The sequence below is a fragment of the Cyanistes caeruleus genome, chromosome 8 (genome assembly GCF_971803275.1).
Source record: "Cyanistes caeruleus chromosome 8, bCyaCae1.hap1.1, whole genome shotgun sequence".
NCBI lineage: Eukaryota > Metazoa > Chordata > Aves > Passeriformes > Paridae > Cyanistes > Cyanistes caeruleus.
In genome coordinates this window covers 35507110-35618062 of record NC_141708.1, presented here as the reverse complement: position 1 = coordinate 35618062, position 110953 = coordinate 35507110, and the positions used below count along the sequence as shown (strand labels likewise).

At 47.9% G+C, this 110953-nt stretch overlaps 4 protein-coding genes and 1 long non-coding RNA gene across 10 annotated transcripts; 3 read left to right on the top strand and 2 right to left on the bottom strand.

Annotated features, from left to right (window-relative positions):
- Positions 1-3195: 3195 nt before the first annotated feature.
- ECD (ecdysoneless cell cycle regulator) lies at positions 3196-4937 on the bottom strand. The gene is made up of 3 exons (XM_023945752.2): positions 4857-4937; positions 4559-4779; positions 3196-4045 (listed from the first exon to the last, which is right to left on the bottom strand). The coding sequence occupies exons 2-3, from the start codon at positions 4694-4696 to the stop codon at positions 3815-3817; spliced, it is 369 nt and encodes a 122-aa protein (XP_023801520.2). The 5' UTR covers positions 4697-4779; positions 4857-4937; the 3' UTR covers positions 3196-3814.
- Positions 4938-8974: 4037 nt separating this feature from the next.
- On the top strand, positions 8975-10738 carry LOC111931424 (killer cell lectin-like receptor subfamily B member 1C). The gene is made up of 6 exons (XM_086899952.1): positions 8975-9059; positions 9397-9504; positions 9590-9721; positions 9838-9992; positions 10257-10372; positions 10462-10738. The coding sequence occupies exons 1-6, from the start codon at positions 8975-8977 to the stop codon at positions 10583-10585; spliced, it is 720 nt and encodes a 239-aa protein (XP_086756078.1). The 3' UTR covers positions 10586-10738.
- A 4491-nt stretch (positions 10739-15229) lies between these two features.
- On the top strand, positions 15230-45314 carry SGPL1 (sphingosine-1-phosphate lyase 1). The gene is made up of 14 exons (XM_086899950.1): positions 15230-15327; positions 23829-23994; positions 25840-25907; positions 27567-27714; positions 29014-29093; positions 30314-30442; positions 36703-36791; positions 37481-37586; positions 38033-38131; positions 38882-39031; positions 40018-40256; positions 40808-40954; positions 41851-41971; positions 42052-45314. The coding sequence occupies exons 1-14, from the start codon at positions 15325-15327 to the stop codon at positions 42190-42192; spliced, it is 1686 nt and encodes a 561-aa protein (XP_086756076.1). The 5' UTR covers positions 15230-15324; the 3' UTR covers positions 42193-45314.
- A 429-nt stretch (positions 45315-45743) lies between these two features.
- Positions 45744-51046, bottom strand: PCBD1 (pterin-4 alpha-carbinolamine dehydratase 1). Its single transcript, XM_023930105.2, has 4 exons — positions 50951-51046; positions 47774-47905; positions 47369-47449; positions 45744-46859 (listed from the first exon to the last, which is right to left on the bottom strand). Exons 1-4 carry the CDS (start codon positions 50951-50953, stop codon positions 46761-46763), a joined length of 315 nt encoding a protein of 104 aa, XP_023785873.1. The 5' UTR covers positions 50954-51046; the 3' UTR covers positions 45744-46760.
- A 4111-nt stretch (positions 51047-55157) lies between these two features.
- Positions 55158-100347, top strand: LOC111931437 (uncharacterized). 6 transcript variants are annotated; one of them, XR_015289897.1, is made up of 14 exons: positions 58961-59169; positions 60141-60310; positions 60416-60493; positions 63047-63215; positions 64100-64171; positions 67909-68056; positions 69369-69511; positions 82602-83722; positions 83830-83914; positions 87647-88221; positions 89388-89526; positions 90441-90611; positions 91529-91777; positions 92145-100347. It is a non-coding gene; the product is annotated as an uncharacterized LOC111931437 (long non-coding RNA). The 6 variants fall into 6 exon arrangements; XR_015289899.1 differs by lacking the exons at positions 67909-68056; positions 69369-69511; positions 82602-83722; ... (4 more) ...; positions 91529-91777; positions 92145-100347 and adding exons at positions 55158-55533; positions 57425-57487 and having other exon boundaries at positions 64100-67666; XR_015289900.1 differs by lacking the exons at positions 60141-60310; positions 67909-68056; positions 69369-69511; ... (5 more) ...; positions 91529-91777; positions 92145-100347 and adding exons at positions 55158-55533; positions 57425-57487 and having other exon boundaries at positions 58961-59110; positions 64100-67666.
- The last annotated feature ends 10606 nt before the right edge of the window (positions 100348-110953 follow it).

Sequence of the window (110953 nt, the reverse complement as noted above, 5' to 3'; positions counted from 1 at the left end):
AGAAACCTGGGAGCTGTTAGGGATTCCTTCCCATGGCATGGCCCCACACAGCTGATTCCCAGCCTGGAAGCACAGCAGGCACCGACTCCTGCACCTGCCGGTTGTTCCTACCCCATTTCCAGAGGCTGAGTTGTTACCGTGTGTTACTGCAAGAATCCAAACCAAGGTGTCTGTGGGATTTGGAGGGGCTCTCCTGGGGGCTGTGTGGGGTGGTCTGTGGGATTTGGAGGGGCTCTCCTGGGGGCTGTGTGGGGTGGTCTGTGGGATTTGGAGGGGCTCTCCTGGGGGCTGTGTGGGGTGGTCTGTGGGATTTGGAGGGGCTCTCCTGGGGGCTGTGTGGGGTGGTCTGTGGGATTGGGGTGAGGGGCCTGGGGGTGTGTGGGGGTGTCTCTGGGATTCCTGTTCTTTTCCCCTCCTATTTCCTGTCCTTTTTCAACTTGTGTTTCACACCCTTTTCTCCTCACCTTTCTAAATGCTTTCCTGCTTCTTAAACGTCACCTTTTCACCACTATGCCATCTCCATTTTTTCACTCTTTTCAGCCTTTTTCCTCTGGTTTTTTCCCCCCATTTCTTTTTTGCCCCATTTTTTTCCTGCTCTTTTTTGCTGCCCTTTTTTCCTCCACACCTTTTTTCCCCACTCCCTTCTTTTCCTGTCCTTTTTTGCCGCCTTTTCCCCCACCTTTTTTCCTGACTGTTTTTCCCCACCCTTTTTTTGCCGCCTTTTTCTTCCCCCCCGTCTTTTTTGCTGCCTCTTTTTCTCCCCTCAATATAAATCCCTCAAATGATGGAAGCAGTGGGGGTTTCTATCAATTTAAACCCTAAAGAATAAGGCACAACAGAGATTCCCTGTCAATTTAAACTCAAAGATGATGAAAATGGAGGGTTTGCTCTCATTTCAAACTGATAAAATCATATCATGAAGGGTTCATGAAGGTTCCCTGTTCTATTTAAGCGAGAACACGGGGATTCCCCATTGATTGATATCCCTGAAATAATGGCCAAGGCAGGGTCTCTTTCACTTGATACCCTTAATACTGCAGGTGAATGGGGATTTCCCCAGTTTAAATACAGACAATAAGGGATAAAATCCCTCAGTTTAAAACTCTTTCTCCTTCAAGGAAGAGGTTTCCTTTTCTGAGGAGGAATTGAGGGCACTGAGGAAGGATTAGGAAGATGAAATTGACCTCACATCCTTCCCTGGCAAGGAGTTTTCCTAGGGGAATAAAGAAAGCTGGCAAAAGAAATTTCCACCTCAGGTTTGCCAGAACAGATGCTCTTGAGTTCCAGTCTGAAGACATAAATGTCCATGGGGAGGGCAGCTGCTTCTGCAGCCTTTGCAGCATCCCAGGGGATGCTGAGGAGGTGCAAAGGGTCTGCTCTGAGTCCCCCTGCTAGGGAAAACAAAACCCAGTTTCTCATTTGAGAGAGTGAGAGAAGCAGCTGCAGCAGGAGCTGTGTAAACATTCCTTAAAAATGCTTTTCCACCACTGCAACTACCACGTGCCTGGAGATTCCCATGCTGGAGCCTTGGAAAGGAGGGTCAGGGAGGCAGGTGTCCTGCAGGGAGGTGATCTTTCATGGCATCCACTTACAGCAAAAGGACCCCAAAACCAGTTTATTTGCAGGAGGAGTTGAGGGCTGCTGATTCCTGAGACTACTCCATAAAACTCACCAAAGTTTGGCAGCAGCCAAAGTGCCCAGGTGTTCAGGAGAGTTTTAAGAGGTTAAAGGTCTCTGTGTCCCCTGGGGTTAATTTTGATCTCATAGATGGAAGATGAAAGATCCATTATGTGTTTTCATGCTTGAAGCGTACCCATCAACAACTCCACTGTTCAGAACTGGGGCTGCCAGGGGTCAAGCCACAAGCAAGAAAACCACGGGCTTGGGAAGGGTCAGGAGTGCTGGGATGAGTGGGGCTGAACAAAAGGCAGGTGCTGAGGTGAGCAAAGTGAATAAATTGTGTTGGAATGTGATGCCAGTTAAACAGCTTCAGAATATACTTGGATAGAAATCTGCTGAAAGGGAACCACACCGCCCTTGTCTTCCCTAATTAATTCCATCAGGCTTCCTTCCCTAAGAATACTCTCAAAATTAAAAGCAGAGATGCCTCGTGTGTCACTTCAAAGCAGTGGAAGAGGCAATGCTTATTCTTCCATGGCAAACTGTGCTGTGAGCACTTGCAGAGCCTTGAAGGTCTCCAGTGTGAAGCTGCTGAACAAATGTCAGTAGTTGGAATGAGCACAGCCCCAGAGAAATCCCAGTCCCACTGATGGAAAAGTGAGATTATCCAAGCAGCAAGATCAGCTGGAGTGTTTCCAAAAGAGCAGCTTTGTGCTGAACCTCAGCTTAGGCTTTTTCCTCACTCACTGCAAGAGTTCCCCAATCTATTTTGACCTTTTGTATAGCACAGGCCACACGACAGTTGAATGTGATCATGTTCTAAACTCAGGTCTCTTTTAAAGTATCTAAACTTGATCTAACTGCTCATCAGTGGAGAATTTTATGTAGTTTCAGTGTTAATTACCTTCTGTGGTCAAACATAAACCCTTTCCAAGGTTCAAGTACCTCTGTTTTCCACCTCTAACTGCTCATTGTCTGTATTCAAAAGCTCCCATTAATGTCACTTTTCCAGCACAGGTTTGTCTGAGTCTGCAGCCCACCTCACCTCTCAGCAGTCCAAACTCCTTGAACTCTAGCAGAACCTTCTGTACACCTCCCAGCTCTTGCTGTCCATCTCTAATCCTTGTCCAGCCTGCCAGTACTCTTCCTGAACTGTTGACAAAGTAAATTATACAATATCAATGGAGGACAAGTGATTAATTGCTGCTAAAAAAAAAAATAAAATAGAAAACTTAGTAAGATTTGGACCCAGAAGGATTGCATTGTTCATGTGTGTAAATCAAGAATTTCTATGTATTTTACTTCAAATTTGTCTTGTTGAAACAAAAGTTGTCGTATCTAGAAGAGATTTTTCATTCCACATGAAAGCAGCATGGTGCATGCCTTCTAGCCCCATTTTCACTGAAAAAACCCCAAAACTGTTCAGCCTGGGCTCACATACAGCTACTGCTGGCATGATACCAACATTCAGCAATAGTGGAATTCAGAAAATGACCAATTATTAAAATGCTTTCACTCCAATAACTGATACTTCACTCAGGAAGCTATATATATCCTCAAAAAAAACCCCAATAATCAAGTTGTATTTCTGTTTTTATTGAAATAAATTTTAAAAATACTTCTGGCCAATATTTACATATTTGATCCAATTACTCTTCAAATCCTCGTGCTTAATAAGGAACAGGCTCCTAGAGTAATTGTCAGAGGTTCTTACAGTGCAGCATGGTGCTTTTGGGAAGGATTAAATGTCTGCCCAACATTTAACCAGTGTTCCCAAATCCATGAGACTCTTCCTGTAACGTGGTACTTCCCCACCTCCCCCTGAAGGCAGCAGCATTTTCAGAACAAGAACTGCTTCCCAGATACTGAAACCACTTAGCAGTGTGTAAAAGGACATTTTAGAAATGTGACAAACTGGATCACTGATTGGAAAAATGGAAGAGAGGTTTTGTAATAGAAGTTTCATTCGAGTCACATCATTTTTCAGTTTTCTGAAAATGTGTTAGCACTGGGAAAATCTCATTTCCATCCAAGACAGGGTCCAAACAGAAGGCTTTTGCAGGTAAATTCACTTTGCTGAAGTGACACAGAATGAACAGAATGCTGGAAATTAAAACCTTTGGCCTCCTCTTCCACATCCTGCTCATCCACCTGTGCTTCATTTCCCCGCCAGCCACGTCTTGTCCAAAGTCTCTCACTGCTCTGCTCGGCTGCTCGAGCCAGCGAGATCTGTGTTCTCAGGTAAATTCACCCCCATGCTCTGTAAAATGTTCGAGGTGGGTCCTGCCAGCCCAGCCTGGGCACTGTAGGACTCCAGCAGGTTTGCCACCAGGTTCATGTCCACATCCACAGGTGCCAGCTCAGCATCCTCAGCTCCAGAACCAGGGCCAGCACTCTCAGATGTGGCTGCTTCAGCAGAACTTGCCTGCAGCGAGTCCAAAGAGAAAAGTTTATCAAATTGCATGAGCAGATTTAAGGGGCAAAAAAAGACAAGCCACAAGAGAAAAGAAACAACAATTCTGCAGCCAACAAAGTCCAGCACGTTCCAGAGTCTTGACAGACAGGAATTCAGCCATCAAGTGCTCATGCCAGCTAAAAATCACCACTGCCCATGACTCAGATTAAGTTCCAAGGGAAGAAAGTGTTGCTGAGTCCTGGCTCAGCTTCCTACAGGAGCAAACTACTGCAGGAACTCACAAATCAAGCTGCAGCTGCTTGCCCCACTGCTAAAAACAGGGCACTGAAACCAAGTCTTGGGAAAGATGTGCAAATTCAAAGTAAGTAAGCTTTAGTTTGAAAAAAAACTCATTATGGTGCAACTACAGCCCACTTTGCTGGCACGTGGGACGGTTTTGATCACATCACTCAGAACAGCCACTTTCAGCACATTTCCTGTTTGGAAGTTACTTCTACAAATGAGAGCTCAAGGCATACTCACCCCTCTCTTTTTGGTGAAACTTTTCCCAACGTTGGTCTGTGCCAGCTCACGGTCCATCTCATTCATGTACGACCTGAGACTGCCCAGGAGCTCCTCAGGAGACACCTTCTGCTCCTGCCTTTGGTTTCCAGCATCCATTTGGTCTTCATCATCCCCATCTGAGAAATCAAACTCCTCCTCTTCATCCAGATCATCAGAATCCAGCTCCTCCGAGTCTGCCCCTGGGTGTTATTTTGTGTCAGTACCACAGCAAAGAAATCAGTGCTGGGATTTATTTCAAATAAAGAAGCAATCTCACCTAAAATTCTGTCCAGTGCTTTTGTAAAAGAGTCCACGTCAAAGGTAACATGGGATTCATCAGATGCCCTGAAATACAAAAATATTTTTAAATAAATTATACTTTTATGCTTGCCTAAGCCTGACACAGGCACAAGCCATATTGATTTCTCTCAAGCCAGGATTGAAGTTGGGACATTTGAACTTAGGAGTCCTCAGAAGTTTGAAGCCTGTATGGATGAGACATGAAACAGTGAGTGGAAGAATTCTTGGCATTAAAGAGAAAGATTTTGAAGACCACAAAATCAAACTGAGTGACAGAGAGCAGCTCAGCTTGCAGCACTTTAACCTGCACCAGTGTCAGAGTGGTACCAAGCTGATTTAAAGCAAGTCCATATTCACTGCTATGGGTTTGCTTCAGGCTCCTGCTGAGCAGAACACCTTCAAACCCTGGTTCTCTGCATCACAGAATCAACCACAGGGCTGCAGCAGAGCACAACATTCTACAGCTTCAAACTGATGCCATTCTAGTCACTGAGAATCCTTTGGCCAATAAGTGGAAGAAGAAAAAGGCTCACATTAAATTGGGAGACCCAATCCAGTATTTAGTCTTAATGAAAGCTGGATTTGCTCTCTCTTCACAGCTGTCAACATTCCCCCTCTCCCCTCACAAAGAATCATCTGTAATAGGAATAATTCCCCCCACCCAGCTCACCATCCTCTGCAGGAAGACAAGCTGCTTCTCTCTCTAATTCCTTCAAATCAATGGATGTTGTCTGTAGCAGTGTCAGGATTTCATCACCTGGGCTCACTTCAGCAGAGCTAGAAGAAAAAAAATCATTTACTGAAATGGATTCAATGAGATCACATGCTCTGCATTCAGGTTTTCACTCGAGTTCTTCATTTTTCCTTCTGTGCAAACACATGCAAAAGGGAAATGAATCTGGGGGAAGTACCAGAGAGCTACACAGAGTATTGGCTAAAACAGGACACAGTCCCTGCAATTCCCAGCTGATGGCCCCAAAGCCCATTTGTCATGGCTCTTTTTCTTTATTTTGCCTTGGTAAATACTAAGATTGCCAGATCCCAAACAGCACAGACTGGAAACTCAAAAACTAACAGTCAAGATACTGTGAGCTGGCAAAGCCTCAGGTATTTTTGTAGTGATTTATTTTTTGGCTTTGATCTTTCAGAGAAATCTACAACCAGCTCCTTGAGCAAAGGAGACAGGTTACTCTGTATTTATTATTCACTGGGGCTGCTTTTCAATGAAACTTCTCTACACTTTCTACAGTCAACCAAGCAAATAATGCTTTTGAGTCACCTCTTAACCCACTTGGAAGAGCTCAGCATCTCACAAAACCGAGATGACGAGTTACTCGAGCAAGAACTTCTCCTGGTGGAGTGTTCTAGAGGAATTGGTACTTGTATGTCCTGGCCACAGCACCCGTGTCAAATGTATGATGGAGAAAAGGGCTCAGGTTTTTTATAACAAGGATTTTAAAGGTCAATTAAAGGATCTGTAGACAGAGTATAGGATACTCATGAATTTCAAGTAGCTCTTACCTTTCTGGCAGGGCAACAGATTGCTGGAAGTGATCTTCTGCCATATGCAACAGCTCCAGGTACTTCGCAGATCCTTCCATTTCTCCCTATTTAATGCAAGTCACAGGCACGAATCCAAACAATTCTCCCTTTTCATGTTTAGGCAAACCACACACAATAAATGCTGTGATTAGGTTTATCTCCACACCACCAAGCACTGATGGAGAAATACAAGGCAGGAAGTGAGTGAAGTGTCACCTCAGCAGACCCTCCCCTGCTCAGCGATTCAGATACAACTTCTAAGGGTAAGAGGAGAGTGGGAAACTCTGAGTAGGCTGGCCATGAGCAGGAAAAAGAAGGATTTTACTCTGTCTAGGTAAAAAAAATTCCAGTGCCTCGCACTGCCCTTTGCTAAGGTCACGGGAAGGATGGCAGAGTGAAACCACAGTTTAGGACAAACCAGAGCTGGCCCTGGGGTCACAGGAGGGGTAGGAGGGACAGCCAGGGACACAGGGCTGGGGACAGCCAGAGACACAGGGCTGGGGACAGCCAGAGACACAGGGCTGGGGACAGCCAGAGACACAGGGCTGGGGACAGCCAGAGACACAGGGCTGGGGACTGGCTGCAGCAGGAGACCTGCACGGGCTTGGGGGCAGCTGGGGCTGTTCTTTCCAGCCACTGATGGGGCCAAACAGAGCACGAGGCCTCGTCCAGAAATCGGGAAACAGCCACACACCTGCCAGCTCTGTCCTGGCGAGGTGACACTGTCCCCTCCCTAGAGGCCCTGCACTCACCCAGGAATCTTCTGAGGATTCTTTTGTGGACATTGCCAGCTGCTGATGTGCCCTGGGCACCCAGGGGCTCCCTCACACTCCCATCGTTGCTGCAGAATCCATTCTCTGCATCTTCGCTCACTGCACGCTCCCAAGTGGCATCCTCCGGCGTAGGACAAGCGGCTTCTTGCGCCCCAGGCAAGTGTGGAACCCCGGCTGCTGGCCCCTGCTGGAGGTGCAGCAGCTCCTTCACAATCCCATGAACGGAGCAGAATTCGCTCTCCTCCAGCTCGCAGCAGCCATCTCTCTGCCTGGAACATACAGCACCTCGATCCCGAGCCTTCAGGAGTGCCAAAATCGCCCTTCGGAGATCGGCCTCGGGAACAGCTTTACACCCACGGGGAGCAGAGAGGGACATGATGAGAGGTCACTGCCGGTCCCGGCCCTGCGGGACACCGAGGCTCAAGAGGACGCTGCCAGCTCAGTCCCGCGCCGTCTCCACTCCCCGCACGCTGCTGCAGCACCTGCGGAGACAAGCGCGGCCTCCAGGAGCTCCCCGCTCCCCTCGCTGCCCCTCGGACCGGCCCAGCTCCGGGCTGTTTGTCCGTCCGCCCTCGGTGTCTGTCCGCCCTCGGAACGCAGACGGGTAAACAGAGTTCAAACCAGCAGCTCAGCCTCATGTTCCGCGTCCTTTTCCCGTTTTTTTGTGGATTAAACCAAAGGTAAACTCCCTTTTGTCACCATTTGAAAGCCTCGAATCGAGGGAGAAAATGAGGGATGGAGAGATTCCCTCCCGGTTTAAACCCTTAAATTATGAAGAAGGATCTCCCCTCAATTTAATCCCGAATAAAAAGTGAACCAAGGGGGATTTTTCCTCAGTTTTGCCTTCTAAAATGAGGGTAAATACAGTTTCCTCCTCAATTTCCCTCAAGAAACCACTGTGGGGGTTTTTGGACATCTTTTTCATCTGTGGGGGTCCCTTCAAAGAGAGGACCCACCTCGATGGAGCTCTTAAAATGGCACATGAAGAGGTTCCCCTCAAGGGAAGAAGCCCAGGGACAGCGGTGTTTTCCCTCAATTTGAACCTTTCGATGATAAAAATGGGGCGGTTTCCCTCAATTCAACCCCACCAAACGGCGCTCTAAAGGTTTCCTCCTTCCACTTAAACCCGAAAATCGTGGAAAACGGTGATTCCCGGTCAACTGAAACACCCAAAATCATGAAGAAGCTGTGTTTTCCTTCAACTGAGACTCTTCAAATGGTAGGAGAAGGGGGATTCTGTGCGATTCAAACCCAGACAATTATGGAAAAGGCGTTGTTTCCATCAATTTGAACAGCCGTGTCGGCGCTCGGCATTTCAATCCCTATGGATAAATTGAGTCCAAACCGGCAGTGACTTCCACGGTAGCCCAGGGGGATGAGGGCTACACTCTCATCTCTTACAAATCAGGGCCAACACCTTGGCCTTGTATTCTGACAATTTGCCGGGGGTACGGAGGGTTTTTTCTCTCGCTGTAGCTGGTGCTGCCGCTCCTTGTCCTTTCCCCCGTGGGGAGCAGCCCCGTATGCCGGGTTTCCTTCCCCTGGAGACAAACCCCCGCTGCCCCCAGCCCCTCCCCGGGGTGTCCGGGCGAGTGTCCCCAGCGGCTGTCGGGCTGTGGCGGGGGCAGGAAGCTCCGGTGTCGCTGCCAGCTCGCACCACAGCGGGCCAGCACCAGCGGGCAGAGATGCTTTGGCTTCCTGTCCCCTCCCCCTGTGTCCCCAGCCCAGTGTCGCCATCCCCGTGTCCCCAGCCTGTGTCCCCCCCCGGCTCTGCCGTCACATGGAGGACGAGGAAGGCTACGTGGTCTTAGACCGACGGGGCAAGCGGGGGTCTGCGGGGAGCTCCCTACCCCGGCAGGGTGCAGGTACTGGGGGGTTGTGTCCGCTGAGGTCCCCAGGAGTCGCAAAGAACTGCCCAGCGTGGGGAAACTGAGGCACGGCTTGAGGGAGGCGGGTCTGGTTGGGGGGGGAGGCTTTTCTTGACGCTGTGGTTGTCTGCTGTCCCATCTCCCCCGAGCCGTGACCCCAAAAGATGGAGCAGAAGGGGTTTTTGGGGTCACCCAACTCCTCGTGCTCCTGTGCAGGGTGGTCTCACCGAGTGGCTTCACCTCGGGACTTCCTGCCTTGGGATCTGGGGGGTCGGGGAGGCGACGGCTGCTCCTGAGCCCGCTCTTTCTTTCCATACCCCTTCCCCAGCAGCAGGATCTGCCTTTCAAGGATCCCAGAGGGTCCCCGCAGCATCCCCCCGCTGTCCCCGCCGCCTCCTCGGGGCCCTGACGGCCGCCCTGGCGCTGGCCCTCGTGTTCTGCCGTGAGTTTGCGGGGTGGCAGTGGGTTCCGGGCACCCCTTCCCAGCCCCGATTTCCCTGACCGGGCTCGGCATCCCCCTCTCCCAGTCTCCTGGTGGGTGCCACAGCGGTGGCAGCCCGAGGGGACCGCAGGTTACGGGAACGCCTCGCTGGGAGCTGCCCGTCTGGGTTGGGATGGCATCCTCAGGGAGCTGCGGAGGATCCTGTGCCCGCCCCGAGGTAACGCAGCCCCCGGGGGGCTCCCTAAAGCCTCCCCCCAATAAAGGGAGACCGGAGATTCCCTCCGGTCCCGCGGCGGTGCCTCAGAGCGCCGGGATCCGTCCGTGTGCCCGCAGAGAGCGAGGGATGCCGGCTCTGCGCCGTGGGCTGGATGCTGATCGGGACCAAGTGCTACTGGATTTCCGACGGGATGAACCCATGGAACAAGAGCCGGGAGGACTGCGGGAATCGGGGGTCCGCGCTGCTGGTTCCGTGGGATCAGGACGAGCTGGTGAAGGAAATGATGGCGCTGGGGATGTGGGATGGATCTGGGGCTGTACTCGGCGTGCTGGTGGTGCCGGAGGGGCTGGAAGCACCCGTGGAAGGGGGAAGGGATTCCCAAAATCCTGGGTCCGGCCTTTCCCGCTGTGTCCAAGTCTCCCGGGTGCCTGTGGCAGGGTTCGGGGGACACGGGTGGGGCTCAGTTCCTGGATGAGGACAGAGCCTGTTTTGGGGTGACCAAACCAGCGTCATCACTTCTCCTTTCCCGGTCCAGGAATTCCTAAATGAAAGCCTGAAGAAACCCACCCGGCACTTCTGGATCGGCCTCTCTGTGCCTGTGGCCGGGACGGGCTGGGCGTGGGAGAACGGCTCCTCCCTCGACCAGGACCGGTGTGCGCCGGGGGGAGCGCTGGGAGGGCACCCCACTGTCCCCGAGGGAACCCCCGGGGGTGACACGGGCTCCTTCCTGCCACCCGCAGGTTCCAGCTGGGCCTCGACAAGCGACCTGGAGCCTGTGGAACGCTGAAGGGGAATGGGATCTATCCTCAGACCTGCCACACGAGGCTGCAGTGGATCTGCCAGAAAGAATCTGCTGAAATCTGAGCCTCCGCTGCACCCCGAAACCAGTTTAATGCAGGAAAAAAATCCCAGTTCCAGCGGGGATGGGCAGAGCCGCAGCCGGTGAAAGTCTCCCCGAGGCGGGCGATGTAGGGGGGAAATCGACCTAAAAAAAATCCGAATAAAACCTAAAAATAACTTGGGGAATCGCACTTTTGGGAAGAGGGAGGGAGAAATGTGGCGTTTTAAGGGGTGTTTTGGTGCCGGGATGATCCGAGCTTCAGCCGGAGAGGGGAAATTTGAGACTGATGGTCCAGAGTGTCCCAGCCCATGTCCCCTGTGCTCCCCGCCGTGTCCCTCCCGTGTCCCCACCGTGTCCCCCCCGTGTCGGGGCCAGTCTAAGGGAGCCCAAGGCCAGCCACAGCCGCCGGTCCTGGCAGCTTTTCTCTGGGAGGAATCCTCGGATATTCGCAATTTTAGGAGGCGGAATCTCACCTTCGGCACCCGCAGCCTCCGAGCCCGTGCTGGCCTGTGCGGAGGACCAAGGCAGCTCAAGGACAATGAAACAGCGATTAATTAGCTTAATAAACGGCTCCTAATTAGCGGGTAGGAGAAGCGAGGCCCCAGGGCTTCCCGCTGAGGTGGTGCCGCTCCGCGCACAGGGCTGGGAAAGCCGGCCCGGGAGCTCTGCAAAACGATGCGTCCATTTTTAGATAAATCTGGCATTTCACGGATCGATTCCCGACGTTTTATGCCTCTTGCAGCGGCAATTTACTGATTCGCATCTCTCAGAGACCAGGACGAACATTCTGATCTTTTATTTTTATCATTTTAGGGGGTTGAGGGTGGTGTTTTTTCTCTCGCTGTAGCTCGTGTGCCGCTCCTTGTCCTTTCCCCCGTGGGGAGCAGCCCCGTATGCCGGGTTTCCTTCCCCTGGAGACAAACCCCCGCTGCCCCCAGCCCCTCCCCGGGGTGTCCGGGCGAGTGTCCCCAGCGGCTGTCGGGCTGTGGCGGGGGCAGGAAGCTCCGGTGTCGCTGCCAGCTCGCACCACAGCGGGCCAGCACCAGCGGGCAGAGATGCTTTGGCTTCCTGTCCCCAGCCCAATGTCCCCAGCCCAGTGTCACCACGCCCGTGTCCCCAGCCTGTGGCTGGGGGTCCCAGAGGTCACTGGGCGGATGGGGGAGCATGGCTGCGGACCCCGCGGTCAGGAAACTGGGAGTACATTCCTAGGAGATGTATCGGCACCCCCACAGGAGTTGCGGCAGGTCGGGAAGGTCAGAAGCGCACACGGCAGCGGCTGCTCCCCGGATGGAATGCGGGCGCCTGGCACGGAACCCATCCCAGGGTGATTCCCACCCACACGAGGGGGAAGGAACGAAGTCGCTGGAGGTTTTGCCCCTGATAAATCACGGGAGAGAAGGGAAGGTGTGCTGCAGCCGATCCAGTGGCTGGGACAGAATTCCTCTCCTTGGATGGACTCGGTTCATTAAACCCTACTATTATTATTATTATTATTATTATTATTATTATTATTATTATTATCATCATCATCATCATCATCATCATCATCATCATCATCATCATTATCATTATTATTAACACTTCATCTCAAAGTCACCTCCCTCCACCCCAAAGTCACCCCCTCCAGAGCACGGCTCCTCTCCCTGGGCACTCCCAGGTGGTCCCAGGGGGTCCTGGGGTGGTCTTGGGGAGGGTTACATGGAGGGTCCTGGGTGTGGGTCCTGGAAGGTCCCCATGGGACCCTCTCTAGGACCCTCCCAGGAAATTCCAGGACCACCCAGAACCCCCCTTGGACCTCTCAGGACCTCTGACACCTCTGGAACACCCATGGTACTGCTCCCCTAGACCCCTCCAGGGCATCCTAGGATGCCTTAGGACCTCTTAGGACCTTCCAGGACACTCCCAGGAAGCCCAGGAACGTTGGAGGACTGCTCCCAGACAAAAAAAGAGGACAGCTCTGGCTGGCCTTGGCTGCCTCAGGCTGCCCCCAAGGCATTTTGAGTGATGCCCTTCTCACCCTCTGGAAAAGAGCCATCCTTCACAGACGGGCACCCCTGGCTGAAAGTGGGAGGAGAAACAGGGGTTTGTTCCATTCAGAAAGAAAGTAGTTATAATTCCCCCTTCCATTTCTTTGTGGGAAAGACACAAAGGAAAGAATCTTTCCTTTCTTTCAAACTCAGCTGCTTTCAGACCCAACTTTTGCATCAGAACATGAACCCATTGGTCCTGCTGGATTGGTCTCCGTGTCAGCTTTTCTCTCACAAATGTGTGACCTGTAATACCAATGCACTGGGTAATGCCAACCCCCTGCAGAATCTTAGAGCACTGCAAAACCATGAATAATTTGGATTTTTCTTTCTCCAGCTCCCTTCCAAGCAGTCCTTTAAAGGAGGTGTGAGAGCTCTGTTTTAGCATTGGCAATGTTGGCCAGGTGATGCTTGGCCTCTCCTGGGAAAGGCAATTCCCTTCTCTGGGAGAGCAGTCACTTTGGCACAGTCTCAGCATTAATCCTGCCATCTGTGAGCAGAAGCCAAGCTACTCTGTTACTTTAAAAATTCATCTGAATAGTGGGAAAACCAGTTTCTGCCTGGGCTGTGTGATAGACTGAAGAAAAATGGAAATGAGTTCAGGTTCAGCCCTCACTCATTTGCTCTTGTGCCACCATTGTCCCCTCACTTAAATGGCTCCTCTCCCTCCCTGGTGTGGCTTTTCCTCTCCACTTGGATATAAAATAGCAAGATATTCCCTTCTACCTGTGCTTTTAGCCATATGAAACAATCCCAGCTCCTTGTTTCCCGGCATTGCGAGAAGGTGTGCGTGAAAATTAGCGAAGCTCGCAGTGATGCATCCGAAGAGACTCTTTTCAGGGCTGAAGGAGCAAACAAGATTTCCTCTCACCCCCTCGAGAGCAAGATGTTGCTTAGGATATATAAATGTGGGTCTTAAAAGACCCAAAGAGCAACCAAAAAGAGCAAAGTTTTTCCAAAGAGCAACATTTTTCTTGAGGGGTGGGGTCACTGGGGTTTGCAGAGGTTTTTAGAGTGGGAAAACACAGCTCCTTTGGGGCTCTCTTGGGTGGATGCTTTCTGTCTTGGCAAGCATGTGGGAAGAAGACCTACTTTGTGAGACCGGTGTTGGGTTACTAACAGACCTGTTTATTAGTTTTTCTGCTAAAAAGAGCATCTGATGTCTAGGCAGGGTTCTAAAAACCATCCCACGAGGGCGGCTTGCTCGAGATAAAAGTACTGTCTGCTGGCTTACGCCAGGTGTCATTTTCTGTGAGGAGACAGCTCGGATGGCACGGTGACAGCAGACAAACAGTCACCGTCTGTAACGCAGCAAACTACAAGTGCCAGGAGCTGATGCTGGTGTGTCTGCTTCAAAAGAGTGTAGAGACAAAAGCGAGGGAGGTAAAGAGCAAAATTTTAAAGTGCCAGTCCAGAATCCATCTAAAAGACTGCAGAGATTTGTAAATTCTAAAGACAGGATGCGTTCTGTACAAGGTTGGTCCCAAGCAATATTCTGCTTACTGTATTTATTTCATGAGGCCAAAATTAATGCCAGGGGACACAGAGACCTTTAATAAAACTCTCCTGAACACCTGGGCACTTTGGCTATCAGCACTCTTCCCATAGTTAAGTTTTATGCAATAGCCTCATGCGACAGCAACCCTCAAATCCTTCTCCTGCCAATAAACTGATTTTGCGGTCTTTGTGGTGTAAATAGTTGTTAGCCATGGGTGTGGGCAGTGAGGGTGATGAGAGGTCCCACCTGATCCACCCACGATAGAGTAGATTTTAATCCATGGATTAGCAGAAAGAACAGACTGGATAATGCTATAATGGTCAGTAGTTCCTGCCTTATATTTCACACAGAGCAAAAACTCTCCTCAAACGATATCACAGAGTGATTTGGGTTAGAATAGACCTTAGGGATTGTCTTGTACCCACTGCTTGCTGTGGGCAGGGACACCTTCCACTATCCCAGGCTGCTCCAAGTCCCATCCAACCCGGCCTTGGGCACTTCCAGGGATCCAGGGACAGCCACAGCTGCTCTGGGCACTCTGTGCCAGGGCCTGCCCACCCTGCCAGGGAGCAATTCCTTCCCAATATCCCATCCATCCCTGTGCTCTGTCAGTGTGAAGCCATTTCCCCCTGTCCCAAGTTCCTCTCAGCTTGCCTGGAGCCCGCTTAGGCACTGGCAGGAGTTCTAAGGCCTCATCTCCCTGGGGTCTTCTCCAAGTGGATACCCTGTGCTCTCCTAGGCTGGATCCAAAGCAGGGGGCTCCAGCCCCAAATAAATTAATAAGCAGGTCGGGCTTACAAACCCTTTGTTGTTGTTTGTTTGTTTGTGCGATTTTGGTCGGTTTTTTGTTGGTTTTTTTTTTGTATTTTAACAAAACCACCTCAGTCTTCAAGGTTTTACCGCCTCCTTCCCGCTGAGGGCGCTGCTCTCCCGCCGCCGCCATCACCCTGAGGGGGCGTGGCCTCACCTCCGCCTCTAGGGGGCGCTGCTCTCGCCCACGGCCCCGCCCTGAGGGGGCGTGGCCTCACATCCTCCGCCTCTAGGGGGCGCTGCTCTCGCCCACGGCCCCGCCCTGAGGGGCGCGGCCTCCCCGCCCCCGGGGGCGGGGCCGGCGGGGAGCGGCAGCCTCGGGGCGGGGCGCGGCCGCGCCGGGACCCCGCGGGGAGCGGGAGGAGGAGGAGGAGGGAAAAAAAAAGAAGGGAGGAAAGGAACGAAAGAGCTGGCGGCGGCAGGAGCGATGGTGAGCGGGGTGTGCGAGGCCGGTGTGCGGTGGAGAGAGAGGTGACCCGGCGCGGCCTGTGAGGCAGCGAGGCCCGGGCCTCGTCCGGCGGGGGCCGGGTGCGGGCTGGGGGGTCCCGCACGGGCCTCAGGGGATGCCTGGCCGAGCTCAGAGGATGTGAGGGTGGGTGGTCAGGCCCTCTCTTCGGCCCCCACTCGAGGCCCATACCCTTCTCCTGAACGTAAATGCGTCCTCTTATTGATACACTGCTTTCTTTATTCCCCACAATTACCTAGTTTCGGGGCAGAGAGGATTAGAAACGGGGTTTTCGCCTGTCTCTGGTTATTTTCACTTGGGTGGGGCGGAATGATGTTTTCCTCAGGATTTTGGTGAAGGTGCTCATCTGGCTAAGAGAAATCGTGTTTGCTGATTGATTGTTATTTTTTAGAGACACTGTTTGCTAACTGGCTATTATATTTTTAGCTAGACGCAAACTTCAAGGTTGCTTGGAATATAGCTGTCCCTAGCCCACGTTGGCACGGCATGAATCTTGCAATTCCTCAAACCTGGAAGGGGTACTAGGTTTTTAGTTGTTTAATTGGTTTTTTTCCCCCCCTATCAACAAGGGAAATTGAAATCACGGCTGCTGAGTGATAAATGAAGCAGCACTATCTTTGTCCCACTCCTTTGTCCCGCTTGGTTACTGCATTCCCAAGCACCCAAGTGCTGCCGCTTCTTCCTGCTTTGGCGTGGAGCTCTGGGTAGCCTGGGACAGCACCAAGAGCCTGCACAGCTTGTGTTGGGGTTGCTTTCAGCTGCCAAAATTTGGCACTGGGTGAATAACTTTGCTTGTTGTGCAGGGGGCGGTCTAGACTGGCCTGGGGTTGCTGGGGCCATGCTGTGTGGTCAGGCTGTTCTCACCTCAGTCCCTTCTGTGCCAAAGCTTCGCGGAGAAAATTGCTGCTTATTGCAGCTGAAAGACCCGCTCAGGTCTGCGCTTTTATTCGCTAGATTAGACAGTAGCTATTGCACAGGATTCCTGGCTTCTGGAAAGCTTAGGAAGTTGGCTTTGTGCTTGGGGAATGAGGCTTCCTCTGGAGAAACACTGATACACAGCATTTTTCCTAAACTGTGGTTTCACTCTGCCATCCTTCCTGTGACCTTAGCAAAGGGCAGTGCGAGGCACTGGAATTTTTTTTTACTTAGAGTAAAATCTTTCTTTTTCCTGCTCATGGCCAGCCTACTCAGAGTTTCCCACCCTCTTCTTACCCTTAGAAGTTGTATCTGAATCGCTGAGCAGGGGAGGGTCTGCTGAGGTGACACTTCACTCACTTCCTGCCTTGTATTTCTCTATCAGTGCTTGGTGGTGTGGAGATAAACCTAATCACAGCATTTATTGTGTGTGGTTTGCCTGGTGTGGTAGGAATCACGGCTGTGACTCCAGTGCTCAAAGGGAGTCCGCAGAGCCCCTTTCTGAGTAAGGATTTTGGGGTCATGCTTGTCTCTTTTTCCAAATACACAGCTTTGCACGATAAAAAGATGTCTCCGTCTGATCTTCTCCTGCACCAGCTGCTTCCACCACAGAGCTGCTGGGAAGGACTTGGGGGTGCTGGTGGGTGACAGCTGGCCCTGCCCTGGGCTGAGCCCCCAGCATGGGCAGCAGGGGAGGGGGGGGATTCTGCCCCTGCTCAGGTGAGACCCCACCTGCAGAGCTGGCCCAGCACAGGAGGGACCTGGACCTGCTGGAGAGAGTCCAGAGGGGACAACAGGATGATTAAAGGGATGGAGCATCTCTGCTATGAGGAAAGGCTAGGAGAGATGGGATTATTCAGCCTGGAGAAGAGAGGCTTTGGGGTGACCCAGTTGTGGCCTCCTGTATTTGAAGCAGCTGACAAGATCAGTGGAGGGACGCTATTTACAAGAGACAAGGGGGAATGGCTCCACACTGACAGAATGTTAGGTTTAGATTAGATATTAAGAGATAATCTCTGCCTGTGAGGGTGGTGAGACCCTGGCCAGAGAAGCTGTGTCTGCTCCATCCCTGGAAGTGTCCCAGGCCAAGTTGGAGGGGCTTGGAGCCACCTGCTCTCTTGGAAGGTATCCCTGCCCATGGCAGGAGGATGGGATGGGATGATCTTGAAGGTCTCTTCCAAACCAAATGAGTCTGTAATTCTACAATTCTGTTGCTTCTATTCTTTGCATCCCAGGCAGTGAAAGACATTCTCTTTCAAGTACTAGCAGGCCTACTATACGCTTTAGTCCTGCCCTTAGAGCATGATCTGAGATGTAGGATTCTACCAATTGATGTAGCAGCAGGTGTTCTGGTCTATTTGCTATGGTGATTGTGATACAGTTTTCTCTATTAGGAAATAGTTGTATTTCCTAGAAATTTGCATGTGAAAGTCACCCAGAATCCTTTGTGTTCTGAGTGTTTCCTTTGCCTCTCCTTGCTCATCAAGATTTATCTGTGCCATATCGGGAAGAGCATGTGACTAGGTACTGCAGGGGTCCAAGAGTTCTGTGTATTGGTGTTGATAAGATAATTTTTGAGGATTCTGCCCTATGGTTGGACATGCCCAAGAGCAGGGCCCTTAATGTATAATAGCAGCATTCAGTTTGTGCTGATACTGGGGGCTTTGTCCGAGGCTTGCATAAGCCTGCTGGGAAGCTGTGCCAGGGCTCCGTGCTGCCTTTGTTCATGGATGCCTGCTCCCAGAACAATTGCCATGCTGGGATCTGCTTCCAGACAGCTCCTGCCAAGACTTCGTGTCTTAATGCTGTGGGTACCTTTTGGTGGCACCCAGGTGCTCACAAAATATTTCAAAGAAATACCCATTTTATTCTCTGGAAGGCATGCAGGGATCTGAGGTTGAGAGGAGGCCAAGTGGAGGAATGAAATGTGTCCAGATGAGCCCCAGCATGCAGGGAATTGGGCACTTATTTTACCCTAATTATCATGGGTGTCAGCACAGGACATTTCCTTGCACGTTCTTGGAGCTGGTGACCCACAGGGATCCTTGATGAGCTCATGTGCAGCATCCATTGGGTGGATCCTGTCTCATGTGAGGTCTTTGCTGCTTGGAGCGTGCCTAGATGTTTGCAGAAACTTTAATAAATTGGTTTGCCTAAGTGAGCAAAGTGAACACGATGCCTTGTGTGTATTTTGTTTTAAATGAAACTTGAACTTGAGTTTTGGAGCCCTTTGGGCTTCTGTAAAATCGTACCTTTTTTGAGCCTCCAATCAGTCTTTTCCCATTTTGTTTTGGTAGTTTTACATTCCATCTCTGCAATGGAAGCTGGAATGCTGCTGTTCTTACTCTGACTTGCTGCCTTGTTTGTTTTTGTGCTGAAGCTATAATTAGCTGCTGTTTAGCCACTCCTCTTGATCTCTCAGGGCTGGTGGTACAGTATGTGTACATCCATTTTGCAGATGCTGTACGTGGCAACTTCCCTCCCCCCTCCCCCAACTGCTGTCATTCTGGAAAAAGAAAACTTTCAGTATGGCAATGTGGAAATAAATGCAATGCAGACGGTATTGGGGAGCTGTGGTAAGATGAGTGTGGCCTGAATGTGTTTTTAATTTCACTTACTTCAGCCCTTAAATCCAAAAGTTCATGATTTTTGATTTCTGAGAGATCACGCATCCAGTGTTGCTCTGTCTGCCCACATCCTTTGGTCAGGCTGGGCAGCACGTGGTCCAAACCTCCAGCTGTAATTAGGAGCTGACTAACAAATATTCCCTGCCTGGTGCTTATGCAAAGATATTTGTCAGGCTGGGGTTGGCAGGGAGGGACGGAGGAGCAGAGGCATTACTGGGGTGCGAATCAAAACACCGCAGGCACAGGCAGCAGTGAGCACTCTCGGAGGAGGCTGGGGTGCTGTTGCTCAATCCCATTCCCGGCTCTCCGGTAGGAAGTCGGCAGGCTGGTGGCTGGGAGTCCGGTGCTTCCCTGCGGCCTGGCTGGTTACTCCGGTCAGATGCGCCTTTTGTGGCCAGAGCACGTGCAGGCAACGAGGTGTCAGCCAAGGCAGGGCTAATTGAAGCCTTCCTTCTACTTAGGAAAGGAATAAATAAGCGAGGCTGCCGTGTCCTTGCTGGCTCTGTGCGGTTTGTTTTCAGTCAGGAAGCTTCTCCTCGGAAAAACTCGTTGTGTTGGAGCAGAGGCCTTAATTACAGTGGCAGTACCGGTATTCCGCGTGCTCCCGTAATCGGAGCTGACCGAACTCGTGCTGTTGGAGCCATCTCCCTTGGCCCTGATGTACTGTGTGACAGCCACCTCCTGCCTCAGCTCTGGGGATGTGAGGGAAGCTGGTGGCAGATACAGACGTTCAGGTTAGGCTGTGGGGAAGTGGCCAGAAGGTCCCTAGTTTGGGTATATGTGTGGGTTCAGGTGAAAGCTGAGGATGTGGTATAAACTGACAGAGGGCAGGTTTAGATTGGATAGTAGGAAGGAATTCTTCCCTGAGAGAGTGGGGAGGCCCTGGCACAGGGTTCCCAGGGAAGCTGTGGCTGCCCCTGGATGCCTGGAAGTGTCCAAGGCCGGGCTGCATGGGGTTTGGAGCAGTCTGGGATAGTGGGAAGGTGTCCCTGCCTGTGGCAGGAGTTTGGAACAAGCTGGGCTTTAAGGTCTCTTCCAGCGCAAGCCTTTCTGTGATTCTTTGATCTCAGCACTTCCTCCTCTCACAGTCAGCCTCATGGTATTGCATGACATAAACTTGCCTTTAAAAGCTACTTTTATTCTGTTGGCCCTGTTTTAAACCCACTTAAAACGTTCTTTTGGAGGAAAGAAGTTTCAGCTGATAAAATCTTCCCGTTTTTCCACAGGTAAACTCAGACAGTGTTTCCATTTCCACAGAAACAGAAGGCACTTGTAACAAAAGTCTGAGGTTCTCCAGTTTATTGCCTTTCTGTTTCTCTCTTTTCTTTTTTTTTTTCTTTTTTCTTTTAAGCTTTTTTGTGTCCTAAACCTCGCAGAGGAAATGCTGTTCTGGCAAAAATACAAAATGTGCTCTCATTAGCTTTGGCATTCTTCCCCCCCTCCCTTTTCTGTCATATGGGACAGAAGAGCATTACTGCAGTTAATTTGTGCTCTTTTGTAGTGGCATAAGTGCTATCCCTGGAACCAGCTCAGCTAGCTAATGGCTTTTAGAAGTAAAGTACTAAGGATGTATTCCTAATCTGTGCAGCTAAAAATTCAATATGTAAACTGCTTAGGTAGCTGAGTGCATTAGTATCAGTAAAAATGAGCACTGCATGTCCTAATGATAGCAATTAGTATTTTATCTGATACCTGGGTCTGTCTTACTGCTTTGAGAATTAAAAACAAATCCTCCAGTAGAGGTTTTTTTTTCTCCCTGATCTTTAGTGTGCTCATAAATCAGGTTTTTAAACTGCTTCTAAAATAATCCTGTGGCTTGTGAAGCTTTTGTGAGGAAGGTTCTCTTACAGAAATAAAAACAGCTTATCTACTCTCTTCCAATGGGAAGGGAAACCTTTATTTTTCGATGACTTCACAAATAAGCAGGCTATTGTTTTACATAAAATGCTGTCCTGCAGACAGGTTTAATATCAGGTCAGCCTGTGATCTTTAGCCCAGCTGGGGAAGCAGGAAGAGTTTTTCACTCTGAGCAGCACCTCCAGGGCTGCAGGGCAAGGGGTTCCGATAGCTGGGCTACACAGAGGTTGTTTATTCCCCCTACCCCCATCCTGTAAAATGAGGAGGTGGTATGGGACTGCAGTCATAGGGAATCCCAGAGTGGTTTGGGTTGGAAGGGACCTTGAAGATGATCCAGTGCCACCCACCTTCTGCTCAGCCACGTTGCTCCGAGCCCTGTCCAACCTGGGCTTGAACACTTCCAGGGATGGGGCAGCCACAGCTTCTCTGGGCCTCACCAACCCACAGGGAAAGATTCCTTCCTGACATCCCATCCAACCCTGCCCTCTGTCCGTGTGGAGCCACACTCCCTTGTCCTGTCACTCTGCTCATGCAAAAAAGTCACTCTCTTTTTTATAAACTCACTTTTAACCCAGCGTGTTCCTGGGTGTAATAAAAACATTTGAGTGCAACCTTCTCAATGCCCTCTGGTTTCTGTGAGATTAAGTGAATAATTCAGAAAATAAAGTTTGCTGGATACTTTCAGGGAAAGGAGCATTTGGGAAAAACTGAGTGCATGGTTAGCCAGGGAGCTGAGAAATTGTAATTCACTGCTAAATCCTCTTCTGTGCCAGCTTTCACTGTGTTTTTTAATCCCAGTCCTCCTAAATGGAGCAACCTCATCCTTCAGACTCATCAAAGTATGAAATGAGTGAAGAAGGAAAGTGAGAAATGCAGAGAAAACTTTACCTGGTCAAACCGTAACACTTGTGGATTGATTTCAGATTGAGTTTTTTTAAGAAATGGGAAGAAATTCTTCAATGTCTTAGATGGAACATAATGAAAATCTACTTCTATTTGTAGAATCTACTTCTATTTGTTTCTAACTTGGATATACCGTTGAGTTCCCGTATGTCAGTGCTCAGGGGTTTCAATGACAACGAAATGTGCAGTCATCTGGGACCTTCTGTCCAGAGCTTTCTCCAAGAGTGAGGCCAATCTCTTGCCAGATTTAGTTATTTTGACTTGGCCATTGACTGGAGTGACTTCTGTCCAGGAGGTCATGTTCCATTTTGATTCAGGGCTTACAGCATCCTCCATCTTCAGGGGAAAAATAAATAGCACATCCCACTTTACAGTTGATGTTGCAGCATTTTCTTGCCATGACTTGAGAACAGCTATTGAGAAACCAGCTCATTAGTGGCTCCATTTCCATCCTTTAAGTGCAGTTCCAAAACAGAGTGATATCCTGGCATTTCATCATGCTAGGCAAAGAACCAAAGTCATTGTTGCTGGTTAAACGCGCTGGTTAAACGCTCATTTCCAGGGATTTTCCAGTGAAGATTGTGCAAACTCGATGTAACTTAAGTACCACCTCTGGTTAGCTGGAAAAGGTGGCTCTTCCTTTAAATTCCGAGGTTAAACTGGCTTTGTGGTGAGTGGCTTGGAGGATGGGACATTCATTAGCTGGGACATTACCTAATTGCAGCGGTTTGTGTGGCCTCCTTGTTTTGGAGGCTGAAGTGGCTCTGATGTATTTTCAAATTGCCCTTTGCCAAGTGAATAGGTGCTGATTTGACCTCTCAGAGCTGAGTACTGCCTGCTTTTGCCCAATTCAGTCTGTGTCCCTTCAGCCTGTGCTTGGACATGGGTGAAAACCCTCCTCTGCTGATGGTTAACAGTTAATTCTGCTGGAGTTTGTTTGGGTTGCTTAAATACTTTCAAACTGTGCCACATTATATACATTTTACTGCTTTTCCCAAGCAGTGAGTATTCATTAGTGTTGCCTTTTGGTAAGGAAAGCTGTCTTCCTCCTTTGATTATTTAGAAAAGCTCGGCTATTGTTTCAGACTGTTAGTAGCTGTATTGGACATGTTACCCCCTAAAAAAAAAGTTAATTAAATGCTTCTTCTGTTGTTGGCTTGACCCAGAAGTGAGACCTGTGAAGGGTCCTGAGAAGCAAAGTTTTAACAGTTTTTAATTTAGTGGTTTATTGAAAAACTGCTCTATTCCCACCCAAAGTTCAACCGCACAGGAATCAAGGATTTATTCCCTCCAAGGTTTAGTTACAAATCTTTTGAAAGACCCCACATGTTTTCCTTCCCTGTTGTTTGGAGGGTGAAGCTCTCAAGTGCTGGAGATCTCCCCAGTTAAACTGGGCAGAACTGGGCTGCTCGAAAGAGGGATTTGGGAAGAGGGCACTGTTCTTGCTTATTCTTTTTATCTCTAGAAACATTTTCCCAGAGAATTGGATGGAAGACTGCTGTTTAGGGGGAAATTCTCCTGTGCACATCCAGTTTTCCTCGCCCTGCTCTGATGCTCTTAAAGAGCATCTGGTTTGAAACTATTGATTAGGAACTTGGGCTGTGTCCCGACAGTAATTCCTGCTTTGACATTGTAATTGTGCTTGCATCACCATTTTCTGGGGGTTATTTTGGCGGCAGCAGTGTTTTCCTCTCCCATCCCCCCTTGGTGTGTAACATGCTAATTAGATCTTTAAATTAAGGACTTGCTGAGTGCTTCCATCTTCATTGAAAATCCAGCCCGAGGTACTTAATGGACCTGTTTTGGTGGTACCTTCACTCACCACCTGAAAATTCCTTGGAAAAAATTTATTAAAGCAGTTGCTTCTCTTGGGTAGTGGTGAGATCTGGTGGTGGTCCTTGGGACTGTGCAGAGAACCTTACGTTGCTCATCTGCTCTTGGTGCTTCTCTCTCAGTATTTGAAGTTGCTCAAGGTGTGTATTTTTATCTGTGGCTCTTGAGTGGAAGTGAATAAAAACTGTCTCCTACCTGTTGCATTTGTGGGAATTAAGGAAAGCATCTGCATACCAGAAAGCACTTCTTTAATCAACAGTCGGCTCTTTGATGCCCTACTTGTTTTCATTTGCTCTTTCCTCAATATGCTCCTGGTTTTCCTTTGCACAGGATGCCATTATTCCCTACAAGGAAATCCTCCAGATGTACTGGGAGAAAGTGACAGCCTTTGTGAACGCCCGGTGTGATGGGCTTGAACCCTGGCAGCTCATTGGCTTGACCTTTTCTTCCACACTTGTAAGTGTGTGGCTGCATGGCTTCCTCTGCCAGCCTGAGAGTAAGTATTTGACATGGGGGATTTTCTTTCCTTTGGAGGGAGGGGAGGTGGCCCTGAGTAGTTCCTGGGCAGTGGGAAGAGGGTGGAACAAGGCCAAACACTTGTTAAAACAGACTTTCTGCCGTCACCTAATATTTACCAAACTCTCTTCTGAATTAAGGTCAAGGCCTGTCTGGTAAATGAAGCTCCCCCATTCTGTCAGAGGGTGCATGGAATGTGCTTTTGTCTCCTTTTCTTTCCCTTGCCTCCCTTCTTCCTTTGGCTAAACCATTTGCTTGTTACAACACTCTCTTCTTGCCCAAACCCTGGGGAGGTTTATGGAGAGCTGAGTTCCTGTGAACTTAGTCACTGCAGCAAAGTGTCTGGATAACTCTTGGTTGTTTCCCTTCCTGCTGGGGGAGGAGATGTGGTCTTGATTCCGTGTTTGGGGCACATTTCATCCTTAGAATGTTCAAGATAATTGCATGTGATAGTGTGAGGATATTTTCTTCTTGTATTTTTTTTTTTTTTTATTTCCGGAGTATCTTCCTGTTTTGAGTGTTTTCTGATACTGGCAGCTCTTCAGTGGAGCTGAACTCTGCAGAACCTGCAGTTTTCTCTGGTCGTGTGATGGCCTGAGGTCACTGCCATGCCCTCAGAGGTGCATTTGAGTTCCCACAGGCCTTAGGGTTACACTCTGGTGGCAGCTTGTTAAAAATTGCCAAGTTTTTAACTTGGTGTCTCCTGTGTCTCTGTTTCTCAAGCAGCCCTTTCTCTTTGTAGAGATGGGGGCAGCTGAACAGTGGGAATGTCTGTAAGGAACAAATTGGTATGAAACTTTTGTTCAGGATAGTTATCTTCCTAGTATTTGTACTGTTGCACAATGTATTTTGTTTAAGTATGGACTAGCTCTTAGAAGATCTGATTAGATTGTCAGAATTTTTCAGGAGTTTGCAGTCTTTGCTTGCTGTGAATATTATTAATGAAACAGTGAACAGAAACAATGAGGTGTGCAACAGAAATGTTATTATCAGAGCACTAACAAGTATTTACTGCAGAATGTGCCAGTTGGTTTCCTTGGTAGCTTTTCAGATTGTATATACGAAGTGAAATGTATATGAAGTGCAGATAAAATTGCAAAGTCTTAAAATGGATTATTTTTAGACTTTATTTAGTTATTTTTTGGTTTGTCCTGTAACTGCAGGTGTGCAGGTAGGACTGGGATCCACCATTTTTGATGGCTATAAAGCATCTGTGCCATCCTGATCTCATTCCTGCCTTTAGAGCTACCTGAGGAGTTTTCCAGTGCTTGTCATCAGTGGCTTCTCTCATTTGAGTCTTTGTGCTGTGGTGGAATTTTTGCTCTTGCCTTTGTCCATCCCCTTTCCCTGAGTCACCTCCCAGTGCATCAAACAGGGCAAATCCACGTTGTGTTGTGGCTGACGTTGTCACAAATGTTCCTGTTCCCTCCTTTGATCTGGGAGCCTGTTGCACACTGCTCTGTGGTTTTGTTTTCAAGTAACTAATCGGGTTTGAAGAGGCAGGAAATGATAATAATTCCTTACCTTTAGCAAACCCTGAAATCCCTCTTCTTCCTGTAAAATTCCACACGTGGGTGTGAATTCCCATGTAAGTAAGAAACAAGTGATTCCTGTAGATGGCTGCTGTTCTGCAGTCCAGATGTTTCCATGGCATGGTCCAGCCTTGAAAACCTTGCTCTTGGATTCACCCATCTGTCTCACCATGTCCCTTGGGTCACTGTGTCGTTTCAGCTTGGATCAGGAATGCTGAGCCTGGATCATGAGCTGCATCAGAAGCTTTTTTATTTTTCGTTTCTTAGGTTCCTTTCTGCCTTTTGTCTTTCAGGTTTGACATCCCGAACTAAAAAACAGTTCTTTAAACTGCTGAGAAAAATGCCATTTGTCGGGGCTATAGTAAGTATTTGAACAAGTACTTACAGAACAATTCCAGGTCCTTGTTTCAGCTCTCTTGGAGAAGTTACAGTTCTGTGCATCTTTGTTGTCATGTCCTTCTGATCTTAATGACCCAGGATACAGATCTGGAATGTCTTCTGCTGCCTCCTGGTTTAATGACAGATGTAATTTCTACCCAATCTTTTTGTCATAGTATCGCACCCAGAAGAAGGGAGTTCCACCTCTTTTTAACTTTCGAGCTGTTTATATTAACCAAGAACAAGTGAATTCTCCAGTAACATTTCTTCATTGTTAGATTTTAAGGAAATTATTTTAATTCTGGAACAAGGGACAGGATTAAACTGGAGTTGTTCTTCTGAAGCATTGTGAAGTGTGAGATGGCCAAGGGTTTGTTGTGCAGTCTGGAATTTTAAACAATCAATGTGATTATTTTAATCAAGCAACTGGCCATGATTAGTTCAGGGCTCAGATAACTATTAGCAAATGTTAGCAGAAGGATATCAGCACTTTGTGTAATCATTAAAATGACACACAAGCTGTAGTGTTTGGGAGTTTGGGAGCTGGTGTGTTGTTTGTTGTTTTTTGTTTTGGTTTGTTTTTTTGTATTTTTTTTTCTTTTTTATTTTTTTTCATGAGAGCTTGAAACCACAACTGTCAGAATGTTTTAGCACGTTAACGACTCGGGATGAAGAAATGCACAGCTGGGTTTATTTTACCTCATAAATGATGGTATCACACTTGATTGCACTTCCTGCTGCTTGCTGTGCTGGTGTATTGACACATTTATTCCAGGGGTCAGATCTGTTCCAGGCAATTTTATCCAGAGAGAGCAGCACAGAGGATTTTTTTTCCTTTTGCTGTGGAGATGGAAGGAGTTCTCCAGTTTCTCCCACATCCCTCTGGAAGGGACTAAATCCCTGGCCTGTTAAGTGCCCCAGCTTTTACCTCCTAACCTGAGTTACCCTTGACCAGACAAATTCTCTTCTGTTTACTGTTTCTTGCCTGCCTGTTAGAAAAGGACACTCTATACAATCCCTGTTGTGTTCAGACTTCCTTTCTCAGGGCTGACACTGCTCCCCTGTGCCAGAGCACTCCTGCTCTGTGTCCTCTTTCTGCTCTTTGGTAGGGTGATACCTGATAACTTATCAGGTGCTGACAAGAGGCCTTGACTCTGAGGCATTCCAATGTCCAAAAGTCAATATCCCAACACCTGTGTTGCCTGGAAGAAGAATCTTTTCTTTGGAATGTGTTGTGAGAAGTCGTCTGGAGTTTCCTGAGTGCAGGGTGTGGGTGGGAAGAAAGAAATCTCTGAACTGTGCCCGTGGTAGAGATTTCTTTATTGTGTCTCTGTTTCCATGAGTTTCTAAACCATGGATGCAGTGGTAGAGGAGGCAAGGCAGAAACCAATGCATCTGAAGACCTCTACATATTAAAAACTGTGACTTGAAAAAGTTTTCTGGATAAAAATGCAGGTTTTTTCCCTTGAGTTTTATTTTCTCAAGCACTAAGGAAAGGGGTCAAAGCCCCCAGTGGAGCAGTTCCTGTCTGTTCCAGCAACACCACAGCTGTGGGCAGTGGGTCCTGTCCTGCACACACTCAGCAATTATTTAGAATTTGACCAGTGCCATTGTTTGATAGGCTTTTTTCATTTCTTTTTAGATTCAAAAGAAGATTGATGAAGCCTTGAATGATGTCACTTCCAGTTTATCCTTCCTGAAAGATGAAAAGGATTATATCAAGGCGCTGCCGGAACAAGGCATGAGCCAGCCTGAAGTGCTGCAGAAGATGAAAGAGTACAGCTCAAAAGGTGAGTCTGTACTGCAGCAGACACCACACATGATATTTCCTCTCTTAAATGAGTCCCAGAGACTTCTGCTCATGGTTTCAGCTTAAATATTTTGTCCTCTTGTAAATTTTTGTCTGTTTTTCTTCTGGACGGGACGAAGATTCACGAGATCTAATGCTGCATTCAGGAATTTACATTGAAATTCTGTTCTTTCCACAAGAATTCTAGGCTGATGGAGAGATGGCAGAGCTGAGGAGAGGAGAAATATGGAGGAAATTCTCTTTTTGGGTTGCATTTCTCAGCAGTTACCTTGATGTTTGGCTTTTACCAGAAGTGTGAAGCCCCAGAAAATGCAATCAAAAAAAGCAACTTCCAAGTAGGATTGTTAGGGATTTTCCAAGACTGTCACCTCAGTTAAGAGAGACAATGGTTTGTGCCTTGAAAAAGCCTTTTAAGGAAGAGTGATGGTGATGTTCTCCTGGCTTGAGTCCACACAAGCTGTGTCTGACACTTAATTTGAGTTGCCTCTCATGTAAACATGTTCCCCCTGATTTGTGTGCCTGTTACTCCTAATGAGCAAATTTGGGTGACTTCTTGTGCAGAGGAGAAGACACGTCTGCCCTGTTCCCATCCCAAATTTGAGAAATGCCTTGAATTTTCTGCTAGAACAGTGCAGCTGCTCCAAATTCAGAAAGAAACAATTTCATGGTCAAGTATCCTGGAATAACTTCCTTCTTTTCTACTGCTGTGTATTGCTAATGTTGCTTCTGTCTGTGTTTTCAATTATTGTTTCCTTCCTTCACTGAGTTATTTTTCCTTTCCTGAAGTCCTCCCTGTTTCCCCATCCTAACCCCACCACTCCCCTTTGGAAGTGGTCTGGAAGTACCAGTTTAGGCGAAATTAAATCGAGGTTCCAGCACTGTGAATTTTAGCAGTACAAACTTGGCTTTTCTGTCCCTTCTCAGCTTACAGTGGTGGTGGGTGCTCTTTGAAAGTGGCTTTAATTTAGTGTCCAGTTGGTTGAGCAGCAGTTTGGGGAGACTGCTGGGGATTAAGTGGATTATTTATTAATATAACTGCTTGCTCCAGCTACATGTTGGTTATGTGCTGACTCTTTAGTCATCATTTACTTGCTGTTTGCTAAATTCACACCATGCCAGGGGCTCAGCTTCACACACAGCTGTCCCTGGGCCACAGAACTTGGGGAAATCTCAAAAGCTGAGTCCTCCTCTGTGGAACTGAGGGGATTTTCTGTATCCTTTTCCACCCTGGCTGGGAATGGCTGTGTTTGTGAGCCATGTGCCCTTCCCTCTCTTCCAGGAGACGTACGCTGGCAGGATGGGAAAGTCTCTGGGACAGTGTACAGTGGTGAAGAGAAACTCACCCACCTGCTGGTGAAGGTAAAGTGCAAGCAGGCCATCCAGCATCCCAAAGTAAACAGGGAAGATCTAAAACTTAAGTCTGGGAATGGGAATTAGTGGCAATTTGGGTAGCGTAACTGGCCACATAACCGTCCCTTTGAAAACACCTCGTAGAGATAACTGGAATCTAATCAGATGAGTGCTGTTTTGAGTGAGAAAGTAATTAGTGATTACAAGTGATCTGGAGACTGGTACTGGAACAACTTTCACTGAGCAGCTAAACTCCCCTTGGTTTGAGAAAAAGAGAAGCTTTGGGAAATGTTTTTTGGCATGACTGTGTGGTCCAAGTCTTAGACAAAGGAGCACTGGCATGATTCAGTGGCGTCTTTGTGAGGTCTGTTTACCTGCTCAGGAACTTCTCCCTTTTAGAAGGCTGCAAAATAACCTAAACAGCCTAAAGGTTTGTTTTCAAGTACATCTCCTTCCAGAGTTGTTTTGCTAGAAAGGGAAGTCTGGCCCTCTTGCTCCTGGGAACAGCTTTTGTAGCAGCTGTAATGGACTCTGGTGGTTGCTATTGCTGTTTTCTTCCTCATGTTGACATTTTCTGTGCCACTTTTGGGGAAACAAAGCTCAGAGCAGCCTGTCTGGAGGGGCCTCGGCTTGGATCACTTTGTGGAAACATTCCCTTTGTTTGTGCTGGTTATTCACTGGTTTGTTTTGCTGTATTTTATTTAACATCCCTGCAGTTACTTTTTGATCTGGACTGCAGGAGGCTGTTCCAGCCTTGTATCCTATGAGACCACAGTTGTGGAATGAGCAGAAATGCTGGTTTCCACAGCCATTTTTCTTGTGGTGTGGGTGGGCATTTGTGCTTTACTGCCTGCTTCAGAACCCCCTCTTAAAAGTAAACTTGAGAACAAGTTCTGCAAAGTCACTTTTTTTTTCCTGATTTGTGTAAAGCAATTGCAAGATGTAGCTTATGTTCTTCTTTAAAAACAGTTAAATCATTAAATCTGTCCTTACCACAAGAGATGGTGCTATGCTGTAAAATCACTCCAGAGGTCTGAATGCTTTAGAAAAACATTTATTTTTTCTTTATTTTACCCCTCAATTTCCCAGATTGTGGCATTTACTTGCAGGCACATTTAAGTCTTGTAATAGTCTTATGGTAAAATGCAGCTAATTTGCTTCTACGGCGCACATGGGGAATTCTCAAAGCTTCATCTGCAAGTCTGACTTTCTCTCTTTGTTTTCTAAAGGTATATGAAGAGTTTGCCTGGAGTAATCCTCTCCATCCAGATATATTCCCTGGTCTGAGGAAGATGGAAGCAGAAGTAGTGAGGATTGCCTGTACGCTCTTCCACGGGGGTCCCAACTCCTGTGGTGCTGTAAGTAACCTGACTTTGACAGCCTCCTGAACATTTTGGGTATTTTTGACTTTGATAAGTGCAAATGCACCTTGTACTCTCCAGGTGAGCATGAGGGAAAGCTCATTCTGGTGTATTCCATGCCAGCTGTGTGAAGATTGCTTAACTCCTCTTCTCAGTGAAGCTTTATGGGAGACAGTTTCACTCCGAGAAACAGTTCTCTAAACAAGACCGTTTACTTCAGCTTTTTTTTCCCACTCCTAAGTGACACAGGCTTGATGACAGTTGGAGAAGAGAGCTGGTGTAATGCAGCTTGGCTGGATGTCAGTGGGGAATTGTGAACAGAGAAGCGTCACTCTGAGAAGCTTGCCTCAGTTTTAGTCTCTGAGCTGGAAATCTGTGAGCCTGCCAGATTGCTGAGCTTGAGGGCAAGGCCAGCTGGCTGACTGGCTGGCTACCAACAAGCAGGCATGGCATGGATTGTCAGCTGTCCAGCTGGAAAGCTGCATTTCCAAGTTCATGTGGCCTTCCAGTGCAAACCAGTTTTACAGCCTTGATAAAATTCCCAGCAAGACTCCAAGTGTGTGTTCTTAAATCGATGCTTTCAGTGTTGGAAGGCAGTGTTGACACAAGAGTTTATGAGCTGAACTGGCCTTGAGTGGGCTTTCCCGTCAGCTGGAGGCTTGCTTGTGTTAAGGAATTGAGTACTGGAGTAGCTTTGTAGAAGGTGTAGTTGGGAACAGACTCCCAGTGGGATTGAAGGTGAACTCAACTCTGTGGGAGCGCAAGATGTGATTGCCTTTGAGAGGAGGAGCTGACACCCTCTGACCTGACTTTTCTTCTCAGGACTGTATTCCTTGTGCCACCTTCAAGTTTAGAGGAGGAATGTGCCTCTTTGCTTATAAAAAACATTTCACTTCTCAACTCCTTCCCAGCTTGCAGTGCTGAGAACACTGGGGAGATTATCCCTGGAGATGGGCAGGGGCTGGGCATGAAGCTGTTGGAACTCGTTTCTATCAGCAGTTGGCACATCAGCTGATCCAGCAGGCAGAGAGCTGTGAGTCTCTGATGGGTGCTCAGGGAACTTTGCTTGCTGAAGCCTGCACCGGGGATCTTTGGGTTTTGTTGCGTAAAACACGATGTCAAAGTGTCAGCTTTGGCCCCTGGTTGCTCTCCCAATGAAATGGAAAAGTGGAGCTGCCTCAGAGAGGGTCAGAGCAGGTAAAAAACTGCTGCAGCCAAAGTGAGACCTGCATGAGTATACTCTGGGGAATCCTGCTTTTCCTTCTGTCCTCTCGCTCCCAAGGACCATGCCACAAAGCAAAGGGGGAAGTGCACAACCTGCTGTGGAATTCTGTCCTAACTGCTTGAACACAGCCCCATTTGCAGGGAGAAGAGGAGGGCTGGGAAGTGGATTGGCCGGAAATGGAAGATTAATTGCACCCCTGTAATTATCATGTCTGATAATGAGTGTTTCCAGTGGACTTTTTTTCTTCCTCCCACTGCTCTTCCTGACTGTGAAGTGTCCAGAGTTGCTGATCTCTGATGGAGAGCTGTGGGTGGGTGTATGGAGGTCACATCCTCTTTAAGTAGTTGGGCTCAAAGACTTCTCTTACTTTCTTTTCTTCTCCCCAGAACTGAATTAACATTTCAGAATAATTTCTGGAGGCTTGGAAAATTACAAACTCAATTAAAAAGAGCATTTTTTCAAACTGATGATTTGCTTCCTGTCTTGGGGAAGGCCCTGCTGCTGCTGCTACTCCTATAACTGGTGAGACTGTAAAGCAGAGAGGTTTTAATGCTAAACCAGGGAGGGTCCAATGCTCTGAGTTATCTTTAAACAAGTCTGTTCAAGAGGGGCTGCTGGCTTATTCTACTGAGAGGGCCTCTGGCTTATTCAATTCAACTTTTGCAGTTGAAATTCAGAACAACTGCCCTTTTCCCCCCTGGACTTCCTTGCTGCCACCTCTGAGAGGCAGAGTGTTGTAGTACCAGGCCGCTGTCCACTGGATTTACTAACCTGATTTAAGCAGCTGCTTGGCCAATTTATTGGTCCCTGAAGGCAGATGGAACTCTTTGGTGTTTCTGGAGAGGGTGTCTGTGTCAGTGCTGCATGGAAAGCACTAAAAAGTTTCTGTCTGGACTTCTTAGTGAGGCAGTTTCACTTCCTTTGTGCTCTGATTTGCACAGCACTTTGTGGCAGTAATATTCTGCTGCTCAGTCTGGGAAAAGCAGCTCAGTGACACATCCATGTTGTTCCCAAGGTTTTCTGCAGCCCCCAGGTGTGCAGAATATCTGTGTGGTCCTGCTCTGTGTCATGTGGACACCTCCCTCAGCAGGATCTCTGGGCAGCTTCCTCTTTGAAGGTGTTTCATAAATGCCAGAATGAAAACTGTCTTTTTTACATTTCTGAATGTTAAATCAGATGAGCAGATTCTGTTATTCACAGGAGTTGCCTTTAGCTGAGCCATGTGAGCTGTAATTCTCCTTCGTTGACATGGGCATAAAAGCTCTAACAATGCCCTTGTGGGGTTCAGACATGCCTTTGCCTTAAATTGCTCTGAGAGATGTTTCAAGTTTTTAAGCAGTTTTAAAAGTAATAATTTAAAGCAGTGGATGGATGCTTCCTATTTCTCACTAATTACTACTATTGTTCTGACTTTTAATTGTGCTATGCAAGAGCAAAGAGACAGGAATCGGTGAGTTAGGGTGCCTGGAAGATTCTAATCACGTTCTTGAAATGAATTGGAAGGACTAATTAAGCTCAGCACATAGAAGAGGAACAGGGGAGTTTGTCTGATGTGTTCATGTTCACAAGGTGCTTTGTTTTGCAGTGTTGGCTGTCTGGGTTTCCCCTGTAATTTGGGGAGAAATCACCACTTTTATGCAAGCTGCAGTATTTTTTTTTAAGTAGCTTTTTGAACTTAAAAAAGAAAGGGCAGCTTTGAAGTGTAGGGAAAAATTCTGTGTGTGGGTGACATGTGAGTATTTGATGTTGAGCTCTCTGTGAATTCTTCTTCCACTTACTGTACAGCTGAGGACAGGAGAGAGAAGGCAAAATCACCAGATGCAAGCCTAAACCTCCTGTAGAAACCCATTTGTCTCTTCTCCCCAAATTCTGTGGCTTCCAAATTTTGGCTGCACATTTGAAGTAGGGAGATGTGAGTGATGTGTCTTGAGGGAGTCTTAAACTGGGCAGATCTGTCAGATTTTGTCTGTAGTGATGAGCAAGTCACCTTGAGAGACACAAGTTGTGGAATTTACAACCTGCAGGTTTCCAGGGGTTTTATGGGAGTTATGGCCATGCAGTGGATTGTGGTGTGGTTTTTTACTCTGTTACCCTAGAAATAAACTGTAGTTTGCTTTTTTTGGTTTTTTTTTTTTAAATTCATTGGGTGGTTGAGCTCAGTGAAGTTTCTGGTCAGCTTTGTCTCCAGGGTCTGAATGGAGATGCTGAATGGACAGAAGTGGTTCTTTAATGTCTGACAGTTTGACAGTGACATGGCCAAAGGAATCCTGGAATAGGCACCATATCTCTTATTGCTGTTGTAATGTTGAGGTTCCAGAGCACTGGGATTTGGAGTGAGGGTGCAATGGAAGCGATATACTGAGTTTGGAAAGCAGGAGGGATATTTATTCCCTGTGCTCTCTCCTCTCCCCTCCCATTTGCAAAACAACAAATAAACCAAGAACACAAAATGTCTGTTTACTTTCCTTTTCCCCCCACACCTTGCCTGGCCTTTGAAGATAGCACAGGGTTGCAGAACTGCTTAAAACAATGCCTGTTTCCAGCTCTTTTTCCCCTTGGCATGGCCCGAGCCTGTGGACGTTGAGGGGAGAGAAGAATGTGTGTGAGCTCTCGGTGGGTGCTGAATCACTGCGTGTTGGCTGGATGCCGGCGCTGCAGGCACTGGGGAAGTTGGGTCCTGTGACAGTGATTCAGGCTCTGGCTACAGCAGAACGAGTTTGCTGTCAGTGGCTAAGCTGACAAAGCCTCCTGTAAAGGAGCAGGCTCCATCCACAGGTGTAATCCATGTGGACCAAGAGGATTTTGTTGTGGAGCTGCGCTGGGCTAAAGGTGCTGCTCCAGACTCAGGCACTTCTCTCTGGTGGAGACTCACAATGTGCTGACTGCGGGCCAATTTAGGAAGCTGAGCTGGCTGAAATTCAGCTTTTTGGGTGGATTTTCAGCTGTCTGAACAAGCTTTCTGTGTGGTCGTCTGCATGCCAGTCTGGGTGCCTGTGAGAAGGATCCATCCTGCATCATCTTCCTTACCCTGCATGTGACTGACTGCTGACAAGTATTGGCTCTGACCTACCAGAAACTGTGTGGCTCAGCATTTCCATGCAGGGGATACAGCCAGACTTTGAGGAAAGGCTTGTTCCATATGGAAGGCAAGATGTTGGTGTTTTGGTGTTAGGATTGAAATGGGAATAAGACTGTACAGAGGCTGCTTTTTCAAAAAGCAGATTATCTAGTTGAGCATAGGGAATGCTGCCCAGCAAGGAGCAGACCTGGTGTTCAGTAACACGAGTCCCAAGATCCCCACTTCTTTCCTAGCAAAGTTTTCACAATCATTATCCTAAGCAGTGTTGCAAGGATAGCAACAAATATGCAATAATTCCAATCCTCTTCTCCCACCCAATAGGAAGGCAGTGTATCACCAGCTGTGTTTTTTTTCCCAAAGGTAATCACAACCTGACAGATCTTTTCATAAAGGGCATTGAGAAGTGAGTGGCACAGCCCATAAAACCCTTAAAACATTGTGTTCCAGCTGCCATCCATTTGCTTCACAATTAATGCAGTGATGTCTTCCTCCAGTGTGAAGCTCTGTTAGGTTTTATCTCTGACAGCTGTTGCTTTTAAACTTCCCCCCAAAAACAGGAATTGTCTGTGGTATGACAGTCACTTCCACACTGCCTGTGGCAGCAGCTGCTGCTGGCTTGGATGGTGGTAGGAACAAATCCTGGCAGGCTGTGAACTTTGTTCCTTATCTCTGTACTTCATGTTAGTCATTGTCACACAGTCAGGCTTTTTCAGGGTTTGCAGCCATGTCAGCAGGGAAAGACCAAAGGAAAACCCAAACTTCCAGATGTCATAAGGCATACAAATGGGATTGGGTCCTTTTTATGTTTATTTTTGAGGGGGAAGAGGTTAAAAGGGGAAATTGCAGTTGGTTCAGCATGTCTGAGGAGCAAAATTATCTCCCCATAAGCAGTCTAAGTAGATTTTTGATTCCTCATTTACCTGAACCTCTGTATAATTGTCCCAGCTACCCCATATCCTCAAGTTATGGTTCACCCAGTAAGCCAGTCCTGCAAGCTGCTTGAAAAACCAACCTCACATTTTCCCAGGTTAAAATATTACTAGAGAAGGTTGTACCCAGCATCCCCTGCATGCCAGAACTCATAAAAGCTGACCTGCAAGAGACCTCCCACTTGAGGAGTTCCTTCCTGTGAAGAGTTTAATTTATGTATTTGCACCAGCTCTTGAGTTCAAGTATGCAATAGTAAACCTGTGTGTGCCTTCCTCTCTTCCACCTCCTGATGCAAACCCTGTGGTCAGGGTGAAGACGGCTGGGACAGCAGGGTTAGTGGGTGGTGCAGATCTTGAGGGACTGGCTGGGGAGAGGAATGCACAAATTTCTCCTGGTGTAAAATTTCTCTAGTCCCTGAGGGCTTAGAAGGTCTGGTGTTGAGGAGACCTTGGCTGGCCTCTGCAGAGAGGAGGTGGGAGAGAGCTCCGAGTCCTGCAGCATTCCAGTTTCTGGGAAGGTTTTGTGGCTCAGGAGTGGTGCCAACCCTGAGCTGACTCCGTGCCTCAGCATGGCACTGCTCCAGACCTAATAAGCCCTGCTGGACTTCAGCTGACTTAACACAGAATCAACTTTGTTGTTTCCGTATACGTGGCATAATTAATCTGTAATGCAATAAACAATCCCCAGGTAATCAAGAGCTTAAGTACCAGTAGTTTGGTGAGGTGAGGTGACTGTGCAATGTGGTTCCCCTCCTGTTGGGCTCTGGAATTCTACACTTTTTGTTTGTTTTCCCTTTCCCTTGTCCCATTTAAATGGAGGATTCAGCATTTAAAAGTGGATTTTTTAAGCTGAGTGTCAGCTGCCTCTTGCTGTTCAGTGGCTTCTCCTGCTCTTTAAACCCTGAGTCATCCTGTGCACCTCTGAAGCAGAGGCAAGAGTTGCTGTGCTTGCATCCCCATTTTGCTTTTCCCTTCTGCAACACCCATTGTTATTTTTCCTTGTTTGCTTCTTTTCTGGTGACAGATGACATCAGGGGGGACTGAGAGCATCCTGATGGCCTGCAAGGCATACAGAGACCTGGCTTATGAGAGAGGCATCAAACAGCCAGAAATGTGAGTGGTGCCACCGCAGCTTTTTTCTTTGGGGGCTTGTGGGTTTTACTATCCCCCTTGTGCCAAGTGCTGGACCTCAATAATCCTTCATTTCATAGCTCATTGCTACCTATTCCTTGTCAGTCTCTGTCTGGAGGAGAGAAACCTGTGTGGAAAGAAGAGTTCAAAAGCACAAGAAGTTTTAAAGCAGCTTGGGGGAGCACAGATGTTGCTGGGGGCTGTGCTGAGCAGCTGTAGTTTGGCAATACCTGTTTGCTGCTCTAGACAGCCTGCTCAGATCAGCTCTGCTCTCAAGCAGAGATTGTCAGGCCCTTTGAAGTATTCAAGGGGCTTGATTTATACAGATCAAAGAGGGCTTAGTCTGAAAACTCTGAGGCTGGAGTTGGGCTGGTTGGAGCTCAAATGAGGAATTGTGCTAATTATTACACTGCTAATGGAGGATTTGCTGTCTCTAATGTGCTGCCTCTTTTCTAGATGGTGCATGGAAAATATTTCTCTGGTTAATTGCTTTGAGGAGAAAATGTAAAAGGAATTGAAACGCTGGTGGTTCTTTTCTTCCCTCTCAACATTTAAGGCTCTGATAATGATATGAGGCCTCAGAAAACAGGGTTAATGAAGGCTGTTCAGCCACTGCCACTCGAGATGGGAGACAGCAAATGTTACATTCATTTGATCTGTTCCTTTTCCAGGTTGGTCCCAGTGAGTGCCCATGCGGCCTTTGACAAAGCAGCACACTACTTTGGGATGAAGCTGATCCAAATACCACTGACCAAGGCTATGGAAGTGGATGTTCAGGTATCCCTTTAGTCTCTCTCTGTGAGGGAATTAACATTGCACAGCAACTAGGCAAGAAATCTACCCATCCAGGTAGCAAGTCAGTGGATAAAGAGGGAGGAATACTTTCTGTGAACAATGAAAAACAGCACAAGTAAGTGCCTGTCATTGCAGATGAAGTTGTATTTGAAATAACTGGATGTTATCTCTTTGTCCCATGGGATTCATTCAGACTCAGGTAATTTATGTATTTCATAAATAGCCCCAGATTTCAGAGGAGGGTGAATGAAAATATTATGGTATTTCCAAGTGGATGATGAGTGGTTGTAGCTCATTGCTTTCCTCTCTGTACACTTTTATGCATCGTTTTTTAAGACCAGACTCTGCATATTCTTACTCTTTGTCTTTCTTGGCAGGATGGCACTTGGTAAATGGAATGTGAGCATCTTCTCTCTTTAAATCTTCAGGCAATGAGGAGAGCTATCTCGAGGAACACAGCCATGCTGGTCTGCTCTGCTCCCCAGTTCCCACATGGGATTATGGACCCCATTGAAGAGGTAGCAGAGGTAAGTAGGATACCCCTACCTGCAGGAACTTGTGTGTTATAGCAGTAAAACCAGCACAAGAAGAGTAGAGGGGTTCCAGGATGCTGAGCAGTGGATTTGGTGGGGGGATCTCACTGGCTGGAAGGTTATTACTGTCCTCAAATGAGCTGTTGACCAACAGCAGGGTATGTAGGATGCAGCTTGGGATTGAGGGGGAATGTGTGACTGTGAGACAAACCAGAAGTGCTCATTCTTTGCTACCTGAAAGGAGAGAACACCTAAATGGCTCACCTGGTGAAAAGGCTTTGATTTAGGGCCCGCTGGTTGTAGCAAAATTGATGTGGAAGTCTGAGGAACGCTTGGAGGGAGTAGGAGTGAAAGGGCTGGGATCTTATTTTCTGAACACACCTCTTGATTTCTTTCCTCTCTGTGCTCCAGTTATTTATTTTGTATGTGACCAGGCAGGGCCTCTGACCTTCTGTTCATTTGGCTCACACCCTTATACTTTATTGAGGATACTCCTTTCAGACAATGTTGTCACAGTCCTTTGGCAAACACACCGAACTACCAAAAATGCCACGTGGTTTTTCCTGTGTGCAGGAAAAGGCATCCCACAAACAGCCAGCCCTTCCACATCACCTTGAGAGTGGTGTGATGCTCTCCAAGGGTTCAGTGAACATCTAACTGTGAAATGCCAAATTCGTTTTGGTGACTGGAGTTTGGGTGCCCCAGCCACATCATTTTGTTCTTTGATCTCTTGTTCACACACAGCTTGCAGTGAAGTACAAAATCCCCTTCCATGTGGATGCCTGTCTGGGTGGATTCCTTATTGCTTTCATGGACAAGGCAGGGTTCCCCCTAAAGCGTCCCTTTGACTTCCGTGTGGAAGGTGTGACCAGCATTTCTGCTGACACCCACAAGGTAAGGAAAGGGCAAAAGGGTCTTCCAGTGCTTACATTTTTGGGGTGTGATTCTTCTTGTCATCCTTGCCTTCAGGCATTTTTTCCCTACTGTGTGGAGGAGCACTGAGGTGCAGGGGTAGGGGCTGCTCTGTTCACGTGCTTTGTGCAATGTGCTAAAGTACAGAGCTCCTCAGGTTGGAAAAGACCTCCAAGGTTGAGTCCAACCTGTGACCTCACCTGATCAATCAGACCAAAACACTGAGTGCCACACCAGTCATTCTGTGAACACCTCCAGGCATGGAGACTCCACCACCTTCCTGGGCAGCCCCTTCAACCCTGACAGCCCCATTTTCCTCTTCCACAAAGAAATTTCTCCTGATTTCCAGCCATAACCTCCCCTGGTACAACTTAAATCTGTGTCCTCTTGTCCTGTCATTTGTTTTCTCTGAGCAGAACCTGACCTCCCCCTGGCTGTCCCCTCCTGTCAGGGAGTTGTGCAGAGCCAGAAGGTTCCCCTGAGCCTCCTTTGCTCCAGGCTGAGCCCCTTTCCCAGCTCCCTCAGCCACTCCTGGGGCTCCAGCCCCTTCCCCAGCTCCGTTCCCTGCCCTGGAGATGCTCCAGCCCATCCAGGGCTCTCCAGGGCTGTGAGGGTCCAGAACTGGATGCAGCACTCTAGGGCCCCCAACACTGTCCTGCTCCTGCTGGTCACACTATTCCCGATCCAGGCCAGGTGCCATTGCCACGTGGGCACACGGTGGCTCATGTACAGCCACTGCCACCAGCACCCCAAGGCCCTCTCCAGCTTTCCCCCAGCCTGGAGCTGCAGGGCTTTGCTGTGACCCCAGGGCAGGACCTGGCACTTTGCCTTGTTCAACCTCTGCCCATGGATCCAGCTTGTCCCAGGTGTTCTGCTCTCCAGCAGATCCACAGATGGGATCTTGGTGAGGACTTGATACATTCCTGTGTCCTCTTGCTGCTTTCTAACCCTTTCTGTGCCCCTTGCAGTATGGCTACGCTCCCAAGGGCTCCTCGGTGGTGCTCTACAGTGACAAGGAGTACAGGAAGTACCAGTTCTTCATAGCCCCTGACTGGCAAGGGGGAATTTATGCCTCCCCCTCCGTGGCAGGCTCCAGGCCTGGTGGGATCATAGCTGCATGTTGGGCAACCCTGCTGCACATCGGAGAGTCGGGCTACGTGGAGGCTACGAAGAGGATCATTACAACAGCCCGTTTCCTCGAGTCTGAGTACGTGGGTGCCTCAGAGTTTGGATCCTGCTCTTCAGCCCCAGGCTGGACCCCTCCTCCCAAACTGCTTTTGTTTTCCCCTGGTGCTTTCTTAGGGGGGACCTACTGGGAAATTCTGGGAGCACATTTGTTTGTGCCCAGATAGCTGAGGGACACAGATGGGAGGGGTGCAGGCACCTTTATTCAGCTTGGCTTTGAGAATTCCTTCTGCCTCAGCCGTGGCTGAGGGGGAATCTGGAGGGAGGACAAATGAAGCGTTATACTCTTCCTTGTTGGGATTCTTAGCTGGCTGTCTAAGAGCTGATTTTCTCTGCTTTTCTGTCTTCTCTCTTTTCCATTTCTTCCTGAGTTTATTTGACTTTAGGGTATGTAATGACCCAGATCCTCTGGGAAGTCCCAAAGGCTCGGGCTGGGTGCATGATTTTTGGGTGGGAATGTGCTACCACCTGTTCCCTTCTGTAGCTTATACTTTAAGGCTCCAGCTGGGTGGACAGAATATCTGAACCCTGTAACCTTGATCAATCATTTCTTTTCTCCTCCTTCTTTTCAAGGTTGAGAAAAATCGACAGCATCTTCATTTTTGGGAAGCCAGAGGTGTCTGTCCTCTCCATTGGCTCAGACACTTTTGACATCTATCGATTATCTAATTTTTTAGCTGCAAAAGGATGGAACTTGAATGTCCTACAGTTCCCACCAAGGTGAGTGTGTGGAGATCAGAGAGTGATGGATTTAGCCAGGGTATGCAAGATGGTCAACTTCAGGCCATGTAGCTCTTGTGATTTGCTGAGTACTCTTGTCCATAGCTGATAATTTGTATGTGGAATTTTCCTCTGCAGAGCAGGAATCACTTTTGTAATTGCCATTATACAGCAGTGAGGATAAAGTAATAGTAATTTTAATGAGCCTGGCAGAGGACATATCTGAGGCTCCCTTTCTATTTACCTCTATATAATACAATCAGAGGAATATAAATAACCAAGGCTCTATCTCATGTTTAGTTAACTGAGGGTTTCTAGATTAATTTATTTATTTTTATTGTCTTCTTACTGCCCACTGAAGATGAAGGAAATTAAAACAGCAGTGAAGGGCTGATGATTGTCAATGTAAAATTAATCTTTGTCACAGACTTTCCTTAAGTGGGAAGTTGGACTTCTGTGGGCAAAGGGGGCCAGTGCTCCCAGATGCAGCTGTACTGAAAAAAAATTTAACTGGCCATGTAAAGCCAAGTCCAGAGAGCTTGAGGGGATAGCTCAGAGGTGGGTGTTTCCTTCTGGTGGTGGCTTAGAAGCTGCAGAGGAAGGAGAGGGAAATGATGGTAGGGGTCACCATGCTTGCTGGCAGCTGCCTATTTCTCACCAGAGGTACCTGGAATGAGGTGAGAAACTTTAACCTAATTGTGAAGTCAGGAAGGAAGGAAGAAGGAGCTGGTTCTAGCAAGCATTTAGCAGGGATTACCCTTAGTGAGTGTCTGTTTTAAGGAGATAGACAGTGATCACTGGCCACAGAAGGGCTCAGCTGCTGTTGGGTGCTCAGAAAACGTGGAGCTGTGTGTGCTGGAGGTGGTTAATCCCTGCCCTCTGCCCTGCCTGCCCAGCATCCATCTCTGCATCACGCAGCTGCACACGAAGCCCGGCGTTGCTGAGCAGTTCCTGAAGGATGTCAGGGACAGCATCCAGGACATCATGAAGGACCTCAACGCCAAGACCACCGGCATGGTGAGGAGCCCAGCACACAGTGAGGGGGGTTTGGGCTGAGGGTGTTTCTCCTGTGTAACAGCCTGCTCTTCTCTGCTTAGGGAGCCATCTATGGAATGGCACAGTCGGTCCCAGACAGGAGCCTGGTAGCGGAGATTTCCCAGGCCTACCTGGATGGCCTCTACAGCACGGATGTTCCCAACAGTGAAAAGCACATGAATGGCTCTCCCAGCCACCACTGACTGTAGTGCAACAATTGGTGCCTTGCCAGCGAGCACTGGGGTGGTTCCAAAGGTTTCCTAGGGAAAGAGATTGCAGTTCCTTTGTTCCTACAATTGCAGGCCTGAGGGTGGCTTGATCTGGAAAAAATCCTTCCCTGTCTTAGTCTGTTCTGAAATCTGCATTGTTTTCATGCCCAATTTCTGTTTTAGGGCTTTTCCTCCCTCCCCCCTGCCTGTTTTCATCATGGCTATTGATGGTGAATTGAATGTCCATTCCACAGCTCCGAATTCCTCAGGTATTCTGCATGTCACTTCATTCCATGTTGTTTCTCCTCCTCAGACCTGGTATTCAGCCAGTGTCCAGCCAAGCGTTAAATTCGAGTTCTCACATTGTGTTCCATGGCTCCAGTCTTCCCGGAAGTTAATGGTAGACAGTAAATTGGAAATTGTGTTTTCTCTTGAGTATTCCTGTAGGCTGCTGCATTTAACAGACCGTGCTGGGAGCCTTATATCTGTGTAATGCAGAGCTGATAAATTGGCAGAGGGAAGGTAGTGGCCTCCTTTTGAAATCCCCTCTGGAGATCTCAGTGAGACTGCAATCAATATCTGCTGAGGGGGAGAAAAAAGCAACACAAAATCCTTTTCTGGAATCTCTTGGAACAACAGCAGAAATAGAAACCAAGCAGGTGGCGTAGGGAGAGGAACTGGATGGTACTGAAAACCCGGGTACATCGTGGCTGTTTTGCTCCTCTGCCTCTTGAAGAAGACATGCCTTGACCACCCAGGAATGCTGTTTTCCCTTGCACAAATCTGGAGGGAGGTGCAAAGCTCATTTCACTGTTCAGAACTTGAAGGTTTTACACTGTCCCCTCACGATGCTGTAGCAGAGCCAGCCAGGCCCTGGCCCATGTGACAGCCAGGGACGTCGTGCACAGATGGTTTTTTTTACCACGGTCTTTTAGTATCAAAAAGGTGACTTTTGTAATAGCAGTAATCTCAGCTCTTTGCACTGATTCTTTTAAGGCACATTCTCAAAAGGGCATTCACCATTGTGCCTTGATGCTTCTCTGGCTTTTTTTTTTTTTTGTGACATGCCAGGGAGGGTTGGAGGGTTCAGCTGTTTGACCATGACATTGGTTGTGGTCATTTCTTTATGGTACTAATTCTGAAAACAAACCTCAAAGGCAGGCTGGCCTCAGAGGAAGCACCCTTGCCTGTTAGGTAGGAAAGTAGTTGCAATGAGCCAAGTCCCTTCACAGTATTACAGAGATGCTGGGAGAAGCAGAGGAAAGGACGCAGCAAGTCAGAGGTGTTCCAGCCATGGGCATGTGGCTCAGCCTTCCTATTTTTCCCCACCGTTTTTAGGGTGAGAGTTTTCCTTGTGAGGCTGCTGTGGCCTCAAGGACAAGCCAGAATCTCTCAAGTTAATCCTGCAGGGCTTTCCCATGTTTCCTCTGAGCTTTTTGCATGGAGCAGAGAGGCGAAGACTTCACGCCGTGTCTGGACAGCCCTGTGCAGGGCATCTGAAGGCATCTCCCTGCTGTAGCCTGTTAGCCCGAAGCTGAAGCACAGGAATTTTAAGGAATGAGAAGGTCACTGACCAGCTCCTGCACAAACCAGCGCAGCCTTGGGCCCAGCCATTGTGGGAAGGATCCTGGCTTTCCAACAGCTTTATTCCCTGTGCTAAGAGACACAAGCATTTTGGCCATCTGCCCTGAGCTTGATGACTTCATGTGAGTCTCTGAGCCCTTTTGAAATCATTGAATTGCCCAAGAGTCTCTTGATGGTGGTATCAGCTCTGGCAGTTTGTGTTGGACCTGTTTGTTCTCTCAAGGTCTTGACAATGTGACCATTACTGTACCTCTGAGTTGGCAGTACTTTGGAGACAGTCTTCAGCGTCTGGCTACTGTGATGGTTCTCTTTGGAACCGAGATTTGACAAAACAAAACAAGAAAAGGGGAGGTACTCTTTCTGTTTCTGCTTTAAAAGAAAGAAGGGGTGGATTAGGGTAGGTTGAAGGAGAGCAAAACTCCCTTCTCTTCCTTCCCTGGTTGCGTTTTCCTCCCAGGAATTAGGTGGATCTAACAGATCAGTGCTCCATTTCACATTTTTGGATGTTTTTGAAGATTTATTTGTAAGTCAATGTATTCTATTCTGGGCTTTGCTTATTAATAATATTTGTGGGTTTAATCGTTCCATGTTTATTTGTCCCACACTGTAAATGTAATCCTGTGGTCGGGAATAGGCCACTGTAATTCCCTGGTGTGTAGTTTTTATTCATCCTTGTCACCTAACATGTAACCTGCATCTACTTTATCATGCCAAATGGTCTTGGAAAAGCGGATTTACAGGCTGTGTGATTGTTTCAAAGAAAAAAAAAGAAGAATTTGATGAACTGGATTATGATCTGAAACTGGACGGTACTTTTAGACCTGGGGGGGATCCTTGCCCCTGTTAATTCCTGTGGGATTTTTCAGCTTTTCCAAGCAGGACGCTCAATTTGTTGCTTGTTGGAAAGCACTCCCAAGGGATTCACCTGTTCTTAGGTACTAGAATGAAGAGTATCCAATGGGATGGACCAAGAAGAGATGTGTGTCTTCATGCCATGGATTTCATCTGCACTTTTCTGATGACTTGGGGAAGAGGGGAGCAGAAGGGTTGCGTACAACACAATAATACCTTGCCCAATAAATCCATGAGGACTTCTGAAAGGACAAATGGGATGAGTCAATCTGATGGCAGTTTTCTGCTTTGCTCTGATTTGCAACTGTTGAACTGGAGGCTGAAATAGCTGGAGAGCTGGTGAAAATGGGCCTGGTTTGTATTAAAAGGGTGCATTTTAGCTATCTAGGCTCACTGAGCTCTTCTTTTTCTGCTTCTGTACTTGTTTGAATGAATGGGGACCTGTTGTTCCTGGAATTTGCTCATGCACAGCCTGGTCTGTGGCAGGGAGGATGGTTTATGAATCTTACTAACTCTGCCTGAGGACTGCTCTGTCCTTCTGTCAAAATGAAGGTGGTGTCCATGTCTGCATCTTGTGTGTCATGTTCCAGGATGCTGGAAGTTTTAAGAGCTATGGATTTTCTATCAATACTTTGTAGAACTTTAAAGGGTTAAAAAAAGAGAAGAAAAAAATACCTGAACTGAGTGTTTGTAGTGTTTTTCCCCAGACTGTTGTGCTGAAAGCAGATGCTGTTGGTTTCACATGGGATTGTTCATTGTATCAGTGAAGATCTTGGACCACCAAATCCACCCACCCTTCCTCTTTTTGGGAAGTGTTCCACCCTAAGCAGCCCCTGCCCTGGTGCTGTGCTGCTTTTGTGCTTTTTGGTTGTACTTTGCCTGTGTTTGTGCCCCAGCTGTGATTTTACACGAGCAATTTTTACCTGCCCTGGCTTTGATCATCTCTTTGTCTTTCAGACCCCAATTGCTCTGAGGTGAATGCACCTGCCATTTCTGTGTGAAGTTTTTCTGTGGCAGGGGCACCTTCTGGAGAGCAGTCAGGGCAGTACCTGCCCTTGGGAAAACCTGTTGGTGTCATTTGATCAGTGAGGCCTCTTTCCAAAGAGCCATCAGGTTAAATGAGATGTTTATTGTAAACATTTTCGGTTGGTATCCTACTAAAGGCTGGCTCCAGTCGGGGTGAGACCTGGATGTAATACTGCTAGAGAGGGGTTACAGCAATGACAAATTGCACAGCACCTTGCTGCTTGGTTACAGAGAAGCCAGAGGGCTCACAAAACACATTTAGGCAGAAAGTACATCCCAGGAGGTAAGGAATAACAACAGAGGCTGGATGGGGGCTGGCTCTGGACAGATTTACTGGTGCAGTGGTGTAACTTGACTCTGGAAGGACATCGACCTGTTGGAGCCAGTCCAGGGGAGGCACCAAGATGATCAGAGGGGATGAAGCACGTCTGCTATGAGGAAAGGCTGAGGGAATTGGGATTGTTCAGCCCAGAGAAGAGAAGCTTTGGGATTACTTAATTGTAGCCTTCCAGTGCCTGAAGGAACCAACAAGAAACATGGAGAAGGACTTTTTACAAGAGCATGTAGTAACAGGACAAGGGGGGATGGATTCACACAGAATAGGTTTAGATGGGATATTGGGAAGAAATTCTTCCCTGTGAGAGTGGTGAGGCCCTGGCACAGGGTGCCCACAGAAGCTGTGGCTGCCCCTGGATCCCTGGCAGTGTCCAAGGCCAGGTTGGATGGGGCTGGGAGCAGCCTGGGATAGTGGAAGGTGTCCCTGCCCATGGCAGGGGGTGGAAGGAGGTGATCTTTAAGGATCCCTTCCAACCCAAACCATCCCATGACTTATGATATGACTGACTCCTGTTAAGAGTCTCAGCAGGTGGGTGTGGGATCACATGGCTAAGGAAGGGTTTAAAGATGGAATTTGCAAGATTGGAGATGGATACATGCACCCTGAGAAGTGCCTCCATCCATCTGAGCTGCGCTGGGGAGGCTGGCGAGGTGCTGGGCTGTCTGGATCCAGGATCTAGCTTGGAAGTGGGAAAATGCTTTGGGTGCAGCCATCGAGGCAGGACTTGGTGGCACAGAGGGTTTTTGGCTGTGTGGATCCCTGGTCAGGAGAGGGAAGCTGCCACCTGCTCGATGAAGCTGGCCAGGTTGATGTCTCGCTCCGATAAACCTCCGCAGTCGTGGGTGCTCAGGGTGATGTGAACCTACAGCAGACAGACAGGCTGAGGGTTGTTGTCAGAAACAGCAGGGCTGGATTTCCCAGTGCTGCATCTGATGAGGCAGTACCTCCAAACTTGTTAGCAAAATTCCCTGGGGTGGCAGAGGCGCTCTGGCACTTTGCCTGGATTTTCTCCTTCCTACAGCTCATCCTGGCCACAAGCTGTCACTGCCACCTCTGCCTTGGTCACAGCAGCCACCTGTGCCCATTTTCAGCTCACTCTTTCCCCGGAATCTTTTCCTGTGGCTGCTACTAGATACAGGTTTAAAAAAGCAAGCCTGGTGCCAGCCTACAGCAGCTGCTCCTCAGCTGGACGGGGAAAAAAGAGGAGGAAAGGATCTGTGATAGCTGTAGGCTGGCTGTGATACAGGAGTAACAGCTGAGGGAAGAGGTCCTGCTGATGAGAACAGGACTTGCTGCTCCTGTTTTATCCCTCAGAAAAGGGAGCTGCTCCCTGAAGTGCTCTGCTTTGTCCCCACTATCTGTGTTTCTTACCTTATTGTACACATTGAACCATTCGGGATGGTGATCCAGTTTTTCTGCCTGTAGAGCCACTCTGGTCATGAAGCCAAAGGCCTGAAGGGTAAGAAGGAAAGTTATCTCTGAACTACTTACCCTGCAGCATATTGGTTTTCACCCCATTACTATTGATTTTACACTGCCAACCAAATGCAAGGCCTGGGATATTCTGGGAGTTTTCTATGGGTTTTCCTCCTCCTCAGGAGTGTTTCCCGGACAAACTCTATGCTGGGTCGAGCACTTTGGTGTCTTGGGCAGGTTATTTTGCTCAGCCATTCCAATTCAGGAAAGACATGGAGGGCTTTCTTTGGCTGAGCTTTGCAGAGGGGACTCCCTGCTCCACAACCCAGCTGTAAAACTCCGGGCCCCTGGTGCTTGTACCCGGTTGAAGTCCTTGAAGTGGAACTCTTTGAAGATGGCATCTCTGCCTTCCACCTCGTTCCACCCCACAGCTCGCAGGTTTGGCAGCAGCTGCTCCCTCTCCTCTGTGCTCAGCCTGTGGGCTTTTCCTGCCTGGCAAGGAAAGGAAAGTGAAGAGGAGCAGGTCAGCGTGGTGGAAGTGGGATGAAGCAGATGTTTAGAGCAATGAGGCAGCCCATGGGTCGTGGAGTTATGGGAACACGGAGGCAGCTGCAGAGTGGGTGGGAGGGTTGGAATATCAATGTCCTCTGCTCCCTGCCTGGAATACATCCTGCATGTACCAAGGAAGCCCAGCCAGTCCCTTCTGTCCTCTCACCTGCAACACCTCCCTCCCACAGTGCCTGAGGCACTAAGAAATGATAACCTGCATTAAGTTAAACTCCAAAATACATTTTCTTTTACATATAATCTTCTGGGGGGGAAAAAAAAGAAAAAAAAAAGCTTAAAAAGCTGAATCTCTTGAGATCATTTCTAGATCTGAGAGCTGCTTTAGGGTTCTCCAAGCAGGAGGGCTTATTTATTTATCTATTTATTTATTCATTCATTTATTGTGAGCCTGCTTTTGAGGAGGAAGAAGTGGTGTGTGTGGATCAGAGATGAGTCACACTAAGCTGCAGTTCAGCTGCTTTTTCCATCTCCTTTATATTACAATGGATTTTAAGAGGCTGTTTCTGCCTGTGAGGAACAAAGGGCAAGAGGGAGGGATTGTGGTTGAGCTCTGCCTTGGGCAGAGCTGCTGGTACTTAGTTTTTAAGGGGTGGTAGTGGGGAAGCAGCAGTTCTTGGCTTTGAGGAGTGTTTATAGGCAGAGATGAAGCTAAAATGAAGCTCTTGGGGATGGGGGCTGCCCGAGCCAGTTCTGCTCTGGCTCAGCAGGGAAGGCAGGAGAGAGTGCAGAGGGGCACTGCTCTCTGAAATGTTATGTTCTGGCAATTAAAATTCTTTCACAGAATCACAGATTGTTCTGAGTTGGAAGGGACCCACAAGGATCATCAGACTCCAACTCCTGGCCCTGCACAGGACAGCCCCAAGAATCTAGCCGTGTGCCTGAGAAGTCCTTGAGCTCTGGCAGGTTTGGGTGAGTTGATCTTTCCAGTTGGTGATGACGATAAAGGCCTCTTTGCAATTTATTTTCTTTTATGTGCTGTAGAGCCAAGTGTAGCAAGCCAGATATGAGTTTTGACAAATCTGACCCAGTTTTTTATGGGTATTTGGTCAGCAGCCCCTTGAGACACTTTGCTTGGGCATCAATTCTCAGAAATGGCACCTTAAACAACAGAGCAACTGAGGCAAATCATCCTCTCCTAAGGTTTCCCTGCTCACAGGATGTACAGAACCAAAGAACCAGCTGTGAAACGGATGTTTTTGTGTGTGATTCTTGCATGTTTTTGGGAAGATTGGAAAGGTGATACCCCATTCCCATGGCTGAGTAGATGCTTACATGTCTGTGTATCCATGACCCTTAGACTGCACGGAATGGAGAGTGCCAGGGTGTCACTGAACCCTAGCGTGGGGTGGAATGCTTTCTCTCCCCCTGGCATTGCAGCTGCAGGATTTTTGGGGAAGGCCTTCCTTGCCTCTGCATATTTTGGACAATCCCCTGCCAGCCCCAGCTCTGTCACTCCCTCTCCACCCCCCAAATGTCAACGGAGCGCTGGGCTGGGAGGGAAGGCAGTGAGTAAACACGACTTAGCTCAATAAACCCTGAGCCGTTGCCCTTCCCTGCTGATGGTGTGATAAGCCGGGCACAGGTATCTTAGCAACTGGATAACGTGGGGACAGAGGATGGCTCTGCACAGGGCGCTGCCAGGGGGGCACCCCTGGGGGCTCTGATGGGAATAGGGCAGGGCTGCACCAGGATTTGGGACCAGGGGCTGAAACCTGCTCCTTATGGGTGCTAACGAGAGGAGCTAAGGTAAAAACTGGGTTTGTTGTTTGGAGCAGAGGGGTATGGATGCAGGGGGCTGGGTTCCAAACCAGCCTTCCCTGGGCAGAGCAACAAAGGGACGTGGTGTAATTGTTCTTTTTTTCCCTGGTGTAATTGTTCTTTTTCTCCGTTGTGACTCTGTGGGAGGATGGCCCCCGGGGCTTTTTCCAGTCCAGCTCCTCCCAACACCAGTGGAAGGCATGGACGGCTGAGGTTTGGCCCACAGAGCACACAGAGCCAGCTCTTCTGGCTGTGCCAGAGGGCAAATCCTCTGCCCTCCATCCTGCTCCAATCCATCCTTCTCCACCCCAGGACATTGGCCAGCCTGCTGCTTTTGTCAAGATGGCATGTTAATGCCTTCACTCCTTTAAAACACTCTTCTCATTAGGGAAATGAAATTATTTTGTTTTCTTCTGCTGGTTCTCAACTGCCAGAAAGTTGGGATTTTTATTTTGTTTTCTTTTTTTTTTTTTGCCAGCAGGAAACCAAGTAGATGTGTTGTGAAGCTGAGGGAAAGGAACAGCATGGAAAATTGGGAGAATCTGAACCCTCTTTCTCTAACTAAAATCTTACCTTTTATAGAATCCTGGAATGGTTTGGGTTGGAAGGGACCTTAAAGCTCATCTCATCCCACCCCCTGCCATGGGCAGGGACACCTTCCACTATCCCAGGCTGCTCCAAGCCCTGTCCAGCCTGCCCTTGGACACTTCCAGGGATCCAGGGGCAGCCACAGCTGCTCTGGGCACCCTGTGCCGGGGCCTGCCCACCCTCCCAGGGAAGGATTTTTTCCAAATGAAAGGTGGAATTTCCACCTAGGAGAAAGTACAGGAGTCAGCCCTGGGCGGGCAGGCAGGGCTGGACTGGTGCACTCCACAAGGCCCACGGGCTTTTGCTGCTATGGAAAAGCCGATTTCCAGCAGGAAGTGTGCAGACGGAGCACACTTGGGTGGTCGTCCTTGCCCTACAGAATGTGGGGAGGGTCGCTGCTGGGGGACCTTTTCCCTCCTCCTTGCAGAGGAATGAGCCTGGAGAGCGCTGCCTTCGGAAATGGAGCAGCAGCCGGCGGAGCTCCCGCGTTACTGATTAACCGCAGCGCCCTGCTCCTTTCCCCCTTCCCTCCTGCCTCTCCTCGGAGCCTCCAGCTGCCGCTGGAGCATTTCTGCCTAAGAAAAGACAGAACAAGCAGCCGGCTTCCCCCAGCAGCGAACTTACCATGGCCCGCGGCTCTCGGTGCCGTCCGTCCCCGCCGCGGCTCGGGTGATGCTCGCCGTGCCGGATCCCGCCGCAGCCGGGGCTGTCCGGGATGGCGGAGGCGTGGCGAGGCTACCGGGTCCACCCACGGCCGGCCGAGCCTTGCCAGCGCTGGCCACCTGCCTGGGAGGCCGCACGGGGCCGTGGGGCTCCGCGGGTGCCCAGACAGGCTCTCTCGGCAGCCCGGCACGGCACGATGCGCTTTCCCCCTGAACCGCGCACCCTTCTCCTGCGGGTCGCTTCCTTAGCCCGGGGCACAAGGGAAAGGTGGAGCTGCATGGAGGGGGCAGCTGGAGCCAGCACCGCTGGATGCTGCTGGCAGCAGCTGTGAGGAGGGCGATGGTGCATCCCGGAGCATCCCCGGCTGCGTTGTCTGGGACTGCCCGGGGATTGAGAACCGTGGGAATGGGGAGGAAGGAGGCCAAGTGCCCCACGCAACATTCCGGGCGTTCTTAATGTGTTTTGTGCCGTTGCGAGGGAGCGGTGTGTTCATGGATGCTGAGTGCTGCTCCCTGGCATTTTCCCTCTCCAGGCCAGATGGATTTGTGCCCATGTCCTGCAGCTCGTCGTCTGCTGAACCCACTCACATGATGGGCAGTCTTCCAGTGCTGACAACAATTTTTTACTGTGCTGGCGTACGTGGCAGACAGAAATTCAGCCCCCTGCTATTCCCTCATGGCTTTCTTCACCTCCAAAGCAACTAATTCCAGATTTTTAATTTTTTTTTTTTTTTATTTTTTAATACAGTGTGACATACATCCCTTGTATATACTCTTGTGCACATTATGTTTTCTACTGTAAGGGATTGTGGGTACCACAGAGATGATTTGTTTTTTCATCAGGCAAGTTAGAAGGAAGCAGATCCTTTCCTTTTTTTTTCTTTTTTTCTTTTTTCCCTCTGAAGTGTTTGCCAGGGTAATGAAAAGGAAAAATGAGCATCTTCTGTGTCCTGGGAGATCCTGAGTGTCTGTCCAGGGAGAAAAGACTTGCAGAGCAATGAAGCATCTCAGAAGAAAATAATTGTGTGCAGATGTGGGGCTGGAAGCTTTGCTGTGGATGGCAGGAGGAGGTGTGCTCTGAGGTTTCCAGCAATGAAATCAGGTGCTTGTAGGGTTGGGAAAGGCCAGCAGAATATTTTCTTGGCCTAAGCTGGAAGTGCAGGATTATCAATTTCATCACAGCCCAGAAGAAGAGCCCCTGTAAATAATATTTTGAGCAGGTGAACTGAGGGCAGCTGGGCTGGGCTGGGTTGGCCTCCCTATTGATCTGGAGATGGGCAGGAAGCAAATCCCTCATGTTACCTGGCTTTCCCTTCATTGGATTTTCCTCCAGAAATAGGATCTGATCCTATTTCCCTTGGCAACGTGAGTGCTGCCAGTGCAGAGCAACTGATGGCCACCTCAGCTCCCTAGAGGTGGAGAACATCAGGAGAAGAAGGATTCCTTACACTGTCTTCTGTCTGCTCAGCTCCTTTGTAATGGCATTTTCTCTCCAGCTTTTTCTGCCAACAGTTCATGGGAGGGCTCTCTTGCAGAGGAATGGACTGGTCCTGAAAAGCAACAGAGCAGTTGAGATTTTCCTCGCTCTACAGTGTGGAATTGTGTCCAGGGGAATCCTTTGGCTGACTCCTACACCTGAACCTCTGAGTTCCCCTTCTGCACAGTTTTAATTTCCCCATCTGAAATGGGACCCGTTAGGTTTGTTTTTAATGATTAATTGAGGGGTGTTGGGCAAGGTGTTTGCTCAGAGCAGTTTGCACCCTGTGCAAGGGGTGAACCTGTTTACTGGGAACAGATTTTTGCTCTTTTTCCCTTTCCTTTTTGTCTATTTTACATCTGTGCTGCTTTTGGTGGCAGCTAAACCCACACATGTACAATGTTCTGCATATTTGGAGGGAGGTCTCATACCACTCACTACTGATATTCTTATTTTGTCAATAACTTTTTAACAAAATATATCTTACCCTGAAAACTGCTTTGCTTGGAAGCAGTGTTCTGTCTCCCATCTCAAAATTTGCTTTTGCAGGGATAGATGGGATATTGGAAAGAAATTCTTCCCTGTGAGTGTGGGGAGGCCCTGGCACAGGTTGCCCAGAGAAGCTGTGACCCAAAGGGTGTTTTAAACAAGGGTGGGCCAAACTTTCATCATCTGTAATCTGAAACATTGCTCTCATGGCACAATAGATTTAATTAAAGAGTTTGTTTAGCACTGGAGGGGATTTATGGCAGGTGTGACAAGTTTAAGTTGACAAAAGGGCCGAATAAACAGAAATGAATCATTAATTAATTATGTGTGAGATCTCCTCTTGTAGCAATGTTTTATCAAAATCAGTGAGGCCCTCAGAGCAACAAACAAAATAAATCGGAGGCTGGCAGAAACTGGGGCCTTGTTCTGCTCACACTGTGTGTTAGGTTAAGGTCTTTTGTCTCAGGCAGAGTACCCTGCAAGGAAAATAAGATGGGAAAAATGGCAATAAAATGGCATAATCACTTCTAATATATCAAACACATGAAGCCCAAAGTGGGAGGTGACTGCTTTCAGGAATATCAGAGGATATGGGAGTGAGCAGTGTTTCACTAAAGGGAAGTGTCCCAGAGGAGGGTGATGATGCAAACCTGAGTCCAAGGTACCCGAGATCACTTTGCCATGGATCCCTTCTCCTATGTCAGACTGGTGCTGAAGTTCCAAGCCACTTCATGGAGAAACCTGGCATGGTTTAGAATAGAAAACTCGGAGTTGGGACAAAATAATCCTGTTTGGATTCTGTGTTTGCCCTTGGAACCAAACACAAGGGCCCTGGGTCCTGGCAGCTGATGTACCCCTGTGTCACAGCTCTGCTCCGCCCGCTTCCCAGGAGTTTGCTCCGTGGTCTGGAGCGGGCAGTGGTGACATCATGGAGTTTGTGGCCTTGCCAAGGTCATCCAGGTCCCTGCAACAGGATGCATTTGCCCTGGGGGAAGGCAATCCATCAAAACTGCCTCCTCCCCAGCCCTTGTTTTGTCTGCTTTGCTGATGGATGAGTCCTATAACTCGGCTTCCCTGGGCACAGCTGGAGCCCTGCACAAGGGAAGCTTCTTGTGTTCATTCTGCTTGTTTCCTGACTTTCAGCCCAAATCTGAGCCTCTTTGTTAAACAGGTTGGATTTTCTGGCAAATTTGCAGGGGTGACGGAGGGGTGAGTATCTTGACAGATCTGGAAACAGCTTTCTCACGTTAAAGAGTTTCGTTCCTTGTTTATTCACGGAGAGCTCGGCACTGCATATTAAGCGGCTGCTGTACAGCCACGTCTTGTCACTAGGGGTCAGGAAAATGCTGGAAAACCGGGAATGTTCCTGGAACGGCAGTCTCTTGCAGGAGGGCACAGCGAGAGCTCTCAGAAACCTGCCTGGTTCCGAAAACCAGGAGTGGTTCCTGGCCCTGAGGAGCAGCTCTTCAGCTGGACCTTCGGGATCAGGTTGTTTCCCGTGAGAACCATCTCCAGATCCTTCGGTTGTGTTCCAAAGCCATTGGAACATCAGTGCCGTTGCTGGGACGTGCTTGCCTTGAGGGTGTCTCTCCAGCCAGATTGCTGGAGATCATAGAATGGTTTGGATTGGAAGGGACCTTAAAGCCCATCCAGTGACACCTTCCACCATCCCAGGCTGCTCCAAGCCCCATCCAACCTGGCCTTGGACACTTCCAGGGACGGATCAGCCACAGTTTCTCTGGCCACCCTGTCCTAGTCCCTCTCCACCTTCACACAGAAGAATTTCTTCCCAACATCCCCTCTAAATCCCTCATCTTTCAGTTTAAAACCATTCCCCTTTGTCCTGTTGCTCCAGTTCCTGATGGAGAGCCCCTGCTCAGCTTGTAGGTCCCTACTGCAACAGGCTCTGCTAAAAGCTGGTCCCCAGATCATTCAGCTGCCATTTCTGTTTTCAAGTCCTAGGGTTTTATTCCCAACTTTGCAATTGCAGGAAAAAAGCAGTAAGGGGACAGGAGAGGGGTCCTGGGTGTGGATGTAAAGATGAATCATTTGTCTGTACAAATGTTTTATGGGGTAGGATTAGAGAAGGTAGGGAAGCTTTTGGGCAAACAAACCCTCTGATCAGAACATCAGGCTACAAAGCCAGGTGAGAACAGTTGCTCAGAGATTAGTGAGGTATGTAACACCTGGGGATGGTTTAGAAGGAAGGAGGGACTTTAACACAGGAGATGCAGAGAGAAGAAAAAATATTCTAAGACAGTGATTTCCTTGGAGATAGAGAAGCAGTTTATAGGCCATGGCACATGATGAGTATGCTAGAGTGGACAGGGCCCAACTCCAGGAGCTTTGCTATACAGTAGAATTGTGATTTTAATTTCTTAAATCTGTCTTTGGGTGCTTTTCATAGTAGATTTTTTTTTTCTCTCCAATCAGGGCTGAGAGAGCAGACAGAGTGGTTTTGTTTTTTATTTTTTTGGTGACAAATGGTTGCCAGGTGGCTGGGGGGTGTGCCTGTCTCTCACAGATTGTCTGTGGGAGTGGGCTTGGGTGCTCAGCTTCATCTGTAACCCTCCCAGGAGGTGAGCTGGGGAAGTGTGGAAGCACGGGGTAGTATCCAGGCATGGAATGTGGTGTACAGGGAGCTGCTGGAGAAACATTGCCAAATTTTGCTTTTTTCTTAATGCATAACCTGCTACTGGAAACTCATGATATTCATGTCAGGTGCAGCACTGATTTTCTTTTTTTCCTTGTTAGCATTGAACACACTCTTTTGATGAGGTTACTCTCTTATTTACGTTACCACTCTCTTCCTCCCCAGCCTAATGAGCTTTGTGCTGCATCTCACAAACTGAATTCCTGTGCCCTGCTTGTTCTTGCTGTTAGTGGGAAGGACCACTGGACCATGCTGTCTGCACTGTTTGTTCAAAGCAGGATCAAAATTAATGGGAAAACTGTGTACGTGGCAATCTTAAGAACCCAAAATGCCACTGTGCCTCACCTGCTGGGGGTAGCAAATTAGGGAACAGAGCAGCTCGCTTCAAAGTCCGGGGATAAAGAATTCCTGAGGCAGGCATGGAGAGGAGGGGAGCGATGAAATACTACAAAGTGTCATTGATTCACAGCCTGGGCTGGGCACTCCGTGGATGTGCTACAGCAAAATGGAGCTGTGTGTGAGTCCAGCCAGCTCTGCTGTCCCCTGTGACAACTGTGTCTTGCTTGGAAGAGTTTTGGGCTCAAAATGTGGTGGTTTGTTTCAGCTCTTGGACTTCTGTTGAGATCCCTCTGAAGTGCTGCTGAAGGTTGTCTGAGTAGTGCCTTGGCCTTGTCTTGGAAATGACTCCTCAGTGTTTATGACCTTGCAAAGCCAAAGTGTTGGAGCTGGAGGGGAGGAAGGAGAAAGGGAGGGGGTTGTTTCTGACCCAGAGTAGAAAATCACTGGTGCTGTGAGCTCCTGGGGGACTTGTGGCACCAGCTGTCCTGCGTTATCATCTCAGAGCTAATGTCCTGTGGCAAGGGAGCTTTCACTGGGAACCGCTGCTGCTGCCTGCTCGAGGCACCGTGGGGAGTGAAGATGTTGGTGACAGTGTCACAGTGCTGGGAAGAAGCATTTTGCTGGGAAAGAGACCCGAATGCTTTCTGGAAGGGTGTAGATTTAGGTTAGATGTTAGGAAGATTTAGATGGGCTATTAGGAGGCAATTGTCCCCTGTAAGGGTGGGGAGGCCCTAGCACAGGGTGGCCAGAGAAGCTGGGGCTGTCCCATCCCTGAAGGTGTCCAAGGCCAGGTTGGATGGGGCAACCTGGGCTAGTGGAAGGTGTCCCTGGCCATGGCAGGGGTTGTAACTGGATGATCTTGAAAGTCCTTTCCAACCCAAACCATTCTGGGTTCTGTGTCTTGTAGGATTTCTCTGAGCCCCTCAGAAGGTCCTTTTCCTTGGAGAGGTTTCCTGGTCACACAAAGGGAAGGAGAGGAGCAGGAGTGTGTCCCACAGGGGCGGTGTTTGTTCATGGGATGGGAGGGTTTCCACTGTGAGGGCATATCAGGGAATCCACCTCTAATATATCATCAGGAGAGCTCATCAGTGGCTTTGGACAAACTGCCTGCAGAGTAAAGAAGGAACAGACCCAGTGGCCAAGGGCAGAAGAGGAGGGAGAACAAAACAGGAACTTTTCTCCCCAAACTCCTATTCCCGTTGTGATAACAAAAAGGATGAGCAGCTCCAGGGCAAGTGGGAGATGCGATATTGCCCACCACGGCTGCAAGGACTAAAGCCAGCAGGATCAAAAAGCAGCCTTTGGGCAGTAGCAGCAGCATCACTCAGTAAAGGGAGGGTTTTTCTCCAGGTATTGATCAGCAGTTAACAACAAATGCCCAGCATGGAAATAAATACAGGTTGTGTGGTGGTGCTGCAGACTGAGCCTGAGGCCACAGGGAGCTCTGCAATAACTCAGCTGTCTCTTCTGATGCACAGTGGAGCAGGTGAGGCTGATTCACTCAGGCCTGGTGACTGCAGCTGCTCTGCCTTCTTAAGCAGGTAACTGAGGGTTTGTATGACTGACAGGTGCCTTAAATCAGCTGAGGGTGTCTCACCCCAATAGCTCCTTGGAAATTCAGCCTAGCTTTTGTGGGCACATTCACCTTAGGGCAGGAGGGTGATATTTAAAAGCACTGGCAGTTTTGGGCGCCCTCCTGGTGCCACTGCAGTTCTGTGCACAGATGTGGCTGTTGTGAAGGGGAAGGAGTGAGAGCCCACCCGGTGTGTCTTACCCATCTCACCAGCACAGTAAAATTTGGGTTCTGAATTGTTGTGTCTGGAGCTCAGGTGTGGACTGCAGCATCAGGCTCCCATTTTGATTAGTGGTGCATAGCTTTCATTAATTAATGCTGTAAAATACCTGCTACAAACCTGCTGGTTTCTGTGCAACAAACCCGAAAAATCTGACTGTAGGTGTTTTGGTTCTGGGGCACGTTTTGGGTGTTCATTGCCAGAAGTCACCAGCCAGGAGGGAGGAGCTGGGGAGAAGTTTTTTTGCTGTCTTTGTGGTACCATCTTCTGACAAGATTTGAGGAACAACCTGAGACACACTCCAGGTGTAGTTTAAGGGATACTAGATTGATTTTTATTTCACTTGCTTCCATTTACACTGCTGGGAGATTTAATTGGGCTTTAGTGCATGGAACTGTGGTTTTTCCTTACAGAGCTTCAGAAAGCAGGAAACCAGCAAAGTGGGGAACAAGCCATGATCTTTGCCCTGTGCCTCTGTCTTCACTGGCAGTAAGCACGGTGCAAAACCAACCTGTCTTACTTCCCAAACCTCTGTAGCAAGTGATCAAGTCTGCCATGTCAACAAAAAGCATGAAGACCTTTGCTTTCTGCTGAGGCAGAAAGATAATTTGTGGCTCAGGCATGAGTGAGATGTTAGGCGCCAAAATTATGACCACTCTGTCAGATTGGCTGGATAATTTTTACTCCTAAACCTTCCACCAAGATGATTTTCAGTGCTTAGAAATTAGTCTTACTCTGCAGAGCTGTCAGTGTCTCCCAGCTGTGTCAGTGTGTGCTCTAACAAATGTGTGTATGTGATAGAGCTGTTCCCTCATCATTCCCTGCACTCCTCCAGACACCTGGGAAGCTTATCTTAAGTGCAGCTCTCCTCTCCCAGGGGTCACTTTTGTTAATTCATTTTTTGGTTTGTTTTCCAGTAGCGTAGGAAACTTCTATAACAAGAATAGAATTGTTGTGGGGTTGTTGTTTGTTTTTTTCCTAGGCTATGTAGCTACACAGGGAGAAAGATTTCATGTGTTGAGCAGATTATGCTTGAAATGGATGTGTGTGGGGGGTTTATTTGTAGAGGTAGGGAAATGAAGCAAGGAGAAATTGAGACCTCAAAGCGTTTAAGACTCAATTCTGAGTAAAAGTTTGTATCCTCAAAAGGTAGAAAGTTGTAAAGAGGGGCTGTGCTGAGGTTTCTTATCAGGTCTGAAAGGAGTGTCGATCCCCTTGCAGGAAAGGAACAGCAGATCCCTTGAGAAAGGAGCATCTGTTTGCTGACCTCTCCCAGCACTGACCCATGATCATGGATCGGTCACCTCCACTCCCACTAGTCCTCCCTGGGGACACCTGGCTCTGTAACAACACATCTCTTCCTAGCAGGAGGTGGGAGGTGCAAAAATATCCATCTGGAAGAGTTTTTGCCTTTGTTTCTTCTGGTGAAGGTGAGCTGTGAGCCTACAGTTGCCTCATCCTTTTGGCTCTGCTTCCTGACTGATTTGGGTTTCTATTATTAGCAGCTGATGTGCTGGTGGAGTCACTCTCCTCCTAACTCTGCTAATTAATCAATGTGCCCCGTGACAGCTCTTGACCATTAAATAATATTCATTAGTATCCAGACCCCAACAGTATGGATGAACCCATCTATCTTCATTAGCTCTTGGATTTCAACGTCAGGAGCAGGAGCCAAAAGGGACAGTGAAAGGGCACTTTTCTTCCTCATCCCAGTGAAAACTGACCTTGATGATATTTTGCTTTCTTCCCCTCCCTGCCCCTTGTGTGTTGGTTAAAGGAGCAGATGGGCAGGAGCTTCAGCTCCTCTCTTTATCCCAAGGGACCATCCTTGGGGGAAAAAAGAGGCAGGATGCTCTTTAAAGTTGGTAAATAAGGTATGATTATCCTCATTTTGAAAGGAATCCGAGAATATCTCTTGGGGTCACGAAGGAGAGAAAGTGAAGATGAATATTTATCAATGTCCAAATTACCTTCCCCATCCTAACAATTAACTTGGCCAGTGGTGGAGCCACATCTGCACACAGGTAACCCTAAATTGTCCAAAGCTGTCTGCACAACCTCAAAACTGGGAAGGAGGAGTTACACTTTTTGGAAGTGTTTCCTGACCCATGCAAACACCTGGTGTTTTCCTGGGAAGCCATGGCTGTGTGCTCACCCTTACTCCCCAAAATAAGAGAGTACTGCTGTCCCTGCTCATCTGTGAGGTTATTTCCTGAATGTTCCTGCAACACAGCAAATATTTGGTCATGTTGGGAAGTCGTGTAATTTCCTTCCTGCCAGGTGAATCTTCCCTGGGGAAATTCTTCCTTTTGTCAGATTAAAAATATTTAAATTGAAGAGCTAGAAGGACTCAGTGAGGCCTCCTGAGATGCTGAATGTCCCCTGCTCTTGGGTTTTCCAGTGTGATCCTCCAATCCCCCATGAATGTGCTGGGGGTGGTGGATTTGTCTCCTGGTAACAATCCCATGGATGACCCAGGGAGGGATTGTGCAGTGGATAATTTCCCTGTGTCTCCCAGACCTTTTGAGCCTTGCACCCTGTGGCGTCGTGGGTGTTGGAGATGAACAAGAGGTGATATTTTTGCTCCTTGCAGGCTGCTGTACTCAGGCTTGCTGTCTGGTTTTCCAGTAGCATTCCTGGAATTAGGTTTTTGGGTTTTTTTCTGTTCTCTTGTAGATCTCAATTTGAATCCACCTCTGTTGATACGAGTCTGCTGAGAAGATGAAAATCAGCCGTTTGCCTGGAGCCACCACTGTAAGTTATTTATACAGTGATTAGTTAAAGCTTCAGATATTTAATGCAACCTTTAAATCACATATCCACCAACAGCAATTGGTCACATAAAACTTCATTGAGTGGTATCTATCACTTACTGTTTTTCTCAATATGTGCATATATTTAATTTTCCACAGACCTCTCGCTATATTTTCTGCTGAGGAACCAGTAAATCGAGGGGCTTCATAAAGTGTTTTGTTGCATGGCTCTGAGTGAATTACTTGTAAAGGGAGCATGGAATATAAAAATTCATCTTGCAAGGAAGTTGCCCTGTTGGATGAATCCCATCTCTATGTTACAACAGGCTCAAGCCTTAAAATGAAATGTATTTTCACAAGAGAAGTAGTTAGTAAAGGCTCTTCCACCCAGTCAGCTTTGAATATTCAACCTGGCTGGTTTTGCTTCTGTTTTTTTCCTCAATTGCCTCGGCTTGTGGGACAACAGCTGCTTTGTGCCAGGGATTCAAAACTATACGTATAAACACTTGAGTTCAAAGGCATGGTCAAAATTTAATGGTTTAAAGTTGGCTCAGGGAGCCAAGTTCTTAAGCTTAGCAGAGGAAATTGAACTTGAAAACAGCATAGGTAGAAAATAAAGCTGAATTATAATGAACTTAATTTTTAGAAGAAATGGGAATTGACATAAATGAGATAAGGTTATGCCTGCATTGGGTAGCAAGAGAATAATCCAGCTGGGAGAGCTGGGCTGAGCCCAAACCAGCACAGACCCTTGAAGTGAAGCATTTGGGCACTTTATCTCACACCCTGGGGTGTGTTGAATTGCTCCACCAGGGTCTGTCCATGACCTCAGCTGGACTGACAGTGCCTGGGACTGGAAGGAAGGAGCCTGGGATTGGGTAGGTTAAGTGCCAACCTACAGACTCAAGTGCTTCTGTGTGTGTCTCATCTTTGAGATGATCTCAGATTTGAGATTTCTCTCATCCTGGAGGCAAATTTGCCACTCATTTCTGTGGCAAATATACATCAGGCAGGGTTAGCTGCTGCTGTTGCTACAGCAAAGGCCTCAGTCCCTAGTCTGTGCTGAAAATAGGTCATTAATTAAATACTCTCTAAATATTCCTTCCTCCCCTTTTTTGAAACAAGGATGGAGCAACTGTGGCCAAACTATGTTGGTGGGCTAAATAATAACGAGAGAGTGGCAGGTAAAGGTGATGGGGAGTCCTTCCTGTGTCTTCCCACACAGCTGTGAGTACTTCACTGCAAGTCTCATTATAAACAGGGGCTTGACCTCTTTTTAACTGCAGTTAAAAGCAGTGTAGCCCCTTCCCAGCATTGCTATGCCACAAGGAAAGGGGGGAAAAAATGTCCGTAGACTTCAGAGGACCTTTTCCAGGTGTGAGCGAGCTCCTGCTGCATCTGAAGTTCAGAGCCAAAGCCTATCTCAATACATTGTATTTAACTTTGTCCAATTCCCTTCCCATTTTCTGCAGTGATAAAACCCCTATTGCTCTTTCATCTCTCCCCGTTTTTTTCCCAAGTAGGTTCTGTGAAAGCGGTGTTTGGGGGCAGTAAATCACAAAATGGAAGCCTGCGTTCATAAAATGCTTTATGCCTCCCTCCATCAATATTTCAACGTGCAACACAGACACCAGCATTTCATTTTAATTACGCTGCAAATTTCCTGGCCGAGGGAGAAAGCTGAACTCTGCAAGGCAGCCCAACCCCATCCCCTCCTTGCAGCGGGATCCCTGCAATATCCAGTTATCCATGGGTTTTGTTCATCTGAGTCACGGGGCTGTGTGCATGCCCAGTGCACAGGAGGAAAGCTTCCAGCTAGGCTGAGTCTGGTCTGGCTCCTTCTTTCCTTGCCCTGGAGTGAGAGCAGGTCTTGGATGTGTCAGTGGAAGCTGGCGTGTTGCCTGGAGCCCTCCAGTGGGCAGGAAGGGCCATCCAGCACAAACAGAAGGTTTGGGAAGATAGGCTCTGACAGTGATTAGAGGCAAGGGAAGGCTTCCCTGCTACAGCAAGTGTCACACTTTTTAAAATTGTCCTTCCTGGGGTTGCTTTACTTGCAAGGACTGTTCCCGTTTGCAGAAGAGACAGAACAGTAACTGAGATGTTCAGGTCGCTGAATGACACTGCCTAGTCGCCCCGTGCCCTTGTGTAGGCAGCCCATTTTGGGAGGTCTAAGTGATGGTCACCTGCAACTGAAGGGCAGTACAGGAATCAAGAGTTGTTCACTCAGTTAATGTACCAAACTGCAAAACTCCTTGCCAGAATCACAGAACAGTTTGGCTTGAAAGGGGCATTAAAGACCATTTGATTCCACCCTCCTGCCATGGTCAGGGAAACCTTCCACTATCCCAGGTTGCTCCACTTCCAGGGATCCAGGGGCAGCCACAGCTTCTCTGAGTAACTTGTGCCAGGGCCTCGCCACCTTCGTGGGGAGCAATTTCTTTCTAATATCCCATCTAAACCTCCCTCTGTCAGTTTAAAATCATTGCCCCTCTTCCTGTCACTATCAGCCCATGTAAAATGTCACTCTCCCTCCTTTTTTTACAACCCCATTTAGGCACAGGAAGGAGCTCTCAGGTCCCCCTGGAGCCTTCTCCAGACTGAACAACCTCAGGTCTCCCAGCCTGTCTTTGTGGCAGAGGTGCTCCAGCTCCCAGAACATCTTCATGGCTGATACTGCCATGTCCCTCCCAAAAGCAGATGTTCTCAATGTACAACAGTCCCAGGTATGCGAGGCAGGATGAAAATCCACCTGACAAAACGCAGAAGGAAAGGAGGGGGGCCCCAATGCAGAGGAAATATGTCCCTCGTGGTGGTGCTGTTCCATCATTGTCAATTAGCAGGAGAGTTAAATCCGTAGCAGCTGGTGTGGGGTATGACTGGAGAGAGGGCACCAAATTGGATGGTTTATCAGTGTAATTCAATATGACAATTTCTGTGGTCGTATCCTGAAGACAGTGGGAAAGGTGGGGAGAGGGAGCAACACCCGTGACACACACGAATGCTAACTGGAAGGGAAAGAGGCATTCATTCCTTGTTAGCACATACAGACGTGAATGCACTGATTTATGTAACTTCCCAAAGCCTGGCTGCTGCTGCCCGCAGAACCCTTCTTAAAACACACATCCAAATTAAGATGCCACACAGCAGGCAAATTGCTCCATGTGGAAACTTTGTTTGCAAAGTCAACGTTTTTGCAACAGCTTTTTTAAAGCCCTAAAAAACCCCAAAACAAGCTGCGTGGAGAAACAAATATCCCTGTGTTGCTGGTACCAAGGCCCAGGAGATGATTTTGAGGCAACAGTCTCAGGGAAAACAGAATGTCACAGCAGTTCAGGCTTTCAGGGAACAAGGGTTGGCATCTTTGGATATGGATTCACTAAAATTAATTAAGTCCAGGCAGCACCAAAGAAATTATTTAACAAATGAATCACCTGCCTGAGCACAGCAATTTGGGATTCTGGAACAGAGGGCTACACGTTTCGAGATGAGAGGGGGAGTGTGGGATGTGTTATCCTTCACCCAACATCTTAATGCAGCATTTCCTCTGCAAAGGAAAGTGTGAAAAGTGAAGTTAAAGCTGTGAACCCTGTTTTTTTCCTCTCTCTAGGGCTGGTGACTCTCTTTTACTCAGAGCTACAGCAGACTCGCAGAGGAGCTCTCAGGTGGTGTTATCCATAGGGTAACTGGAATTTTCCTTCTCTGTATGTGTGCACAATGCTCAAATCATGTTAGGGCAAAAATAGAGTTGTTTTGGAGAGCCTTTCCTAGGATCTCATTGAAGTTCCTCTGAAAGAGTTTTCCAGGAGTCCTGCTTATAGAAAAATTAATCTGGTAGTAGTGACAGAAGATGGGGAGGCAAGGGCAAGGCAGAGGGCGCTGAAAGAAGGTTGATTTACAGAAAAACTGTAATAGCTCATAAGACAAGTCTTCATCTGCAAGCCTGGAGAGAGTCATGAGGGCTGGGAGTTGTTAGAAGGATGTGCCATGGGATCAGAGGTAGGAACAGCACGAAAAAGCATTTCTGAAGAGGTGGGAGCAGCAGTCCTGGTTGTTAGCAAGGAATATTTCCTTGCTGGTCTTGAGATGTCACAGACCATCCTAACAACCAGTGGTCTTGGACAGGAGAGTTTAAAAGGAGCTGGAATTTGTCTGCCCTCACAGGAAATGAGTGCTGGCAGGTTTGGGTTGAGAAGGAGGAGAAAAGAAGTGTTTGGATGGGTAGAGTTGTTTGTCAGGTGAATTTGCCTCCCTGTGTGGTGCAGCAGTTGCTGTAAATCAGCCTTAAAGAATCTGTGGCTCTTGAATGTGGCCTGCATGTGTGCAGTCAGCAAAGATTTTTGGGGCAAGACCTTTTGATCTGGACCCTGAACAGCAGGACTGGGAGGAGAAAAGGAAAATGGCAATGTTTGCTGAGTGCTGCTCCCCAAATACTCTTTAGGCACATCTTAGTGCAGCACAGAAACAGAAGGGATCTACTTACGAGGCTACGGGTTTCTATCCTTGGATCCTGTTTGAATACACTCTGTCCCAGAGTTGTTTTGCATTTCACCAGGGAGTCTTTTGTCTAAAGGGCATCGCTGCTACAGCAAAGTGGAGCTGTGCCTGCCCCTGCTTTCTCCAGTGGATATCACATTTCATTACCCTGATGAGCCTGAGCGAGTTCTCCCGGTTGTGTTAATTTGCCCACAAGCCAGCCTGTGTCACGTCCGCAAGAAGTCTGTGACATTTTCCAGCCTCCCCCATCCCTCCCGGTTCCGAAACCTCGAATAATAATCACAGCCCTGTCCCTTTTTCTACTTCTTGCTTCTGAAACGGAGGGGCCGAGACATCCCCTTTCCTCAGCGTGCGGGCAGTGTCAGCCCTGGGCTGTGGGAGGCATCCCCCTCCCAGGGCTCAGTGTTGGTGTCCTGGGGGGCTGCCAGGGCTCAGAGCAGGGTGAGCAGAGCAGGGTGGCTTGCACAGCCTCAGTTTTTGTAGTTTGGAGCTCACCAGTGGAAGAGTGCAGTGGCTGGGTTGGCATCGTCCTAAGCTTTGGGCTGGTGTGCGTGGAGGAGTAGGGTGCTCCTATGCGCTTAACACCCTCATACCTTTTTTCCCCTCCCCAAAGCATGGGTGCAGCCCTAAGGAAAGGGCCACACCTCCTTGGACAGTAAATGTTTTAAACCTGGGGTCTGAATGCTGCCGTTTCCTCCACCCCTTGGTTTCGAAGCACTCATAAGGATTTAAATTTAGACGCATGGGGGCAAGTGAGAAGTAAACTGTGTGTGTTTCTGTGGTGCTGCTCCTTCGCCACAGCTCCAGTTCAAATCATATTTTGGATTATGTTGATAGTAGAGAAGAGTTCAGGCTGTTTTCCAAAATGTTTGTATCCAGAAGTGTGAATTGTGGTGGTGAGACACTGAGCAGGCTGCCCAGGGAATGGTCATGGTCCCAGACCTGCCAGAGTTCAAGGAGCACTTGGACAATGCTCTCAGGCACAGGGTGGGATTGTTGGGATGCCCTTTTTAGGGCCAGGAGTTGGACTTGGATAATCCTTGTGGACCCTTTCGAGCTCTGCATATTTTATGATTCTATCAGATGTGCTTCTGCATTTATCACAGAGAATATTAATGCATGTTCTTTTTGCTTTAAATAATGCAACTTCTGCTTTACCTAATGATACGTGATGATAATTTTGCTGTTCTACAAGCCTGAAGCCGAGCCATTGGAAAAGTCATCGGTGCTTGTATCATCCTAACCTTAAGGACAGGTATTAATTTCTCAAGAAATCAAACAAGCTCCAACAGGACAGAGAAAATTAGCTCCTGATTATCGGTAGTTTTGAGAGAGATGGAGGAGTACTCTTTCAAAATACTCCTGTGCTTATTTCCCTCATCCAAGCATCCCAAGAAGGCAGTTCAGCACTGCAAGGCTGCAGCTGTTCCTCCTGCTCTCCACTAGTTTTTAGGCCTTTGGGAGGGATAACCTTGTTTCTCCATATTCAGGTTTTTTAGAGGAAAGGTTAATGCACATTGGTCCATAAACCCCACTCCGGAGGCACTGAGAGGCTTTGCACGGAGTGCACGAGAGCCTGGAGCACGTGTGGACAAGAGCACTTCCACGAGGAGAAATGATTGAAAGAGAGCTTCAGGATAAGTGTGTGAAAGGGCCTTTGAATGGGTTTGGCTGTAACACAAAGCTGCTCCTGGAGAGCTCTTTGGCAGGAGGAAAGAGGCTCTCGCGAAGAATTCGTTGTGTGTCGCATCAAAAGATGCGGGGTCAGGGATTGGAGTAAGTGGATCTTATTGTAAATGGATCAAAGAGATCCGGATACAGAAACTAGAGTGGAAGATAAAGACAGGGAAGAGTCACCTCTAATGAAACGTGAAGCTCTGAGCACTTAAAATGTGGTGAAGAAGGTCCAGGAGCTTCCCTCAGCCCTAAACAACCGGGATAGTGAGGCAGCAGCTGCAGCAGTGGTGCCTGAGGCACATCCACCCAGATGGAACTGGTAAGGGAGGAGAGGGCAGTACAGGGCGCTTGCAGAGGATGCCCAGATGCTCCTGGAGAAAAAGCTGGAATCTGTACAATGTGTGCACTGGTTGACCTGTGGTGGGAAGTGGCCAAATTACAAGGGACAGGTAATGGGCTGTGAAATGCTACAGGGGCTGAAACAGAGATAGAGACGGGGCTTTGGAGCTGTCCACCATCAATGGATCTGTCTTGGATGTGGCTGACCCACCAAAACAGGGCTCCAGCTTGTGCAGAAAAACCACTCTATGAAAAGCCAGTGTACACAAAGGAGACAGAGGAATCCTGCAACTTCATTTGAATAAGGGGAGAGAGTCCACTGGGGCACATCACTGTGAGGTCTCTCTCAGTTTCACAGGACTCAGCCTCTTATCCTAAATTCCTGGCCTCATGTTGCCCTCTTCTTTTCCCTGTTGGCTGACACAGGAGGAAGGTGCAGCCTTCTTGAACTGTCTGTTGCTCATTCCTTCCCTTGAACATGTTATTTTCCTCCAAAATTAGAAGTTCAGGCTGTCTGGGTTCTGCAGACCCACCAGATGTTCAGACCACCTGGGCTCTGCAATCAGCTTGTGCAGGGCCCATTTCTCCTGCTACCCTAAAGTTCAGGAGTCAGACCGGGTTCTGTAACAAACCCTTTTGGCTTGAGGTCTGTACAGACATAAAAGCAATTTCGAAGATGTTAGCACCCATTTCCCCTAAAGAGCCTCACCCATGGGGTTGTTTGTAAAGACATCAGCACCCATCTTTCAAATTTAACCTTCAGCCTCCAGGCCAAAACCACATGTGGTGCTTTAAAGGCCTTAGACATCCTCAAGCAAAGCCAACAAGGAGAAAGCGGTAACTGAAGAGGATTTTTAGGGTTTCCTGAGCTGAGGCACCTTCTGAGGTGTTTGCTTCTCCCTCCAGGAGCCTGCAATCCCAGTCTCAATCCCTCACCAGCTATTTAACCTCTGGGGATATCAGCATCCCTTCCTGGGACAAACTAGGACCTACCTCAGCCGAAGCAGAGACAGATGATCTTCAAATGCTCCATGCCTGGCCAGAAGCTGCTGTGGTGGGTGATTTCTAGTCCAAAGAGAATTTTTTTTCTCTCAGCATCCCTCAGAGACATTTTCCTTTGCCCTGAAAGGCTTCCTGCCTGTGTTGAGTCATGCTTGAAGCAGTGCTTGTTAAATAAGTGCCGCTGAGCTCTGCTTTAAACAAATGAAGTTGATTTAACAGGGCTGTAAGATGGCCAGGTATCTGTGTTATTTAAGAGTATTGGCAGTTCGAAGGCCGAGTGCTAAAAGCACTTCATTTTTATTTCAACTCTTAATTGAAAATCAGCTGGTTTGTCTTGTTCTCCCTGGTGCTGCTCCTTCCCTGCTCCCTGCTCCCATCCCCTGGTGATGGGATAAGGGCTGTTAACGCCACACAATGTGTTTGTCAAAAAGTGACACCAGCCCAGGCTTTCACTTGTGGTTTATTAGTTTAATTAACCAGTCTCAGTGAGTCAGAAATGAGAGAATCTAATGTTTCTTGGGCCGGATCCTTACATCATGTTAAGCCACCTGGTGAAGGCACCAAGGTAAAAACGTGGCTCTTGTGATTAACCTTGACTGAATTCAATAATACTTCAGAGTCACATTATTGCTGACCTTGTGCTTTGCTACCTTCTCATCTTTCTAATTTGTCTTTTCTTCCTGCCTTTGCAATAACAGGCAGAAGTGTTAAAAAATAAAAACCTCCTGCTGCCTCGTGGGAGAGAGCTCCTCTACTCGAAATGATTTTAACTTTTTTTAATTTTTTTTTTTTTACTTTTGGTATATTTCTTGCTATTTGTGTTTTTTCTGGCATTTGTGCACACAAACACTTCCATGAGAATAGCTACTTAAGAGCTGTTTGGAGGTGACCTTGACATTTTTTTAAAATGAATTTGTGTGATGGTGTGCTGAATACTGCCAGTCATCAGGATAATTTGGCATTTGTTCACACTAAAAGAAGTTCTTCCTATGTGCCACCTTAGGAGGTGGTCCTGATGTTTTTCGTAAGAAAGGCAAGGGTTGAAGCTGGGATGTTCACAAAGAAAAGTCTGGGTGCTGCCTGGGCTTCTTTCCAGTGATTTGCTATTCTTTATGGGTGTTGTTTTTTTGTGAGGGTTTTTTGTTTGTTTTTTGGTGGGGTTTTTTTGTGTTGGGTTGTTTGGTTTTCTTTAGCCAACCAGACCTGAGCACCGAGTGCCAAAAAGTGTATGTTGAACACCTCCACCACCTCCCTGGGCAGCCCCTTCCATTGTTTAACAGCCCTTTCTTTAAAGAAGTCCTTCCTGATGTCCAGCCTGAACCTCCCCTGGCACAGTTTGAGGACAGGTATCTCTTCTTTAATAGGAGTTCTGGAACAGAAATGTGGACTCCAGGACCTAAGCAAGTAAAATGCTTGGAAAATACCTTGCTCATCCCAACATCCAGCATTAGGAGCAACCTCACTTCGTGAGACTTTCACCCAGAAACACCAGCAAGTTTCAAATTTGGTAAACACATCCCTCTGGCTTTTTTGTTGTTGTTTAATCCTGGGGCACGTTGAACTGCCAGCTGTCCTGTTTACCCCATGGTGTAATTTAAGGTGCTGATTGGAGGTGCAGCATCCTTAGGTGAGAATTCCTGGCTACCCAAAACATTTTATCTTGGTGGAATTTGTTCTCTGGTGGATTTATTGAGGATTATCTCCTCTAGAAGGAGATTTAATCTCTCAACTAATGCTCAGCTGACCTGGGTGGTGCATCACAGGTTCCAGCCATTTCTCTGGGACTTTGGGAAAAAGATGCTTACCAGATGGGATGTTTATCTTTCATTAGGAGTGGGTTAGTTCAAGAACGTATCAATAGAGAATTTTCTCTCTGCAGGTCAAGAGGAAATCTACATGTATTTCTAGAAACACAGACAGTGAAACCATTAAATTAATTTGTCTTTGCTTTAATAGAAGTGTTTCTTGCCTTTAGAGAAATGATAATGGCACTAGATTAGTGTATCCAGGAGTACCATTGTGAGTGGCAGCTGTAGAATGAGAGCTTGATGGGACCTAGAATGAAAGAAAAATGTTTGCAATCAGTTTTGTGTTTCTTTCTCCTTTTACCCCGGCTACCTGAGATGTTCAACACATAATTCTACAATTATGTGGTGTATTTTTTTTTTTTTTTCTTAAGCAAGGTATTGTAAGCCTTCTGTAAGAAACTCTCAAGGTGCTATTTTCATGCAAATAGCTTTGTGTGCTAAATTGAGGAACTTAAGAACCACAGAAAATGCAGGAAATGTGGGCAGAATGCATTCGAAATGGAAAAGTTTCCTGGGAGTTGTCAACAGCTCTTTAAGAAGTCTATTGCCTGCACCTTTCAGCAGCTTTTCTTTGTGATTGCTGGAGGAAAAAAAAAAAAACCCCAACAATTACTGAGCTGAAAAGATTGTAAGTAGCTCTTTGCACTGAGGAACAGCTCTGGAGAGCGATAAAGGAACTAAAGGAACGACGTTCTGCAGCTCGCCTTTCTGGCTTTGGCGAAAATCGAGACGACAACAAAGCCCCACTTCTTTTTCTAGTTCCCACATTTAAAGTAAGAGGATACCCAGGTTTCTCGATGGCTTTTCCTTAAGGTTTCTCTGGCACCTTTTAGGACGTGTCCTTGTGTCTGCGCCTTTCCCTTAGCAGCCAGCGTAGCCAAAGAAACCCGAATTTCCCGGTGGAAGGATCTTTATCGCTCGTACAGAAGATGAGTGTATAAACCGTGATTCCCGAGGGCCGAGCCAGCCTGGAAAACATCCTCTTGAAATTGAGTGGGGTATGAATAAAGCGAGTGACTTTTCCCCACCGCAGAGATGAGCACTTTCTACTTCACTGCTGCGGATGATTAAGGAAAACAATTGCACTCTGACAACACGCATTGACATTTCCAAATGAAAAAGGAATGAAGAACAGATTCTGGGAGTCTCGCCTTTGATGAGAATGGATTTCCCTGGATGGCAGCCTTTTTGAAAGTCCGATTCTATTTTTTATTTATTTTTTTTAACGCTGCCTAGAGTAGGCAATCCTGTCACAGGGACAAGATCAGATCACAAGGTGGATCGGAGGAGTTCAGGGGGTAATGTGGGGCACAAAAATGATTCTCCACTCGCACTCATGAACCCACTGAAATGCAAACAAGAAAAAGGCCTGAGTGAGTGAGGACAAAGAGGGGAGGGGCAGCCGGGTTAATGCTGATAAATGAATATTTGACGTTTAAGTTCAACTTCCATTTGCTTGCAAATGAAAACAATTGTGTCAACACCGCAGGAGATGGGCCATACAGTTTTTTTTTATTTATCTTCCCCCCCTCAAGGGTTAATTCTTCTTTGATTTAGAAGGTAAAAAGAAAGCGAGAAAGGTTGACTTTAAATGATAGGCAAACACACGGAGGGGCTCGCTGAATATCCAGAGCACCTCCAGGGGGCTGGAGGTGTCCGGGATAGGAAGAGCTTGCCAGACAGGTTTCCTGGAGGAATTTTTTGCTCTTTGTGATGCTAGCTTCCAGCCCCGAGGTTAAAACCAGCATGTTTACAGCCGCATCTTTTTATAGGCAGCATGTGATAGGTAATTTTATGTGAAAAATCTATTTAGTCCCCTGATGGAAGAAGTAAACTTAGGTGAGGCTCGTTCTCCCGTGAATTCTTGGCATGCTGTAAAAAAAACCCCGTTGCAGTTCTCCAAAATATTAGCTGTAAAACTTGTTCCTTGTTAAAGTTACAATCAGAAGGTGTAATAAAGGGATTATTCAGGCATGCATTACCACGGAATGTTCATCTCCGGGCACTCGGATTTTGACTCTGTAGTAGTACCGTGCTTTGCCTGGTAAATCTCGTGGTGGCTGCTGGGGTAGAAAACACAAACCCTCCTTTAAATAATGCATCCCTTCCCTGCTGTGCCTCTCCTCTGGTTCAAAGACAGTCCCCCTTTAAAGTTTAATCAGTAGTTTTATCGTTGCTCACAGGCAAAAGGTACCGATCCCCCCCAAAAAACCCCAGGAAAACTGGGATGGAAAAGTTGAATACTGGGGGGGGATTGCACCTTCTCCTCATCTCCTGCTGGTTTTAATTGATCCTTCATGATGGTGTGTGCTTATTTGGGAGGGGTGACAGGAGTCTGTTCTGGCTGGCATCCCCACCTCTGCCCAACCCATCCACAGGGGAACCAAGCTCTTGGTGAATCTGTGCTGGACCAGAGCAGGGAACAGGGAGTCCTTTGGATGTTTGGCTGGATTTCCTTCCCCAGGTGTCTCAGAACTGTTTCTGTCCTTGCAAAGGGCCTTTTGGCTTCTTTTTGTGTTATCAGTGACCTGTGGATGCTCCTGAAAGACTAAAGGGTGTGGGACGTGGCTCAGTGCAGCAATTGAAAGGTGGATCTGTTCCAAAAGGTACTGAGAGACCTGAGCTGATGCTTTCTCTCGACATCGTTAAAGTTGTTGTTTTCCAGAGCAGAGTCCCAGTGATCACAGCAGAGCTGCAATGGGAGAGGTCCCTCCTGGGGGAAAGCACTGGGAAATCGTGGACTCATGGAATGGTTTGGGTTGGGAGGGACTTTAAAGCTCATCTCCTTCCAACCCCCCTGCCATGGGCAGGGACACCTTCCACCAGCCCAGGCTGCTCAGAGCTCCGTGCTGGGAAGGTATGAAACACAAGCTGCTGGAATCTATTCTTGTATCCATGCTGGTGCTCCCTGTTGGCTTTTCAATGGCGTTTGGAGGTGCCTATCTAACAGGAGTGGTTTGGCACAGGTTCATGGGGGAAATTTAAGCCATCTTATTTTCCCTGGGTACTGTTTTGTCTAGAGCCTGCTTGGCCTTTTGCACTGAGACTGCATTAATCCTGGCTTGGTAGAGGGCACTTCATTATTTCAGTGGGATAATATCAATCTGCTGGTGTTCTGTCCCTGTGTGTTAATGTTATATATAATAATATATAATGTTACACTCGTTACTGCTGCCATCTCTTTCTCTCCAAAACCCCTGCAAAGCCAGTCTGGGGAAAAAGGCTCCTTTCAAACTCTGAATCACCAATATTCTCTGGAGTCTCCTACAAGCCTCAATTTGGATTTTAAAGCTGGCAAAAACGATCCAGTTTAGGATGCTGTTGGTTTTGCTGAGCGTGTACTACCCACCAAACATTTTTCTTTGTCAGTCCAGCTGCCACTTTAGATCTCTAGTCCATATTGTGCTGCTTTTCTGCTTGAAGAGAGATGCAAGAAAATCACCCCAAACAGCCAGGGATTTGAGGCATTTCCAGCCTTTGAATAAGCTGTACAGGATTTGTCTTCATTTTTTTTTTTTTTCCTTTTTTTTCCCCCCATGATTACTATCTGCATAGGTAAAGCTCAGCACAGCAAATGCTGATAATTCAGCTAAAATGGCCAGCATTTAGGTCTTGTATTCTTAACTGTGGGGAGGAAAAGAGGCATTTAGTACAGCATTGCCACGGATTGATATGGAAATGGGAGCAGAAAAGTCGGATGAAGGGTTTTCTTGGGAGCTTGGTGCAGGATTTTTATGCATGGCTTCCCGGCCTTCTGCACAGGTATTTTATATAAATAGGAGATTGACACCTTTATAGAACTATTACAGATGTGTTCTCCTCTCAAGGTCACAGTTTTCCTTGTTTCCTGTGTGAGGCTCTGTCCATGCCTTGCTCTTGCTGTGGGACTGGCGATCCATGCTGGGAATTCTCCTGTCTCTCATCATTCTTTCAGCTGCAGGGATTTCTCCTGTGAGCCATAACGTGCTCATGCATTTCCTGGCTGGGATGGTGCTGTATAGATAGCATTGAAATACCTGTTTGTTTTTTGTTTTTTTTTAATTGTGTAGATTTGAAGGTTTGGGATGTGTTTTCCCCTGGAATCTAATAAATCTGAGTTTTTTTTTTCTGTAGGTGTGAAAGTACTGAAGGCCCTTTTTTGTACCTCTTAGCTGTATTTTTTAGGGGTTGGGCTTGGTCTAGGGGCTCTTCCCAACCCTAATGATTCTATAGAATGGGTTACTTGAGAAACCAGCTGGATTTCTACTTCTTTTAGCCTGAGCTTGATGCCCAGATCATGTCAGGTTTCTTGAAGCATCACAGAGATTTAATTGACCTTCCACCCCACCCCAAACCTCTAATTAAAGGGGTGAATAATTTTGCAAGGACCTACCAATTGTGATTCCCCAGTCTAGAGGAGTAACTTTTTTTCTAAGAATGCAATTTGTATCATGCATGTTCCCTTCTGTAAATTGACATTTTCCTAATACTCCTGTAAAATCCAACTTCAGCAAATGTTCCTCCTGGAAACTTCAGTGGTGTGGAGAGATAGAACACAGGGACAGTGTGGTGTGGAGCAGAGAATTCCTGGAGGTTGCTAGAAGGCACTCTTGGGAAGCCACATTCAGCATTTGCCTGTGGGATTATGCCAAGAAACCCAACCCTTTTGACTTTCCAAGTAATTTAATGGTATTTTTACATAACCTCCAGGCTCACCACCTTCCCTGCTTTTCTCACCTGCAGTCTGTTCCTCCCCACCAACCTCAGCTTCCCTCACTTCCCAGAGCAACACCTTTCCCATCTAACCTTCAAGGCTTTCTCACCCACAGAAATTCCTGCAGGTGGAGCTGGAATGACATCCTGCTGCTGGAATAAGTTATGAGGCATGGGTTGGCTCTGCTTCCCTGTGGTTCTTGGTTCTCACCTTGCTCTCCATGTGTTTGGCCACCTCTGGATCAGGAGACTGCAATGTCCAAGGACGCTGCGCTGCAGTTGGGTTCATTTTCTTGTAACAGTCATCCTGATTTAATCCTGACAGAAGGGAATCTCATTCCATTGCTTGTCCCCTAAGGACTTGTGATGAAAGGCACAGACTTAGAGCGGGAAAACAATTTGTTCCTGGGTTCAGCTATTTGATATTATCCGTGATAAGGTTGTCCTTTGCACTGATTTATCTAGAAAGGCCTCTGGGCATTCCCAGATGCTGGGCAACCCGAGGAAAAGTGAGAATAAGAAATTCCATGCTGTTGGTGCCTAATTTTCCTGCTGACTATTTTCTGTAGGTGGCTGTTCCCTTAAATCATCAAGCTGTGAATGTGAACCCCTGGTCTGGCTCCCACTGCACCTCCACTGTGCTGTTCAATCCCACCAGCAGAGTGTCTCCCAGGATGAGAAATAGCTGCTAAAGCACAGGAGAGCTGTAAAAGGTTGGGAACGTGCTCAAAACATCAACAAATTGATCTGTACAGGGCTCCTGCTGTGAGCACCAGTATAAAAAAACAGGATGGGAGAAACGAGACAGGCTGGTTTTGCATGAGATGACAGAAATGAATTGCAGGGGAGCTTGGGGAATTTTCACTGCAAGCTGTTGGAAAACTGTGGTGTGTCCACTCTGGAAAGGCTGTCTGTAAGGCCATGCTCCAGCAAGGCAGAGTTGTAATGGGTGTGTTGAATGATGGGATGTTCCATATGGGGTCTGCTCTGTGCCTGCCCCCATTTACCTGCTGCAGATGGTGAAGGGGTCCTAGATATTGTGGAACCCCAGAATGGTTTGGGTTGGAAGGGACCTTAAAGCTCATCTTGTTTCACATCCCTGCCATGGGCAGGGACACCCCCCACTAGACCAGGTTGCTCCAAGCCCCATCCAGCTTGTTCTCGAACACTTCCAGGGATGCAGCATTCACAGCTTCTCTGGGTAAGATGTGGGTGGGTACAGCTCTCCCTTAATGGGCTGCTCTTCTTGGGGCCGTGCCAGCAGCCTCACAGCCCCAGCACTGGTGAAATGTGGCCCTCAGCCCCTTTATCTGCACCGTTCACTGGCTGTGCCGAGTCCCCAGGTAGGGCTCCAGTGAGGGGCAGGACGGTGAGAAAGAATCTGCACCCACGTCTTGCTCCCTCCCAGTCTGGGACATTTTGCAGCTTCAGGGCTTCCTGAGCTGAAAGTCAATCTGTAACTTTATGTTTAATAGCCCTTGATGGACTTTTGCCAGATTGCTCCAGCCTTTTGTGTTCTGGGCCCTTCGTGTGCCCTATTGTAAAGGATTCATGCCTGGTGTGACAGAGCTGGAGGCTGTTTCAGTTAATGCTTCAAAGTGTTTTTCCTGGTACGTTGAATTTTTGCTGTTATTTCTCAGGCCTCTGGCATCCCCTGACCTTTCTGTGGCAGGAGGAGCATCTTGCAGGCCTGCTTCTGATATCTTTTTTTCCTCTCTGAAGATTTTTTGAGAATGTGGTCTGTGGTCAGGCAGGGTATTAGGCCAGGGCTGGGGGGAGCTGCTGTGTAACCTGTTGAGTTTGTGCTGGGGTTTGGTGCAAATCCCACAAACTCTGCTTAAAAAAAAAAGGCGTATTCTCAGCCCTGCCCAAAAAGCCAAGCTCAGCTCAAACACTGAGCCAACCAGTGTGCTTCCCCCTTCCTCCCTGCTCTGCTTTCCCTGTTAGTATCTGCTGGAAGAGCTCATGTCTGTCCCATCTCCACATAGACCTGGGCATGTCCAAGTCCCTCGTGCAGAGCTGTTGTTCTCACACTTCCCTCTCCTCTGGGTGTTTTCTCTTTTTTCTTCTTTACTTTTTTTCTTACTGCGGGTTATTTTGGCACAGTAAACATTTTTTTTTTTTTTTGACAGTTACTGACATGAATAAATCCTTTTCCTGTCCTGCCCCCATTTTATTATTTAAGGGGAGAAGATGATTAAATCCAGCAGGGCTGATTTGAATTCTCTGTTCGCAGGAAGAGGGCGGCTGATGGGGGTCTGTCAAGCCGCAGAGTTTGCGTTCATCAGCATCTTGGGAGAAACAGCGATGCCAGCTGCTTAAAACATCTGGTTTGGGTTGTTCCCTCCACTCCCCATCTCTGCTTTTCTTTCTTTTTCTTTTCTTCTGGAGGTTTCAGCGCTGCTGACTCTAAATGTTGGATCTAGCGGGGTGACAGATTTGTTTCTGCTGTTCCACTCGAGCACCAGATCCCGGTGAGGTTGCTGGGTCGGAGTCCAAGCCAGGGTCAGCCAGAGCAGTAAAAAAGCACCACCTGCTCCCAGCTTTCTGCAGGAGAAGCTCTCACGGTTTGGGGCCGGGCTCTGCGTGCCCCAGGGCCCGGTCTGTGGTTCCTGTGATGCCAGCAGGGAACAGGGAGGGCCCCTCTGTGCAAAGGGAGAAGGTGTTTTCCTAACCTCGGTGGCATGGAAACACAAGCAGCGAGAGCGAAAGAAGCCCCAGTAGAGCTAATTAAGTGTTGCATTTAAGAGGTGGAATCGAATGGAATTGCTTTGCATTTATTGGAGTTAGCTTTTCCTGCTCTCAGGGCTTGGAGGAGGGCTGAGTACCTGTGCAGTCAGGAGCAGTGCATTAGTGTGGATTTGGCTCAGGGTTTGAGAGAGGAGTTTTGAGCTCTCTGAGCAGTGGATTTGCTCACCAGCGAGCTCTGAGCCTGCCTGATGAAGGCAGAGTGCTGTGAGTACTGTCAGGAAGATGCAGGGCTGAGGGTCCCCTCCTTTCTATCCCCTTGTCCATCCTCTTGGCTGAAAGATGTGTCTATAACACCAGTATCTTCTGGAGACTGAACTCACCAAGCTGGTGCATCTGTGCAGTGAATCCCGGGCTCAGGTCCTGCTCTGTCGTCTCCCAGTGGAGCTCAGCCTGGATAATTGAGCAGGGGCTAAATCCCAGAATAATTTAGGTTGGAAAAGTCCTCCAAGATCACTGAGTCCAAGCTGAGCCCAAAGCCCACCTTGTGGGAGAGCACTGAGCACCACGTCCAGTCATTCCCTGGAGACTTTCAGGGATGGGGACCCCACCAACTCCAACATCAACAGCCCCAGCCAAAGCTTGACACCCCTTTCCATGGAGAAATTCTTCCTGATGTCCAACCTGAACCTTCTCTGGTGCAGATTGAGGCTTTTTTCTCTCCTCCTGTCCCTGTTCCCTGGCAGCACAGCCCGACCCCCCCTGGCTGTCCCCTCCTGTCAGGGAGTTGTGCAGAGCCAGAAGGTTCCCCTGAGCCTCCTTTGCTCCAGGCTGAGCCCCTTTCCCAGCTCCCTCAGCCCCTCCTGGGGCTCCAGCCCCTTCCCCAGCTCCGTTCCCTGCCCTGGACACGCTCCAGCCCCTCAGTACCTTTCTTGTGAGGGTCCCAGAACTGGCCACAACATTTAAGATGAATATAAAACCCATGAGGAACCAAAATGTCACCCAGGCTGATGGGGTCACCCAGCTCAGCACTGCGTTCTCCATGCACAGAGGAATCGGTGGCTGTGAGTACAGACACCCCCTCAAGGCTGAGGCTTGCCCATTGCCAGGGTTAGGAACCTGCCACTTGGAATAATCAGCCACATTTCCTGTGGTCTGGATACCATCGAGTCTGGAAAATTCAAACTAATCTTGTTTGGTGTCCGCCTGCACCTTGCTGGAGGGGAATTCTGTTCCGCTGAAAACCGCCCTGCAAACGTGTGCCGAAAGGAGCAGGTCCGTGTCTGAAGCAGAGCCAGCTCCTCCTCTCAGCATGGACAGGGAGCTCCTGGACTCACCTGCATGCACCTGGCCTTGTCCTCCTCTGCCAGTATTTTAGTGGGATAGGTTATCTCATGGTATTTTGGCCATAGAGGATGACTTGCAGTATTTCAGGTTTTTCTGGCTTGTCCTTTCACCTGTCTTTTCCCTTCAGCCTCCTGTGCTTCTGATGCCTGACTTTATTATCTTTGCTGTTTCTAACCCTTTTTTTGGTCCCTGTCGGAGCCTGATTTCTGCTGGGGGGAAGATGGAAAAGGTCAGGCTCTCACTAGTGAAGCTTATTTAATTTGTTTGCTGCATCTGTGGACAAGCTTGCATGTATGTTGCAGGTATGACCTACCAGGAGCCTCCTGGGCACATGGGCCCCATGGTTGTTTATTTATTTACCTCTCCTCTGTTGTTCTTTTCTCCCACCTGATCCAGTATTCCCAATTTTACCTCTCCCACAAGACAAAAAAGCTTAGTGGACTGCAAACAGTAAATAAAGCTGACATTTGCAGCAGTCAGTCTGATACAAGAGGATTGGGATGCAGCAGCACATTTTTGGGCTTGTTTCCACTCCTTATTTAAAATCTCTTTTAATCAGGAGCTAATGACAACTTTTGGTCACGAGAGCTGATGCACAGGGAAAAAAAAATATCCACCAGTTTGCATTCAAAATAATGCAAACCGTTCTAAATAGGGAGATCTGCAAGGATATAATCAAGCTAAATTGCTCATTGTTGCTCTCACCAGAGATGATTTCTTGCCTCTATCTGGGTTGGGTTGTCGTCTGGCTTTAGGGAGGATGTGTTCTCTCTTTATTCCAGTTGTAAACCTTTGCAGCAACAGCAGCAGCTGGTGGCTGCAAGAGTGGGTTTTTCCTCTGGGTTTTGTGCGCATCAAGCAAATATTCCGGTGGCTTTGGATATTGCTGTCCAAACTGTAGCAGGAAAATTGTCCTACAGGTTTCTGCCACTGTCCTCCCTGAGCTGAGCTGACCCCTTTAGGTGGAGCTGTCCCCTCTGGGACTCTGCTGCAGGCAGACACCAAGTCCTGCAACAGGTCACAGCTGCCAGGAAAACAGCTCTGGCTCGGGAATAGAGGACTCTCTCTGCCTGCAGATGGTGTGCAATAAGCTCTGGATTTTAGTGACTCCGTGCAATTTATCCTATTGAAAGTAGCTGAGCCTGGAGAGAATCGGGAGCTGATGCTGAGGTCTCCAAACAAATCATAATGTGTTTAATACTTGGGTTGTTTTTGGTCCTAATTTTATTCACCTGTGTCATACACGAGTGCAACATAAAAACTGTGCACTTTTCCGTGCTTTAATCGAAATTGTGTGTGGAAACATGGAATGGTTTGGGTTGGAATTAAAGTTCAGCCAGTTCCACTCCCCTGCCATGGGCAGGGACACCTTCCACTATCCCAGGCTGCTCCAAGCCCTGTCCAACCTGGCCTTGGACACTTCCAGGGATCCAGGGGCAGCCACAGCTTCTCTGGGCACCCTGTGCCAGGCCCTGCCCACCCTCCCAGGGAAAGATTTTTTTCCCCAATATCCCATCTGAACATTCCCTCCTTCATACCTTAACAAGGTCATTTTTCCCCTTGTTCTATCATTCCATGCCTTTGTGAAAATTCTCTCTACTTTGTGTACTGTACTTATAAAGCTGAGCAGCAGTATTCTGGTCTGCTGATTTTCCTACTAAATTCTATTTTAATTTTTTTTAATAATAATTTGCTCGGTTGTTTCTTCACTGAGCAGTTGTCTGAGAAGTGTAGGTGGCTTCAGCTACGGCTTGGCAGTGAAACTTGCCATGGAAATACCACAGCCTGAAAAACTTCATGGTTATGGAAGGCAAATGTGGCTTTATGATGTCACTCTTGTCCCCAACACACTGCCTTTGGCTCAATTATTCTGCATGTGTCTCTCTTAAAGCTTTTCCCCCTTGGCTCCACTGTGTGTGGAGGAACTTTTGCTGAGGAATGGGAGCGTCCTGAGGGTTAAGTGACCTAATTTCATCTGTGCTGCTTTCGTCTTTCTAACCTCAGAAGGCAGAGACCCTGAACTGAAAAGTATATAAAAAGATTCTAATTAGTACAGGACAAAAAAATAAGGCTTCCCTTGAAAAAGGGGACTGATTTTGATCTTCTAAATTAACAAAAGGGTGGAGTCACAAGCAGCAAGTGTGGCACCTACTTGGATATTCCACAGCATCCTTTTTTTTGCCTAGCTCTTGGTAGGAAGGCAAGCTCCTGGGTGGAGTTACAGCTCCCATCCCATCAAAGAACATCTTGTTTGGACACAAAGTCACTGATGTCAGCTGTAAATGTCAACCTGACTGTCAGGAGGCAGCCACAGATGAGAGAGGTGAAAGTGCCTGGTCTCACCTCCTGCCTCCTCCTGTGGCCCACCTATGCCACAGGCAGGAAAAGCTGGCTCTGACCTGGGCAGCAGGAAAGCCACCAGCTCCTGGCTGAGCCTGGCATGGATTCTTCTGCAATGCAAAGAGGGTTGTCTCAACCCCCTTCTCATCACCAGCTGGCTCAGGAGGGCCCACAAGGAGCTGCTCTTCCAGAGAAGGCAGGCACCCCAGGAAAGATGATTTTTGGGATGGCTCTTGGAAAAAAGCCCAATGTATTTGGGATTAGGCACCAGAACATCACAGCCTGCAGCCTCTTTGGCTAGGTGCCTGTCGAGCTGAGGCATTTTTGCCAGGTGGAAATGAAGAGTTTTTCTGGGTGCTGGGAGAACTCTGCTCTCCACCTGTAATTTTTTGTCAGAACTTTCATACCTCTTTGTTGCTGTTTTTCTGTTTTTTTCTCTGGGCTTCTAATGACAGTGATTATGCCAAATGTGGCACATTTCATGTGCTGTGGAAATGACTTTCAGACCCAACTCTCAGTGCTTAAAGGACCATTAAAATCCCTGCTTTTCAGAACTAGGCTTTGGTGCTCTCCCCACTCTATTTCCAGTCCTGCGTTAAGCTGTAAAGTAGTAAAATTGCTGACTTGATTATGTTGCATTAATTAATTATCTCTATAGCAACATGCACTGATGTCATAAATATGGGAATTCAGCAGCGCAGCTGGATGGAAGAGGAGCTAATGGATAAACGGGGAGAAAGCTTTTTTTTTTTTAATCTCTGCAGTAGTTAAGTAAACAGATTATTAATAAAGTAATATTTTGCATAGTTTCTCTTTCACTGCTCCATTTCTCTTCTGATGGAACTTTCTGTGTTGTGTTGGTCCCGTGTGTTCCTCCTAAAGAAGTTTTCCAAGCTGCAGGTCCCACTCTCAGAGCACTCAAAGCACTGGGTTATCCCCTGCTCGTTTTTATACTGACATGTGGAAATTGAGGCAGGAGGAATCCCTCTGCCTTCAGCAAAGCCACCCTTCTAGGGATGGTTCTCCGTGGGGGAGGGAAGGGCGTGGATCTTGAGAAGGGAAAATACAGCTCATTTTGGCATTGTGGGGTGGAGGGGGTGACACAGTGCGAGACAGGAGATGTCAAGAGGCAGAGGAGATGATGGAAAAAGTGAATTTTGGCTCTGAGAAGGCTGGGATGCTCCGCTCTGCTCAGTGTGGGTACGAGCAGTTGTTGCTTGTCTGGCTGTTAGGAGCCCTGGGTTATCTCTGGAAGTCCTGGCTGTGCCACTGTCTCTCTCCTGGCTCTTGGATTAAAGGCAGGAGAGAGGTGTCTACGAACAGTGCTTGTGCAGTGGGGCTCAGAGAGGGAGCTCTCCCTCTCTCCAGGAGTTTGTAGCAGATGTGGAGTCCTAAGAACCCAGCAGGAATGACTTGTGCTGAGAACTGCAAAATCAGGCTGGGAAGAGGAATAATCAGTTGTTTCCAAGGAAAAAATACAGTCAGGAGAGTCTGTAATTGCACTGCAGGTCTAAAGCTCCCAAGAGGTTGAAATTTGGTGCTTTTCTCGCTCCTTTTTGTGTCAGTCTATCACCTGAATAATTGTGTTATGCTGTTTGTTTGCCACCATCAGCTGTGAAGCTGATCAGTCCTTACCAGTCCAGCACAACGCTTGAGGAGCAAAGGCTCTCTGGGGTGAATAATTTATTCAGTTAATCTATTTTGATTTCTGTCATTTGACAGGTCCCAGGCAGGGTCTGTGTGGAGGAGGCTCGGGGTGCAGCGCTGCTATTTATACAGCACCGGGAAGCGCTGCGAGGATGTGCTTGGCGGGGTGAAGAGCTTGTGATCTCAGAGCACTTTGGGATGTCAGACACTCCCGAGTTCTGCTTCGTACGGCAGGAAAAGACTTCAGGACGTTCCCTCGGTTCTGCAGCACGGCAGAGCGGGGAAAATTCACCCAGTGATGGGCACAGTCCCTCAGGAGGTGCTGAGGGTTAAAACCCTTCTGTGGAGCAGCCCAGATCATGTGCCGTGCAGCATCTGCTGGGAAAAGAAGGCCTCAAATATTGCTGGCCTGCTCCACATTTAATTAGCTGCCACAGCAAGTCGGGGAAGGTTTAACTCAGAGCGCTGGACACTGCACAAACATCACATTATAAATTGCCCCTCTCTGCCTGGGATATATGCAGGAAGGGTTAAGCTGTAAAACAACCTGCCCTTTCCTACGTAAATTAAAAAACCTGTTAACATGATAATGTTTTGATTTCCGTCGAAAAGTGTTTATTTTGGTAGCCTGTACAGAGTTTCAGCTATTCTAAAACCCTGAGATTTCACAGCCGAGCTTTCATGTTCCCAGCAGAGAAGGAGGTGAGATACTCAAAGAATCTCTGTTCTTATTTCAGTACTGCACTTGCCAGCCAAATTTTCAAAAGAGCCCAGTTTGCTGACATAAATGGGGTTGCTGATGTGCCGAAGGAGAAGGAAGCGCCGGAGAACATATTCCTCCCTAGGTCCAAGTCTCTCCCATCTTATCTTTCCCTTCCATATGTTTCCTCTGTAATGAGAGGAATTATTTATCATTAAAGTGATATATAATTTAAAAATTAAAGTTAATGAATGCTTAAATTAATTTACTGACAAAAACAAATGTCTGTCCTTCAGATCCTATAATTTTAATTGGAGTGGGCTACGGCTTAATTAACATGTATTGATTGTAGTCCTGAGTGCATCTATAGGTGGGTGGACTGTGTTGGGAGAAATCCTCCTCAGAGATGAAGATTTGCTGATAACATTCTGAATAATTGTCTTGTGAAGAGACAGAAGTCTTTGCTGTTTTCTCTGCAGAAAGCTTTAAACAAAAGGTATTGTTTATAATTAAGGCAAAAAAAAAAATTTGACACGGCTGCTTTTTTACAGATGGGAAGAGAATTCTGCTGCAAAAATATTAATGAATTGACTCATTAATTAGGTGCACGAAGAAAACAGAAAATTGGAAGAGAGTTGGAGCAAATAAAGAAGCGGATGCAACTGGAAACTTTTTGGGGGATAAAAAGGTAGGCTTCAATTTGGTATTTACTCCCTACACTCTTTCCCCTGGGCGGGTGTCCCCGGTTTCACGGTGGGTGACGGTGGGTGTGACAGCAGGGAGTGGCTTTTTGAGGGATGTGAGGACCACCTGCTTTGGGAGACATCCCAAGGCCCCTCCAAGCCCAGGTGTCGTGGGAGCCTGTGGAGCTGGAGACAGGCACTGCAAGCAGGATGTGAGGAGAAAGAGAGGCATTCCTCACTCCCTGGCACAAACCCTTCTGCCTGATGCCGAGAACCTTTTCCCTGACCCGTTCCGTGTGGCAAAAGACCTGAATTAATCTCTTTAAAGCCACCTCTGTATTCTCTGGTGTTAATATTTTATGTTTTATGAATCACCAGAATGAAAGATGTGCCACATGTCTCCTTTCAGTCCACTGACTGCCTGAGCTCCTCTCAAGGATTCAGGAGAGGTACCCACAGGAGCCTCCTGGCCCTTTGGGGCGGGTTTGGGTGCCTGCAAGGGCGAAAAGCCGAAGAGTGCTTGTTTTCTCTGGCCAGGAGGAGAGGAAACGGCCTCAGACTGCACCTGGGCAGGTTCAGGTTGGACATCAGGAAGAATTTCTTCACAGAAAGGGTTGTCAGGCACTGGAAAAGGCTGCCCAGGGAGGTGGTGGAGTCAGCACACCTGGGATTGTTCAAAGCTACAGCTGGATGTGGCACACAGTGCTCTGGTCTGGTTGTGAGGTGGTGATTGATCAGAGGTTGGAGTCGATGATCTTGGAGGCCTTTTCCCACCTAAGTGGTTCTGTGATTCTATAATTCTATGACTTTCTCAGGCTTGGGTTTGAGAGGTTTTTTTCTTCCACAGCACAAACTTCTCCTCCTTCAAAACCATTTTTTAAAAAAATTGAATTGTATAGATGCAAAGAAAACAACCAGTCCTCTAGACCTGACTCACAGCAAAATGTTTATAAATTCAGATCCAGGTTGCAGAGACAAAGAGTAAAACAGAAGAAAAGAGGATTTTGTGAAGTCCCGTGTTACGTGGGTGGAAGGGCTTCACAGCTGCCTCCCATCACCACTTTCTGCACAGGGGATGGGAAGGGGGAAAGTAGTGATGATTTGGGGAGCCACTCACCCCCTTTTCTGCACCTAAGCCCAACTGGCAGCTCAATGTGCTCTTTCTTAGAGTCACAGAATCCTTTGGTTTGGAAAAGACTTCTAAGATCGTTGAGTCCAACCATTAACCCAGCACTGCCAAGGCCACCACTAAACTCTGTCCCCAAGTGCCACATCTACACATTTTTTAAACTCTTCCAAGGATGGTGATTCCAGCACTTCCCTGGGCAGCCAGTTGCAGTGGCTGACCACACTTTCAGTGAGGAATTTTTTCCAAATATCCAACCTAAACATCCCCTCCTGCACCTTGAAGCCATTTCCTCTAACCCGTTCCTTTTTTTTCCTGGGAGAAGAGCCCGACCCTCACCTGGCTACAACTTAATTGAAGTTTTCCTTTTGGCCTCCATGCCCTACAGGAGGAGGATTTTGATTCATCCAGTGGGGTTGTGTACATGGAAACCCCTCTTCCAACTTGTCAAGCCCATCCCTTTTTATTAATGCGGTGAACAGGCAGTGCCTTCCTGGAGACCTTTATTCCCCCTCCATTATATTGAATAAATTCTACATCAGGAAGGAAAGTAACTTGAAATAATGAACCATCAGTGGGTATTTAAGATTGCTTTAATGGGTCACATTGATGTAATCTCCACTTTTTCCTGGGAAGATCGTACTGGGCCATAACCTCAATTCATATTTATGTCAGAAGAAACTACATGGTGGAGATGGCTCAGAAAGAGCTTTTTTCTGCTAAGCAGTCAGATACAAATGTACAGATCTGCCAGAAATATGCTGGGATTTGAAGGGAGAAAGGGAGATATCAGATGTTTAGGGCATTTCTCTTTCTTACCTGGAAAAAATTCCCAAAAAACTTGTTTCTCACTCTAGGATGTGACCCAAGAAGGTGTGGGCTTATGGGCCCAGAAATGTGCAAGGTTGAGAGATTTTAGGATTACTCTTAGGAGCAGTTTTACCATCTTTTTGCATGAGAGGTGTCTGTAGTTTGCCTGGCTAAAAAAAATCAGGAGGGAAAGAGAAATAGAGCTATATAAATAAAAACAATGGAGGTGTATGTATATAATATTATATACATATAATATATAATATTATACACATATAATGTCAGTAATGTTTGACCTTCCAGTCACATCCTTATGCCTGTTATTCCTTTTTGGTCAGACCCTTCTGTAGGCCAAAAGTCAGCCCAGATTGGGATATCAGGGACATTTGGGTTGTCTATAAAATAAAATAAAGGATGAAAATTGCATTTAAGGCCATTCCTCTTGGCCAGAAGCAGCAGCTCTGTCTTGATCCAATGCTGCAGAAAGATGAGATAAAGTTGCAAGTTCAGTTGGTCAGGATGGATGAGGGTGCAGGGGAAGGCAATGAAAATAACACAAATTCCCGGAGCTGTCTCGGTGAGGAAGGGACAAACATGACTAATGCTGCCTGAATGATTTGCACAAAAGGATTTCTTGGACAAACTTTGCCTTTCTGGAAGTAAACTGTCAGAGGGCTCAGCGCAAGTTTTCTGATGTGTTCATGAGTCAGAATTATTTAATGAGGGAGCGAAGCAGCCGTCCCCCAGGCCTTTGGAGCTGGGTTACCCAGGGGAACAACGCTGCTCTCGGCGAGGAGGGAACCCAAACACCAGCTCCAAGCAAAGAGTGCTTGTTCTTGAGGCCACTCCAAGCTCTCCCAGATAAAATGAGTCCCCTCAGTTTGTATTTTTTGGATCATGGGGAGCATGAACGCAGTGCCACGAGGTGGGAAACCTAAATTCAAAGAGGGTTTTAGTGACACAAGCGTCCAAGTGTTGGCACCAGTGCTCAGTTTCTATAAATGCTCCCAGAGGTTCCCCTCTAGCCACACTTTATATTTTTCTTTTTTTTTTTTTTCTGGGTACACCATCTAATTTTATTGTTCTTTCTGTGAGCCCTTTTGACAAACCTGTGAGAAGGATAATTTATTTAGCCATTTTTTTGGAGCCATTATCTCTAGCAGAAAGCCAACAACTAAAAATTAGTGGTGTAGCACACACATAGGCAAAAGAATGAGTCTTTCTTCCTTTCCTTCTTTCTCTTTTCTTTTTTCTTTTAAAGCATTCATTTGTTGAAAAATAGCATTGCAGGTCAGCTGAAATTATTTGTGTTGGACTCAACAAAAAAGATGACAGCAGAAAGCAGCAATTTGAAAAAAATCAAACCACTTTTTTGTGCATTTTTGAAATTAGATGCTTTGACTTCTGCTTTTTGGAGTGATATTTGGAGCCAAAATGAAACTAATGTTAACTTAAAAAAAATGCTCTTTGGAGCTTCCCCATTGAATCTTTTCCCCCCACCCCCAAATTTTCTCCTTGCTTTAAATGTTGTTTAGGAAGAAATAGGCATGTTTGTCTTGAGCTGGCTCAGGATGATCCCACCTCCCTGACCAAAAGGAAATAAAGCCATGGACCACATGGTTATTAACTGGTTGAAGCCCCCGTGAACAAAAGAAACAAAGCAGAGGGAGAGCTGCCAAGGATTTGACACTTTCATTCTGGCAAATATTTGTTTTTTTCATTTGGTCTGCTGTGGGAAAATGTTCCTTGCATGTGTAACCATGAGCATGGACTTAAATCCCTTTGGCTTCTCCCCTTGCAGATGGGTCAGGCTGTCTCCCCTGAGCCGGGGATGTACCTGCAGAGCTGTGGGTGAGGAGCAGCTGGGAGAATCCTCCTGTCTTGGGCCTCCATCCCTCTATTCTTGGGAGCCGTGTCCATCCTCAGGGATGCGGGATGTGCCCGCGAAGCGTGACTTGGATTTCCACTGCAGTGAAAATGGAGAATAAACCACCGGCGCAATCCAGGAGCAACAGGAAGGAAAGTGACATCTGAGCAGTCCCCAGGCTGTCCTCCTCTGCCTGAAATAACTCCTGTAGCAGAGCAGAGCCTGGAGGTATCTTGGATCCTGTTGGGCATCCAAGGGATGCTGAAAAACTGGTTGCTGCTGGAGGAAGAGCATCTGAGGGGCAGTGACACATGGCCTGAGCTGCAGGATGGGCTCCCAGCAACCTGGATTTTGAAGGAGCCCCCTCCCTGCTCACTGCACAGCAATAGCTCCCGCTAGCACGTCCCAGGAGCAGCAAAAAATGGCTCAGGCTTGTGTGGAAATGGAAGAATGAAGTGAGAGTTCATTTTTCCTCTCTTTCCCAACCAGGAGATTCATGAGGTGGCTGGGTGAGTCTAAGGGAACTTGCAGTCTTTTCATCATGTTGATGGGTGGATGGATGGTATAGCTTGGAGTACGTTTAAGGCTTTAATTAAATCAGGGCTGCATTCTCTGCAACAGTTCGCTGCTGCTTTAGGGAATCATTCCCATCCCCTTCAGACCTTGTGAGGTGGGATGACCCTGGCTGGATGCCATGTGCCCAACAAAGCTGCTCCTCCACTCCCCTCCTCAGCTGGATGGGGGAGAGAAAATGTAATGGAAGGCTCGAGATCAGGACAGGGAAGGATCACTCTGGAATTACTATCATGAAAAGGTCTCAGCTTGGGGAAATGAATTTCATTTATTGCCAATCAAATTGGAGTAGGGTAATGAGAAATACACTCCAAATCTTAAAAACATCTTGCCCCCACCCTTCCTTTCTAGTCAGGCTTAGTTTCACTCCTAGCACTCTTAGTTTCACACTGCCCAGCAGTGCAGGGGATGAGAAAAGGGGTTGGGGTCAGTGTATCACACCTTTATTGCGATCTATTGTGTCTACCATTTCTTCCTCCTCATCCTTCCCCTGCTGCAAGCGGGGTCCTTCCCTTAGGAGTCCATCCTCCATGAAATATTCCAAAGGGAGTCCTTCCCACAGCCTGCAGTTCTTCACCAGCACAGGGTGATCCCTTTGGATCACGGCCTCCTTTAGGCATCCCCTTCCTCCACAGGCTGCAGGTGGATCCCTGCTCCTCCATGGCCTTCCATGGGCTGCAGGGAACACTCTTCCTCTCCATGGGCTGCAACAGCTCTGTTGAATCCAGGAGAAGCTTCTGGCAGCTTCACAGGAGCCACTCCTGTAGCCCCCCACTAACAAAACCCAGCCCTACCAGCCCAATATACCTTGAGTCATTACTTGGTATTAATTTTTCAGCCTAAAACAAGCTCTGGAGACCTGTTATTTTAGAGATTAAAGTTCTAGCGTAAACAAACTCATATGCATGTTGTTTTCGCACGGGAGATGTTTTTAGTATCGTATTTAATGTTTCAAACAAAGCCATTGCTTGTGGTGTTTTTCAGCCTGGATGCCTTTGAAAGGGTAGATATGGACCCTGTTTGATGTTGAGCTATTTGGGGCTTTTTATTTGCATTTTGTGGTTCTTATCTTGTAAACAAAGACTCCTTTCTGTGTCTGTAGATCAGGATGTCACCCACAAAGCTCTGTGGAAATGGGAGATGGCTCCAGAGGTGCTAGACACAAGTTCAGGGGCAAATGGAAATAAGGGATGTAGAACATTTTCACTTTGAGGTTTGGCTCATCCTAGCAGAGACTGGAGGTAACTTGTGTTTTTCCCATGCACCTTTGATTTTTTTTAATTTTTTTTTTTTTTTAAAGCAATGCCAGACTGGCAGAGGGGGGAGGTGAATTTGCTGGAAAATTGCAAATGCCTCCCCAAAATTCAAGAGTTGCTCTGGGTGCATGGTCACAGTGCCAGGGGCCAGGGAAACAAATCCCACCTGCAGCTCTTTGTCAGAGGGCAGGGAGAAGAGGGAGAGAGCTGTGTGGAGATGTTCACTCGTTGGCTCAGGGGATGAGCATCCATCCCTTTGAGCTGCAGGTCAGGTTATTAGGGGAGGGCTCTCAGTTTCTTGCAGGCTCCCCACGATGTGAGCCATTGGAAAACTTGGGTCTGAGGGAGCTTAGGAGGCTTCCTGCTGGAGAGGAAAACCCAACAGGAGTAGTGGGAGGCTCTGAGGGTGCTGCGGCACCAGCCTTGTGCCACCACACAGGGTCGTGAGCAGCCCTGGGTGGCCTCTGGTCCTGAGCCCTTGAGAGTCACTGCCTCTCAAAGGCAAAACCCACTTCCAAAGCCATCCCAGCACGGTTCAGTGCTGTTTTGTGAGGCTGTCCCTTTGGCATCCAGAGCAGCATCTCAAATGGGAGGGTGCAGGAATGAATCAGGCAGTCGCTGCTGCTGCTGCTGCGTGTGAGCAAGTTGTTCTGATGTACTTATCTCTTGTTTCTGTAAAGGTTATAAAAGTAAATAATCTTGCTCTAACACAGTGTCCTTGCAGTCCCTGTGTAGCTCCGTGGATAACTCTTCCTAAGGCTGACTTGTGGTGATTAATACTCTACAGAGGGAAATGATTTTTTTTAAAAAGAAGGGAGCAGAGAAGTAAAGCTTGAAGACGCTTGTTCCCTTCATGTCCCCTGTGCTTGAGGCTGATTAGCTTTTGTTTCCTCCTCCAGCATGAGGGAACTGGTGGAACGTGTTCCCTCCTGCCCTGCAATGTTGATCCCTGGCACTGTGAGGATTAGCAAGTGGTCAAAAGCATCAGGAGGTGACCTTGCTCTGCCATAAGATCCCTCCCTCGTGGGCCTGGGCTGCCCAGGGAAAGCTGGCAGCACCCTGTGGACCGGGTAAGCAACATCAAGCTTCTTTCTGTATGCTAGGGAGTCTGGAGAGGGGATGTGAGCTGGGCAGGAGAGAGGCTGGAGTGTCTCTCCCCTCCCTTCCTGGCACTTGTGCTGTGCTGAGTTCATGCTGATGCCAGTCCTGTCTCTGTAATGGGTTTTTAGCACTCTTCAGAGACCTGTGCTGGGTGGGGCTGTAGCCAAGGACTGGGAGACCACTGGGAAGTAGGCTGGTACTGCCCAAGGTTTCCTTCAACAGTGTGGCAGGGGACCAAGTACACGTAACCCAGCAGCCAGGCTTGCACCTGCTTGAAACATTGAGATTAATGAAAACTGTCCCTTTTCCTTGAATATTCTCAGTATTGCGCCCCTCTCATCCATCCCATATGCTTGAATTATCTTGCCTGGGATTACAGTTCTGCATTCTCTCATTTTCCAGAAATGTTTTGTCTTTGTGGAGCACAAATGTTGCCCTGAGCCATCCAGCTCTGTGTGCTCCCCACAGACCTGGCTTCTCCAAAACTTTCCACTTAGAGGCCAAACCTCTTTTGACCTTCGAAGGCTTTGGCTTGGGAGGGAAATTCTTCTACTCCAGGAAAGGATGCTGCAAAATAAATCCCACCATGGGCAAGGGAGAGGCATCTAATCTTCCTGCTCCCTAGATTTAGCTGTGCCATTAGCCTGGACCCTGCACATAAAGCTAATTTTACAATTTGTAAACGTAGCTGAGTGGGTTTTATAGAGGAATGTCGGGAAGTGATGAAATACCTTCAATAGATTTATAAAGAAGTTTAATGCATAAAGCTCTCTTCCCCCCCCCTTCTGCCCCCCTCCTTCTGTCTGGGAGTTGCACACAACAGAAAACATGGCCATGGGAAGGGCTTTGTGGCCAGCACTCAAGCCTTTAATTTTGCTTTTACAAGACAGTTTTATAACATCAAGAAGAATGGAAAAGCTGCAAGGCATGCACACTCAAGACGCTGCGCTCCTGGAAAGTTCTGGATGGGCTCCAGGCAATGTTTGGTGGCTAAGAAGGATGAAGGTCTTGGAAAGAAGAGGAAACAATCAGCCAAGCCCTCATCCTGCAATATTCCTGTTTCTGTGAGCTGGGAATGCCATTGGAGCATGGGAAGGACAGAAAAATGCGTTCCTGCAACGTCACGTGTCTGAGGGTGAGTTCTGACTGCATCAATAGCAGCTTCTTCTGTTCCACCCCACTGAATTTTCCTGATGTAATGAAAATGAGCCATCCCATGATCTGCAAGACTCAAAAACCTGCTTTTTGCTGGTGCTTGGGCTCTGTGTGGAGTTCCTGTGTGGATTTCTCCTGGTAGGAATTCATCTGAATCAGTAAAATATTTCCCTTTCCTGCTTTCACTGGGGAGGAGATACTTGTGGTGCCTACTGAGTATCACTGTGAATCTCTTCTGGGTTGGTTTTTTTTTGGGATGGAGTGAAAATGGACTGTCAGGTTCAGAAGTGATTAGTGAAGGGAAGGAGAGATGGATGCTGTGACAGTGTATTCCCTTTTTTCCTCAGGAAACCAGGCCAGCAAGTGGGATGTGCCACAAAACCTCTGTAGCACGAGCGCCTGCCTCAAACAGCCCCAACCTCATGGGAGGGTTTTGTGTGGTCAGGAAAGGGGTTTTGGACCCGGAGATCTGGATTAACAAGATAACTGATGATCAGCTGATACTCAGCATTCACAGAGCAGCCTTATCATAACCAGCACCAGCCCCATGCTCCCCCTCTTTATCACCCAAGGGCTGAGCAAACCCAAGGCCAACATCCTCCCATAGGTCTGTCCTGAGAACTACTAGAAGATCTGGAGGAGAAGGCTCCTCCCAGGCCACTTTGCCCTGCTTTGGCTCAGCAGCTTTGCAGATTAATCTCTGCGTTAAGACCTTACACACATGAGAAGTGTTGGAGGGAGGAAGGATCTCCTGGATGTATTTTTCCACTCCATCTCTTTGGTTTTTATGTTCCTAGTTGTGTTTTCTTTTAACGATTCGCAGCTTGGACTCTTTCCTGATTTTTCTTCTCTTTTTTATTTGTTTCTTTTTTTCCCCTCTCTCTCTATTGAACACTGATGGAAAAGGAGAGTGCTTTCCTCCTGCCTACTTAAATCTTTGGCTGAGTCTCATGGAAAAACAGTCACACTTACTGCAGCTCCCAAAGCCTTCAAATCATCAGAGGAGAGGGGAGGAGGGAGCTGCAGAGGGAAGAAAATAATTTGTATAGGCGTAGAGTGAAGAATCACCTTCCTTTAAACTCGTGATCTGTCTCTGTTCCTACAGATTGCTGTCTCTGATCTTTTTTTACTCTGCCCAATATCTCCTTTCTATTATCTTTCCTCTGCCTTTTCTGTGATGTGTCTGTGCTGTGTCTCTTTTTGCTGGGATGTCTTGCTCCCAGGAGAGTTTGAATAAGAACGCTGGGACTTGAAGATCCAGGTTATTGACAAGAAATCATTGCTAAAACCTTTTAATGCCTCTTCTGTAATTGATACAGGGATGGGCAGGGGGGAGTTTCCTGTAGACACAGGGCTTTTCCCCCCCTCCAAATGTCTTTAAAAGCTCTGAGTGTGGTGTCCTACAGCCATTTCCTAATGGGTTAAAGCATCCTGGTGCCAGATGCTTTGGGGTCTGTAAATATTGCCCTGTTTGCAGATGGATACACTTGCAGGAAAGCAGATTGAGCCTGAAATACTGAGCAGCAGAAGACCCCAGAGTGCTTGCTCTCAGCTGAGCATCATCCTGTGTGTAATTTTGGGGGCCCCCTTTAAGCTACCAAGATGTTTGGTTGTCCTTGCACAGCTATTGTGGCACAGTTAAGCTGGGGAGAGAGAACAGGAGGTGCTGTGAGTGGGGCTGAAATCACCCAAACCTCTTATCCCAGCCACTGTGGGCAAAAATAGCCTGGCTGGGATGAGGGCACTTGTGTGGTGTCCATAAGAGGGGAGGGATGAGGGTCCAGTGGGGTGAGACTTGGCAAAACCCCCATTTCTTGTACCAAGTCTATCTTCTGACCATCTCCCTTATTTTTTTCTTCTTTTTGCTGGCATGTGTTGCTAGGAGATAGAAAGCACAGTCCTTTTTGAAGCATCTTCAGCTGCCTTCTACCTTCCTGGAGAGCTTCAGCTTTGTTCAGTGTCCCTGCTCCTTTCCTTCTCTCGGACTCATCCGTTTCATCTTTCTCCCCTCGCCCCCACAAACCAGTCAGGAAGGATTTGCCACATCCGTGCTTGTTTCAAACACTGCTGTGAGCTCGCTCCCCAAATCCTCTTCTTTTAACTAGCGCAGGATTCTGCATCAAGCACCTGTCTGTGAACTTAACTCCTGTTCCAGATGTTCCTCCCCAAGGATGGAGGAGCCAGGACTCAGGGAAAGAATCCCCTCTGGCATGTGGGCAACTCCTTCTGCATGCAGATATACACAGGCAGCTCACTCCGTCTCCTTGGTCAGGACTTTGCCCTTGGGATGTGCAACAGCTTCTCACCCCTCTGCAGGCATTTCTCTGCTCCGTGGGCTTTGCTTGGGCTTCAGCTTCCTATGAAAACTTGCTGGTTTAGGGGTTTCCCTTACACAGTTAAAAATAAAAAGGGAGGTGAAGGATGTTGCAGAGGCCCAGGTCAGGGATGAGAAGTGGGTCGGGGCATTGGCCCCAGTTTTGGGCTCTAAATTACTCTGTGCGCCTTTAAGAAAAAGAAACCCAAATCAAACAAAATGCATGAAAAAAGAGAAACCTGCTCTTAGTCTTCCAGCTTATTCCCAGGACTGCAGACGTGGAGCAGGTGGGCACTGAGGGCAGCAAAATGTTTAGTGATCGCTGAGCGAGGAAGTGACATTTTCCAGCTTGCCTAAGGATGCAAGAAAAATGCATCTGTGTCTGCAGCAGCCCCATGAGCTGGTGCTGACCTATTTACGTGCCCAATTATGCACACAGGCAGATGCCCTCTTCCCACCTCGGAGCAAGGGGCTGAGCCAAGACAAAAAATTGCCAGCGTGGAGTTTTTCCTGAGAACCAACTCCCCCCAGATCCTGGGATGTCAGCAGAGGGCTCAGCAGCAGCTCAGGGTGTTGGAGTGATGTGTTTAGATGAGATCTTGTTTATTTTCCTTTGGAGTGAGGGATGCAGCTGGTTTGGAGGGAGCAATGAAATATCTAGCCAGTCTTTCCCTCTCTGCATCCATTAATGCCCACTGAGCCAGGGGCTCCCTCACTACGGTGCCTCTGGTACCCCTCCAGTGCTCTCTCTTCCTCCCTCCCACTCTGATTTTCCATTTCCCATATTTCATTTCTGTTTTGGCCGGTGGCAGTGACTGCTTCACACATTCATCATGCTGTGGGTGTCACAGTGTCGTGGTTGGTGCCTTTGTTCAAGCTCCAAAAACCTTAAACCACCAAGCCCCTGACCATTGTTAACCTGCCTTTAAAACTGAGATTGCAGGAGAATTTTCCATGGGAAGTGGTGAAGTTTTTAGTGATTTCTTACTCACCCCCTTTGCAGCCTCACTGTAAGATTTGATTTCAGCATTATGGGCATTGAGTTGGGAGTGCTAACAATATGGAAATGAAAACTAAGGATCGATCTCAAGAGCTGAACCGAGATTTGTGAGTTAGAAAGAAACTTTTCTGGGAGCTTTTTCATTTGGGTCAGGCTGTGCAAACATTAACTCAGGATGGCTGGAAGTTTCATCATCAAGCAGTCCTTTTCCTCTATCACACCTGGGCAGCATCAGCTGTTTGAGCTTTAATTCCACCTGTGCTCCCTATGTGGAAAGAGGACAGCTCACTTGGAGGAGGGACAACAATAAGAAATAATTTGTTCTGGAAGGAAGGGCTTGTCCTACCTGGCTCCCCAGCTGTGGTGCAACACAACCCTTGTCAAAAATGTGACGCCTCCTCCTGCCTGCTTAATTGCTCACACTGAGCTGGAACAAGGCAAACCCTACACCCAGGGATGCTGCCACCCTTGCATCCCACTTTCCTGCTCTGGATAACAAGAGAAATCAATCATGCTGCCCTGGGGCTGGCCATCCATCTTCTTCTTCATCAATGGCCAGGGAAAGCCTGGCCAACCCTGTCCCCTGTGAGCTCCTTGCAGAAGGGCACAGGTTATAGGAATTGCCGTGCTGCAATTAAAAGTTAATATTTCGACAGTGCTGGGTGCTTTGCTGTTGCTCTCTTGGTATTAATGATCTTAAAAATCCTCCCTCAGCTGGGAGGCGTTGGCTCTAAATCTGCCTGTTTCTACCTGGGAGAGCCTTTTACAAGACCTTATTGAGTCCTCTGCAGTGGGCACTTCTCTCTTTGAGCAGAAACTGTTGGCACAGAAAATCCCCAACAGCCCAGAGGTGTAAAATCACAAATGAAGTGAGTTGTGTTGGAGGATTCCGGCCACTTGCTTAATTTTTATCACCCAATTTCTGCGAATCCCCTGTGGAGGTGCTTGAAAAGGACATATTTCCCCTTCTCTTTTCTCACTAGTTTTGTCATTCTGACAAATGGTTGATGTGTTGGGTGAGTTTCTAACGCTGCTGGAAATGGTTGTGGCTTTCGTGTTTTCCAGCCAGCACCGTGATTTCCACAAAGAAATGAGAGTGAGAGGCTGTAGGTAACTGTTCCTCTGGCTCTATTGCAGCCCACCACTACGAATAACACCTGCCTATTTTACATCTGAACAGCAGCTTTCCTTATTTATTGAAAAGCTGGGGATTCTTGGAGGATGTTTCCATTTTTCTCCGCTATTTCTGGTGGTTGCGCTACAGCAAATTGGTCTCCAGCTGCAACTTTGCTCCTCAGTTTTGGCTGCAGGAAGCCTGTCTTGCTTGCTGGGTGATCAAAAATCATCCCAGGAAACGGTGTCCAGGCCTGCAAGGAGCACTCTGGGGATACAGTGTGGAAACTTGCTCAGCAGGGATGTGGTGGCACGCGGGGGCAATCCCGTGTTCCTCTGCTCTGCCACGTGGAGCCCTGGCACCTCTCCTGGGTTAATGGCCATGGAAAGAGTGCTGTAGTCCTTCACCTCTGCTTTTGGTGGTACCAGGGACAGCTTTTGCTGGTTGATGTCCAGAGGAGGCTGAGAAGCATGAGAAGTTTGGGATTCTGTGTGGAGTTGTTGAGCCAGAGAGCTGGTCTGGGTCACCGGTGCGAAGGTGCTTACATGAGGCAGGAAACACAGCCTTTACCAGCTGCAAAGACACCACTCCAAGTTTCTGACAGGATTCTGAGCCCCTGTGCCTCTGCTTCTCTGAAGATGTCACATCCAGACACAAAGCCCCTCATGGAAAGAGGATGGTGATGCCCTCACAGCTGGGTTTATGCTGTACTCTGGGTGAACCACAGAAGGTTGGAAAGGACCTCCAAGATCATCAAGTCCTCAGGCTGTATTTATTAATCTTTCCACTCGTATTGAAGGAAATGCCATCTTCTAGCTAGAAAATGAGAAATATCAGGAGCATGAAAGATCCGATATTATTGGCACTGTTTGACATACATCTAAACAAAAAAGAGTTGTAGAATATCCTTGGAAGGGACCCTCAAGGATCAGCAAAGTCCAGCTTCTAACCCCACACAGGATCACCCCATCTTGCCACTTTTTTGTGGTTTTTAGTTGTTAGGAAGTCCATGAGCACTTCCCCCAGTGAAACAGCAATATTTACATCCCGTGGAGTTCTCTTTTCCTGAGAAAAGCAGGAGTGAAAACTCCTATTGTCATCCCCTGCCCTGGCCACTGCTTTCTCCTTTTGCAATATGAGCTGCTGTCGAGCACCAAATAGGATAATATTTAATCCGAGGGACATCGTATGCTTTCCCAAAGTGCTGTAGCATAATTGGAAAAAGAAGAACGAGTCCGGGATCACAGCGAGACAACTCAGCCGAAATGTAAACTGAACACATTGCAAAGCACTCCAGGACCTGCTCGTGCTCCACAGCACTATTTACGATCCTTAACTGATCCAGAATAGCTGACAGGATAAAAGAGGAGCCTGTCTCTGTTCCTTTGCAATTAGGCACTGGGCTCCCAAGCATCTGTTTTCCAGGGGTGACTGTGTGCCTCGTGTTTTCCTCCGAGGGATGCTGGAGCCAGCCTGGAGAGCAGGGCTGGGAAAGGGCTGCTAACATGATAAAAGAAATGAAGCTGGTGCGTTCAGAGGGGAGACGAGGAAAGCCTGGTTTAATTAAATTAGCAGAATGGAAGCTGAGGAAGATAGCTGCCTATAAATACACTGGCGGAAGATGGGGAGGGCAGAGCAGCACTGAAGGAGAACTATTTATGCCCGAGGATAGTGTTGGCACAAGAACAGATGTACGTAAACTGGCCCAGAATAAATTCGGCCTGGAAATCGGAAGATCGTTTCTGACAATTAGAGAGCAATCGGACTATGGACCAGCCTTCCTGTGGGAATAGAGGGGGATAAAACCCTTCCTGCTTTTAGCAGGAGGGCTGGATCCAATGACCCAGGGATGCTGTGCAGCCCAACTATTCTCTTTCTCCTTTCCTTATTTTCCTGTGATTTCTGCCTCAGCCTCCGATTTATGCCAATTCTCATCACGTCCCACCCTCCTTTCTGTCTCCTGATATGGATCTCAGTTGCTGGCTTTGCTCCCTCCTGATGCAGGTGGCTTTCTTCTAACAGTAATAAATTCCCCACATGGTCAGGAGCCTGCAGCATTCTTGGTGCTTTTTATTTTTATTTATTTATTTTTTTCATTTTTTTAAATCTCTGTGCCCAATCCCTCTTTGTCCGTTCGTCCTTCTTGCATGGAGGGGTCCAGACGGGGGACACTTGGTGTCTTCCAACCAAGGAGTCTCTGCCAAGCCCCACACAGGTAAGAGACTCCTTGGAGGGGACTGATATTTCCTTTTTGGCGTAAATAGGCACAAAATGGCAATCAGAGCATATTTCCAGCCTTTGCATCACATGGCCCTGAAAATAATCTGTCCCAGTGCTGGAGAAGGGCTTTGGGAAAATCCAGAGTGTCAGGAGCCATGGATGCTGACAGCAGTAATTTGCAGTCTAACTCTCTGGGAGTTGTCCCATTTGCACAGTTCTTTCTGGGAGATATCCCATTTGGACAACTCTTTCTAGGATTGGGAAATGAGCGACGCTTCAGAATAACTTCATTGGCTTTTTTGAGTGCCCTTTCTCAGGTTTCCCTCAAACTGTTGTGAAGGGATGGGGCAGGGAGGTGGCTGAGCTCTCCTTGTCTGCAGGGATGCTTCCAGGAGGGCATCAGTGATGCTCTTGGCTCGTGAGATTGGATGTTTATGTTTGGTTTAGGTGCAGCAATAGCTCAACATTTAGGTTGACTTTTTGCTAAAAATACGGGCAGCGGAGGGAGGTGAGCGGGTGTGAGGAAGAAAAGGGATTCCCCTGCTTGCAGGCTGTACCCATTCCTCTAAGCTGGAGCTTTTCTTCATTTATTACCATAATGAAGCCCCGTGAAACTTCCCAAAAGGCTGGAGGCCTTGCAAAGAGAAGCGTAAGACCAAATTCTTCCTGCAACCGAATCATTATGTTGAATCCCAAGAGTGCCGGAGAAAAAAGAGAAAAATTAGAAGTCTTTGTTGGGTATTATGTCAGCTTTCTGGATTATCAAAGGAAATCTTTTCAGCAAGGCAGTTGAAATACTGGGTTTTCAGGGGAATTAAACGCCAGCCTGTGTGTTTTGGGTGCCTAATTCCTCTAAGGCCTTTAAAAACTCCTGTCTTCATTCACATTCTCTGAGTGTCACAGCTTAACCAGCCCGAGCCGCGTGCGTGCTCCATCCGATATCCAGACAATTCCTCTTGATGAGGGAGCAGGGTTGGTGCTGCTGCTGTTCTGCACGCACACAGCTCTGCCAAAGGACTGGCAAGTGCATCTGTTTGAACTTTTCTCTGCCTGCAGTTAATTGGAATTATATATTTAGTTATCAGGATCAATCGGGAAGTTGGGGAGCAAGGGATGTGGGAAGTAAACACCCTTTGCTGTGATGCTTCACCTCATTTCCTCACTTACTGCTTCACAGCTCAAACACTTGTGTTTCTAATCCCCTTAATGCCCATTTTTTGCTAAACCCTGTCCTTATTGCGGGTTTGAGATTCATTCTTATCAGTCCTTTTTTTCGTAAAGCAAAATAGAACAGATATCAGATCAGAATGCATTAAAATAACCATCCTAAACAATGCAACCAACCAAACTAATTTAGTAGCAAAAAAAAGCAACAGTTTGCATGCATCAAGGTTTTTTACTCCTTAATGCTGTGTAATTGGGCAGCAGGTAAATTTGAATAAATCCTTTATGGAAGGATAAAAAATGGGAAATTTCTCAGCAGAAATGGATGGGTCACTGAAGAAGGACGGTGAGGGACCCCAGCTGACAGGAGCCAGTCCTGCAGAAGGCTCCATTTGGATCCCCGCTGCCCTGGCAGCATCAGGGAGGCATTAGGGCTGTGTGGGACAAATCCCAGCAGTGGGGTGAGGGATGTTGTGGGCACAGCCCTGGGTGGGACTGTTCAAACTTCTCTTTGATGCTGCAAGACATTGAAGGGGGTGAATTGGGAAGAATTGAATTTGCAAAATTCTGCCTGCTCTTTCCAGCTCCTTGCCACCTCCATGGGACCACAGGATATGGCCCCAAGGCAGCTTTTTCATTGTCACATATTTATTCTGATCCCAACCAGGTCAAACCTTATAAGCCAAGTACAAGGCAGTTGGCTGTGCCTTGTTTTCCCCTCAGATTGAGCCCTTTGCATCATGCCTCTGTAGAATGACTTCAAAGCATTGAATATCCCATTTTCTTCCTCAATTCCTGCCTTTGTTGGTTTGGGTTCTAAGGCAGTGAAAGGAATATTGAAATTCTCATGCCTTCTCTTTATTTATTTAGCATTACCTTGGCTCTGCTCTGTTGGGGTGCTTCAGCATTAAGATTTTACCAGCCCAGCTCCGCTGTGCCAGACATGGGAGAGTTTTCTGTGGGTGCAGGTGGAGAGTAAATCCATAATTCTGTGGCAACTCAAACCCAGAGGCAATGCTGTGCTCAACTCCAGCTGCTCTTCTCCTCTTCCCACTGCCCTTGTCCTGCTGCATTGCTTCTGGGATGCTGTCCTAGACACTTTTTTGGGGGGAATACGTTAGATGAGATGGAAAACCCGGCTGAGTTCCTTGCTGGAGCTGCATTCCTTCGTGCCTCTCTGGTGTATCTATCTGGTAGCATAAAGGAAAATGTCAATAGTTTTCAGCCTAATCCCTACTGAAACATTGGGCTCCTTGTCCTGACGGCCAGCAGCAGTCTAGGGAGTTGCCAAGACAGCTTAGGTGTTGGCCAGGGCTGTGGGAAGTGGTGATCCTGGCTGATCAATTTGCCTTGCAGGTGCTGCAAAGCAGCTGCCACTTCACCCCAGGACGTGACCAGGACGTGGGGCTTTTTCCTGTGGTTTTTAGCCCATTGCAAGGGCAATGCCCTCTGTCCCTCCTCAGTAATGATGATGGACTTTTGGCTGTGTTCTTGGAGGAAGGGGTCTCTCTGTGCCAGCACTGCCAGCCCAGCAGCCTCTCTACGTGAGGATAGAGCTAGGCAGACCCAGGTGAGAGGGAAAAGAGAGGATGAGGATGGAGAAATGGCAGCTGGAGCTTGCCCTCCGTTTGCTGACATCTTTATCAGCAGCTCCTTCAAACCTGGGCTGGCATCCACTGCGGCTGGCACGGTCCTGGCAGAGGGGCCAGGCCTGTCCCTCCTGCAGTCATCCCTGTGACCCGCCACCGTGGCGTGCTTCCAGGAGAGTCATCAGCTACTAAAAATAACTGGGGAATAGCTGATGGTGTGGCTTCTCTCTGTGTGTTAGTGGAATTAGCCAGGAGGCTGATCCAGCCAGGACTGCGGTCGGCCGCTCCCCTGTCCTGCTGCTCTCCCGAGCAGGACGTGGAGGTCACGGCGCCTTGGCTTTGCTCCACGGCCTCACTGCTGCACTTGCTGGGCTGTCACAGCCGGTTTTTCTCCTCTGCTGTGAGTCCAGGCATTGACAGGGAAGTCAGCTCATCCAGCAGTGCTTGTGTTCCTTGCCTCTTTGGTGTCAAATCTTTGGCACAGCTTGGCTCAAGTCTCCGGATGAGTAGAGGTTATGGGTGTAACTTCACATCAGAGGGAACAAACTCTTCCAGCTCTGTCTCACCCTCGAGTGGGAGTGTGGAGCTGGTGTTCAGTATCTTCAATCCAAAGCACAGCCCTCTGATGCTGGATGCCAACAGCCTTAACTTTCTCCTACAGGAAAAAACCAGAATTCTGGAGTGGGAAATGCAAGAGATTGCTGTGTGTGCTGCAGTGGTCCTCTGTCCATCTCGTCATCAGAGAACTGGGCTTGCAAAGTGCTTTGCTGCATTTTTCCCTTCCCAGGTCTTTGTTGCTTGTTATAATTCAGGACTTTGCTCTTTTCAGTGGCCTTTCCTGCAAGATGGTGCGAAGCCAAGTGACACAGGTCTCCGAGGAGGACTTGGCCCCTGCTGATTCAGCTGGGCTTGTCTGGTGGGGAGGAGTGGAGGCCACAGCTGCCTCTGGGTCAGACCTACCTAAAACAAAGCCTTTGGTGCTCAGGACACTCCATGGCAGGAACAACAGGAGGTCTGGGCACCTTTTTTGTGTTAAACAGCTGTTTTATTCTGGTCCCTGGCTGTGCTCCGTGACCTTGTGTGCGGGTTGCAAATAGAGAGATGCCCTTCTTAGCACAGCACGTCCAGATCTTTAATCAGGGACCTCAGTGTCCATAACCTTGCTTGTAATAGCTCTCTGCAGTCACTGCTAAACATATTCAGCCCTGGGAGCAAATGATGGAGGAAGCATCTCCATCCCTGCTTGTGGAAAAGGGCTTTTCCCTACATCCCACCAGCTGCATGCTCAGGGTTGCTCTGTTAGCTAGGCCCTCCTCATCCTCACGGATGTGTGAATTCCTCTGGCTGGGAATGCCGAGTGCCCTGGCAGAGCAAACCAGGTTCAAGGGCTGGTCAAACGCTGCAAATTTGCCTGCGCCGAAGCTCTGCTGTTCTGCTCTGGACTTCTCCCTGCTTTTAATTCCGCCGTTGTATTTGTGCCTCTTACCCTCTAATTATAGGTGCCATGTTTCTCAGCTTTCCTTTCTGGGAAACGTGTCTGCGTGTGTGACTGGAGCTGCGCCTCCTCCGTGCCCGCCTCCGGGAGGAAGCGGGATGCCATCCCTTCGCCTTTTCCTTCTTCTTGCAGCTGCCGCCGTCGCAAAAAGTGTGGAGTTCATGGAGGGGGCAGCAAGCGGGATTCAAGGAGAGATTGGTGTCTACTGCCCTCTCTAACTGCAGTTGCCTCTTTTCTTATTTATAAGTGGAAGCAAACAGGTGCTAAAAGCTTTTCCTCCCCCATCCTTCTTGCGTGGCACAGTCAGACTCTCTCCTGAGACGTCTCCTCGTAATGTGCTCTCTCCCCCCAAACCTACTTCTGCATTTCTTGGCATCTCTGCAAGGACTTGATTTATCTGTTTATCTTCCCATCTCCCCTTCTTCATTACAGCTGGGGTTTGGGGCTTGGCAGGAATGAGTGGAGTCATCTTTGAGCTCTCTGCAGGTGAGGTGAGGGTTGGAGATTCCCATACTCACTTTGGATTTTGGGTTTTTTTCCCATGGGGTGCTATCTGGTATCTGTGCCCAGAGTCCTGCTTTGGATTTGTTAAAGCCTAATTCTTCCCAAAGTTAGCAGCTGTGAATCTCAGTGGTCTTAGTTCATTCCTTCATCCCAGTTGTGTGTGTGGATCCTACGAGTATCGATCCACTGCTTTGGAATCAGGTTTGTGTGTGATTCCTTAACTTTTCTGCTCCAGAATCACCCAGGAAGCTTCATAAATTCCTTCATCCTCTAATTCTGGCTGTTGCTGGTGCATTTTTAAGCAGGCAGCTTGTAGATGTGCTCCCTGGAAAAGTCTACTTTGTGGTAAAGCAAAACCTCATCACTGCTGCTGTCACTGGAGAAAAATGCATTCATTATTATTATTCTTATTATTATTTTTAGGAAAGATGCGATCTCACCTCATGCATAAAATTAGTTTAATGGAACAGCAGGAATGGGAGGGAATATTGGCATTCCTGTGCTTGTCTGGGGAGTGAGTGAACAATTTCTTTGCTCCCTCTCAGGCCCTGGATGAATGATATGTCATTGAAGCCACAGTTTTAGCTGAGGTGTGTCCATGAAGGCAGCAGGGAACCAAAAAACAGGTTTTAAAAATTACTCAAACAAAGAAAAATGAATTAGTGAGCTTCTAAGCATTGTCCTCAAGCAGCCAGCGAGGCTGAGAGCTGAGACTGACTTAGGGAAGGACAAATGCACTTGTGTCTTGCAAATCCTCAGATAAGGGGGTTACATCCCATCTTGAGTGGAGGGGGCAAGGGGCACCATGTCAGTAGGGTTGGGACATCAGGTCTTGCAGGGTCTTCCCATGCTTCTCCTGAGGTTATTCCTGCTGCTTTTAGCTGCCCCAATGGATACAGGCAGCAGGCACTGTGTTGGTAGCTCAGTCAAAGTGCACTTGTGCTTGCCTGCCCCTCAAAAACTTCTTCTTTCACTTCACTCCCTGGGAATTGGAAAGGAGAGATGAGGATAAAAGTGATAATGTCATCTCAGGGCATCAGAACACCGCTGATGGCAGCGCGTGCAGGAGCTCTCGTCCCCTCCAGCAGTCCCACACGCCCTTGTCCTTCAGCTTATTTCCCCTCAGAACCCCAGGTTATCTCAGGGAGAGCTTTTTTTCCACTGAAAATGGACTTCAATGAATATCTCCCTCTCTTGTGGAAGCAAGAAATTTGCAAAAATTTCAAGCCAGAAGCTCTCCCTTCCTCTGGAGAATCTTCCCTCTTTGTTTGGAGGAATATCCTGGTGAAAAAGCTGCTGAACACAGGGCTTGTCACAGCTTCTGGCCCTGGGATTTAGGTGGGACCAAGCCCTTCACTCAAAGATGAGAAAAGGAGCTGTCCCCTCCTTTCCTGGAGGGAGAACTCCCTTCCTGCTGATCCCTGGTGTCTTTTCAAGCTTTGCTAAAACGGGTCCACTAGAATTAGGGGTTCTTTGAGTGAGAAGGATCAAAGGATAAGTTAGGAAGGGAAAAATGTGTGGGAAAGAGGCAGTTGCAGGCAAACTCATCTAATTTCCATCAATAGGTGTGAGTCAAGCCTGGGGTTCTGCCTGTCTCCCAATTCTTTCCTTCCCTTGCAGTTTGCACTGGGTGTTTGCACTTTTTCCTCCTCCACCACTCTTCCCTCTTGGGCTGCAGGAGATAGACACTTTTTAAGATGCAAGGTGAGGGTTTTTTTTCAGCTCATCAAATGCTCTCTGGTGGCACCAGGGCTCTGAGAAAGCCTAAAAGACTTGGAGGCTGTGTGCAGTCTCATTCCCTTCGGGTGCCAACCCCCGGCATCCCTCCTCCAACAACTTTACTTCGTTGTGATGGCTTTCCAACATCTCCTCGCCCTCGGGCTCCTGCAGCTCCCTCAGCACTGCTCACTGCTTCTGACTCCACTCCCTGTCCTCCTTCCAAGCTGTCTTTGGGCCACCTCCACATCTACTTTACATTGCAGGGGACAAAATCTCCCTGACGCCTGGAAGGAAGTGAAAGCACGGCTATGAAGGAGCTTCCTGTGCTCTGTGTGTGAGAATATCTGCCCTGCTTACACGAAAAAAGATATAAAATCGCTTTTTAACCTGCTTGTCTTCCTTCTCCCCTTGGTCTTTGCTGAGATGATGGAAGCATTGATCCAGCTTGCTCTGACCCTGGCCAGCACAGCCATGTGCCGCGCTGTCAGCGTTCAGATTGTCTCCAGAGCTCCGCTAAGCCAGGATCACAGGCCAGATTAAACTGGTAGAAAACCTTACAGCTTTTTGGGGGGACATTTCTGGAGAGTACAGGGACTTATTAGTGACAGGGAATCTTGAGGAGAGCAGGCTTTGCTGGGAGATTTTATCTATTTTTATAGCTGGCACAGGTGGATTTTTCTGTGATAAAAGCTGTAAACACGGCAAAAGTCAGAATGCTCCTTCCTGGCTTGCAATAATCAGCTTCCAGCTCTGAACCAGCAGAATAACAGGACCCTGTTACCCCAAAGTAACAGGACTTGCTGCAAGTATGGCAGAGGTCAGGCTCTGCTTGTAGGTGATAAGAGAGTTTAGCCTTGAACCAATTCCTTTGGAGGGAGCTGGGCAAAAAGAAGATGCTGCCCCTCAGGGGAGGAATTTGGAGTTAGCCAGCCCCTTAATGTGCATCAGAGAATCCACCTCCTCCAGTCTCTCATTTTTTGGAGACTGTTTTCCTTCTTTTTCTTGTCCATGTTTCCTTGTCCATGGTTTCCGTGGTCCTACAAAGAAAGTGGACATTGCTTTTTAATACCTTTCAATATTATCTGCATCTGTGGTTTTACTTGGCAGAAGCATTGTTGTTTTTTTTGTTATCCATCCTTTAAACTGTTTTTGAGCAGGAAAACACTTCCCCCAAAGGTTACTTAGAGAGTTCTTGTCCAAATAGTGACAACGATGGCACTTGGGGGTTGTGCATCGATCCCAGAAGGCAAACAAACAGCCCCAGCTTAAATCCTACACCAACTATAAACCTTACGCTTTTTAATTGGGAAATTGATTTTAAATCCAAGCCTCTTGAAAAATCTAATTATTTTCCTTTAAAAAAAAAACAAAATGAAAATAAGGAGAGTCTTTCTCTCCGTCATGCTCCACCAGGCGAAGGAAAGTGAGGAGGAAATAATTCTTGGCTGCATCTCTGCAGGGCGCCCTGGTGATAACCTGGATAATACAATCTGATTTTGGCCTTGAGTCTGTTCCCTTGGATTATCGCATTTCTTCAAGGACCAAAAGCTGTGCTGGTGATTCAGACCCAAAGGAGAATGTCTTTTTTAGTGGTAAGCTTTCAGGTTTTGGTTTTTTTTTTTTATTTTGTTTTCTTTCCCCCAGCCATCAAAGGCCAGAGTGGAGGCTTTTTTCATGTGGCTGCTTTACAGAGAACAAGTTGTTGGCAGCCTGACCAGAGCCCAGCTCTTCTTCCTTCCTTCCCAAGGAAGACCCCGCTTGTTGGGTTAAAAGGGAGAGAAAAGTGAAAGGAAAAGAGGTGAAAGAAAAGGCCACCTTTGGAGACAGTGTGCCTGCATCACCTGCCCTGAAAGGAAAGGTGGATTTGGAGAGGAGGATGTGTGTGGGTGTAAAATCTAAGCTATGCCACACTGAGTGGATCCATCAGGATCCATGCTGGATGTGAAGTCTGGATGTGTGGCCATTTCCCACACTCCTGTTTAAGTAGGGGTATGTTTGTGAGGGTGTGGGATCTGCTTTGTCCAACAGAAGGGCTGAAATCCCAACTCTCATGTGCCCAAGTCCTTTCTGTTTTAATCTTTGTGATGGGGTTTTGTGGCTCTCACTGCGAGACTGCATTCAGGAGCCTTCACTTGGGAGGTGAAGCATTCTTGGCTTTTTTTTCCCCCATGCTTTGGCATGGCTGCAGCTGGTTTTCCTCCAGGGAAGGGAAGGAGGTGTGCTGCCTTGTCTCTGCATCCACTTAAGGATGCAGGAGTCCACATCCCACATCTCTCCTGTTGCAGCGGGGTTTCTTCCCCTCTCTGGTCCAGGTGAGGGCTTTCTCCTGGAAGCCTGGGTGCTGAGGGATGCTGGAGCAGAGGGATGCCAGCTGGCCTGCTTCCAGCAGCCTCCCTCCCTCCCTCCCTTCACAAGCACCCGCAGCCACCTCAGAGCCGGGTTTGTTTATAGAAACACTGTCAAGCAAAAAAGTCTTTCCAATAGCTCCGAGGAGAGGGACGTTTTCAGCTACTCAGTCACCCTCAAACTGTGAAGATGCGACATATCAGCTGCATAAAATTAATTTATTTAGTTAGGGGAGGCGTTAATTAAGAGATCTCATTTATTGTGTTTCTGCAGACAGCTCTCGAGGGCCTTTTGAATTGTCAGCTCTGGTGACAGCAGAAGCTAATGGTGTCACGAATCGGTAGTGGCAGGATTCATGCCGAGGGAGGAAGTAGGAGATGGTGGAAGGGGTTGAGAAAGGAGTGATGGAGACGTGGCAGAGGCTTGGGAACACAGGGCTGAGGGCAGACGAGGTGCTCTGCCCTTCCTTAGACTCCCCCCCACAGTGAATTCTGCCTCCAGGTGGCTGCAGGAAAAACCCAGGGTTTGGCAGAGCAGCTTAGCAAACCCACGGATGCCAGGACATGTGCAGCCATAAATGTATTTGTGTGGATCGACTTAAAATAACTGACTGTCCATGTGAGCTGAACTGGAAAAGAATCTTTGATTTATTTTAAATAATCAGCTTTTTCTGCACTCGGAGAGGTTAATTCTCCTTGGTTAATCAGGATGTGTCAATCTGACAACCAAGTGCAGGCCTAACACCCAACTTGTGGGTTTAAATTTAAAGTGTCTTAGAAAATAACAAATACGTTTTATCTGAAGGAATTACATACTCCAGTACAGCTGTTTATAGGCCTCTCCTTCAGGAAAAGCCACGCCAACACTTTTCCCCCCACTTTTTTTATCTTCTTATCATCTTTATCAAGTTGATTTTGGAGGGAAATTGAAATTCTCTTGATGCAGAAAATAGGCCAAACAGGAAAAAAAAAAAAATCATACGGAATAGTGGAGCGCTGAACTCGGTGAGGAAGTGCTGCTGCCATCTCCCAGGCAGAGAGGTTTTGTGTTTTGAGCTCCCCAGTTTGTTAAACAAAGGAGGCATTGCCTGTGCTTAGGAAATCAGCCCCAGCTCTTCTGGGCTTTCCTCCTTGTGCATCCTCCAAGCTCACAAACAGAGCCCTTGTTGCGGAGCCAAACTTCCAACTTCTCGCTCAAAAGCGAGCGGTGGAGGTCGACAGGATGCCACAGCCATTTTCCATCTGCGCTGGCGGCCGGGCGGGAAGCGCCTCCCAGGCTGGGATTCGGGGGGAACACGGGGCACCTCCCAGAAAACGGATGGCTGCCCCAAGAGCCTTTGAACCCGCTCTTGTTGCACGTACCCAAGGAGCAATTTTCTCCAGGTCACTGGTCTGACTTTCTTCAACACTCTGCTAACAAATACATATTATTACTTCCTCCTTTTTTTTTAATAGATTTTCGCTCATTTAAACCCAGGGTACGCATCAGACTCATATAGGCCACCACTGCTCTAACCTTGATTTATTTACTTTTTTTTAACGTGGTTTTTAATTTGTGTGGGATGGCAGTGGCTGTGCAGCTTGGATGAGCCCCTAGCCCTGCCTCTCTCCGGGTGATCTGTGTGCCCCTGTCCAGGGGAAATGAGGTTCTGGGGGGGTTTTCTGCTGTTGGGAGCTCAGGGTTGGATTTTGTTGTGCTGAGCTGCTCCTGGACTAGTTTGAAAAACAGGAAAAGCATTTTTCCAAGCAGACCCTGAGGGGTTTTCAGTCCAAAAGAGTCACTGGGAGCTCACCCTGTGCCAAGGGCCTGTGTCCCCAGGGACATGCCGCATTTTCCTGTCTACCTCTCAGAGGAGAAAGAAACCTCAGCTTGCCCTTGGCTCCCATCACAAAAGCTTTGTGATCCTCAGGCAGAGCTGGGCAGGAATGGAAAGTGGTGAGAGATGGAGCTTTTAGATTTCAATTTAACCCTGAAGCGGCAGCAGGGCTTTCCTGTGGTGGGAGCTGTAGGAAGAAGAGCTTTTTTTCCCCTACAGGGATTGCATGTCCAACAGATTTTTGTCTTGGGTCTGTCTGCTCTGAAGCCACGCAGGATCCAACCAAGGCTTTTCCTGCAGCAGCACAGTATGGATTTTCCACTGCTTTACTACTGTGGTTGTATCCCCAGGGCTGCCTTGCCCCATCCAGCTCAAAACTGGATCATAAAATTCAAACAGAACCACGAAATGGTTTGGAAGTGATTTTAAAGAACATCTCTTTCCAACCCCCGTTCTGTGAGCAGGGACACCTTCCACCAGACCAGGTTCCTCAGAGCCCCATCCAACGTGGCCTTGAGCACTTCCAGGGATGGGCACAGCACGACCCCGTTTATGGGAGAGGAGCAGCAGGGCATTGTCCCAGCTGGGGTAAAGGATGGGACATTGCTAGGCTGGGAGGCAGAGGAGAGGGTGCATGTGTTGTTGCCAGAGCTGCCTGGGGAGGATTATCGCACCTCATGGAGTGGCCACGCTGGAGACCGGAGGGAAGGGTGCTGTGGGAGGGGGCCCAGCAGAAGACGAGATCATGGGGGATTCATTTAAACCGCAGCGTTGGATCCTATAAATCTGCGGGGTTTTGCATATTTCCATATTTATATATGAAAATTTCGTGAGGTGGCTTAAAGGCAACTGAAATAAAAACAGGGCTGTCAGAGCCTGAACACCACCAGCAAATCTCTAACAGACCATTTAATAAAAACGTATGGGCTCGAAAAACCTCTGAGCTGGTCCCTTAGGACACTGCAGCTCTGCTGGCTGGGGGGCTGCGGAGTGGAGGGACCTTTCAGCCTGGCTCATGTCCCACAGGAGTGGGACACTGGGCCGCTGGCATTTCCATCAGGCTCTTTCTTGCTGTCCTGTGTGTGCTGTGTTGGTTTGGGAGCAGGCAGGGAGCGTGGCCACCACTTTTGTGGTGCCCCAAAGCTGCGAGGGACACTGGGGTCAGGGCTGGAATGGTGCAGAGGGACGTCTCACACCCTACAGGGGCTGCGGTTGTGTTCAGCCTTCCCAGTGGAAACCGGCTCCTTCTCCTGTGAGCACGTGTCCTTTTCCCTTCTGATCTTGGGTTATTGGCCAGAACAAGAATTCTCCAAACCACTGGTCTGCATCACCCTCGCTGACCTTCTGCCGCTTCATGAGTCTCTTCCCATGGATTAATTTAAAGGAGCATTGCAGAGATTTGTGCTCCGTGCCCAGGTGGGTAGAGTGGCCCTCCAGGTTGGAAAACAAACTCCTTTTAGGTTGCCATGCATATCTTCATGCTGTTTTTTTTTTTGAGTAGCTCTAGATGTTGTCCACTTTGTGGGTTTGAGCTCCTTGCTGTAGGACCTCAACCCTTTCTGCCTTTCTCTCCAGGCAGCTCCAAATCCCAGTGTGGAGTTCTGTAACTCTTGGGTCTGGCCTGAAGAATCAAAAGATAGTTTGAGTTGGAAGAGACCTTTAAAGGCCACGTAGTCCAACCCCCTGCCATGGGCAGGGTTGCTCAAAGCCTCATCCAGCCTAGTCTTGAATATTCCCAGGGATGGAGCATCCACTGCCTCACTGGGACAACTCTGATTTCACCATCTTCATGGTAAAAATTGTGCACCAAATGTTTCTAAAGGGAAACTCTGCAAGGACAAGAGCAAGCCTCTTCCTGCTCCAAGTCCTCTGTAA

Bases quoted from the DNA above. Each gene is read 5' to 3' on its own strand.
- ECD (XM_023945752.2), bottom strand. From the start codon at position 4,696: ATGGATGCTGGAAACCAAAGGCAGGAGCAGAAGGTGTCTCCTGAGGAG. The intron at 4,046-4,558 runs GTGAGTATGCCT...GACTCGCTGCAG, and splicing joins GTTTCACCAAAAAGAGAGGG to GCAAGTTCTGCTGAAGCAGC.
- LOC111931424 (XM_086899952.1), top strand. From the start codon at position 8,975: ATGGAGGACGAGGAAGGCTACGTGGTCTTAGACCGACGGGGCAAGCGG. The intron at 9,505-9,589 runs GTGAGTTTGCGG...CCCCTCTCCCAG, and splicing joins GCTGGCCCTCGTGTTCTGCC to TCTCCTGGTGGGTGCCACAG. The intron at 10,373-10,461 runs GTGTGCGCCGGG...TGCCACCCGCAG, and splicing joins TCCTCCCTCGACCAGGACCG to GTTCCAGCTGGGCCTCGACA.
- SGPL1 (XM_086899950.1), top strand. The intron at 29,094-30,313 runs GTAAAGTGCAAG...TGTTTTCTAAAG, and splicing joins TCACCCACCTGCTGGTGAAG to GTATATGAAGAGTTTGCCTG. The intron at 39,032-40,017 runs GTAAGGAAAGGG...TGCCCCTTGCAG, and splicing joins TTTCTGCTGACACCCACAAG to TATGGCTACGCTCCCAAGGG.
- PCBD1 (XM_023930105.2), bottom strand. The intron at 47,450-47,773 runs GTACAAGCACCA...CTTACCCTTCAG, and splicing joins ACTTCAAGGACTTCAACCGG to GCCTTTGGCTTCATGACCAG. The intron at 46,860-47,368 runs GTAAGAAACACA...TGTCTGCTGTAG, and splicing joins GGTTCAATGTGTACAATAAG to GTTCACATCACCCTGAGCAC.